Source organism: Chaetodon auriga, chromosome 14 (assembly GCF_051107435.1).
Source record: "Chaetodon auriga isolate fChaAug3 chromosome 14, fChaAug3.hap1, whole genome shotgun sequence".
In the NCBI taxonomy this organism is placed as follows: Eukaryota; Metazoa; Chordata; class Actinopteri; order Chaetodontiformes; family Chaetodontidae; genus Chaetodon; species Chaetodon auriga.
Genome location: NC_135087.1, coordinates 9,571,757 through 9,715,935, shown reverse-complemented (window position 1 = coordinate 9,715,935; position 144,179 = coordinate 9,571,757). Strand labels below are relative to the sequence as shown.

Here is a 144,179-nt window from a genome sequence, read left to right as displayed (position 1 = left end):
ACAGACTCAGTGGTGAAGTAGATTCCAATTTTGAAGCAAAGTAGAGTGTGCAAATTAGCCATGTTTTTTAATTAAGCCCAGTGCACAGTGCGAAGGCTGAGGACCATTGTTCCGGATGGGCCAGGTGCAAATTTATTCTCGGGGGAAGCGCGGCGATGTCCGTCCTCCAGCCGAGAACCATCCTCGCCCTAATCAGTCCCCAGCTTGAAAAATGTCCATGTTTTGGCACCCTCTTGCTGAGAGACACTGCTGAGAGTGGTCAGAAATTATTCATTATTTGAGGGCCTCATTTGTAACATTTCCATTACAAGTTGCCACCACGCAGACAGATTCAACGTTTGATTTTTGGTAATTATAGTAGCTGGACAAATGTATCATTCAGTCTTTTCAAGTCAATTTGCTTTCTGTGCGTTTCTCTGCGGAGGCCCTTTAGGTGCTGCATCTTTTTAGGAGTCCTCTGTCCAGTTTCTGTCAGTCCTCTCAGGTGTGCTGTCCAAAGACGCTGTCAGGGTCTCCCAGTGGGGAGCTATGCTGGAAATGGAAAACATGTTGTCAGGTTTTGTTTTTTTTTTTCTTTTTTTGAGTTGGCTATGAAGATACAGTATTAACAGTGGAGAAGAAACGATTGGTTGAATAATCATTCAATCAATAGAAAAGCAGTTGCTTTTGCAAACTATACCAGTCATTTTCTAAGCAAAAATACAAAAAAAAAATCTTTAGGTTTCTGACTTTTGGTCAAACAAAACAAGACCTGTGAAAACATCATCTTGAGCTCTGGGAAGTTGAAATGTTGAAGATTTTTGTTATTTTTAGACATTTCATGAACTAAATGATTCATCAGTGGTTAGTTTCTGCAGTAATTATCTGAAAAAAGCATTTGTTGTGGTCTTCCATTAGAAACAAAACCCCTCCCTGTGAAGAATTAATGATTGAATTTATGATTTAACAATGTTTAAGCTAAAATGAGCGATGAAATGGTACATCCATTTCTGGAGTGGGTGGGACCTGAAACATGAAAAAGGCAGATCCTCTTTTGGGTGACAATTGTGTCTTCTCTTTGGGTTGCACACGTTGCTCTGTGGGGGCTTGAATCAGACAGAGAATAGCCACAGATAATGAGCTGTCTTTAATCATGGGAGACAGTACTTTGAGATGCTTTGCATCGCATTTGCAGAGACGAGGAAGGGGGGGTCTAATTACTGTACTGCAGAAAAATCACACAGCTTCCTGTCCGTCCGAACTGATGCTGAGTCCTAACCAACCTTGACAGGAAGTGACAACAAAGACTGTCTGTGTTCTGAACAAGGCAAAAACAAAGAAAAGTAAAAGACAACAAAACTGAAGATATTTATGATTGGAGGATGTAGATTAATGAATCCTTTTCTATTTCAGAGTCGACGCACAGTGATTCTCATTTGGGCTTTTCTTTGGAAATATAGATGCTGATGAGACAGAATGTGCTGCTTCCAGTTGACAGCGTATACCATATACTTTATTGATGTTTTAAAAATGCAATTCTTGACAGCTTTGCGTGGACATTTCCAATGCATATCAATGATAGCTCCTTCCTGCTGACAGAATCAAGATGAAACGGCGTACATCAAAATAGAAATGTATCGCGATGTGAGCTGAAGTTGACTTTGACTCAAACCAGGTTCTGACTGAAATTGGCAGGAGTGGATTCTCGTCAAAAATGCTCAGACACGGCGAAGAAGCAGTGAATACATTTCTGGATTGGTGACACAAAAACAAAGCACGCATCCTGTCCTCCCTCACTGTCTCAAACACTAATTGCGAGCGACACCTTAAGATGTTTCAAAAAATGAAACGTGACTCATATCAGTCCTGTGAGGTTTTTAAACTGGGTTAGTTCATGAAATCCAAATTTAAATCGGGCCGCACAGATATACACATTTGTATAATAAAGTAATCTTGATGGTAGAATCCCCCTTTCTTCCTCACCACCATGTACAGTACATTCCCTTAAACCAAAATAGCTGCCTGAGATAAGTCCTCCAATCCCTCCACTATTTCATCCATGTCCATATCCATAAGCAGCAAAAAAAGATTTGTCCCGCAACCCTGTGTGATCATTTGCATCTAAAACGATATTCGACATTTGTTATTCCATCAATCAATACCATCTCTTCCATTCTCTGTGTGCATAATCTTAGAGCCCGCATGCAAAACACTTAACAATAACATGTATGTTATACAAGAAGCCATATATCATCCCTGGACGCATTTACATCCTGTTAACAATTTCTCAGGGCAGATTAGAGGGCGCTGAGACAGCAGCCCAGATCCCATGAGAGGTGGGCTTTGGGAGCTGATAAGGCCAGCCATAGGAAGGCAGGATTAATACATATGACCAGGACACATGGAGGCCCTCTGATTATTCCAGCAGAAAAACGGCCCTATCCCATCGGCCCCCGCGTGATTAAATACAGCCCGAGTGCGGACAGGGAGGCAAAGGGATGGGGAGATAACCGATTTTATTTATGCAAGCCGGTTAGCCTGGCAGATCACGTCTGAGGATTGTTCACGCTACAGGGGTGAGGGATCGCACCAGGGGAGCTCACCCCTGATCACACACAGGGCTGCTTTAGCTGTCACTTTTCCACCTTGCCTTCTTCCCTCTGTAGAATAAAGATCAAGCATTCTCAAAACATTCCCTGGCAAGGATTTCCAAATAGAAATGTGTAATGCCACAGACCTCCATTTTTTTTAATTTATTTATTTTTTGCCGCTCGGGAGGCAAACTGGACAAGATGTGTTGCCATGAAGTATTGTTTATAGCTGAGAATTAGCATTAGAATTAGCATTAGAACACTGAATGGACATTACATGGAAAACTAGTATTTGATATTTACTGGGAACTATTCAAACATGAAATGAGCGTGCATTGTTGTTGTAGACTTGTGATAAGCTTGAAGTTAGCTTTGCCTGCCTTACTGTCATTGGGAGAGCACTGGTTTCATTAGATTAGTTTGGCCTGGCTCGTAGCGAGTTAGCAGCGAAGCAGAGTGATCTGATGGAAGACGGGAGCAAGACGTGGTGGCGTTTGTAAACAGGATCTTTTATGTGATACTTTCTAAATCGTACATGCCCGGAACAAATTAAAGCTAACAAAGCTGATGGTTGTGCGAATCATAATAACATTCAATTATTTGTTTCAGTAACAGCTTGATCATTTCGAATAGTCGTTAGTGGTAGCCGTAATTGTCACTTTTGTTAAACCCAAACAAATCGGACCAGGTCGTGTAGTTCATGAGAAGCTGAACACGAGTGGAAAAACTCCTTCAAACTTATTTAACGTGTTCATACACACATTTTTTTCCCGCATTCAGAACCATTCAGGCTACCTCCTTGACAAGAACTTCAGCAAGTTTTAGCAGTAATTGTAGTTCACATTAGGTTCTGTACACAAGACTTTGTGGGAGCGGGGATTACCTAATTAACTTCTTCAAAAACATGTACTCATTATAGATTGAATTCCTTTTGGTAGTTAGAGGGTGCTTAATTAATTAATTGTGTTAATGACCCATTAATGGTGGTGCACAAGAAATTCTAATGAGCCACCTTAATTAAATATTATCTCACTGTTTAATCAATGTGTTTAATTATTCACATGATATTTTCTGTGGAATCAATTTGGTCCTGGGTCGCAGGAGCCAAATGCTGATTGTGTGTTACCTCACTGATTCATCACTGAATTGGTCATTCGGTTCAAAATCCTCTTTTAATCACGGGGAATAGAAGCCATTTGGCTCAGATCCATACATTCTTGTGTAAGAGAGTAATTCTGATCATTTTGATATCAATTTTAATTGACCCCGGGTCACATTTTACATCTGTTTGAGAGACATGTTTTAATTAGAGATATGAGATGTTGCAATTACATTGCCGTAGTTGCCGTGTGTTGCTAGCCATTAGGGAGGATAAATGGTCGGATTCCATATATTTTCATATATTAATGGACAATCTACCTGTAATTTTCTCATTGTGTAGGCCGCAATGTTATGTTAATGACAACCTATTAGAAGACTTTTCGTATTTCTCAGTTTAGCACAGTGTGGCTCCACAATGGGAAATCTCTAGGCTCCTTCACACGTGAGCCAAGGACAGATTGTGTTCTCCCAGAAACATCTGTATGCATATTCACAACACTGTGTCATTTTTAGGTGGAAACACGTCTTTGAAAGAGAATGCATGTTCCCTAAAATGGGATTCATTGTCATGTCATCACCAAGTTTCTCTCAATCTCGGGTCCATGAACCTCTGCTCTTCCTCTCTCTTCCCTCCTCCCCCCGCTTCTCCAGAGCAAACTGGAAGACCTCAGTCATCATCCTCGTTTTAGCTCAAATTTGGTGGGATCAAAGGTGGCCAGCTGGGTGTGGGCGGGGAGCAGATGGCTGCATGCTCAGGGGGACCAGGCAAAGGCCCTTCAGGTTTTAACACCTCCTCTCCCCTGGGTGCCCGGGCGGGGGGGATCCGGCTCGGGGAGCCTACCTGAGCTCAGTGGCATGACCAGCAGGCTTCCACTGCACCACCCCCTGCTTCGCTCACATATGGCGCCAGCCATGGGGGCCTTGAGCTGCAGTTCTGACCTGAGGAAAATAAACTGTGGAAGGGCAGGGAAGGCAAGCCTCACTCATTAGGATGAGTGCACCAAAATGAATCCATTCATTAACAAATCAACAATGAACTTTGAGCTGTGGACTTGACTTTGATATAAAGAAGTATGTTGTTGATGAATAACTATTGTTGGTCTTAGATTTACATAAAATAAAACATATTAAAAGCATGAAATTTTCAGAAACTATTTGAGAGGGATTAGACAACTTTTTTTTTTTAGTTTTCAGTAGTTTTTACCTCTGTACCTTTGGTGACCCGCCGCTGTGGGGTCTCTATGGGGCCGAGCAATGGCTGGTTACAGAGACTGCAGGTGCTCGGGCAGATTAATCCCTTGCCAAATCAGCTCCGCCTCAGCAATCTCAAAGTTCCAGGAAAGGAGCCTGCTGGGAACGTGAAGTGGTACTTGTGGTCTGGGATTATGACTTTCAGACTTGTTGGCCTTGAGAACACAAATGTAGCCTCTTGAATTGAATTTGCAGGGGGAATAGCTGGGTCTGTGGGGAGGTGGGGGGTGGGGGGGGTGCTGGGGGGGGGGGTTCGGATTCATCCACCCACCAATGTTTTTTTGGGGATAACTATTTTTCCATAAATCCATCTTAAGTAGTCACATTCTCCCTGTGGCTAATAGGATCATGATGGGAATAATCTTTACAAATCTGACAGAAAAAAAGAATGTCCTGGCCTTCAACTTCTTCCTCTCGGTAAATGAACAATTTCAAGAGTCTTTCCTGTGGGACAGAGAGGGGGGTGGGGGGTGGGGACTTACATTGGCAACGAGACAAAAAAGTGAGGAGAAAAACAACATAATTTCTCAGGAGAAGGTTTGGCCACCATTACTGAAGCTACATAGCAATATAGAAGCTACGTATGCAATACAGTTTAAAATTAAAAGAAAGATAAATGACTTACTGTAGAGGTACGCTTCAACAGACAGGAAACTTTCTTTTTGACTGCTTTTGAAAACTATGAATACAGATGTTGTATTTTATAGATTCATAGAAAATTAGTCATAAGAAAAATACAAGTGACCTACAGCTACCCGGTGAAGACTCCTTCTCAGATAGAACCGGCATCCTGCTCAGAGTGGATTGAAATTGAAATGGGGCCCGATTCAGACATTCTCACCTTGTCACTCACACCCGCTTCTCCATAGCCCCACAATAGGCCTGGATGCACACAATATGACCAAGCAAACCTCTCATTGTCATATCAAACTCTGACAGCGCTGGAGATACGGCGCTGCTCTGTGTTTACCCACCTGCTCCAACATACAAACACGCATCATCTTTAGCCTTCACAATTTCAAACAGCAGAAATGACACCAGAGAGAAATCTGCCATGTTGCTGAAATGCATGATTTTTTTCCCTGACAAGGCTGGCCTCTTGAAGCAGGTGATACTATCGCATTTCATGTTAAAAACCTATTTTTCTTTAACATCAAACAGTTGCAAAAGAAACTCGGTCTTGCTAGAGCTCAAACACTTAATCAAATAATTGATCAACAGAAAATTATTTGAATCATTTTTAAGCAAAAGTGTCAAATGTTCTCTGGTTACAGCCTCTCAAATGTGACGTGCTGCTTTTCTCAGTTTAATGGAAATTAACAGCTAACAGCTATTTGATAAGTGCATGAAATATGAACAAATGGTGAGGAAAGTTTCTCAGAGCAGCATGTACCATCTTCAAAAGTCTTGTATTGTCCAACCAACAGTCCACAATCCAAAGATGTTCAGTTTGGATGAATATAAAAACGAGAGAAGATCCTCACATCTGAGAGGCTGTAATCAGAGCATATTTGGCATTTTGGCCTGAAAGATCACTCATTCATAGATTATCAGAGCAGCATCTATAGTTAATGAATAGTTGTTAGCTGATATGAAATTGATTATCTCTTTGCTTTGGCTCTCTGAAGTTCTATTATTCTTGATAAGATGGTTATTCTGTTATTCTGTCACATTATATCCTGAACAGTGAATAATCTCTGTACTAAATACTAAAACGGCTCATACATACTCGACAACAGAGCTATTAATGACTGAACGATTAATTAATAAAAGTAAAGAAATCCCGATGTTTACAGTGAAGGCGCTGGCTGTGTTGTAACTGACATCCACAACTCAACAAAGAGCTTCATGCTGCTCGCCCTATTGCATTCTGGGACAAAGGTAGCATCCAGCACCCATCTATCTCACAGGATCTCAATGAAAGCAAGGAGTTGATTTAGCTGGCGTGTATGTTTTCTCTCTGCGCCCTTTGTGTGTGTGTGTGTGCGTGTGTGCACCTGTGTATGTGTATATCCGTGAGTGACCCATTGTGGCCAGACACCTGCCCACAGGCTCCTTGTCTGACTGATGAATCAGTGTCTTCAAGGTGTCTTTGAAGAAGTCTATTGTATGCCTTTGTTCTACAGTCTTAAGCATCCTGTCCTGCGTCTCCCTCTGCACACTAAAGAGAAAATAAATCCACTGCTGACACCGCCACAATGAATGGCCCGGGCCACCGTCCCATCAGCCACCTCTTCCAGCTCCAAACAGAAGGAGAGAAGGATAATGGATGTTGGGTCAGAGCGAGGAGAAATAAAAATAAAAAAAACAAGAGTGAATCTGACAATAGACTTCCATCCTTTTCCCATCTCCCCATCATTTCTACGAAAGAATAAATAATTAAAAAAGAAAACTCCCCAAAAACTTTCTCCTCATTTTTATTCTGTTTTCTCTTTATTCACTTCATTTGATTTCTCTCTTATTTGTGATGTCACACCTGCTATCATTCATGTGCTGCATGGTCTGTCAGGGCAGATTAGAAGCAGGGGCTTGTGCCTCGACAGCCATCGTACAGTATCAATATTGTGACGGCTGAGGAGCCGCCCGTCCTCACATCTCCTCGGAGTGCAAAGACAATTGAAAAGAGGAAGCGTCACAAACCTGACACCCGAGTCACTTCAAGGAATCCCTTTCAAGAAGAAATAAAACCTCACCTGACAAAGCAAAGCTAGCCCAGGACAAGAGTAAATAGCATCAAACAGCAAGGGTATTTCCACTTTTAACAAAAGGAAATGCACCCGCTGGAATCAATTAAGATTCAGGAGGAGAAATTGACTGTGCTCTTAAAAGTTTCATTTTCCTACAGGAATTTTGATTAAGTTGCATGTGCTCCATTGTGCGTTTTTTTTTTTTTTAATAAATGAAAATAGACAAAAGGAATTCTGACTTGGCTCCAAACAGATGCAGGAAGGAGGCACTCTCATTGAAAAGTGGAGGTGATTTCAAAGTCAAACACCATCTCATTGAGACCAAAAGCGTTTTCCTATACGGGCTAATGCATGTCGGTCCAATTTTTCAAATCTCGTATCATTAGGCATAGTCGCTTTGGATTTTTTTGTGTAATGTCTGCCGCTGAAATTTTTCATAGTTTGACCAAATGTAATAATTTCCTCTAGTACAGTACCACTCATTAACCCCAATTATTCTTGCAGGAGGCTACCAAAATTACTCTTTCTTTTTTCCAGTGTTCTCATAACTCCAGCTGCTCTCCTCATCAACCAGTTTAATCTGGGTAAGTTAGACTGGGATGTAAGCCAAATGAAAAAACGTAACATGAGGTTAATCACCCCGAATACATTCTCCAAGTAGTGTAATTTGTCAATTTTCTGCCTTTTCTCTTAGTTTGCGCACACTCCTGCCCTGCTGGAAGTGTCATTAAAAGTTGGCCATTGCTTTCGCTGAAGCAGATTAGGAGAGTTTGTGACCTGGTGACTTCTGGGAGTTACATTTGCTGTGCTAATAATGCAGAGCGGAGGAGAACTGTCACTGATTTTTTAGTGTTTTTTTTTTAAGCTCGCTGCGTGCGACCAGCCTGCTTTAACCAAAATCCCTTTCCTCCAAAAGATGTTTAATTAACGTTTAGTTTAGTTCCACTGTTTAGTTCTGACCCAGCGTCTGCAGAGCCTGGTGAAGGGATGCAAGCAAAGGAGCACTGTTAATGCATCCCACTTAAGATCTCTGCACAAAGCAACAAAGGTCCAGAAAAATAAAACAAGATGGAACAAATAGAGATAGGACGTGACAGAGAAAATAGAAAAAAAAAATCCCAAGAAAAAAAAAATCCAGGGTGATTACAAGATCAGCATGCCACGGTACAATTACCATCGCTTTGAATTTGAAATGGCCATTTAAAGGGCAGTAGAGCATCCTGGAAAATTAAACTGGAGCCTAATTAGCACACTCCAACCTGACAACAGAGCAGCTTTCAGCCTGGCTGAGCAGAGCAGTCAAGCAAGAGGAAGTGACTGACTGAAGGACCAAGGAGGCCCTGCCGCTCCTGCTCTGAACCCATCACACACCCAACTGTGAGACACACTTATACACAGACGCGCATGTGCAAACACACACAGGCACACTGCACCGGCATACACACAAGTTTCCTCTCTTCCAGGCGCAGACATACGAAACATACCTACTCATCTGCTGTATATCAGAAAGCTTTCATCTGAGGTGAATTTGTGATCTAATTATCTGATTTTTGTAGATTTTGTCAGAGCCAATGATTTTTTTTTGTGTACTTTATTTTTCTAACAGAGTGGTGGCGCTCAAGCATGTCTTACATCTCTCAGCGTGCCAGCAGTGGTTGGGTCAGGCCCATGACCCCTGACCCCACACTGTTAAATTAACTCTGCCCCCAGTTGGGTGTTGTGCCAAATGTCAGGAGCGGCCTCTAATCCTGTCTCGCTGTCTGCTTGGCCACTCAGCACCGGACTACCTTTCCTGTCCAGACCAATGTACCTACATACCAGCTCAGCTCAGCTCAGCTCTGCTGCGGGCTCTCCTGCACGGAGAGAGGACCACCTACTTACTCCACCTCAGTAATTCATCATCCAACTGAGGTTTTTTTATTTTTTAGTGCAGCAACAAAATGATGCAGCAGAAGAGCAGTAGTTTTGGGCTGAAACTTTTCACCGTCAAAGTGGGTGAAAAGTGGAATTGCAAAATCCTGCCGGAGGGTTGGAAAAGTGCTGAGGGGAGGTGAAACTAGACACTGTCAAGACAGCTCTGTCTCTGTGTGTGTGTGTGTGTCTGTGTGTGTGTGTGTGTGTGTGTGTCTGTGTGTGTGTGTTTCACCTCTGTCTTTCCTGGGCCCTGGGGTCTTTACTGAGGTCTGGTCAAAGAGAAGGAGAGCCCCATGGCTATATCTGTCACAGAGCACAACAGGTTGACTCTAACTCCTCCTGAAAACTTTGCGCAGTGAAACAGAGTTTGATAGTTAGGTGTTACCTCGATAAAGTTTGAAACTCGATGTGAAATCATTTAGAAATACAAAGAATAGGATTCACGGGGAATGCCATGGGTAGAAAGTCATGTCCTGTATGTTGCTGTTGTGATTTACCTTTTGCCATATTGACTGTGGCTTGAGCAGGAGATAGTTTCCTCTGGACGGATCAATCCAAACCTGTTCTGGAGACCTATGCGACCTCTCCATACCACAGTCATGGAGCAACGACATTGCCTGAAGGCACAGCTAATTTGATTTGAGTCAAATGTGGGGCTCAATCACTGCCTATTAGCTAAGATTTAATTAACCCAAATCGTGTTATTGTGTTTGATGACAAAGAGGTTTCTGTGCGGGAACCTCATTGTCAGATCATTGTTCTGTTGTCTCATTCAGCTCACTCAAAGGTTGACAAAGAAAGACCAGCTGCCAATATGGACTATAGAGGGAAACAAAGGTCTTACGTTATTTTTAATGGAGGGTGGATACTGCATACCTGCACAGAGAAACTGAGCCTTAACCATAGGCACAAAATAAAGAGCCTGGTTGTCTTTTAGAGGTATAATTAATGAAACTGACAAATAAGGCATGGCATCCTGAATTTAAGGTAAATGGAGGCTGTATAAAACATGGACGCAGTCTCCTTGATGTCACCCTAAGGTTTGTGATGAGCCATTTTGAAGCTTAGCGGTTCCAGCCGTCTCCATCTTGGCAGTGCCAGACTTTGGGAAACTCCCTGCTAATCCAAAATTGGGGGCAAAAAGGTGGAGCTGAGGTGGCCTGAATGAAGGCTGGTTGATGAAACCTAGTGGCTCGCTGTCACTCAAAGTGGCCATGCCCATAATTATGCGTAATTTTAAGCCTTCATGAATGAGCTGTCGAGATCAAAAACAGTTTTTTGTACCAGGCTGTAAACATTTATTTCTGCTGGAAAGTCGGGCATTTTTATTATGGACTTCTGTGGGGATTTAGTCGCTTCTGGAGCCAGCTTAAGTGGCCATTCGAGGAAGTTGCTGTAATAGTTATGATGGGAGCAAACCAAGGTGTCATGTGATGTAGTATAAAGAGCAAAAACGTCTGCATATGAAGGAATGTGAGGTGGATGGATGGGGCAAAGACACACACAACTTTCACCCAAGAGACCACCGTGCGTGTCCCATGTGACACTGAAAGCTTATTTTAACCTTCATAACGTACTTAAGTTATCTCGCATGGTAACAATAATGCACTTATTTTAACTCGAATCATAATCATGATTAGGTATGAAGGGGTGTCAGTGGTATCCCGTCAGTGTGGGAAGCATGGAATAAGAAAGCACTGTATTGCCTCACATCACGTCACTTAACTTCACTCTTACTAATGATGCTGTACTAAGGAGTAGGACAATGTATATATATACCATTTAGGCAGTTTTAACAGGTCTTGCTGGCTTGTCACAGAAACGTCCTGTATTTGAAATCAAGTTTCTGTCAAAGTCAAATTAATAGGCAAAAAAATCCCGACACGTGAAGAATGAAAAGTGCAAATCAATCACCTTCAAACAAAATGACATAAATACCATTAAATCCCATAAGATCTTACTTTACCTCACTCCGCTCTTAATGCCTTTCTCTCATCTGGAGTGACATGATATTTTTTCCCTGTGACACACGCTGTAATTGACAAAGCCTGGCTGCACTTTGCCAAAGCGTATTGAGCTGCTATCTGGTTGAAGAATACAAATTCATCCTGAGTTGGAGGTGCTCAACAAAACTGCTGCCAATTATCCGAAGCCCTGTAAATGATAACTCTGTGGCCACTCAAGCATAAAACAAGGAGATGAAGATGAATCTTACTCTTCCCCATCATTTCATCCCATTTAATTGACAAGCTCTCACTCGCTGTTAAATTTAGAAGATTACAAATATGAGCTGAATCTCGAGCACCCAATCCACCCGCTCTAATCACATGCAGAACCAGTCGCAAATTAATCTACATATTTTAATAAGGTGCCAGTAGCAGGGAAGGTGTGTGCAGACATTTAACGGATTATCATCCGCCATCCCCCGAGTTCAGAAATTGAATAAATATCTTTCATATACATGCATGGGAACCTCGGCTGATAGCGAGGAGCTTTTCTCTTTCCAACTTGCTCATATTCTCGTCTCTCTTCGCCTTTTTCACTCTCTCACAGATGAACATGTGGACAAGGCTTTCAGAGGCTTTCACTTCACTTGTGGTCCATAGTCTTATACTTGGGCCGATTAACAGTCCAAGCACTTATTGAACAAAGAAGATGTAATTTCCCAGCCCTGCTAATACCAACAGCTTGTGGGTTTCTTACTTCCAGTGTAATCTTTACGAGCACAGGAGTGAAATATGCTTCCTCCAAGAATTAAAACCTGCTTTTGGAGATGAAGAAGTCTTTGAGTATAAAAATGGACATCCGTAAAACACCACTATAACTTGCAGTTTTAAAAGTTAATAGGCAAACTAAAAGCTTATTGGGGTTGACTCATGCAGCGTCAGTAGTGAGCAACGGCCTGATTAAGCTGAATCCAATGATCTCCTTCCCTTTTCTTTACACCAAACTTCTATTTTCTCCTGACAGTTCTGAATATTTTTCCACACATTAGCTGCAAATATATTTTGTCATTCCTCAGTATAGTGCAAGCATGCCCACAAAAGCATTTTCTTAATGGATAAAGGCTGGTAATATTCATCTCTGAAAAATTTCCAGCTTTTCTGCCATCTGTGCAGCTCTCAAACCTCAAGTCCATTGGTTCTCCAAGTTGGATGTGAACATATTCCAGCTGTTTTCACGCTGCTGATGACCGACCTTCCTCTTGCTGCTCTTCCGGCCTGCTGCATGTCCTGGGAGTTGTGTTCGAAGCCCTTATAAATTGCTGTTTTGCTCCCATGTTCACTGGGAGGCTGCTGATCCTGGTTCTGTTGCCCACGGTGTGCTCTCAGTTTGGCCAATCTTCAGTCCCTTGTTTCACAGCTAACTGAGCTAACTAGCTAACAGCAGCTAGTAGCTACAGCCAAAGAGTATAGTGAGCAGCAGGTAGCAGTTACTCTGCTCCCTATTTGTTCAGAGCAACCTTCACAGGTGGCCAATTCTTACACATTATACCTTTAACCTGCCATTCACCCTCTTAAACATACCTTTTTTCATTGAGCAACACTGAAAATTACAAGTGTTCTAATTCACCACAAATAAACTGGTGATGGGAGTCTTTAAGTAGCAGCGCAAAGAGTTATAAATTGTTTTTTTTTTTTTTTTTCACTTTTCACAATGCCAGGAGGAATATAGCCCCATTACACTCTTGAGGGTCACTTTTAGTGTCTCAAGGTAGTGCTTACACAGACTTTACAACGTGTGTCATTATAGCTCTCCATATAAGGTAGCAGATGGGATGTGAGAGGGAAAGAAAGAGGAGGTCACCAAGGCTGTCAGTTTCAGAGGGAAAGGAGGACCAAAGATCAGCACTCAATTATCACCACTTAACTGAAGTGAATCTTCCCTCTTAATCATGACACCTGTTTGTGAAGTCAGCTTTTTGAACCTCGTACAGTAGCCTAATACGTTTTCTGTGTTTTCTGTCAGCCAACTCGTGGAGACATTTCAAACCCAACTATCAGACAAACGCTGCAAATATCACTCTGAACCAAACACATATTTATCCTCAGTCAGTGATAGACATATCTCAGTACCAAGACAAAACAGTGATAAACCACCTCCACGGCAGTGATTTGTCATTTAGAAGTGATTCGTCTGGTGCTGTCCCATCTCCTGGCTGAGTAAGACATCACATGTCAGCAGTGATTGACAGTTCCCAGTTCTGTCAGGTAGCTGCGGGGGAGCTGCAGGGAAAGATAAGGACATCTATCTGTGTAGTCCCTAATGGCGGGCTGGGGTCACGTGAGGGTCCCCTCCAACCATGATGCTATCTGTATCTAGTAGGCCTGGGTTTCCTCCTACCATAACACCTGTCCTCAGCTGACCTTTGAACCCTGCCTGACCCCTACCACTTATCTGGATCAATCTGTGTGATCATTTTTTTAGTACAGTATGTGAGGAGTCAAAAGATCCCAAAGTAGGAGTGAAATTGCTGATTGGTGAGTTTTTAATTGAATTTAGAACACAGTAAACATGTGTTTACCTGCATGTGTCCGGCCCACAGTGTGGCATCCCTTGGATTTCACTCGGTTATTGTAATAAAAACAGTAATTTCTAGCCACACAAGTGGAAGTACAATACTGAATTGTTGGCGTGACCCTTTAAACTGTGAATTTATCCTAATTTCGATTTGGCTCTGTCTGTGGGACCAAGCAGCAGCTTCCCTCAAAGGAAAGGACACACGGTACTCCATAAAAGATGGATGTCAGGTCGAACAAAGCTACATATTATCATGATTTCTCAGTTGAAGATCCATCCTCTTATCTCCTTTTACAGTGGATGAATACAAATACGAATATGCATTTCAAAACAAAGCAACTGTCACCAAGACACTAAGTTCTAAAGTATTTAACCTTCACCCGTACAGCCATCTATGCACCCAGATTGCCTCGCCTATGCGACACTGAGACACAAATAAGTCATAAGTTGAATGTGGGGGAAACTGTCAAATTCTCCTTTTTAAGTCTTTTAAAACAGCATGTAGCTGAACGAGATGAAGCACTCGATCCACTGGAGTGTACCAGACTGCACAATACTATAATTGTGTTAGTAGATTTAAGTGTCCTTTACTGGTATCTCCTCAAATCTCCTTATTTGGCTTTGTGCAAAAGCAAATGGGGAATCAGGAATTGCAGGGGGTATTGGGGAGGGGGGAGGGGCAAGCAGTGTCCCACTTAACCTTAAAGTACCTTGTATTTAAATCCCTCAACATATGTAGTCTGGACTTAAGATCTGTGTCAGAGTTTGTTTAAATGTATTTAACTAGCTCTTTTGTAATGTTATTAGCTCAGCATTACCGTGTTGACTGTTACAGTAAAGAGGTTTGGGTGCCCTGCTGTGCCTGGGCACTACAGTATACGCTATGCAGATCCTCCTGGAGCCATCTGAGGTCGAGCGACTGACGAGATGGATGGGCTTAGAGAAAAACAGGACAAACGCTTAAACAGGAACACATTTTAATTACAGTATAGATTTAACTGCGCGTCTGTCACAACAACATGAAGAAAGCCCTCTCTGATGAGCTAATGGAGGCAGTGCGTGCGTGTGTGCGTCTGTGGACGTGTGCTGGCATGTTTGACTGTCTTTTTCTGAACAGGAAAGCTCTCTGAGGTCAACCAGGGACTTACCCTTTCCCTGCTCTTACGTTTCACCACTACACTACAGCCTCACCGTGGGCTTATAGGATAAAGTGTCATTTAAAGATGATGCATTTCCAGAATAGGAATTAAGATTAAATTTACAGATGGGATTCTCATATTGACCCATAGCAAAAAGTATAAAATCGGACTGGTATGGATTGATGCGGAAAACTAAAAGCAGCACCTCCAAATCTATAAATGACCTTGTCTGCGAAAGAAGAGAAGGAAAAATGCAAATAGCAACGGGAAATGACAGAGTGGAACAACAGGACATTTTAAGGAGAAACGAGACAGAAAGAGTCGGGGCGGGGGGGTGTAAAGGGTAAGAGAGAAAGCCTTGCTTATTATCTCAATCATCGAGCGGAATAATAGGACAACAAAAAGCCTCAGTGTGCCCAAACCTACCGGCCTGCCTGCCTGCCAGTCGGCCCTGATGTGGTTAAAAAGAGTTTGGCTAATCGACTAAGCTCTCGCCGTCCCCACCCCAGTGACCCAGAACAGCCATCTTCCTCTCCCCCGTGAGACCCCTACAGAGCAAACACTGCAGGGACATTAAACACTCATACACATTTTTAACCATTAACCTAAATGGCAAGGACTGTTCTTTTCTCCTTCCATAAGGTTTGAGCCATTGAATAAACTCAAATGATAATCCATCAATTTATTTCTACTTAGGTTGGTGAATAATGGCGCAATATCACTCCTGGAAGGCGCGTTGGGGAGTACAGATAAGTTCATGAAAAATTGACATCATTTGTTTCAGTAGGGATCTGGATTTTCCTTTTAAACCTGGACAAAAAACCCTAAATATCCTCTACCAGCCACTTCTGCACCCTGCTCGTCTATTATTTTCTTGCTGCCCCTTTTCACCCTCCTGCTAAACACTCACACATGGCCATGTGGCAGTAACATGGGCAGTATGCCAGACCCATTGTTACTGTAAATACTCAAGGGCTAGTGTTTCCCCAGAGGAGTATCCTTTGAATTGTAGCTATATCTTAACCACCTGTAACATGTGAACTAAGTTTGATCCCCCGAACGTTTCCCGTCCCAGCAGAGAACATAAGGCTCTGTGGTGAAAGGAGGGTAAAATCCCCGTGTGTGGATTTCCTTTAATTACAATAACATTTGCAGTTAATTATGTGCAAAGTATTTTAACAGCACAGGTTTCCTGACCTTCTGCGTCACAAACTGTTAAAGGAAAAGCAACAAGATAAAAAAGAAAGGAATCAATTACAATATTACAAAAAAATAAATGGAAATATATGTCAAATAAGAGGGGAACAACTTTGTTACTGCACCAAATGGTTTAAATAAAATAAGACCAAATTCCACTCTGAAGACTTTTGGTTTTACTGTACTGCACTGTGTACTGTACTTGTGTATTTTTATACTAATAATCCACTCCAGTTCAGAGGGAATTGCTGTACTTTTAGTACACCCCTACTACAATTACATATTAATGTTTTACATGTATATTTTTCAACCAGTAGTTAGCTTAGCAAACTTAGCAACACTAAAATGCTGCTGAGACATTAAAGTGACAGGAATGAAAATTCAATAATATATTAGATATATAATAATATATGCTTCTACTTAAAGGTACCTTAAGTAGAGTTTTCAACCACTAGTAGCGCTGTGGAGCAACGTTTGTTCAAGCGGATCCCTGCTTTGTTCGTATCGCTCGTGTGCGTGAGTGTGGCCGACACTGGTTTTGCACTGTTCCCCTGTTTGACAGCTGGAGGCAAAGAAGCATAGCAGGGTACCCTCAGAGGCAAGAAGACTGCAAGCTAGCATGCTAGCATGCATGTCAATGAATCACAGTCACAATTTAAAATGTTCAGTAAAAGATGCGAATACTTCCTCCACCCCCAGCTGCACGTCAGGTGAAACAGTTTGCCGATGCTATCATGCTGATCTTTACTTCACAATGGATGAGTTGCTTCCCCAGTTGTGCTTCCGAAGGGGTGCATGAGAGGAAAAGTTTGTGAACCACAGGGTTAAGCAGCTCTTTGCAAGTGGCGCTGTCTTAAAAGGTCTACCAGGCAGCTAAGAAAACAATGGCCCACTTTTGTCAGATGCTCCTCTAATTCCCTATTGGCTCGATGGAGGGAGCATGTTGGCGTGCTGATTTCCTGTGTGTGGGCGTGTGAGAGTGTGCGCGCATGCAAGTTTGTAACAGCGAGGTGATTGTTAATTTATATCCGTTCATTGCCATCCCCTGTTTTTAATTCTGCCATTAGAGCATTTAAGGTGCTGCTGGCAGAGGCCCCATCACTCTGTTACTGGGGGATGTTGGAATGAAACAGTGTTATTATATAAATACCATTGCACTTTTGACTCCAGGAAGCTACTTCCTGAGGTGTAACCCTTAGTCATTCAGGGACTTGATTTGCAGTAACTAGCCAGGGGTGGACGTGCTTCTCTAACACTTTATTTCGCCCCTCTGCGCTCCTTCCCTCCTCTCTCTCCTTCTCCTTCCCACCCTTCACACACACCCAGGTTTCTCATCTAATTTTAGGACTGGAAATCTCACTCTTTGACATGTCCTGGGGTTGATTTTCACCTCGACCACCGGCACAGCTGTCCGTCCATGTGACGTCCAGAGGCGAGATGTTCTGCTTTATTAAAAAGTGTGAATATTTAAAAAAAAAGAGAGAGAGAGAGAGAGAGAGAGAGAGAGAGAGAGAGAGAGAGGGAAAGAGAGTGAGACATGCACACACAAAAACGAGCCACAATGGCAGGGACTGTTAACATACATCTGTCCAATTTGTACATGCAGAGATGCAGCCCTGCGCTAGCTGGGGCCGAGGTGTGTTTGTTTGAATTATAACTGGCCATCCTGCATGTTGTGTAGCGTACAAATCCATAGAAGAAAGGGTGCTGCTGCAGATCCATTCATCTGACAAACTTCTCAGGCAATTTGAGGTAAAAGACAATAACAATTTACATGACAGAGAGAGAGAGGGGGGAGCACAAAAAAAAAAAAGGATGCAAACTCCCTGCCAATCAAACTTGCTTTTGTGTACACCACAGCAGATAAAAAAGAACCTGACTTTGGAATCAAAAGATTAAAACAAAAGCTCCCTCGTCGAGTGTCTGTAATAGCACCAACTCTCTGGCTACTGATTATATACTGTAGAAAACAACTGCAATTACATTTCTGAGCTCACAAGAGAGAGGCGAAGAGGCAAAACCAGGCCCAGGAGAGACGATTAATAATTTAATTTTTATTCAGACGCAGCCAACGCGCTGACAGCCACACCGTCTCACTGCTTCCCTCATCAGCCGAACGCAAAGCGTGGCCACCAGGAGAAAGGGGGAAAATGAACCGGCTGCGTTTTCCTGCCACAGAATCTCAACGCACACTCCGTCCCCACTGCTTTTCTTCTGCTCTCACATTTGATGAGAGAGCAACAGTGGCGTTTTAATTTAAACGTGAAAATCCCAGTTCTCCGAAAGAGAATGATGCTATTTCCCCCCTAGTGAGTCTTTGGAGAAATCCTCAGCTCCCCTGTGCCTCCGTAACTCCTAATTTATTTCAAGAGTGTGTGTGATTAGAAAAACCCTCCTAAATTACTGTATCGCACAAAACGGTATAATTAAATTAATATTGGATGTAATAATTACTTTGTGGATTCTCATTTTTCATACACACAGCTGCTTTGTTGCCTGAACCATTAGCATTTGTCTGCTGCAATTAACAAAGGCTCTAATGAGATTTCTGCCTATGTACGTGTGTGTGCGTGAGCGTGACTTTGTGAGGCCTCGATCGAGTGTGTGTGCGCGCGCGCGCGCGTGTGTGCCAGAGTGCTTATGCATGCAGATTTGACTGTATAGTGTGGGTTAGCAGGCGCACGGCTCACCCTTACAAATATATAACAGCTCCGCATTTCGTGACACGTTAAAAGGGTTTTGTCATCACGGGGTTTTTTACGAGTACCTTTGGACAGAGTAATTTAGCTTCAATGAGAACGTGAACTTTAAGGAAAAGGTGGAAAAGTTCCCACTTCTTAATGACTAAAGGTTGAAGAATCTCTGTGGTGCCAAGAAAGGTACATTACTCTCAATCTCAACTGTAATGTATTCCCCTACTTGTGAAAAATAGCTACATTTGTCTAATGCATGTCATGGAACTGACTTAATTCTGAATGATGATCCCATCCGCCGATTTCATTCACATTCTCACGCTTACCAAGGACATGAGTCATTTTCTTTCAACTTCCATAGCATGGATTTGATGGAGTTTAACGCCGATATTGAGGCTCGGTTAGGGGAATCGGATTCAGACGCGCTCCCCAAGTTTCAAGTCGGCAAACAAATAAATTCCATTACATTAATAACGCGGCTACATATGTCAGGTAGTCAATAGCTGTCACATGCTGTTGGCAGGTTTGGGACCTGCTCAGCCTCCTCCAGTGGACTTTGAGATAACCCTGTCCGTTTGTAATGACTGCAGTGTGTGTCACAGTTGCCTCTGCGTGTTCTGAGTGGCAGGTGAGCCTCTCTTTTCTTCAAACAGGACAACAGTCTCCTTCTCTCTGTCTGTCTCTCTCTCTTCTTCTGTCTACAACAGACACACTTCTGTGCCAGTACTGTCACTGCGGATGAAAATGTCCCCTAGTTATCTGCCTGTGTAATTGCTGTCTTGTTTGGTTAGGAGATTAGAGGGCTGAAACTCTTTGTGTGGTCTTGCAGATTGAACAAACAGGCACCAGTAGGAACCCCTGTCCAAAAACCACAAGACAGACTCTCGTCTGTGTGACGATAGCGAGCCAGATGGACTGGCGCAGGTGATAATTGTGGTGGTTGGCATGTTGATGGGCCATGTTAGGATCTGACGATGGAGCCTCATTTGAAAGCCATTCCGCTCCGTGCCGTTGCGTTTCCAGATATGAGAGCTGAAGTTTTCCCGCGGAGCGAAGACGGACGACTCTTCTCATGAGTACGTGCACGTTACACCTGGTGATTATTGTTAGCGGTGCAGAAGAAAGGATTGTGTGGTTGAATTTGTCAGGACTCTTGAGTTCTCATTCTGTCCCCGCTAACCGGCCCGCTCTCTTTTGGGTACTGTATACAACTGCTGCACCTCTCCGAGTGCTGAAGTCTGGTTTGGTCCTCTGTGTGCTGTCGCTAGTCAGAAGTGACAGCCTTTATTTCAGCAGCCTGCACTTTTCCTCCCTGTCTCTGAGGGTGGTATCCCATCAACAACACAGCCTCAGCCTCAGCCCTGTACAATGCTACACCAAGGTCCTCACTATTAAGGCAAATTTCCATCCCAAGCCCTCCAATCTCCTTTGGCCTGCATGCTTTTATTTCCCTCTTCTTGCTCCTTTTTTTTTGGTCGTTTTTTTTTTTTTTCTTTCTGCTGTCCTCCCTCCTGTGAAAAGCGTAGAGAACGTCAGGCTCCTCTTGTCACGGCGCTTCCAATCAGTGGGGCAGAGCTCAGGGATCATGTTTGATACTGTCAGATGGCCTGGAAAATTAAAAACCCAATTAAAGTGGCAGTCCAGAGGTCAGCTCTTCTGCATATCAAAAGCTCTCCTCTGGCTATTCTACACAAATTATATCCGTTAACAGCTCACTTTGCTTAGGCTGCACCAGCGCAGCACTTAGGGAGTAATAAGTGCTTTCCCCTCTCTCTGTTCCATTTCAAATGTAAACCTCTGTGCCTGCTCAGCCAGAGGAAACAGAGACGCACAAATCATTACCAAATAATTTTTCGTTGTTTCTTTCTTTGAGCAAGACACAAAGCTCTGTCGCTGTATTATTAATGTGGTGCGGGAAAGAGAAATACAACCAGGAGTTTATTTTTAGATATGTTTCCACCTAACTCTTTTCCTCCTCTTTCTCCTTTGTCCACACATGACATGCTACATTTCTGCCCATATTTATCTTCTGCTTTTTGAGGAATAGCCACCAACCAAGCCCCCCATTTCTCTCGCACTTTCTCTATCGCTCTTGTTCTTTTGTGTTCCCTGTTTTACCCACGATTCATTAATTCCTGTACAGTGGTAGGGGAAAGGACAGAGAGAAATGGCCGACCAAGCTTAATGGCATGCGTCTCGGGCCAGGCCATTAATATTCAGCTTAATGTTTCTGATAACAGGGCTGGGGGCCATGAGGAGCCGCTGGCCCAGACAGCCTTATTAAGCAGCTGAAGTGGAATGATGCTCGCTCACGTCAGGGATCAAATGCAAGAGTAAACACACATGCACGCACGCACACACGCACACCCACTCACAGTCAAGACAATTGTCTTCGGGACTTCAGACAGCATCAGGATCTTCCCACTAAATCGCTCCCACCATCCGCCCTCTCTTTATCTGTGTGCCAGTAGCAGCCTCAAAGGTTTGGTAAGTTGCAGTAGCTGTTTGGAGACGTTTCACACCACCGATGTTCCGGTGCGTTGTCATACGTAGGTTGGTCAGCTTATCAAATGTTTATGTTCCCACAAATGAACATAGCCTTGATAGCCTTGACATTTCTCTTTATTTTTTTTTAGCTCAGATTTTCTCTCTCCCCCCCTTTCCCTTTCTTTTTCTGCAGCAAGCCACAAGTCCTCTGCGTTGGGTCTTTTAGCTCCATCTCATTTACATTTAATGACATGATAATACACATTAGCAGACTATTTCAAATAATTACAGCCTTTCAGTCGCTTTTTACCCTCACTTCTCTCCCCCAAATGTTCTTCTACATCCTACATGCTCCGTTCTTTTTTTTCCCTAAACTTTCATATTTCTAATGGCAATAATAGAAAATGCTTTTCCTCAGAAACAATGTATAATAATATGTCACAGGGACAGGGGAAAGGAAAAGATTGAGCAATTTCCGAGGGGTGAATAGGACATTAAGTTCTTTTCTGTGGTAGATGTGGTGAGTATGTTTTTTTCCTGTCACGCTGACGGGGTCTCGTGTTAATGCTAACAGCAGCCGGGCAAATGGGAAGGTGACAGCTCTCCTGTCAGGTCAGCCATGGCCAACGCTGAATGAGAGCTGCTGTAATTCTCCCTTAAGTTCAAAGAATCCTTTCAGAAAACAGGCTGGGAATCCACTGTATTACGCTCTCTCATACTTTTCCTTGTTACGTGTGTAAAGTCTGACATGCTGTGGACCGTTTTAGATAGAAAGAGAGGAGTTGAGAGATGTATCTGATAAGATGTTGAGTGTAAAATAAACATTGTTCAACAGATTCTATGAATAAACAAAAGAACAATAGATAAAGGGACTGGTACTGGCAAAAAATATACCCACAATCAAAGAATCACTGCAGTGTATTACAAATGTGGTCATATTTTTATAGTTCTGACCAACATTTCTATTAATTACAAGAAAGTTTAACTCTTCACAGTAATTGCGGAGATGTGGGAACATGGCAACATGGCTTCACAACAATGTGTGACAGGCAAAGAAAGGAGCGCTCAGATGATCAGAGACGGTATGAACACGGCCAGAAACGCTTTATTTTGAAGTGAAACTGGAAGTGAGCACGCTCATATAGTTGGTGATTATCCGTTATTGCGAGGAAAAACTGTGTGAGCACACGACGTAGCCAGTGCAGAAAGGTTGAGCCATGAAGTTGGTGTGCAAACTTCATGGCTCAACTTCTTTATTGGCAGATTGTGTCTTTAGCTAATGTGATGTATTTCTGTATTTCTACAAATTCGAGGTACTAGTTTTCTCACAGGTCAGCGACGCTACAAACATACAGTGATCTTATGGAATAAGATGCGCCACTGTAGATTAAACTAACAGTAGATAAGGTTAGTTAAAGCAATAAAAGGCAATATACACATTAATACAACAGTAATAATCCAAAACATCATATCGTATCATATCACAGTAAAACACTGACAGGAGTACTTTTACTTTTACTTACAAACTGTCTTCCTGAACACAAGGCTCCAATGACAGGAAAAAACATGGGGCCTGTCACGACCTTACTGCTGTTGGACATGTTCTTTTGTTTCAGCTCATCTGAAGGCCACATTACTTATTCTTTAGTGACATAAAATGATCAGAAAAAGACAATTCAATCATTAATCACAATTATTTGCATCACAGTTCACTAAAATTTCATGATCATGGCAGCCCTAATGGTCACGAAAACTACAAAATAAGACCCAAATTGAGTTTAATCCCTCACATTTTATCTTCGTCTCCAGTTTATTTCCAGGATAAAGGCTAAAATATCATCATTCTTGGCCCGAGAAGTTTGCCATCTTGGAGCTAATGAAACCACAGTTGGATCCATTTAGCCATGTGGATGAGGGCCTTATCAATTTTGGAAACACAATGAGAGAACAGTGTTGGCACCCGCTGGTCCCTCAAGTCCAGTAAAACGGCTTCAAATCCCTTTTTATGGTACCCTGAAGAGTGATCATTGGACCTAATGACTCTGAAAAGTTGGCTGACCGTACCGCTCCAGTCCTACACCTTGTTTAACAGATGTCAACAGACATTGTGGGCTGAGCCTAAACCCATTTGAATTTAGGCAAAGGTGTGAAAGATGACGCATCATCGAGCCATAACGCTTTTTCTATCGCTCCAGGTGTTTATGTGCCAATGCACGTAATATACTGGCTAATGGCTTTAGATGCAGGTGGTTTCAGGCCATGCCATTTGTTTCTGTTTAGCATATACTGTCAGGATTTGTGAGGCTGCTGCTCCCGTCACAGTCAAGTCATTTTTCAGCTTTACTAACTGACACATCGGCAGTTCAGGCATCGGCTGGTTTTCAGCCTTGTGTTGCTTTGAAAACTTGCATATCAAAGCGATGATTGTCAGACGTCCTCTGCTGCTGACACATCAATCACTGACATTTCACTTGATGCGGGCCACCTGTGAAGCTGCTTTTTGTCATTGAGCCCTCGTGGTATCACCTTTAAGTTATGGATTACCTTCCCCTTCAGCAGCATCTTTTTTTAATTGTCTGGACTGATTTTGTTTTTCTTTTGCGCCAGCTCTGTAAATGGTCATACTCCAGCTCAATGACCCGTGTATCGCTGTGACCTCAAGTGTTTTTAAGCTGCGGGTCTGCACGTGAAGCACATGAGCTTCAGATTTTTTTTGTATTTCAATGCATGTCAAAGTTGATAGAGGACTTTCATGTGTTGCTAATGTCCTGCCAACATGCTGTCTGCGTGACAAGCCATTGTAGACTTAATATCTGGAGCCTTTATTCATAACTTGAATCCATTACTTTGCCCACTCCCTCCTCTCAGAATGAGCTTGACACTCCTGCAAGTATGAAACCATTCAATCAGTGAAGGATTTCTTAACTATGAAAACCCAACAAAGGCAAAACTAGAACCTGAAACATTATAATTCTCCATTATGTACTGAAGTAGCTTAATATGTACATTGTCTTATTAGCATATGCCAAACACACAGAATGTTATCTTTGCATTTGCACGTGCTTTTGTATGAATACATTTGCATGTGTGTGTACAGGCGTGCCTGTGCATGCCTCCTTGTCTTAGTGTGTCTTGGCTGGGGAAACAGGGCTTGTAAATGAAATCAAGGTTTCTATAGTGTCTATTTTTTTCCATAATATTGTATGAAAGAATTAGCCATGTGGAAGAGTAAGCAGAGCTCCCTCGTGGTGCGTGCGTGAGTCTATTCCTCGCAGTTGCCCTGCACTGGTCAAACAAATTAAATTACTACACCAGTATGTAAGTAATTTTATGTAAATTATGGTGTTAATGTTCTGCGTCGTGCTGTTGATGATGGGCTGGTGTGTTCCTCCTCTGGTGGCTCTCGTCTGGGGCCCGGCAGTCACCGACTGGAAATGAACATGTGCATTTGCCAAGAACGGTCGACAGTCTGCCCTAATTTCATCTCTCTACTGTCTGTACATTCAAAAGGATTTAACATATCTTAGTTGGCTTCAGGCTGGAACAGTAGTGGGACTTTGTAAGAACAGTGGAGAGGGTGGTTAAGATGAACAGGGCTGTTGCTGTCAGTACAGATAAATCTACATTTGGGGATATTTTTGGCCAAGAGGAACTCTTGGTTAGAGACTTACAGCGGGATAACATCCATTATATTATGTATGTTATTGGACAATAGTCGCTACATATGATGCATTATATGTAATCAAAATCTTAATTTTTCATGTTTCCAAGGCATTGTTTAGTACATCTTTCAAGGCAGAAATGTCTCAATTACAAAACACATTCGTGGGCTTTCAGGCTAAGTTGCACGAAGCACATCGACCTCCATCTTTTTCCCTCCTCACCAAAAGCCTCCGCTGGCATCCTCCCTCCCTCACGTCTCCTCCTCTGGCGGGTACAATTTATACAGCCACAGAGGAGTGCAGGATTTACGCTGGATTTTTGTTTCAGCCATCTATGGAATTAAGAAGTCTATCCTTGCATTTCATTAAATCCTGCCTAATGAGATGACTGTCTCTCCCCAAAGAGCAGATGATAAAGTACCCTATGCCATGGTGCATAAATTAGTATGGTGAGGTTAAATGCTGGAACTGACTCATGTTTCACAAGAGGACCCTATCCGGCAGTTAAATCAACTTGCATAAATACTGTCAACTGCAGGCTGAATTCACCTGCCTGCTTAGAGCTTGCATCCAAACTAACGGATCATCTGCTGGATCATAATGAAATCGAAAGGCAAAAGAATTAGGAAGAAATTTACGTCTTTGTGCACAGACCCGCACACAGATTCACACTCAGCATCAGGATTTTCAAGCTACCACGGAACGAACGCGGAGCGCTTTTTCCTTCTGCATACTCATGTGTTTCCTGTGAAAACGGGCAGCTAGGGCTTATGCGTATTGATTGGCGTTCGAAATATTTACAATAGTGCTGAATGTGTGTTACACCTATCAGGTATTAGCTGATTCTGCCTGACTGGGGGGCTCCCAGTGAACAGTCAGACCACGACTACAGTTGACAAATACTAGTACTACTATACTACTATACAGCACAGGTGGTTACTGTCAAACTGGGCTAGTACTGTGTGGAGTTTGCATGTTCTCCCCGTGTTCACCTGGGGCATCCTCCATAAAATATACCCCCACTAAAAACATGCAAGAAGATCACCCCCTGACCAATGGTGACGAAGAGAGCTGGGTCCCTGGGCGCTACTGTCGGCTGGCAGCCCACCGCTCCTGGTCTGCCGCGGAGGAAGGACGGACCAAGGATGGGTTAAATACGGAGAAAATAATTTCACGGAAGCATGGCGTGTGCATGTAGTGTGCAACTAACTATGTGTGTGATAATAAAAGTACGTTTCTTCTTCTTCTATTGGCAGCAGAAGTATTGGTGCAGCATGAAATGGAAATACTCAAGTAATATACAATAACCTGAAAATCGTACTTGTTGTACTTCCACCACTGAAAGCCGTGTAAGCTTCTTGTTGTGTTGACCATGGTGTTTCTTGAACTGTAGCTTAAAACAGTGAGAGAGTCTTCTCATTGCATTTTTTTTAATCGTTGTATCCCTGCTGCTGCGTCTGTGGCCGTGGGTTTGAGAACACACAAGGAGTGGTGATAATCAGTTTGATCTATATTTCAGCGAAAGCTATATTACTGCAATGATGTGCCCCACATGGCTCATGCACTTTGAAGGAGGCATTTCTGACGTATTAGTATAATTACCAGTGATGAGAAAACGAACCAAATTTTCTTCCACGAGTTCCATGAGCTGCTGTTACAGCACACACTCACACAAACACACACAGAGTGAGAGGACTGAGAGAGAGAGAGAGAGAGAAAGAGAAATCATCAAGAACTCAAGTGTGGGGTTCATGGCTGATTTGATCATCACTTCTAATTGGAAGATCATTTTCATGAAGCCTTTCAAATCAGTGACAGCTTCTCTCCTCCGTTTCTGTCTATCTCTAACAACTCTTTCACCATATTTTTCCGTGGTTTAAAAGATGCCCTCGGCGAAAGAGGAGCAATTGGAGGGGATGCTGGGAGTTTGCTGATATTCCAGGTATTTTAAGCTTTTGGGTCCACATGGGTGTAATGGACTTATTCTCAAGCAGTTCTTGTCTCTCTAATTAGTGGTCCCCCCTCGAGCCGTAACAAGGGCACTGACGAGAGAGGCTTTTTCCCAATGATAATGTGAATGGATACCTGCAGGGGGAGATTTCTGCACTGTTCCTCATCCTGTCAGCCACTCTGGGTAACACTGGGGCTTAATGAACCTGAAAACAAGACACTGTGTGTGGTGAGGGGAGAGTGTGTGAGTGTGTGTATGTGTGTGCGAGTATATCCAGATGGGTACTGTACAGCACCTTAGAGCTGGCTGTGGTATATTTTTTTTTAAAAAATACAGCGCATCTCTGGTGAGAAATAGGCACTCTGTTATGATGATGAAGTCAATTATTGGTCTGTGTGTTTTGGATTTCACCGGAGCTCGTCGGCTGTAAAGGTGAAGCAGGCGTCGGCACCTCGCCACATTCACACGGGCACAGTTTACCTTGTGTGAGAGCGCAGGAATCCGAGTCAAAGTGCACGTGGAACACAAGAGCGACTGAACATGTAATGTGATATGTATGTCCTGCCTGCGAGATGGCTTGACGGATAAGTTGACACCGTGGAGATGCATATCTAGGATGCATGCAATGTCACAAATGTCACATATGATCGATCGAACGCCGCACTGTCTGAGTGAGAGGTCATTGCTCTTCATATACAGCCGGGGGGGGGACAGAACGCCTGGTCAGCACATGGCCACATTTTGGACGCAACATTTCCCCCTCCCCCCTCCCCTCCCGGGTGGGTAATGAGCTGAGTTGTTGTTGGTGGAGCACACGTCACTCCATGTGACATTACACTCACTCAGTGCTGCCACAGCCTACCCTGTGCTTTATCTCGGACACTTGGCCCTTCCAGTGAGCGGCTGCAACTACCTTCTCAAGCTTGCTGACACTGAATGATGTGTTTGTTTATCTCGGCTGATAGGTGTCATGTTAGACATGCATTAAGTCCTTGCAAAGTGAGCCATGCAATTTTTCTCTCTCCGGTAATAGTGCTGTGGAGCAAAGCAGGAAGTTGTTTGAGGACGAGGCAATGGGGACAGTCTGTGACGGACTAAACAAAGGGGAAAAAAATGGATGGAATAAAGAATGAGCAGGAGAAATATGGAGAGCTCGTGTGTGAGAGATGCAGAAATTCAGAAAAAAAAGACAGAAAGAGGGAAAGACTGAGAGACAGAGATGGAGGAAGGGAGCCACAGATGTGGCGGGGCCTCGGGCGATACAAGTCATTATGGTGTAAACTGCTCCAGTGGTGATGTTGTGGGGAGAGCAGAGAGGTCACCAGCTCGGGGTGTGTCAAGCAATACATGCACGCATACACATAAGCACACACACATGCACAGAGGAAATTGAGAGAACATCTGGATATGTGCCACCTGCCTAGAGGAAGTCATCTAGTTTACACGCAGTACAGGAGGGGGTTTGTCCCTTCCTGGATGTGCAACCTTCATGCTAGCGTGCACCACTGGGAGAGGATGGAGGACGAAGTGGAGAGTGAAGAGCGTGCAAACCAAATGACACACTTTGCAGGGATTAGGTGTTAAAGTAAACACGGATATCGTGAGTTAGGACAGGAAATGGGGAGAAATGCACACCCTGCAGACCCCTGGCGTGTCACCACAGTTGCTTGTTTTACTCAGCTGCAGGGCCCTGGTCTGAGGTGCCGGATGGATGCTCACTGACAGCAAACAAATTCACCGGCGTTACACTGAAAAAATGAAGACAGTTTAGAATTTGAAAGAAAATATCAAAAGTAACTTTTTTTTTTTTTTTTTTTAAAGCTTTTTATTTCTTTGTGCCTTCTTGAGCGTAAAAGCAGGAACGAAAGCAGGTAAAGAAGAAACTCAGGAGCCACAAAACTCAGCACTAAGTATTGACCATCTGGCTCCAGCCCAAGCTAGCGTGCCACAAAACAATTGCATTCATTAGGTTAATTTATCATGGTGGTAAGCTCAATTTACTTTTGCTTGTGCGAGCGTGGCTCATTAAGATTCAGCCTGCCGTTTCCTCAGGCCGTCTTGTGATCATTCACACAGGGTTGACGCATTTTGGACCAGATAGGAAGCACTCCGGGGTTATCTGCCAGACCTAAACTGTTTAAATAAAGGCAGCAAAAGAAGAGGTGGAGAGAGGGATTACGGTGGCAAATGAGAGAATGAGAAAGGGATGGGGTGGCGAGGGGGGGGAGTGTCAGCGGAGGAGTGATCTGAAGAAGAATGCCGGTGAAGAGAAGTGGGGAGAAAGAAAAGGCTCAGCTCTCAGTTGACAGAATGGATGTTGCGGGGCCGCGGTGGAAGAGGAATGGAGAAAGAGCGAGGGAAGGGAGGCACGTGACTAAATGTATTCTGATAACTGAACAGCAGATGTCTCGCATGGAGCTCCTTTGTTGCCTGAACAGCAGGACCCTGCACTTCAGTGGGCTCACTTCACACCGCATTCATTTGCCTGCCAGCTGCCAATTTAGGGTAGAGAGAGTGAAAAAGAAGGAGAAAGAGAGAGAGAGAGAGAGAGAGAGAGAGAGAGACCGAGAAGGGAGGGAGGCTCACACCAGTCCGTCCCTCCCCTCCCTCGGCATGTCTTGCGGAGAGGCTGCCATTCCCTTCTCTCTTCCCCCGGTGGCCTGTACAATTAGTGATCTGCATAACCACCCACACCTCCACGCACTGCTCTCGCAGAGCGGAGGGGGAGCTGCCTTTGTCTTTTGGCTGCTGTACAATGAGTCGCTTTAGACTTGGCTGGAAGCCAGGAGCCGTGGCACAAAACTGCGTGTTCTTGATGGATGACGAATACTCCCGGAGTCTTGTTTCCTCACGCCGCTGATTTGGCAGGTCAGAGATGAAGTGCAGTAGCAGCAGCAGCAGCAGCAGCGATCAACAGCCCTTTTTTTTGTTAAAACATTTCCTAAACTGCTGAAAGGGAGACGCTCCTGAATCGCGAGCTCTTATTATCCTCCCAGGTACCTTTCCTCAATAGAAATGCGCTCTCATTAAGCCCACAAAGCCCACAGTTCATTAACGCCTGGGTGAAAACAAATTCACACCCCTCTGCTAAGTGATGCGGGCCCAGGCGTGATGGCATCGAGGATTCGTCGAGGCTGCCTGTGTGAGGCGAGACTCAGGTGACTGTGACCACAACTTCACAGCTCACCTGATGCTTGTGACCTCGCTGAGAACCAAATCACATCTCACTTGGTGCTACACATCCTCCGCCTTACGAGCGAGGGAAAAAAGACGTGTTAAGTTCTTATTTGGTTGATATAATTGGTCTGTGAGCACAGTTCTTATGCAATGTTTGATGTAAACCTGAAGCAAAAGGCTTCACTTTTCTCTAAAGTCCTTCCTCATTGCGTGGCAGCACCATGAACTTCTGCTCTGTTTGACTTCCACCGTGCTATTATCTTAATTGTGAAGGCCGTTCGGTGACGTGGGTGCTGTGAAGGTTTGCAGGGATTGCTAACCCCATTATTAAGGCTTGTGTGGTGCATGGTACAGGAGATAATACACGTATTGATCGACGACCACCGGCTCATCTAAATTGTGCTCCCTTGTTACAGTACAAAAGGCAGCAAGAGCCGATCCCTCTCATCACCCTCCCCAATGTCAATTCACAGGACGAGCAATGGAACGAGCATTATCCCCACTTCCTGAGTTGGAGAGGGGGGGAGATGATAAAAACTTTTTGATTAAGGGAAGGGAATGTTCTATTTCATTCTGATTCGGGAAGCAGGAGAAAGAGCGGAGGATTAATCTTAAGGCCGTCGTTTTACTGCCTATCCCCACTCCTGTCTCAGAGCTGAAGAAGCGCGAGTGAATAATGGGGTGTCCATCAGCCGTGGGCTCAAGCCCAGATTGGGATTTTCTCTGGGGATAATACAAAGCAGGGCGACAATTGATGATTCATAATGTACAGTTTTAGCCAGGCGATAGCGCCAGCTATTGTGGCCGTGTTGGCATTAGTATTACACAGTCTCCCAATGAGGTGTTCCCGCCTGACAGCAATCTTTAGAAGTGTTCTTCTGCTGAGGATGGGAGAATCATGAGTTTATAAATATGGATACAGAGAATCATAAATTCTGTAATTCAGATATGTGACAAATTGCACTTTTAAGGCGTCTGAAGAAACATCCTCATTCAGTCATACATGCACAATATTTAAGACTCCTGTGAAAGGAAGGGAGGTTCCAGCTGTGGCAGGAACCAGCGAGGAATAATGGCGCCTTGTTGCGTTCACTTACCCGACTCGCTCATTTTGTACGCCGCAGTTTTACGCTGAACCGAGAACAATCCCGCTAACAAAGTTGTCTGGCTCTCCAGTCATGTGAGCAGCACCTGTCGTGTCAGAGAGTGGAGGCAGAGGCGGCGCTGGGGATCCATGGAAGGGACGCTATCCATCAGTGGTTCCATTTGATATTTAATTTAGACTTTTATGAGCCTTAGAGGATGGGCCGTGTCATTTTTCTCTCCCAGGCTCTCTCTATAGGGAATGAGGATAAATTCCTTCCATCCGTGCAGCAGCCTAACCAAGGCTCCCTCAGATTTATAACTGTGTGTGATAGTGGTGATGCTGACTGGCCCACATACAGGACATGGGTCTCTGTCCTGGCCGAACCTGCTCCAGCTCGGAGAAAACCTGCTCTAAACTTGCTCAAACTCAGATAAAAGTAAAGGACGCGCTGATTTATTGCAGATTTTAGTAGTTGCCATAAAAGTTGACCATGGACATTATTACATTGGCATTAAACTGTTATGATGATGTCATATCTGGCATCTTTGGAAGAACAATATCCTCATTTAAAAGCAGCAGAACAAAATCAATTAATTTAGCATTAATCAACAGAATGTGATTTTGTGCATACATGTTTTTTATTTCCATGAATTATGGATGGAGTAAAATAGGCGATATTCTGAGGGGGTAATTTTAAGGAGCAGCAACGAGTTTTATAAACTAATCCTCTCCTAATGGTCTGTTTTAGCATAATTTATAGCTTCATTCATTACCCCTTTTGTATCAGTAATTATTTCTAAAATACCAAAGAGCCATCTTTTCTTTCCTGGTTCTTCTCAGGCTCTGATTTATCACCCCGGCTCTGGCCTGATGCTGTCTTCCCAAGGTGTGACATTTCAAAATATTTATAGCTCTGGCACATTAAAGGCCTTCCTTTGAAGGTGACCGACCGCTCTTCCACACCGGTGTAATTAATGGAATCTCAGCTTGTTCGCCGTGTCTTATTTATCCACTGCATTCAGTTGAAACACTATGGAAAACAGCAAGGTGTTGGCTTACCTCAGCTCATAAACAGGCTTTTTATACCCGCCGGTCCCAGGATGCATTGCACCGGGGGCGACAGGGAGACCATTCCACATCAAAGCCCCAAAAGTTAAATATTTTATTGATTGGATCTAAACCCTCTGTCCAAAGTGGCAATTAAAATTCAATTAAACTGACGGAAAGCATCATATTAAATTTCATCTCTTTATGAGCTCCAAGATAATGCTGGAGGACAAGACTTGAATATAATCACACCCTTTTTAGATTATATTATCCTGTTCGTTCACTATAAAACTGACACTTTTAGGTATACTTTCAATATTTCTTAACTATAACCTTCTAATGAACACATTTTATAGCCATTAAATCAACTATTATTGGGCATTGTAATAAAGAGCCTGCTTTTTGTTCTGCACTCCACATCGGAAAAGAATTCGTCGCGCCCAATTTTTTTCTCACAGGTAAATGAAACGTCAGCCAGCCAGTAAAATCTAAACAAACTGATTTAGCTTATTTATTAAAACCTGCATAATGCTGACTAACATTACCCACAGTCTTCCAGTGTTGGATGACTAATAACATTTCATAAAGTGTTTGTTTTATTGAATTGCACACGTCAGTGTCATAAATAATGTAATGTGTGGGGCAGATGTGTGAAAAATGGGTGAAAACAAGGAGGTAAACTATATTTTACTGCCATGGTGGTGGCTCTGTGAGGCTCCAAGTAGGCACAGCAATGCTTTGAACATCAACAAGCTTAAAACACAAAGAAGGCTACAGCTGAGGGTAATTAGTTTTGCAGTATTAGTAGTGGATGAAATAAAATTTTTTCCTCATGGTGGTTCTAGATGAAAAGTCAGAACAGCAGAGTTTTACAGTTCACCCTGAGGAGGACATAAACGTGTGTGGTTGTTGAGAAATTTCTCTCTGAACCCAAAAATGTCAACCTCTGGGGATCATCAGTGTCGTTAAGCTTCATCCTCTGGGAACCATGAATGGCTGTGCAAACCTTTGTGCCAATCTGTCTGCTAGATGTTGAGATCTTTCAAAGAAAAAGTGAGAAGTAGTTGAAATATTTCACTGTAAGAGGTGAAGTCAAAGGCTCAGCCAAGTCAATAGATGTTATCCTATAGGGAACAGGAGTGTGTGTACAAAATTGTGTAACAATCCATCCTGTAGCTGTTGAGACATTTCAGCCTGGACCACAGTGGGAGGCGGGCAGACCATCCCTGGAGCTATGCTGCTAGCATGGCTAAAAAAGGGGCCAACATGTCTCAATTCTAACAAAAACACTCACACTTGCGTTCTGTAAGTTGCTCAGAAATGTCGGGACAGTCGTAATGCAGCTGTGTCCTTTCATTTTTTCTTACAGGCTTATGAAAGGTCAAAGGTCAGCACTAAGCCACAGCCAGGCCATTGATCCTGCAGCATCCGCTGCAGTAAGCAGGCTATTTAGATGTACACAGAGAGCAATGTGGGAGGCTGAGAGAGGTTGTTATTACTGAGTGCCTCTCTGTTGCCCCAAGACTGTTTGCTCTGTGTGATTATTCTCTCCAACTCCCCGAGCATCCTGGCTCCTGCCTCTGTGATAAAGATATTCATTTACCTGATATGAAAATCTTGTTCAGTGCTGATCCCAAATGGCTCTAGATGGAGGAGGAAGAAAGCGGGGAGGTGAGAGGCAGCGGAGGAGGATAGAGGAGGTGATGGCATGGAAGTGCATGAGGGGAGGGAGAGAAAGTGGCTGGAGTGAGTGACATGAAATATTAATACGACTGGAGCCAGCGTGACACCTGAACTTTGCATGATAACACAATAAGCCTTTGTATCAAATGTGGGTCCAGGATTTTTATTGATTTGCGGAGAAACCGTTGCCAAGACGTACAAGTCAGTTGGAGTGGAGAGCATGAATTTCCCATAGCTGTGAGTGTGTCTGTCTGCTAGCGTTCTTGTCTGTTGTCAAGGAGTGTCCCACAGTACACATCCTCCCCTCCCTGCTAATGATGAGATTCATTTCATTTTAACTGCTTCAGAATGAGGCTTTGCATGCAGCGCTGGCATCCATCCACTAACTCTTCCACAGTTATGAAGTAGAGAGAGATAGATATTACGGCTGCAAGGGGGGGGGAATGTGTCCTCTCAAATGCATCCTCATGGTTAAAAGGGTAAAATGAGATGCAGGGACAGTCACTCCCCCTCATCATGGAGCCAGCCCATCTTCTCTTCCTTTATTTTGTTTGAGTATATGGCTCACTCATCTCAGGTTTTATTGTCTCTATCTCGGGGAGCGCTGCTTTTCCCTATAACACGGTCACCATGCGCAGCACATCAGGCAAGTTCTTGATTCTGTACTCAGTAATTTAAAGCCTTTATGGAATTGCAATTTCAGGGCTCAGTGCTTGTTTTTCTAAAATGTACTCAAGGAATTAGCTACTCCAGCCACAAATCAGTTGAATTTATGCACAGTTGTAATACACTTTATGGGCTCATGGTACATTGCTTCAAAAACAGCAGATGTGAAATTATGATAAATATAATGAGGGTTTTTTTTTTTTCCTCCTCGCTCGCCTCTTTCTGTCCCGCACCCTCCTTCCCTCACTCCCTCTCTCTCGACTGTGAGAGAGAGGGATGTGAAGCGTGTTTACTTACCCCATACAATACATTTAATGTCTTAGTAAGGGCCGCCAACAAAACCTGATTAATGTCCTCATCTCTTTTATTAAAGATAAGAGTGGCACTGCAGTCAGGAGATAGAGAGAGTGCCATAAATCTCAGGCAAAATGAGCAGTCAAATAATCACTCATCAGAAATGAAATCTACATACATTAACACTCGCAGACATTCTGCTGAGAATATAAACACAGGGCTGCGGGCGATGAAGCCAGCTCCATTTATCCACATATTCACGGTTAGGGGGAGGTAAAGGTGTCTGGTGAGGGTAAGCTCTCAGCTGGTGATGATGTTTAAGGGAGTCCTGTCCTGCTAAGCTACAGTCCACCAGACTAACCATGTGTCCAAGGGAGCAGACGCACAATCATTAGGGCAATGGATGAGTTGGATGGCGGAGGCAATTAAGCATCACCCTGAATAGGACATAATGTTGATCCATCCCTGCGATTAATCAAGGCATGCATTAGACAGTGATGGGCGACCCCGCGCCTTTGTGACAAAATGATTCTTCATCCCGTGTTTGGGGATAGGGTTCCCGAGGTCCCTAATGCGCCTTAGAGGCGCCCCAATGAAACCCTGTCATTTATTCTGTTTCTGTCCCTGACAGCTATCAACCTGTCTTCTGCCAACCAAGGAACATTATCTGAACTCCCAGGGCGGTTAGTGACGGGGACGAAGCTCATGAGCGCCGGTAGCAGACAGGCAGATATGTAAAGCAATGATAGTGCTACCTCTCTTTTGTACGATCACAATGACTGTCAACCCAGGTGCATGTGCGCTCAGTCGCCAGTTTATTAGGTACACCTTGCTCATAGTAATGCAGTCTAAGGCAGCAGTCGTGCAAGAAGTCCTGCCTTCACGGCTTTTGTGGGAGCTGTTTTAGGGAGGTGTTGATTTTATTAAAGGCCTGCTGTCAGACTGCAGCAGTTTTAACGAATAAACTGGCAGCTGAGTGCCTGTGCGTTGTTAAATTTACCATAGACACAACAATAAAACATATATAGAAGCGTTTATGTACACAAACACTGTATACATGTGCAAGCAGTCATGTATGCACACATGCATGAAGCCACATATAAACACACCGTTACGCACACGCCGCAAATGGAGCCACATGTGCTTTTTCCATCTCGCTGGCATCCGAGGCCTCCCAGCAACAGATGTCATATGTTGTGATTAAAAACTTGTGGAAAATTAAAAATGAATGCGCTGTGACTGCGCTTTGTTTTGGTGTCAGTCATATCTTAATAATCAAAACGATTATTCTTTTTTCAGTCATTTGCCACCCCTGTAGCATCTGGCGGGGACAAGCTGATGAGGTGTCTTTACAATGGAAATGACAAGAACTGGATTTTCCGTGCTTGAGAATGAGTGACAATGCGCTTCATATAGAGTTGTGCAAAGTGCTGCAGCGCCACTCAAAATATTGATGGGGATGCTTAGCAGCATCGGTGGTCTCACTGTGATAATGACTTGCTTGCAAGCTGATAACGTACATGTGCCTCATAGACATGGTGCCAAAGCACATTTATGGTTGTTAATCTCTCACCATTAGTCACTCATGATCAAAATATCATGTTTTTTGTTAAACTTTACAGCCAACAGAGAATATCATATAAAGATCTTTCATCATTTACTGTGATTTAGGATTACGTTAGCTCCATTTTTTTCTCATCACTGGGTAATTTCACACATTATTTCAACGTATAAGATGTCCAGTTGTTCTGCTGCACAGCTTCCTGCCTCTCTCCAGTCTCCTCTGTCCATATGGTTGCCTATTCACCTGTAATGCTGGATCATGAGAATGCCATTACCTCCATCATTGAGCCCAGGCATCTGAGAGCCTGTTAACCTGGAACAGGCCTGGCTGTGCAGCCCTGTGCTGATGGTACAATATGCTCCTTGTTATTCCAGGATCATTGACGCTAAAGCCCTGGCAATCAAGCCAGTTTTGTTGAAGCTCATTGGCTCAGTGGGGTCTCATCTCATCTGCTTGGAATGAGGAAAGGAGTGTTCGGGTTAGTTGGGTCGTTAGGTAGAAATTCTTTGATAATGGTGCATGTTACATTAGAGCCTTACAAACCAAGGATAAGTGTTTCAGAGTCTGTGTAATGTAATTTACAGAATGGTTATGGCAGATCAGAAATTCTCCTGAGGTGTGAAGCATGGAGATGAATAGTTCCTTATTAATCCAGACTCGTCACATGCTGTACAGCCAACACACTAGTTACAACGTGAACAGATTCAGACATGTGCAGGATACTTTCATGGCAGATGACATACGGATAAAAGCATCTTTTCAAACTGCAGACCCCACTCGGTTAGTAGAGGGGTGTGGCTGCTATCATCTTACTTGTTTAAAACAATTGTCCAGACAACAGCTAATTTCATGTAGCATTAATAAGACATCCATGAATGTCCATTAGTTGTGAGCAATCTCTCAGCATTAGCGGGAGCCTGATGAAATGTACACCCATGATGAAATGGAAACAGCTGGATAGCTGAGGCCAGAGGTGAACTGCAGCCGCCACTTCTCCCTCGTATGAAACACTTTGTGGTGGGACACTCACAGCTAATGCTGAAAAATGTTCGGTTGATGTATTGTTAATGAAGAAAACAAGATCTGTTTTAGTTGATGCAAATTAAATACCTGAAAGATTAAAATACTTTATGACATGGATTCAGAAAACATGTAAAATACAATATTATCATGACGCAGTCCTGCTGTTCATGATGGCCCAGTTCACTCAGAGATGTTAAAGGGATAGTTTCCATTGGACGGCCGTATGGCTAAACCTCTAATGTTAGACAAATTTATATAATCTGGCTGTATGTAGTTCGAACTGCTCTTTGCAACCAAGTTCTTGCAACAGCCAATCAAAATGCCACATCATGTCACATGATCACTTCTGGTCATAGAGTGGGAGGAGCTACTGGTTCCAGATGTGTTTTTTCCCCTTTTCTGTATTCCCATTTCAGATGATTATTTTCATGATGTCCTCGGTGTTACTTGACGTAGAAACACAGGACTCTCCTGGATGATGGAACGATCGTATGGGATTATGTTAATTATTTTTATTTAGTGTCTGAGACTGTTTATCTCACTCACAGTCCCGTGCTAGCACGCTGGTGGCGATGCGTTTCGCGTCGACCAGCGATGATTGGTTTTCCAGATCTGAACTGGAGAACGACCATAGGGACGGAGTCAGCCACGGCAGCTAGGAGCACGCCGTCATAATCCTGTTGACAGTGTTTGTGTAATTGCTCTCTCTGCCAGAAGGAGGGGACAAAAGTTCCCACCTCAGGTTTTAAATAACAAATTCCATTTTGATGAAAGTGGTGTAACAGTAAAATTGGACAAACTTTATGACCCATGCAGCTCTTCTTCACAATCAGGCTGTGCAGGTACAGTAGTTTTATCTCATTTCAGCTTAACCTAGACAGCAACCTTTACATATTTCATGCCAGCATATCACAACTCTAAAGATCACATTCTACCATTACGATGGTATTCAGTGGTGAGCTGCGGTATATAATGTCCTCAGTAGATCCTCGGCAGCATCTCCAGTTTATCCCGCTCCCTGTGGGATGTCAGCCTCTCAGAGGAAGAGGGGGCATCTTTGAGGAGGTGGCGTCACACAGCTGCCATGGCCCAGCAAAGCTCCTCGAGGAAAGACACGTTGTCAGTGCGCATTAATCATCGGGCCCACCATCGGAAACAGATTCCCCTCATAAGCAATTTCACTCATTAGAGTTACGGTGCTGATTTGCTGATTGGAGTTGCGCTGAGGCTACTCCGCTGTGAGGGAAAGAGAGGAGAGCAGGAGTGAGAGGAGGGGAGGAGGGGAGGAGAAGGGGGGAGAGAGAGGGCCTGACACATTTACAGTGATGTGAAAGCTGAGATGTTGATTAATGTGCATTGTTCCTGTCACATAAACTGAATAAATAAATATCAAACAAAAGCAGAGGGAGAGACTCGTTTACAAACCAGGAAATGAAAGTTCCATTTAGTCAGAGAGTAAGACAGACCGGGATGACAGTCTGCAGACATGGCTGTAAACAAGAAATCACCACAGTGTAAGTCGAGGCCGCGTGCCCACGTGCACCAAGTACCTGGTGTGGCTGATTCAAGCGTTCTTCAGAGTGACTCAGTTCGATTCTTGTGGTGTAGACAAAACATCGAGCCCCGCCGCCCTGCCAGCTCGTCTGAAGCCCACCACTGTGACAAGTGGCCTTCCTGGTTCGCATGACATCTCGCAATCAGCTCTGGAAAGCCTTCGGGGGCTGTGATTGGTTTCAAAACAAGCTCACAATTCAAGCAGACTATAAAATACACGCTTTTTTTTAACAGAATTTAAAACATATCTTGCATGCTTACCATGATGAACGGTGATATCAGCATAGGCTGTTTGTACCGTTCTTCATATCCCATTCACAAACACCCTTGTTTACATAAATAAACAATATTGCGTTTGTGCCATGGAAGCAGAGTTGACACAGGCCACAAAAATCACCATTTATTGGACTAAGATGTTTACATGCCTGAGAATTCAGGGTAATAATGGCGTATCTCAGTTGTCATATTCTGGTTTCTCATAACTGGGATGTGTGTCGGCTCTTTGGGAGTGGAAGTTGGTGTTTACAAACTGTTAAGCGTAACACTTGTTTATACAAAGTAATTTCAGAATGTGAATGTGAACGGTGCTCCTGTGATCATCCTCGGAACGTTAGTAGATATAGATTTAAAAAAAGCAAAGTTTCTTGATCATTATTTTAGATTAAGTTTCAATTTATTCCTACACTTTCTGACGTTGCATCCAAGTGGTGATGTCCCCGCAGACTGAATCCATTCTTTAACAGTGGCAACTCTGAACATGCTATGGTTTGATCCTATCCATTTCATCCTCTCAGCCGGGTCCCGGCGTGACCCCCTCCCACCAGTCATTAGCTCATTACTCCGTTTTAGGGAGCAGCAAACATCCGAGGCCGTCTGAACTTTTCCTGTGGAGTGGAGCCAACAACCACATGGCTTAATAAATGGTGACAAACATGAGCCAGCGCTCGCATCAGCAGCGTTACATGGCAGCAAAGACACGGAGCAAGTTCAGCCAAATAAGTGGTCACTGCAGGTTTTTATGTGTTTATACGTGTGTGCGCTCTCCTCATCTGCCATGCCGGCATCATTTCCGTACTTTGATCATTTTCAGATGATCCTCAGCATGTGATTGGTCTGACTATGTGCTGATACACAGCGTGCACTAATTAGACGCTATTTTATCGAGTGAGCGATGGCTACCCATACACCCCTCTGTCATTTTCTTCAAGAGAAAATGCACTCGTGCAGGAATTCCACCTTCTGCTTCCCTCAGCTCCTTTTTTTCTCCCTGGTTTCGCAGATTCCTCCGTCCGCCCGGGCAGCCCGGGAGAAGTCGTTTTACAGTTCAATCAGGAATTCTAATAAACTGACCTGTGCTTTAATGACTAATTCATTGTCTCCTTTACTACCTTCATGGGTATAAAGCGGATTAATGACTTGAGCAAGGTTAAAAACAGTACCACTGTGCTTTTCCTTCATCTATTATCAATCATCCTTTAGATTCTTAGGAGAGCAACGGAAACTGAAGGAAAATTAGTAATCCTTTTGATGGATGATAGCATAGGCAGGAGTGTGCGGAAGATGTGAGTGTGGCTATAGCATTAAATGGAAATCGCCTGATAAGTAACGTCACTGGAGGAGCTTGCATAGGAAGACAGAACAAACTGTAATGCTGCATGACAGGAGAATTATCTGGCTGTGGCAACAAAGCCGCAACAGTTTCAGACAAGCCGAGTGAGGAAAAGAAGTCGTATTTTTGATTATCCTCTCAACAGTGGACTCATAGATACCTGTTATCGAAATAGCCCAGAGGCGTAATCTCATATATTGCACAGCGCACTTCTTTACAGCCTGTTTACAACAAAGAGCTTTTAGGAGAAACTCCAAGGAAAAAGGAGAAACTCCGCAGCAGTTAAGAGAACAGAGGTAGAGAATTTCGCAAGAGTTGTTAAACTTCTTTGACAGTTTCTTTACTTTTCCTCGCGCTGTGCTTCTTTCTTGTTGTTCCGAAATCCCATGGAAGAGGAGAGAAATAAAAAAAAAAAAAAAAGAAAACCAAAGGGGAGGCAAAGGGGAATGGCGGGGAAAAGGGAAGCGCGGGTATAAGGCTGCGTCTCTTTGTTTACCATTCCATATTCCCATCATACATACGTACGCCTGTGCTGCATCTCTGGGCTCTTCCCATTCTTGGCCCAGTCACTTCTGACAATGTTAATGATTTAGTGGAGAGCCCTCCACAGCGGATGATTTGTGACATGTAGGAAGGCTCGAAACGGGGGAGGACGAGGCAGGTTTCTGTGGGGAGTGTTTGGGATCCAGGGATGCCTTGAAGATGGTGATTCATTATATTTAAGACAAGTGTGACATCCTACTTCAAGGAAGCAGCACACATAAGTATGGAGGGGGAGATTTTTTCGGGTGGCCAAAGTGGGGAGGGGTAGGTAAGTACAAAGGAATGCCTCAGTGTTTTTTGAGATGACATAGGAATAGGAGGCAGGCATATGGAGACGGCAGGCTGGAAAATAATGGGTAATGGAGGAATTTAGCCTCAGGCTATATGCCTGCTTTGCCTACTTCTGTATAACTAGTATATTTATAATTCAAATACATACCTTTAATAATTAACAACCAGTGAATATTAAAGGAGAATGCAGGATATCTTTTCTACAGATGGAGCCAGGTGGAAAATAGTATTAAATTTCAAATTTGACAACAACACAGAACAAAGGAGCCGAGGAGCGACAACAAAAAAAAAAAAAGTTGGCTGCCATTTTGGGCCAGTTTCTTATCATGGGCTCATTGCAGTGAACAAAAAGTGGCCTTGTATGAGCGCGACATTTATTTTTAACACATGATAGTGTCTTTGCAATAAAGAAAATATCTTCATGTCAGCGGATTTCAAAGCCGCTCAGATCTCTGTGTTTGTCATAGTTAAGTTCGAATCGAATGACATTCGATCGCCGGCTGCTTTTACAGTGGGCTTATTGTTTCTCGCTTTCCGTTCGTGAATCATGCTGCAAGTTCAGTCGAGGGCGACTCCCTGGAAACTCAAGCGTGTGCAGTCACACAAGCAAACATCTCCCTGATTTTCCTGGAGTATTTGATTCAGTATTTGATTGCTGTCTGGAGTCATTGTGAACTTCTGCTGCTCTGCTCAGAGCTACAGCATCAATTTTGGTCAAGCGCCGACACCCTTTTGTCTGCAGCGATCGCGTTCACGTATGACTTGAGTGATAACGATCAGCTCGCATCAAACGCCCCCTCCTCCACGTCAAATTATTATGTAATTTCAGACACATTTAGGCTGCGGCAATTTGGAAAATAAGAGCCGTGTTGCCAAATGCATTGAAATTCCGTGTGTTTATGCAGAGCTGCGAGTGTGCCTTTTTAAAATAAAATATCCCAGAGGACAGTGTGTTTTGTAGTCTGTGCACAAGTGGCACAGAAAAGCTCTCGTAGACTGTGTCAAGCGAAGTTATGCAAACACCAGAGTTCAACAAAAACCAATACATTTGCATATCGTGGATCTGAAATGTGTTCCCGCTTTTGTGCAGGCCTCATTTCTGTCTCTAGGCTTTGATGTAGCTCATACATATTGACGACCCGCTGAAGGAACCGACCACGTTAACTAAAGCGCAAGCTCAATTTGTGCATCCCCTTTAAAAAGCGGCGCATTAGTTTGTCCCATTTATATTTCCAGGGTTAATTAGCAAGTGAGAGATTGGACAATTAGCTCATCCATGCTAATTGATTATAATATTACAACTTGGTGATGATAGGATGAACATAGACTCCTCGTTCCATATTCCTCTAAGGGATCCCATAATATATACAATGCTTCTGTGTAATGAGGGTTTTAAAAAGACCAAATCAGCTAGGGAAATTGTTAATTCAATTCCACTCAGATGATGCCGAGTTTTCCAGGGCACAAATGAACTGAATTGGATTGCGGGGATCTTACAGGATGCCGGTGTCCTTTTTGATTTTGACTCGTGTCAGCACGCATGATGGAGATCGCTGGCTCCTTTCTGTCAGTGGCACAACAGGATGTGAACTCTCAAAGACCTGATGGTATCCAGGTCATTTTTTTTCTCCTGCTCGTGATTGAAAAGCCTGTTCTGTTTCATATCTGCAACTTTCAGAAATGTGTGCCGCTTCGGAGAGGGAGAGACGCAGCCAACATGGAGGAAGATGAACACGTGTGCATCCAAATATACGATCCAAACGCGCTCTGTCAGAATCCATATTATACCACAAGTACAGCATTGCACTGTTTGCCGCTTCTCCCCTTATCTAACTCTCCAGTCGCACAGGACCACTTCTGTCCTCAGTTGTCAGATGTCTGGAGTGTGAAGCTCAGGTATGGACCTCTAACCACCTCTCACTGGTGGCCCCACTCCAGCTCCATCACACTGTGACAGTCTGTCAGGCCGCGCGCAGGAAAAGAGCTGCAGGAATGAGCGCTGATGCAGTTCACCTGGAAAGTTACACACCAAGCACTCGAAGTTCCACTCGGTATGTGAGGAATCAAAGGGTAACGCTTAACGTTTTACGGTGGTCGTGCCACCGCTTCTGATTTACAGATTACATCAAAAATATACTTGAAAAGACAAATGCGTTTGTGCTCTGCTGCGATCCCTTTAACTGACTTTGCCTTTTCGCCCAGATGTTCATCACGTACATCCTCGTGCTCTATTTCAGAATCATGACTCCTTATTTCTCTAAAGTCGTAATTATTAAGCACGCACTTACGTTTTCGGCTGCGCGGCGAGAACCATTTCATGAAAAATGTCTCGTTTCACCTCCAAATGTTCATCCTCGGGTGCAGCAAATAAGAAATAAGATTTGCGTGTTAAATGCTGAAGTATTACGCTTCTTTACTGTGCTTAATAATTAATAGCCCATCCCATCGCCCTATGAATATTTACATGCAAAGTGTCCCTGGGAGCCTTCCATATGCCAGAGGGAGGGAAGTCTGTGTGTTTATAGCATTAAACACTCAAACATCATCACCAACCCTATTTCGCCTCCAACCATGAAAAACAGCCACTAAAGCATTGTGAGCATTTTATTTGTTGTTGCACATTGTAACCTATTCAACTTCCATTTAGACGTGGCAAGTCAAATTACAGGTACTCTCTCTGTGCTCAGCTGAAATCCCAGGACGCCGCTTGTCTAGTTCGAACGTGAAGGGAGCCGAAATGAGGTTTTCGTGGGGGCTGTTTCCAGAGCGGTGACATTGTTCATTGAGATCACCTTCCACTTACTGTGTCAAAGTGTCAAAGGTCTTGTTGTCAGCCCTTCTCGAATCAAGGCCCCATTACGCAGCGGGAGAAATTACACAGAATATTAGATTATATGTTGTAAAAGTAGAATCGTGCGGCGCGGCGCGGCGAAAAAGTTCATTTGAGCTCACACAACTTTCGGTAAAAGGAAAATAAAATACAAACTCTGCAAATTATAAATGATTGCTGCGGTTATCGGAGCTAATTAGAGCTGAGGACTTTGGACTTTCGCAGTGCCAGACGTTAATGCGCTACTCAGCTCTAATCTCGGCGACTGGCTTCTCTTTCTTCCTCCCTCTGTATCTGATCCAAAAATATAGAATAAACGCCACGTGACAGAGGATCGGAAACACTGCGTGACCGCTCCGCTTGTGACAGCCTCGGAGCGCCGTCGGATTGGCCAGTTTTCAGCCTTTGACCTTTTGAGGGAGACTCGGCAGGACGCACATCAGGAGGATCCGGGAGTATAGCAAGAATCCCCCTTGTTCATGTTGCACCGTGGCCGCCGTAAAGGAGACCACGAGCTATTAATGGACATGTAGGATATGTAATACAAATAAATACGCTGTTACTTGTGAACCTGGGCATGTTTGGCTCTGTTACCTCCATTGGTGATATTTATCCAGGAAGGGAAGGCTGAGTGTTGTTGTTGCCTCCCTGCAGGTCCCCGAGCTCTCAGATCTCCTCTCTGTCTCCTGTGTGGATAAGTAGTGGCTGCAAAGGCAACGCTGGTCTTTGATATTTCACTCCTCATTTGAATCAGTGGCCGCTTTATTTGACAATGCCAGGTAATTACCTGGGTACCATGCTTGATCATGTGAACTCCTGCAGAACCAGAGTTGAGGGAGGGAGGAGAGGAGGGAGTGAAGGGGGAGGGGGGAGGGCTGGGCTGGGCTGTGGGTATCGGAGAGGAGATGGAAACGGGAACACGTAAACAAGGGAACAAACAAAACACGCAAACACAAACAAACCATCTGCATTTGTTTACCTGCATTGTTTTCTGCAAGCATCTCACACAAATGGGAGTCGCGAGGAAGACTGTGTTGTGTTAAGCAAGTCGTGTGTGTTTTCAAACGCTCGGCCGTGGTTTTTCTGCCGGGTCTGTCCCACGCTGTGAGGGGAGCGAGCGTGAGGTCAGGCACCGAGGGTTACTTCAGAGAGAAGATACACTAAGTGCAAGTTTATTATAACTCAAATGAATAGCTTTGGTCTCCTGGGTTCAGTCATTTGACTAGCTTATAGCCTCTGTGGTGTGTGTGTGTGAGAGAGAGAGAGAGAGAGTGTGTGTGTGTGTGTGTTACACGTGTGCTGAAGCAGAAAACATTACATTTTGAAAAAAATAAAAAGAACACATAGAAGAGATGAAAGATATGCTTCAAAATATTTTAATGGCGTTACATTAAAAGATCAAATTCACAGAATGTACAGTAGATTTTCAGCAGAATTTGTTACAACAAGCACAAGACGCAGACTAAAAAGATAAGGGGGGAATAAAAATAACTTCCAAATAAAAACAAATGCTGATGCTCGGTGGGGTTAAGCTCTGTTTCAGATAGCTGGATATGGAACCTTGTCAATGATGTTTATTGAATAGGAGAGCAGCGTTTACTCTGTTGTGTGACTAGAATATCAAAACCCGTCACTCCATGTGAATGCAGCTGCGTTCAGGCTGACTGACTGAGCTCTCCTTGGAGGAAAGCAGCACACAACTCAGGCTTGGCCCTGAAGTTTCACTGAAACACTGTGCCAGCATTTCTTCTTCTTCTTCTTCTTCTTAAAAAAAAAAAAAAAAACACACTCCTGTATCCAAACATGAAATAACAAAACGAATTTTAGCTGTGGAAAAAAATAACTTTAAAGACTCTTTTTAAAACTCAAAAATAAACCTTTAGGTTAAATGTGCACTGAGTTAAAGCTATACAGCCTATAAAGGAAATTCATTAAGGCTATAAATACAGGTGAATGACGGAAGTCACAGGAGAAAGGATAAATTTAGCCCAACTTCTCACAAAGACGTTTTGTCCTTTTCTCGCCTTTTAATTAATTGCATGAATAAAGCAGCTTCCTTTCGTGCAGGTACTTTTGCTTCACATCTCCGGCGTGAGTTTGGGATAAAACATGCACATCTCTTTTCTGTACAGCCTTGTTAAACGTCCCTGATCCTCCCCTGAGTTTCAGCGCTCCGTGCCTTTATTTCTGATCCGGACAAGTTTGCAGGCACTCGGAGGCAGCACGCTTTCAACTCCAACTGCAATTTTATTCACTTTCTAATCATATTGGAACCGTGAAAACATCCGCACTTGCGTTCCCCCGCTCCCGCACTGGACAAACAACGCGAGAGGGGAATTTGTATTCATTTCAAAGCGGAGAGGGGAATTAAGACAATTTAATAAAGGCTTAAAGCGGCGGGGTTGTCTCTGCAGCGCCTAAAGCCATATTTCCTCTGATCAGCGGAGGAGGGCGACTTTATTGGACATGTTTCTATTTCCAAATCCGCATAACAGGCAACGATGCATGTATTTCCTATAATGTAGATAAGGCAGAGAGGGTTTGATATGTAATAAAAGGTGGGTCTGTGCTGCCTGTTTAAGCCCCTTAAGCCTGATAAATGATGAGCGACAGAGGCACAGCAAGAGGGTCACCGCTATTAACTCCTCGGTTTCCCGGCCTCCACTTAAACTTCTCTCAATTACATCTGGTAATGTGGCTGGATACGGGCCTTATAGGCTTCGACCTGTTCAATCTAACTGAAAAAAAAAAAGAAATCATACTCAAATCTGCACAAGCGCCTTTGAGGATGTTTGAGGTTGTCCCTAAAGCCACGTGTTAAGGGGCAAACACAGGGATTACAGTCTGCCGCGTTACTAACACATGCACACCAGGTATTCTAGGACAAACACCCAACGCAAGCTCATTAAATCAGCATTTGGCGTATCCGCACAGGCGTTAACGACGGGCTCTAATCTCGGCGGTGACCTGCTCGAAGTGTGTCAGGCGAGCCGAGCGGAGGCTGCGCGCAGAGGCTGCAGACGCGGCGCAGACGCGGCACAGAGGCTGCAGCCTGGACAGGGACACGTTTCTTTTTGCACATGTTGGAAAAATGCACTTTGATTCGAAATTCGTTTGGGGGCAAAAACGCCGTGTTTTTTTTTTATTTTTTTTATTTTACGCGTGAGAGAATTTAATGGACGTGAAGAATTTGAAGAGTTTCCAACGTGGATATTTTCTGATCATAATGTTGATTAACTCGACGCGCAAATTCATCACAGTATGAATCAGTTGAATGTTTATTTTCCCCTTTTAGCCTCATCTTGAGTGATAGTTGAGCTCTCACTGCTTTCATGTGTTCATTTCTTATTTTAACATGCGTATAAAGGCAGATCATAAAAAAAATCGTCCAGATTATATTTGATATTAAAATGTTAATAAAAGCATCTTTTTCCCGGGTTCAAATGAAGGCTGACGTGCTTTCAAAATAAACAGAATAAATGTCACAAATTCGCATATTCACAATAATTTTCGCACACGTAATTAAAGGCAAACCAGGACTAATAAAGGCCACGTTTTTCTGGTTTGTGTGACACAAGTCCCACTCGTGTAACAGCATCACATGTGAAGGGTGTGAACAGTTCACCGGATTTATGGCCACAGCATTGCCAGCGAATAAATTAAATATGATCAGAAACAAATGCACGCAGCGCTCGATTTAGACAAACTCCCCAAAACAAGATCCCCTTTTTACAAGATATTTTACACGAAGGCTGCGTTTACGTGTTGTGGGAAAATAACGACTGGATTTTAATCTCTCGAATTTTATTTTAAAAACACGCTTTTGTTGATACGAGCTTGCAGATTTGGGGAAATTTGAGTCAGTTTTTCTTCTTTTTTTCTTTTATTTTGTGGGCCTCCTCTCATTTGTTGCAAAGCTCTCGCCAGCTCGGCCTCCGCTGCGGCCGCCAGGTGTCGCTACACGGCCGCTGGTGAGTCCACGGAGGGAGAAGCCACAGTTACATTTACTGCTGGCCTGCTCTATCTCTCTCCCTCTCTCTCCCTCCTCCCTGTACTAACCCTCTGACACCAGACTCTGAGAATCGGTGGAGGGGAAAATGAGGCTTTGGAGCTGAAGAATTTACAGTTAGTCGCGAAACTTTTACAAGTATTTGACTTGCTCACTCCACTTTCTGAAACCCTATAGTCACATTTCACTCCGGGGTCAAAAAGAGTTCATATTCAGACGGCTGAGGTAATGCTTTCTGCACGAGCAAAACACCGAGGAGCCGGATTATTCTAAACAAATCAGAAATTAAATAATCTAGAAAATATGTCAAAGGTAAAGGAGGAAAACCAAATGCACTTTGTGGAGATTAATTGGATTTTTTCCGTTACCTTCTTCACATTTGGGAACCACGAGACAACGCCTTACTTTTATTTAGTGCAAAAATAAAAACTTTGAATTTAAATTACGCATCAGCAGACGCATTTCTTTTAATTTTTTCCCTTTTTTTTAATGGACAGGCTGCAAGGTTTTTACCCCCCGAACCTCTCCGGTAGCCAGTCTATGATCCAGTCTTATCTCGGCGCCTCTATACATTAGCTTAGCTGATTTACATAATCTCAAATACTGAAGAGGGCCAAAGAAGAACAAAGTTACAAACAAGATTAGGGCGATTTTATTTGTTCCTGCGGTTGAGCGCCAATTGTTTCTCCAGGAGTGTTTAAGGTCACTAAGAGGATTTGAAGCCCGTTTCATATCAGTGATCTTTTTGAGGGAATTAAATCAACAATGCATTTCTCTCCATATTTAGCAACAGGCTTGTGTGTGTGTGTGTGTGTGTGTGTGTGTGTGTGTGTGTGTGTGTGTGAACAGCCGAACCCTGCAGGGTGAGGGAGGGGGGCAGAGGGATTGTAAGTCCTGCAAAAAGAGTAAACACAGAGGAGTGAGTGGAAGTTCAGTGCCGGTGCTCGCTCGCATGCAGGCGGTCCTGGTGCACCTTTTAGGATGTGACATGCAGTGGATCTTTAGCCTGGTGATCGTCCCAGTAGTGTTTTCCTTGAAATGGATCCCCCCCCCCTCCCTCCCCTCCCCTACTAATGAATCCAAACGCAGCTGGCCATGTCCCACACGGACACCGAGAGCTTTAACCCTAAACTGACCTCAATTTGACACCACCAGATGAAATTTTACCGCCTGTTAATGCCATCCACTGATTTTTGCTTTTCTTACGCGCACTAGTTGTGTGCGCACCTGAAAAGGGTCGCGACGTGAAAGCCACTTGTAAGAAATAAAAAACTCCTTGAAGAGTGTGATTGTCTGTGATAGTGGCTGATCCTCTTGGTGCTGTCTGGCTTGTGAGCGCGGCCAGGTTATAAGCAGGGGAGTCGAAGTTGGCACAGGTCTTGTTTACGAGGAAAATTAATTTTAATTACCTATTGAGTGAATGATGATTAAAATAAAATTGGAAAATGAAACGCCGACTCGTGTCGTGTCGCGTCAGCCGCCGTTATTACGCGAAATTAAGCCGTTTCACAACTCCAGTGCTGTTAATGGTGATGTCTTGCGTTTATAGCTTCCATTAATTACTCAAATAAATAGTTCACAAAAGAAGGAGTTGGAAATTTCACGTCGTTGTAGGAGTCGTCGCTGGAAGTTTTATAGGGAAGGATGTGTTTCTGTGGAGCCGTGCATTGGACACGCATAATTAGCCTCTGCTATTTTCACACGCTCTTCGGGTGTTTACATCACTCTCCTCGGGGGCAAATCACATATTTCCACAAGAAATGTGGTAAAAAATTGCTAGATCTAGAAGTATTTAAGAAAGCGCTCCAGCGTTTGGATTTTTAGGAGACGGTGTGCGCTCTGACGGCGGATCCGACACGTACAGGAAAACATATTCTGCATTATTTTATAGTCCAGCCTCAAAACTTTCCCTTTACTGCGCCGCGAAGGGACGCGCGTTCACAACAAAGCGGTAGATACAGTATAAGGTTTCTGCTACTCACCGTAGTTGTCCAAAGGAGGAGGATGGAAAAAAAAAAAAAGTCAAGCGTTAGTGCACAAATCAATGTGAACGATAGTATTTAGCTTATGAAAATATCAGTCTTCAATAGCAGAGTCTGCCGGGCTGGTTGTGTTTACAGAGTGCAGGAGAGACTTGGAGACGGTGAATGCCTTGGCTCTCTGCGCACCGCTCTGCAGCTCCTTCCCGGGGTATTGCACGTTGAAATGTCCACACAGCCGTTTGTCAAACCCTGCAGTCCTACACTTCCCACCCCCCTTTATGCCAACAAACATAACTGTTGTCACGGCTTCATTTATTAAATCTTTTTCCTTTTTTTTTCTTAGGAAAAAAAAAAAACTTGCTATTTCTGTAATCGACCCAGAGCAACTCTGCACGGTGTTTTGTTTGTTGGGAGAGTTTATTGACCCTCCAACAGTAGCCACAGCCCATCTCCCTGAGCGTGTGTCCACCTTAATCCTAACCTGTGAATAATTAATTCCCACCATCAAAAATGTCACGGAGCCACAAATGGAGCCTTTATATGAGAACCTGTCAATACAGCCATGATGCCATATTAGCATTGATGGAGCTAAATATTAAAGGGGGTAGATGGCCTGCTTCTGTTTTGTGCGTAAAAGTGCCCAGTCTCCAAAAAAGGGGCTTCTCTGCAATCGATGGCCGGAGCGTTGCTCCTCCTCTAAACTTCAATCTCCTCACATGATTGATGATCTTGGGGAGCTTTGATAATTGACTACTCTGAGGTAAGGCACGGATTTCTATCAAGAGAGGGGATTGGACGAAAGAAACACACAAAAATTACTTTCTCCTCAAAAGCTTTTTTCCCCTCCTTTTTGGAAAAGTTCATTCTGGGCTTAGAGGGGTGCTGCGTGTCGTTTAATTTGCTAAAAACGACCAGAGCAATAATTAGCTGTGAGATTAGGAGGTATTACTGAGATATTAGGCACACCGGCTTATAGCCACAAAACAGATAACAAGTAAGCGTCATGCTCATATGTCAAACTCAGCATTCATAAGATGTCCTGATAATTCTCGCTGAAGATGCTTTATAATCCTTTGTTTAACTTCTATCACTTAATGTCAGGCTGGATGGCGGTTAAAATATTTATGGTTTATCTGTGCGTAAATGTTTGGGTGCGTCACGCGTAATTCTGCCTTAAAATGAACTTTTTCTGCCTCTAAATCACGATTCATGTAATATAATTCAGCCAGTGGTGTGTTTAATTTAACTCAGAGGAGTTGCAGCCGAAGTGTCCGCGCCGGTAAACCTTCCTCATTCAGCCTTTTCTGCTTTTTTTTTTTTTTTTTTCTTTAGGACTCTCCTCTGCGAAAAGGAATTGGGTGGGAGTTGGAGCTGTGTTGGTTTGGCTTTTACCCCCAGTGTGGAGTTGAAGCCGTCCCTGCGCCTCGCATATACTCTGCATATCACAAGATTTGGTCTCTCCTCTCTCTTTTCTGGAGCTGCTGTAGGACTGGCTATGGCCACCACTACTTCCGGGATCCGTCATTTCATTCGCCCACCGCTCAGCGCTGCGAACTGACTCTGTTTCTATAAGCAAGCTAGCAGCCAACCTGCCAACACTCGCTGACACTCACTCATCTCAGTTTCGCCAGATAGACGAAATACCTACGGGGGAAAGAAAGGAAAGATCCGAATCGCAATCTCTTAATTTCTACTGCTTTTTTTTTCTTTTTTTACGGCGATAATAAAACAAGATAGCGATCTGGAGGCATTAAAGGAGACGCGGACTTGCGGGATGAAAACGGACTAAAAAGATTCGTCCTTCTCTTGAACATCATCACCAACCGTCATTCATTCATTACCTTGACAACCTCTGGCTTTGATTGACAGCTGGAGTGGCAAAAAGCCATGAGACACGACAGTTTAGTTACATGCAGGTTGTTGATGGGCCGATTGTAACCTTCACTTTGGCGCATTTTTTCTTTTTTTTTCGAGGAAAGAGGGAAAACGAGAAAAATTGCAAAACTCCCCGATGCTACGATTTCAACTGAGCCGCACTGGCGAATAGGAGAAGTCGCAAAGTTGGTTGAAAAAGGAATCTTGCCTCTAAATCACTTTCTAACCGGGACTGGGATATTAAATATACGACAGATTCAGGAGTTTATTGGAGCGCAGCCTGATGGCGCAAAGGGTAGGTTTTAAATCTCCTACACTTACCTGTTCAAATCCACTGTAGGGAGGCCCTCGTATCGATAACCTCTTGTCGGGTGGTGGCAAATTTACAAAGTATTCATATCAAAGCCGCTATATCTGACATTTTTTGCAGCGCCCCTGCTCTTCAAGCAAAGTGACAGCCTCTGCTTTTGCCGTCAGACTCCACGACAGTCGTGGAGCAGTTTCGCAGGAGACTCCAAACTAATTCGCTCTTTTCACCCACCAAACTCTCTTCGGCGGAGCACCTAAGTTAGAATGTTTTTGGTAATGACAAACCGCTTAGTACATAGAATATATTGCACTTTTTCCTGCCCTGGCTGCGGCGCCTTTTCAGCAGCTTTCTCCTCTGCGTGTGTTCACAACGAGGCGGCATGCTTTTTGTACTTTCCACGTTTGTTTCAAAAAAAAGTAACCGGGCAGCGCGCTGACTTTTGCTCTGATTTTGTTCCCAGTACGATGAGCTGGCCCATTACGGTGGGATGGACGGAGTCACGGCGTCGATGTACGGGGACCCGCATGCTCCCCGGCCGCTTCCTCAGGTCCACCATCTGAACCACGGACCGCCGCTGCACGCCAGCCAGCACTACGGAACCCACGCTCCCCATCCAAACGTTATGCCCACCAGCATGGGCTCCGCTGTCAACGACGTTTTAAAGAGGGATAAAGATCAAATTTATGGGTAAGGTTTGCATGAACCAAACACGCCTACAATTATTATTTTCCCCTCTAAGTTTTCAGCTTTTCTATAAGTTAGTTTTGTTGGAGTTTCTCTCCCACCACTACATTTAAATAGCGTTTTGTGCAGGATTGACCGCAATTTCGGAGCTCTATTGTCGGTCAGGGGACTTTTGTTGACGTGTAATTTTAGACGCATTGTAGAAGGCATCGTCAAGCCTGCAGTAAGTACGAGTAAGCCTTGAGCTTGAAATACAAGCTATAAAATAATATGGAAGCTCTCTGCGCACAGCCCAAGCTCGAAAGCAGAGCACAGCCTGCGTGGAAATACAGTGAGTAAAAAAAACTATTTTCAACATCACAACAATTGTTCCATGTTAGAAAGTTCGCTCTAATATTACTTCCCACTTTTATTTGTCCGTTTTTTGAAAATAGCCTCCACTCATTCCAGCGTTCATGTAGCTGCTTGCAAATAAAAACTTCTCAAATGTTTTCAGACGCTGTTTGCAGGGACACAGACGCACAGAGCGCGTTACAACGCACCGTGTGCCTTTCATAATTCCCCTTTCACCTGATTATTCTCTGATATTGACACAGAACGCCTTTGGACGCCCTCGCTGACGATTGCAAAACTTTGGAAATGTTCTCAGAAAAATTACTCACCGGCACACGTGCGCAGAAAGTGCCGTAATCCGCAGTGTATCATTCTAATCTGGGATGGAGTGCAGAGAAAATCCTCCTCATCTCTTTCACACACGTTTCCATACGCGGAATATTCGTTTTTTGTGTTGACACAAATCTAAACGACATAAATTCAGGAAGAAATGGCAGTTTTGTGAAGTGAACGTTTGCTCTGGAAATAACGTTTTATTCTCAAATTATTATTTAGTCTCTAAAAATTATTTTGGTGCCTGTTTGTCTCATGATGCTGATTGCATGGAAGTTAGACTTTAGCCATTTTACACTCACTCCTGCCTCGCTTTTAAAAACGCTCTAGCTCTAATAGTAAAATCCTCGGTGCGTCTTCGTGTAACTGCAAAATTATTATTTCACCGCAACTTTTATTTTTGCACAATTTCTCTAAAATCCCAGTGTCCACTCTAGGGTGTGCCAGCCCTGTTTTTTTTGTTTTGTGCATTTTTCTTGACTTCTCAGCCGTTTTTAGTTTGCACTGCAAGAAATGTCACCCTCAACAAGTCGATGCATATCAACATTGAGTCTAAATCCTCAAATGCCCCGAAACCAGGAGTAAAATATTCCAGATGCGTGTTTACCCATGCCTCCAACTCAAAGCAGCTTCCGACAACAAGCATCTTGATTCCAGATATATTGTTTTGTATTTTTAAAACGCGGCCACTCGTTTAAAGAAAAGTGTGTGAAAACTACCCAGCAGGGGAAAAGTAAAATGCTCCTCATCCGACTGTGTTAGATTTCAGCTGCTGGAGGAGAAGTCAGAATTGTCGATGCATGGAGCCGACAGATATGCAGGTTGATTGGACATTTTTTGCAGTGGGCATGGTGGAGCCGGTGTGCCGCTTGTACTCAGGCTGTGTTTCCCCTCTTGCAGTCACCCTTTATTCCCACTGCTCGCACTGGTTTTTGAGAAGTGCGAGTTGGCGACGTGTACTCCGAGGGAGCCCGGCGTAGCAGGCGGCGATGTCTGCTCCTCAGACTCCTTCAATGAGGACATTGCAGTCTTTGCCAAACAGGTCAATTTCGAAATATTAAAGATATGTCTCTTGTATTGTTGTGGCTGCATAGTTTTCTGCCTGCTTCATATTTTAATAGCAGTAAAAACTTTCTCCTGATGTGATTAAAGAATAGTGTCTGTGCAGGATTTCCACTGAAGTTGTATTATCAGGCTACACTGCAGGATAGAAACAGACACGCATTCTGCACATTTCATGCCAAACTAACTTTGACATTTGGTGTGTTATTTTAGGTCCGAGCAGAAAAACCTTTATTTTCATCAAATCCAGAGTTGGACAATTTGGTAAGCGCACACTTTGACCTCTCTGTCTCTCAATAATTGCCTCTTCGGTGCGGTCATACCCTGCCGTGTTTTTGGGATACTCTGGACTGTCCGCAGCATCACACGGTCACTATGTGAACATATGATTAAAACTTCCGCGCAGATGTCAGATCAGTTTGGTAGTGAGGCTGTGTGACCACAGTCGCCGCTGTCATTGTTCAGTCTTCCCATCTAACCGGGCCAGCTGACCAGCGTGTGTGATGACCAATTAGATTGTGAAATGCAGCTTTTCCTTTTGCAGTTAAAAAAAATATTTCGCCCTCTCTGGCTGCCAGTGCGCCACACAGTGTTAAGACGGATCTTATGATAACTCCACAGAAGAGTAAAAAAAAAATAAATAAATAAGGGTGTAAATGTTCTAAATCTTATAAAAAATAGTGTGAATTTTGTGATGTGGATTGTGTTTATTTTGCTCTTTTTTTCAGATGATACAAGCCATACAAGTATTACGGTTTCACCTCTTGGAATTAGAAAAGGTAAATATTATAAATCTATATATTCTCGACCACCTGCCCAAAGAGCCTGCGTTTTAATGCAGCTGATATTATTAAAGGTGCAGTTCTGCAGCCATGTTTTAGAAATAACCCGGCGTGCAGTGGGAGAAAAGTTTCAGGTGTTCCATTTTCCTAAAATCTGCTTTTTTATTTAGCCAACTGTTCATGTAACTGTTGCTAAAATACGCTGGACCCTCTGTGCTCACGTTGCACGCTGTTATCGATCCGCAGATTTAGTTTCATCTCATGATTTCCCCAGCTTACGGCGTGCTGTTTATTTTGTTGTCGTTCAACTTGTTGCTCCAGTCTCAGGAGAATAATAAGCACTGCAACAATTTCACTATTGTTTCCTCGCCGCCGATAATGCCCCTTAATTGGAGTTATTGTTGGACTGGCTGAAGCGTTTCCCCATCCTGAAAAAAAGGTGTTTTCCTCTTTTATTTTTTTCTCTCTAGGTGCACGAGCTCTGCGACAATTTTTGCCACCGGTACATCAGTTGTTTGAAAGGAAAAATGCCAATAGATCTAGTTATTGACGAGCGGGATGGCAGCTCAAAATCAGATCACGAAGAACTCTCGGGATCGTCGACTAACCTTGCAGATCACGTAAGTCACAGAGCCTTTATTATATTCCTAATGCGGTGTGTGCTGGCTTTTCTGCATGCGCCTCTGCTGCTGATGGAAAACACCCGAGCTCTCATGGTATTTGGTAGACTTTTGCATATGAACAATCGGCTGTTTTGAGATGATCAGATCCGTCTGACGCGTCTCATAATGCCAACATTTGTGCTGCTTAGCCTCTGCTCAGTGTGTGACCCTGCTGTGCCATCAGTAAATAGAGCATGCTCTGTTCTGCAAGGAAAATCTGCCGATCGATGTTCTAAGGTCAAAAGCTAGATGCGATACAATAGACTGAGTTATTGTTTTAGTCTTTTGATTAGGGGCAGTCATGTGTGCATAATGCGTCCGAGCTTGCTTGCGTGCTGGAGATTGGAGAGAGTGTGTGTGTGTGTGTGTGTGTGTGTGTGTGTGTGTGTGTGTGTGTGTGTGTGCGTGCGTGCGTGCGTGCGTGTGTGCATTAGAGGGGTGCGCGTGCGTAAATCGCTGCCGTGCATTATGGAGAGTTGCACGCTGAAAAAAAAAAACAAAAAACGTGAGGCAATTATCTGTTACGCAGGTTTAACGTTAAAGCAGGGTATCAGCGGTAAGCTGTAGCTTTAGGCCAATATTTAAAAAGAAAAGGGCTTTATATTTGGGGGCTGTGGGAGCTGGATATGGCCTGTGCGTAAAGCTGTGGATTTTTGCTGCAGAGGTGGAGAAAGTGGTAGCCTATTGAAATAGATCTCAGAGCTAAAGGCTTATAGCATCAATGTCAAGTTCACAAGGCATATGATGGTTCGTCTGGAGGCCTTCCATTGCTGTTGATGTTAATGTGTTTAATTGTTTCGTATTGATTGCCGTGTGGTTTGCTCTGCAGTGGCTTTCTCCTCTGCTCCCCGTTTTATGGCTGGAGGCTCCATAATGCTGAATTCAATTATATGCACCTGAAGTACAGTAGCTTTAAATTTGGAGATCGATTCCCTGCTTTAAATCGTGCATTTTCGGTGTAATAAACACAACCCCCCCACCCCTCCCCCCCACCCCCGCGATATGGATTGAGCTGGCAGTGTATTATTGAGTTGATATCTGTGAATTATTGCGTCTTGCATGCCTGTGATAAAGCTAATGTTTTGGTGAGGGGGGAAAAAATGATCGGGCTCTTGCAACAAAGTGACTAGTTAATATCTGTGCAGCACAAGGCCAAGCCTATTAGGAATTAAAGCAGATTTAAGTGTTATGCAAAGTCACTGCGCTGCATCTGTTGGGTCTGGCTATAGGCCTAATAGCGGTGGATTCCCTTTGAAAGCCCGTCGCGTTCACAGGGCCACGCAGCGCACCGCACAAGGTGACTTAAAGCATAATTAGACCGAAGATACCGATGTTGGTTTTGAGAAACGGTCAAAACGGCAATATTGTGGTCCTCCAGCACAAGTGTAGAAATGAGGCATGCTGTTGTTTATATTGTAGAGATTAGATAAACTAGCCTGTTTAGTTTCATGGCAGATGGTTGATACTCAAGCCAATTTCCAATGGTGCCTCCAGTGCTCAGACACCAGCTTTGTCATCAGTCCACTTGTGAGAAATATTTTGATAATTAGAAATTTAGATATGCCAATAAAGCAAATCAGGGGCAGCAATAAACAAAGAGGGTTGCAGGACAAGCCATTTATCTTGGAGTCATTTGGACTGACCACCTCATTAGGTATTTAAGTTTTGAGGGATTTATTTCTCTTTTGTGGCACCAATGAACTTTTTATTATAGCTAACTGCTGGGCTCAATTTGACAAAAGCAGAAGTTTTTTTTTCCTCCCCCTTGTTTGCTTTTAGAGCTCTGTCTGAGCTGAGTGCTACATGTTATGGAAATACACACACTCCAGTTTATAGGTGTTTGTTTTTGTTTTTTCATAAAGGAAAATGCATTTTGTGCAGCGCCTGGGAGCGTGTGTGCACCTCTGCTTTCCTGTCAATACTGTTTGGAGAAAGTGAAACTGTTGAGGCGGCAGTGTGTGCGGAGCAGTCGTGATCTAAAAGCCTTGAAGTAAATAGTTAACTTCTTCAGCAGTAATTTCTATGTCTAATTGAAAGGAGTCCAGCTTTTCATGCCCAAAATGTGCTTTGAATACTGGAAACAATAGACAAAAAAGGAAAAAAAAAAAATGCATTTGGCTGCAAAACTGTGCCGCTGGAGGGAAAGCAATTTCTGTCCTACTTGTCTTGATTTATTTATTTTATTCATTCATTTGTATTTGGCTTTATTTTATTATTCATTTCGGTCCTCGCTTCCCATTGAGGAGAGGGAGGCGGTTTGATAGTTAGATATGCTAATTTATTTAGTTAGAATCTCTCACGTCCATTTTTCTTTGCTTTGATATGCATTTTTAATATATAGCCCTGGGCTACATCTCATTTGGTGAAAGTTGGTTTTTCTGGAGATGATGAGGCTCTTCACTGTGAAGGAGGCGCCCGTTGAGCTTGTTTTTCACGTGTGTGTGTGTGTACATTACGTGTTTGTGTGTGCGCGTTTCCTTCCGTTTCTCCCTCGTTCCGTTTCCCTCCTCTCCCCTCTTCATACCTGAAAGAGGAGCATAATAAGCGCAGTTTTATTTACACTTGAATGCAGCATTGTCTCTGAGATGATTGGATTATGGTATAGTGAGAGCGGGATGAGTCCTTGCTGACACTGTTGATTTCCCTTATTCGCTTGCGGTGACTATCACAACCATGTAGCCCACCCAAGGCTTCCTAACTCATCGCCCCTCCTCAGATCAACCCCATCCCAATTAAAAGAAAGAAAAAAAAAAAGATGTTGTATTACACATGAAGGGTGATGGGGAAAAAGAAAAAACAGAGCGGTGCAGATTTGTAAACGGTTGGTAGAGTATGTGTGTGCGCTTGTCAATGGTTTGCTCTCTTGTCTTTTAATTAATGAATAAAATTTCTGTCTCTTCTGTGCTACATCCAATTAGGGAGGCAAATAGAATTAACAGTGTCTGAATATTATCTGTTCTAATGAATTAGCCTTTGTGTCTTCTCGTGCCATTGTGCCGCTTCTTCAGTCAAGCTTACATATTAGCAGAAGGCTTTTCATTTCCTCCATGCATATGCATTACGCTTTTGAAACTGTCTTTGAATTTCTGCATAGTTTCAGATTTGTTATACAGAAAGTCTGTAGGATTTGCAGGTCCCGGCGCTTTGTTTTGGAGAGCTTTCCTCGGGGAGTGATAGTAGTTCCCATAGAGGTTATGGCGGAGCTTATCTTGACTGTGCATGGCTGGAAAAGGAAAAGGGGGAAAAAAGCTTTCTCTGTTTACATTTGATTCTCTGGTGCAGGCTCTGAGCACTGCAGGCCATTGGTCAGACACGGTGATGTCAGCGCAATAGTTCATCTTGTGCCCGTGCATTGATTTACTGTGTGTATCGGTGGAGATGGGTGCTCAGTAATGTCCTGCTTCTGTATGTCACTATGCACGGTGCAGCGCATGCACAGCGCTCCGTCTCCCCTCCTCGCCTGTGGACAGCGAGCCCTCGGGCCGAGCCGACCTGCTGAACCGTGGAATTTCTCAGTTTCGGAGGTGTTCTAATTCAACTAGCTTTGTTCTCCTCGGGGACCGACCGCGTTCGGATCCCTCCCCTCTCCCCTTCTCATGAAAACAGCGCATCGTTGACTTGGACCGCTCTCTCTGTTCCACACAATTGTTTTGTGATGGTGGGATGTCTGGCCTAACATTTCCTATTTGATTAGTGTTCAGAGGCAGGGCCCTGTTGGCAGGCATATCTAATCACCGCTACCGTGGCTGGAGAGAGGCTAGGCTCACTTGTTGCATCTCCCACACTCTGCTTCTTTTAGCTGCATGTATGCTCTAAATGACTGCAGTAAAAAACAGCTGCTGCTCAGTCATCTAAGGATCATGACATGCATGTATGTTGACTTGTATTCAAATAACATGCAGTTAAAGTTAGTCCAGACATGCGCTCAGTAGCCACTTTATTAGTCACACCTGTACAATCTTTTGCAAATTCACAACAACAAGCCATAAATTCCACCTTTATGAGGTTTACGATATAATTTCAGTTGACTATCAGAAATATGTAAATTGAGTTATACCTTTATGACTGAGGTCATAGTTAAAGATGGTGTTGTACTGGACTAGGTTATATTGAGAGGTGTTTTTGTCCTTCCTGTTTACATCCATGCACACATTAGAAACACCACTCAGTATAATACAGAACAACACCACCTTTAACTACGACAGTGTCAACAAAAACTGAACATTATAGGCATCATAAGAGCAGACTTGATGGCAGAACAGTTGTTTTGGAGTGCATTAGTTTGTACAGGTGTGTGAGCAAAGTGGCCTCTGAGTCTATATTTACAGACTCATTTGAAAGCCCATATTTTCTGTTTATTTGCGACAAGGAATAACTGAAAGTAGAATTACATATAATGTCTTATATTTATGTCATTTTGTATTTTGGAAAAGCTCTGTCATTTTCATGAGCGCCAAAGCCATGAATCAGCCTAGAAATCCCATTTTTTGTTTAATCTCCTCTTTCTCGAGTCATACTTGTACATGCAATCTGTCATTCACTACAGTGAAAAGGGTTGTTTTTGCCCCAGAGAAAGTTTCGAAGCATAAATACAATCAGTCAATCCCGCGTGTCTGTTAAAACATGCTCTCGTGAATTATTAGCTGCTAAATTAAGGACTCTTTATATTCGGGGTAATTGAGGGTGTTGTAAATACTCAGTTGTTCAATGGAGGTGCACCTACACTTTTCTAAAGTGACTGTGTATAATTACGTGCTCAGCCCTACAAAAATGTGTGAGGAGTTTTTCTCTGTTTATACCATGTGGCAAGATGTGTCTTGAAGTGTCAGCTCGCTTTATGATTTACGGTCCTGTATGTTTCTGGTGTGTCAGCGATTCTGTGCATGTTCAGCACAGGACCCCTGAAGCTGCTCTTCGAGGTGGCTGTGCAACACACACACACACACACACGCGCACACACACAGGACTAGTTGTTCTCAGCCTACTTTACACTGCTACTACCAACAGATTTCTTCCCTTTCCTCCGGCTTCCAGGGGAATTTGAGGGAAATTCAATGATGCCGCTAAATCAATTTTATTTGAAATTCCTAGGGATGTAGGCAGAGTGCAGGGAGGGAAGTGAGATTGTGCCAGGCAGGTGTTTGTAAATGAGAAACAGGGGACAGGAGCAGAGGAGACGGCAGCATTCTCCTGCTCTCCCGTGGCCTGGCTCCACTGCAAGCCTTCCTCCCCATATTGTCTCCTGCTTTTATATTAATTACAACTTGTATTATCAGCTGCCAGTTGCTAACCCCAGCAAATAGAAAAGGCTGCCCCCAGAGACCACGCTTCTTTTGTATCTTATTCTCCATCTAGTCCTATTGTGTTTGTGTGTGCGTGTGCATTCCCGCCTGCACATGTATGTGTGTTTGCTTGCTGGCGTTCTCCTCCTCCTCCTCCTGGTAACACTGCTCTTTAACACAATTAGTGAAGAGCATGGAGTGAACCATGTTTGACTCCTAATTATGCCCAGCTTTAGGGAATAGTCACATGGGCTAGAGGGCTTTTTTCTCCTCTTTTGCTTCTTCCTCTATTTCTTGTGTAGGTTGAAGAAGACTGTTTGGGTGACATGATTTTTTTTTTTTTCCCCAACTTGTTTGAACTTTATCAGACCCACGAGGATTGTGACAAAATGGTTGTGTGTGTTTGTGTTGTGCGGTGCGGTGTCTGTTGATGCACCCTCCGTAGCTCAGAGAGGCGCACTAAATTATTCATGGGGAGGAAAGGCTGTTGCTTTTGTCGCCTTGTTGAGCTTGGAAAGTTAACGCTTTTGTTGTGGTGTTTGTTGTCTTGTTTTGCAGACAGGGTTATGAATGAGAGGTGACTTACAGGTACTAAAAGAGGGGACTGTGCCTCATCAAAGGTATCTGCTGCATATTCACAGGGCCCAGTATGCACTGTGTTATTATTATTAGGTCATCTAAAGTGCTGCAGTCTGCTTTTTTTTTGCCCTATGAGAAACAAACTAACGAAGCCTTATCTATATCCCTGCATACAGGCCCATTAAACCCACAGGGTAGCAAATCACAGCAAAATATCATTCCCTTTAACACCATTAGCTGAGGTGTCTTTGAATTTAATTTAGTGCCAGCCCCATTAAAAATGACACATTACTCTGCAATGATAGCTAAATTAAGTCCTATCGATTCAGCTGTTGCATTAAAACCATGCTGTGGCCATAGCTGGCAAGTGTTAGAGAGAGAGAGAGAGAGAGAACAAGAGAGCGAGACTGTGTGAGAGCAGCGAGCATAGTTTTTCAGGTCTGTCTTGCATCTTGCCGGCAGTGGGTGTCTCATTGTGAGGAAGCAGAACCCAGTCATTTTCTTCTCTGGGAACAACAACAGCCCGTTCGGAGAGCACCGAGCCCAGCTCTGCCTAAATACATTATGCACTCTGGGAGTCTGGAATTTTTACCTCTCTTTCTTCCTTCCCTCCTTGTGCCACATGACACAGACAGAATTAGACTGTTTTCAGAGAGCTGATTGCCACATTAGTGATTTTACTCGGCGTACGCTGCCTTGAGAATAACAGAAAATTGCTGTAACTACAGACCTCGTTCCCATGAAGTGTACCATGTGTTGATCAGTGGCCCAGAGAGTGAGCACATCACAATCATCCTTCCCTCTCAGAGCAGGGACCCTTCTCCCTCCGCTCACTGTGGAGGGCTACAACCCACGCATGGGCTATTGTTCACCCTGTCTTCTTACCCCTCTTCTGGGTAATTCTCCGAGCTCTTTATCTGATTGCCATCCGGTGAACAGCTGACGCTGAGAGGGCCTTGAGTGGAGCGGAGGGTCTGAAGGGCCTTGTGTGTTTCTGTCTGCTGTTTTCAGCTCCGAGCTGTTTGAGAAAACAGCCCTCCTTCCCCAAAAAACTTAGCAGATAAAAGGGCCTCGCTCACAGGCATAGCAGCAGCCTCGCCTCCGCAGCCGAACGAGCAGCAGCACATCAGGACTGCGCACCCAGGGGAGCTCGGCAGCCGCTTGTCTTATAGCCTCTGTTCCCCTGCAAACCTCCACTAGTCTCCAGGCTCTATCCCGTCTGTCCTCCACCAGTACAGCTCACTCTGACTGGAGCACCAGAACAGGCAGGCAGGCTCCTCTCTGGCGGGAGCTGAGGGAAAAGAAGTTCTTCAGGAACTCCACTGAAATTAGACAAAATGGTAAAAACGGTCTCTTTCTTGGAATATTCTGCGGCGTGCACATTTTCCTTCTGCTCTCCTATGTATATGTATATGTGTTTATGTATGTCTGAGGGAGAAAAAAAAACCCCATAGCGGGAACTGAGAAGTGGGTTGAGGTTTGTGGGAAGCCTTGGTGCAGGCCTGTGTTTGTTTGGCTTGGGCTCTGCTCAAGGGGCTGCTTCTCTCGGGGGCCCCAGACAACGTTGGGCTTACGTTCGCCAGCATTTTGTCACCGCGCTCAGGTGACAGGTTCAAACGGGAAAGACCAGCTCGGGTCCCGTGAGCCGCGAAGCTGCATCAACTCTGCGTGAGGCGATGTTTGGAGGGTGTATTTGATCGAGGCTGCGTGTTTGCGGGCGCGAGTGTAGTAAATGACGTGATCGGTCTGTCCCTGTATTGCCTGAATGGCAGAGGAAATTCCACCTCTAGCCTGCCTTCATGTGGCACTGATAAAGCCTTTCCTGTACAGTAGAAAATCCTGTTTCCCTGTGTGCGGCGACAGGGCAGGGAATGACCAGGAAGGACAGGAGCAGAAGGAGAGAAAATGAGCTGCAGGGAGGGAGGGAAGGAAAAAAGAAAGACGTCTTAAAAGCTATGAATTTGTTTATGGACATTTCTTTGAAGTTAGCCAGCAGAGATTTAACACTTTTTTTCAGCATGTGTTTGTATATATAAAAGTGAGTGTGTGTGCATGTGTGTTTATACTTCTTGCTCTATTATGTCATTAGCATGTGTGCGTAAGTGTATTTCTGCAAGCCTCTGTGGGCGTGTGTGTATGTCAGAGTGGGCGTGTACACATTTTTGGCAGATTAGCAGGAGAATCACTGTCATATCTTATTTTCATTTCTGACAGTGGTAATGATTAATGGCGGCTGTGGTGTGTTTGGACTTTTTACCTCTATATTTCTCACTTGACACGGAAGTCTCAATTGGTTATGGTATAAACGAACTCCACTGGGCTCTGCCATATGTGTTTAGACAATTACTCACAAGTGCTCCACTCGCAACGTTCAAAATCAAACGCCACATTAACAGTGCTGCGTTTTGCTCTCATGCATTAATGAAGCACTTTGATTACAGTGTTTTGACTTATTGCCAGCTGCTTTAGTGCATTAGTTTCTTTCTTTTCATCTGTGATTTTAGTGGCATGCTTGATTGTCTTCTAGCTAGGAAACAGTCAGTGGGGCTCTTCGCCTTGCCAGGAGAATGTAAGCAGGCCAAGGACCCTCACAGTGCCTGTAGACTCTTACAGATGTCACTCTCACTTTTCCAGCATACTCATATGGTCTCTCTCTTTCTGTATCTCCCCCCTCTCTGCCTCCCTCTCCTCCCCTGCTCCCCCCCCTCCCCGCTCTCTCTGCTCCTGGTTTGCGGTTTGGACGGGGGAATGTGGATGGATGCACGGATGGATGGATGGATCCCACGCTCGCTTTCTCTCTTTTCAAACCTCAGAACCCAGCTTCCTGGAGAGACCATGATGACGCCACCTCCACACATTCAGCCGGCACACCGGGGCCCTCCAGCGGGGGACACGCTTCGCAGAGCGGTGACAACAGCAGTGAACAAGGTGAGCCAGCACAGAAATGGGCATGCACATGCATATGCACACACACACGCACATATGCATGCACTTGTGCACTCAAGCAGTAACACATAAACATACATAGATACAGGCACAGATCCATGCGGGACATATTAATCATCATGCATGGGTAGAGTTGCCAACACTTCACTTTAACCCTGTCTAATGTGAGATCTGCAGTCAATAGATGGCACATCTCTCTGCACACATACATCCCAGTCCTTCCTCTTGCACATTGGATTATCCCGCTTTTTGACTGGCATCCATGTAAACACATAGTCACACCTAAAAATGAACCCGCTTATCCACTATTACAAGCAAATACAAGCAACAGCCACTGTAATACACCAACCAAAGGGCTTTCCAAAATGTTGCTATTTAGAGAGCTGAACAAAAGCCGGTGATTAATAGTATATTTCTGCCAGTTCTTGTTTGCATTTAAACCATATTAACTTTGCTCGCACAACAGCCCCTAATTATGTCTCAGTGAGCCTTGTGTTATCTGGTACGTGACCTGCCAAACAGCAATAATGCATTTCAAAACAAACGTATTTGAATTTATTACAGACAGCGCGGGCAAATCACAGCTATCTGCCTTGTGTTTTTGTCACGGTCCGCATCAAATTTGACATGTAAATTATCAAAAGCGCATGCTGTTAGTTGAATTTAGAGGTGAGGCGCAGCATCAACACATTGTGAGGTTAAAATTGTTTATTAAATGCAACTGTTGCCAGTGCTGAGGGAACAGATGATGAGCTCTTGGCCTTTCCTTTCTCGTCTTCCCCTCGTTTTGAATGTATCAAGATCTCCTTTCACTCGCGGCAGAGTGTGTGTATGTGTGTGTGTGTGTGTGTGTGTGTGTGTGTGTGGATCTCTGTCTGTATCTGTGTGTGCCCTCTGGCAGTGTCCATGGTTTTGCATGAAATTTCATCACACCGTCTACACACACAAACCCTCAGATACGCACTTTACAGCAGCTCGCTCGCGGAGTGAAGCGGCTTGTTGTGTCCGTCGTATCGTTTTGCCGATAAGCGATCAAATGTATCGATGGGATGCTCGTCTGTGGTGGGGCCGTTTAAATCATCTTTTCCTCTTCAGACAGTAGCTGCAGCAGTTGTAGCCTCTGAAGCATTACTGACCACAGACCGAGGGCCGCAGCAGACCTCTGTGGTTGGCCGTGTCAGGACGAGTTGGATCACAGGCTGTTGTCAGGCTAGTTGATGATAGCTAGGCCTTGGCTAAGCAACAGGATATGTCTGTTTGACATTATGAACATAATGAAGGAATGGGCTGCAATAATATGACACTTAAGTGAACTTGATAGGGATAATTCCCCTTTTGCTTGCCCCCTCCATGGTGAGCAGAGCAAAGGGACAGTTATAGAACAGTCTCTTGCTCAAGGACACTCCAGCAGGGCAATTCTCACTGCCACCAGGCTTACTCTCATATAATACAGGACATTCTCACTATAGGATGGGCTTTTAGAGCGAATCAAACTCTATTTTTTTTAGCAAAAATAAGAGAGAAATTGCAGTAAATTAGCTGATGGATTTTCTGGTACGGAAGTTAATAATATTCTTTAAAAACACGGTATGAGTGCAGGTCAGAGGACAAAGCATAGAGTATTTACACTCATCTTTGCAATGCAAGTAGCATGGGAGATGGAGACTGGAGGAGCAGCAGAGAGAGGAGGGGGGATGAGAGAAAGAAATGCACTGCCTATTGATTATCTTACACACATAAGTACAAGTGACCTGTAATCCACAGAGCACTTATCGACTCCTCTCCCCACCGTATCCAGTAACAGCGGATCAATACAGGCCAAAGACAGTTACGGTACAGCACCGTGCGCTGGGCCAAGATGGACCCGGACTAGACCAGGGCGAGAGCCTGACCTGCACTGAGGAGTGCTATAAATGCAAGATCTGCCAGCTCAAAACCTTTGATGGCAACAAACAGCACAAAGTAGAGGCAGATATTTGAAAGAAGGCGAAGGAAGGGCCGTTGAAGCACAGAGGTGAAAGAGTGGAGAGGGTGAAAAAGTAGGCAGAGTGTGGAAAAAAAGAGACGAGAGAAAGAGGGCAGCTGATTTAATGGTCTAATGAGGCCGTCCTCCAGCCAGTTGTTTTGTGTGAGGCATGCTCTGACCTTTCGCTCCGCTCGGGAGCCCCGCCGCCTCATTTTTCACATTCTTGCAATTACGTTAACGCTTGAAGCGCTCGCTGACTCCCGACTCTGGCCCTTCCATTCTGACAGACCCTTCCCTCCCCAACCTCTCCACCTTTCCCTCCTCTCCACCACTCCACTCCACTCCACGCATGAACTAGCCTCCTATCTCAATGCATTTCCACATAAAATTTGTAGTCCACACTTTCAAGTCCACAGAGAAAATGTGAAATGTGTGCTTCACTTCAGTAATGGGGTCTTTAACAGCTTGGCCCCTGTTAAAAGGGGTGACGATGTGGATCAGTTGAGGAAGACAGAATGGATGGGAGAGAGTGAGAGAGAGGAGTGAGACCCGCAGTGCTTTTTGGTTTCAGCTGCCAAGAAAAACACCAACTTTCTTCCGCCGTCGTCCATCTTGAAAGGTGCGTTGTGTGTCCCCCCGTGGCTCGAAAACATTTACCTCGCATCCAGAAGCATCCCTGTGTTGAATATGTGACTCCACTCCATTTCTCCCAAACATGGTGAAGCGTATCTGACAGTGACCATCTGTTTTGAAGGCTAAAAAGTTTTCCCCTTTGGCTGATGTTAGGGGGATGTGCAGCAGAATCGCTCACGCATCTTATTTTCAAAAAGTAGTGTTTGTACAGTGCATGCAAGACTCAAGACGGTCGCTGTGAGCAAAATTCACTTCCTCAATCTCCGGGTTGTATCTCAGCATTGAGCATTGCTCTGAACCTGTGCCAAAAAACAATTTAACAAGTGCGCAAATATGTACTGCCCCTCTTGTGGAATAATTTATTGTCAAGCAGTAAACCAAGGTGAAGCATGCTCATAGCTGTCAGTAAAGATTGCCAGTTAAGGTTCTGACACATATGAGAAAGGTTTCAGCACAATGCTCAGATCTGCATCCTCTCCCTTCCCCCTGTTCCTAACAGACTTCTTCTTCCCTTTCATTTTCTCACAATTTCCCTCCAGAAAAAGAAAAAATGAATTATAACTCGCAGGGCAAATTCTGCACTCTCACTTACTGACTCTTAGAGAGCGACTCCCCATGTTCTGGCTAGATAAACAAATATCTGCAGTTAGAGATGGTTCAGAAGGTAACACACAATAACTTCAGTGGCTCTGCTTGCACATCATTTTGATTAACAGTCCTCTGGAAGTCCTCCAAGCTTATCTAGAAACATCAGAGACATCAGTTGCAGGGAGTTAAACTTGATGAATGTGCGTGCCTTAAGATAGCACTCGTTTCCAAGCTGCTGTCCATATAATACGTTAAACACCCAAGGTGTGATGGAGCAGCGTGATGAAATACTCTGCACGTTTGCCCACACCAAACACAGTAGAGTCAAATGCACTCATTCATGAACTGTAAATCCCCAACACTGATTCAGCACGGTAGGTACCGCTTTTCCCCTCTTGCTGTATACATGTGCGTCTGACTGAGTGTGTGTGCATGCCTAAGCTCCAGTCCACACTTGTAATTATTAGCTATGCATGAAGACCAAATCCACGTTGACATCTTGAGTGGCGAGCAAAGGGGCTTTCTGTGCAATTCTCCGATTCTACGGTAGATGGAAAAGGCTCAACAGAAGAGAGGAGAGAGCATTTTGTACATTTTCTCAGCAATTGAACAATCCCCACGCTCTGCGGATAGACAGACTCCCCAGAGAGCCCCAGAGAGGCAGAGATGGAGAGAAAGGGAGGAAGAGAGGGAGAGCTTGAGTGTTCGGCTCCAAGGGAGCATGCTGCGCTTGATGGTATTGTGGTACATTTGTGTGTGTGTGTGTCTGTGTGTGCGCGTGGAGAGTGTGGTGAGCTCCCTTGGCCCTGGCCAGGGGCCCCACTCAGCAAGGTCTTTGTGGTTGAGCTCGCTGGAGGGGGGTCAATCCTGGTGGGGACACGACGGCCTGTGTCCGCCCAGACAGTCCCAGCATGAACAAGGCCTGTTGAATCTGGCATTTTCCGGACCTTTGGCTTTGGGTTTTTTTTTTTTCTTCTCTACAGCCACACTTAGTGCTCAAGAAGACAGAAGATCGAGGCAGAAAAAAGGCCGAAAATGTAACCACAACAGAGAGAAAAGCAGAGTCGGTGCTAAACGCAAGATGGAAGCCTTGTTGCGTTTTAGTAGCCAATACTCCAGCTCTGGAGTGATCAGCGAGGTGTGTCTGTGTATATAAAATATACAGTGTGTGTGTGTGTGTGTATGTGTGTGTGAGGGCATGCATGTGCGTGTGTTAGCTGGTTCCCTCTAAGTGCCTGTTAGAGTTTAATTTAGTGTAGTAATTAAAGCTGAACACTGGCCCATAAACAACAGATAAACAATAAAGCAGGCCCAAGCCCTGCTGTTTCATGGCTCTCACTCCCAGCTGTTGGAGCACTGATAATTTCCACACAGTGCCCCCACCTCACCACAACACAATGCTGAAGCAACAAGGGTGTGTATGTGTTGCAAATGCATGCTCGGGTGTGTTTTAGTGTGTGATGGCAGAGGCTGAACACACACACACACACACACACACACACACACAAAAAAAAAGCCAAAGAAACATAAATACACAGGATATGTCCACTTCCCCTTCTCGAAAGAAAACACGGAGGGTCACAGTGAAGCAATCAGAAAGCGTAAGAGGAGCAGTCTGCCTCAGCGGCCACTTACTTACAAAACCAGCTCAACGGCGATCACATAAACGTTAAACAAAGTGCAGCCATAATGAACCGTGCATCAGCCTGCAACTTGCAATATGTCGCCATCAGCGAGTGGACTGAGCTCCGACAGAAAGCCCGCTAAAGATGCTTAATGAGGACGACAATGCTGCAGCGTTTCTCAACAAGCTTCTGTGTGCAACTCCGGCCTTGTCACTACATGTCAGCCCCACGTTAGTCAGGTGTCTGTTGTGAAAACAGCGCAGTGTGTCTGTCTGATGGTTTGTTGGGAAGGGGCAGGGCCATTGTTGAAAGCTGAGAGGAGTTGCTGTGGAGGGGGAGAAAACACGGTACGGAGGGGATACTTTCATGATCCCATTAGCATAAGAGAGGCTAAATTATTCATGCGGAGTGCTTAATCTATGGGGAAAAGTATAGTTAATGCACATAGTTTTAAAATGGATCTCTCCCTGCCTCTTGCCGCTAACACCAGATTCTTGCTGGATTCAGCATTCGCGGGCATTTACGGGAACGGCTGTCACTCTCCCTCACACACACACACACACACACACACACGTAGACATAGCATGTGTGGACATATGTGCACACTTGCTTCTGCACTTCAAGCTGTTTCAAGGGGCTCTGCTCTCAGGCTCATCCTTGCTCTCCCCCTCTCCATAAGTCCCTTTCTCATCCTCTCTCCCTCCCTCTCTTTCCATTTCTTCCTCCACCTCTCTCTACCTCTCTTTCTCTCACCCTCCCACCCTCCCTCCCTCTTTTACTGTCTCCCTCACACTCCTCTCCGCACTCACCCCTCTCTGTCTCGCTCTCAGTACCGCAGACTACCTGGCCCTCATCCAAAATGTGATTAAAGAGAATGATCAGCTCCCTCAGCTCCCTCCTTCCTTCCTCCCTTCCGCTCTCTCTCTCTCTCTTCCTTTTTTATGTCTCTCTGTCTTTCTTCTGACCCTGTGTTAGGTTCTTGGAGTCTATAGATCATGAGAGAGCGAAAAAAAAAAAAAAAAAAAAAAACGAAAAGCAAAGGAACTGCAAAAGGATGAGGACTGCCAGTAGAGTCAGCTCCGCTTCCAGTAACGTACTCCTCTACCCACAACATCACCACCACTCCATGCCCTTCCATCCACACTGTAGTTCTCCTCTTTCCCGCTCCTCCTCTTATCGTCTCCTCCTCTCTTTCTTCCCCTGCCTCAGCTCCGGCTGGGGCCTGGTCCCTCTGGTCCGTAATCATGAACAGGCCCCCGGCGCGACCCGGCCCAGCCCAGCCTGGCCCAGCTTGGCCAGGAACTGGGTCCTACACAGCAGGAAAGGCACATTAACTGGGTCAGCCTAATGTGCAAACTAATGTTTGGAGAACATAGGGAAAAAATTACCCAGATTATTCTGACAGCAGCTGAGGAGAATGTCTGTTTTGCGCCATTAAGGGAAAGCTTGAGGGAGATGGGTTTTTTTTTTCTTTCTTTCTTTTCTTCTCTTTCTGTCTTTCTCTGAGAAGTAGATGAAGACCAGCTTATCTGGGAAGGAGTTAAGCATAATTAAGAAGCAGAAAGGAAAAGGTGTTGCAGGGAAGTAATCATGATTGGAGTACAGTAAAGGGAGGGGAGCGTCGTCTTTTTTTCTTTTTTTTTTTTTTAACCAAAGGATTGGGCCAAAAACAAGGGCAGAGTGCAGTGCTGTTGTATCTGTTCATTATACTGTGGGTTTACACACCCATGTTCCATTGCTGATTATGCCAACGCATGTGGTGATGATGAGGAGTGCACAGGGGTCTGATGTAATATGGCTAAAAGGGATTTGAGCGCGTGCCCCAAAGGACATCTCCGCGTCCATTAATGCCGCCGCCGCCGTATTTTCACAAGGATGACAGTGCTTCGATTCTTTAAAGGGAGAGTGTTTTCCCAGGAAATTTTCTGTCTTGTTTCAGCAGGCTAGCCTGAAGGGGGTCAGCCAAGAAGTCACCCTTAAGAGGTGATAATCCAATTGCTCTAGTCCTCACCAGATTTGTTTTCCCCTTGTCTGGCACTGTGTTTGCGTGTGTGTGTGTGTGTGTGTGTGTTTACAGAGAGTGCAAGCATGCGTGTGAATGTAATAGACATAGAATGGGAGGCAGAGGCAGCAAGATGCCACCGGTTTCTTCTGTGTCCAACCCCGGGCCCCATTCTAGATCAGAGAGAGGTTATGGAGGCCAAGTCTGTCAAAGGCACACCTGCAGGGAAACTCCAAAAACCCTGACTGCCAGCTCACACAGGCCCGTTTAAGGTGTGCTTATTTGGAGTTTAACCCTGACTTCAAATGTCCTTTCCCTCTCTCCCCCTTTGTGTTTGACCAATGGGCCTTGTGCTCTTTTACTCTCCTTCCTTTCTTCTGCCTCCCTTGGCTCTTTAATCTCTTCCACCACCCCCACCCTCCCAATTCTCCTCCCCCTAATATCCGAACCCCACATCACAGCAAAGGTCCCTCCCAAAAGACAGCAAGCGGTTTGAGGAGAGTGGCTCAGCAAGGCCAGCTACAGCTCGTTCACTTGCTGTGTGGTTTTCTCTTGTGTAAACCGGGGTTTACACACTGAAGCATATGTGAAACTGAGCAGAGCAGCTATACCCTACAGGTAGTGCTTTAACCATGCTGCCACCGTCCAAGAGAGTGGGAGGATGATAAAGGAAGTGTGTTACAATCCGAGTTCTTCCTCTCTGCTGCTGATTTTCACGCGCACATCTTTCACGTTTATGCAAAGCTTTTGAGGGCATTATGCAAGATAAGCTCATTTTCTAGTCTGATTCCCACTCTAGTACATGCTTTAATGACTCTTAAAGCCAGGGGCTGCTTTTTTAGGCATAATAGCAGTCCCGCGGTCTCTCAGTTTCCATGTAGTCAGAGTGCTTTTTCCACACCTGATCACTTTTGTTCACCCATTTTATGGCTATTGGGGAGCAGGCGGAGGTGAGCGATTTGACAGTGGTTAGTGCCATGAGCCCTAATGTTTATTGGAAGCAAGCGTCTAATAATTTTTGATTACCCCAGAGGAGGTATTAGCCATGTTAGTCAGCAAGGATAATTTCTTATTTACATGCCCCAAGCAGTGAGCACTCTGAAGGAACACTGGGGCTAAATGCGCAACAAAACGAATCAAACATGCCAAACGAGATGCTCCATCCTGGCTGGCTGCAGGGCTGAGGCTGAGAAAACCTTCATTATGCATTTACCATAATTCATTTAGAGGGTTATCAATTTGCAGAATACAGAGGAGATGTTTGGAGGGGGAAGTAAGAACACCATATCAAACGAAGGAAGAGAAAAAGGAACAAGGGAAGGCGAGATGAAAAGGAGTAAGATATTCAAGGATAGCTCAGTGCCTGGATTTTTAAAATGTTGTTCCAATTACACACTTTTCCATGTTCTGAGGCAGAACTTGCATGTTAAATGCTGCAATCTCTTCCCTTTTACCACTGTCACGCTCCGCCCCCTAAAAAAGCAGAAGCTGATTTCCCTTTAATGAAAGCCATTTGGCCCAGGAATTCTCTTCTACACAATTTTTGTTGAGATTGAGGCTACACAGAGATGTTCTAGTTCAAATATTGTCTTTCTGTTCATTTAGGGTCGCTCTTTGTTTGGCTGCTGCCCTGCTTACTCAAGGGTTTCTTGTATCTGTCTCTCAGTGTGGATTTCAGGACAGTTACTACATGTTTTCATTTTTCTCTCCTGGCAACACATGCTGAGAGAAGAAAAAGACCTTTTAAAGCATCTTTCCCTCTGCCATCAGGCAAGGATGACTAAGGCCCCATTAGAACAATTGGAGGAAACTTAGGGAGACGGGGAGTGTTTAAAAGAATGAAAGCAGCCAGAAAACACCACTATCTTGTGATAACCAGTGCTTTCTTTTATTATCTAAACACAAAAACCTCCACCTTGGAAAAATTGTACTCACTCTATAGCTTCATTCAAAAATAAAACAATGAAAAGAGAGAGGGAGAAAAAAAAAGCGAGACAAACACAGAAAAAACATTTAACATTTTCCAAAGTGGGGGGGGGGGGGGGCTGCATTGTTTAGTACGAATGCTTACTCCCAGGGATGCAGTCCTTAGACAACTGAGTGTCTGCAGGAGACATCTGTGAAGCCTGACCTCGTGACCCCGGAAAGAATGCTCTTAAGGTGGGGGGAAAACTGCCTTTACCACTGCATCATGGCCTACAGGATAGCCCAGCAGCCGCACAACAAACACAGACACTGCAGAAAATAACAACACAACGGACCAACAGTGGGTTAAAAAAAAAGAAAGAGAGGGAATGAGGTGAAAAAAAATGTGGAAAAGTGTGGAGAAAAAGCAATAGAGATAGGGAAAAAGAGGGAGAGACGGGCAGATAACGTGCAGAAAACACAGACCCACTTGATGTGAACTGTGCCTCACAGACCTGGCTCCTTTGCCCCCCCCCCCCCCCCCCCCCCATGAGATCATTTTCATCCTTTATGAGTCAAAAGGAAGCCCGGTTGAAAATGAAAGGTTACACAAGCCAGAGCCCGAGCCCTCGGAGTGAGAGAGGAGAAGATCCCTGCTGCAAGGGCCCTGCTGCTATTCAAAGCACCTGCCATTGTGTGGGCGCCCATCCAGGCCTATTGTTGTGCAGAAATTAGTCGTGCTCCCTTTGGCTCCCTTCGGCTCCAGAGGCATGCGGCAGACCCCCTTGTTGTTTTGGGTTCAGATACGTGGCTGGATAGATGCGTGGCCCCGGCTACCATCACCACTGGCTGTGGCCCTTTGCCCTCTCTCCCAAAGCACAGTATCATTCTGCTTTTTTCTCGTCCACTGTCTGCTGTTCACGTCTCAAGAAGACTTGCAGGCCAACATTCCTATAGTTTTCTCTGTCTTTCTTTTGTACTCCTACTCTCCTTTCTCCTTTGGTGTATATGCTTATTGTTCTTTGGAGCACCCTCATTATACCCATGGTTATATTTTAAGGGCCTCTCTCTTTGATTTTGGTCTCGTGGGGAGCGAGTGGTGGGCTGGTGGGAGCTGTAGGGCTGGCCCAGCTCTCCGGGCTCCCCAGCCAGCGTCTCGGAGAGTGGGCTTGGGGGTATTGTTGGGCTGGGCACCGCCGCAGAGGCGCTGGTGCTACTGTTAGTGCAGGGGGTGGATGTGAGGGGAAAATTGAAAAGTCAATAACGAAGGCCGCACGAAAAAAAAGAAAAGAGAGGGTGAAACAAAAGGAGATGGAGAGCTTCAAAAAGCTGAGAGCTATAGAGCACTGCTAATTAATAGCATCAGAGGAAGACCTTTTTTTTCTTCCTTCTGGAACTTTAATGCTGCATATTAACTTGCAAGGCAAGGCGATTAAGAGCTCACATTGTGAGTCAGGTCCATCTCGCTGCCAGACCAACCCACAGTAGCCATGTTATATGAGGGAGGACTAGTAACGTCTCATTCAGAAGCTAAAAAAACAAACAAGCAAACCTGCATCGAGTGTTGATTCATGTCATTTTGAGGCTTTCTTATATTTTTGTTCTTCATATGAAAGCGAGATGTGTAAAATAATGCAGTGCAATACAAGATTAGCACGAAGTACAGCTTCAGTGCAGCATACAACTGAATAAAACCCAGATAAGCAAAAAACAGAGCTTTGTAAGTAAGGACATATATATTGCAAGGCTATTGCACTGCGTTTTATGACATTATAGTGGCGTTCAGTGTAGAATTACGGTACATGTGGGTATGCGTATATTCACACGCATTAGTTTCTCTGCATCTGTCAGATTGTACCCTTATTTTGAAATAGATTGCTGCCCGTTCTTCCTCTCTCTTTTCGTGCAGTTAATCAAAAAGTACGGTCCGGGAACGTGACGAAACATTTGGTGGCGCAGACTGGCAGTAATTTGAACCAAGGCTTTGCACTTTGTATTTTTCTCAGCTGTAATAGGCTTCCCTCTCACTGTTCCTGCCACAGCAATTTCCACCAGCCAACAGCTGTCAAGCCCCTAAAATCAAAATTAGTGCCGTGGAATTGGGCCTTAATGAAATGACCTGCTGGATGTACCTTAAGGAGCAGGGCGGACAGTCAATACTAGCCACGTCAAAACCCTCTCACTGCATGCTGCGGTCCCATTAACGAAAGGAAATAGTCTCAAGTAAATGTATTAAGCACTACTTCCACCTTCTAATTATATTTTTCCCTTCTCCCTTCATAATTCATTCACTCTTTCATTAGTTCTTAATATTGAAAAAGGCTTTTAACTGGTTCTTACGGCCTCATGGGGTCACCAGTTATTTGTCACTGTGCATTACAGGAATGTCAGAGGAGTCCATGTTGAATATTGGGGATAAATGTAGCGTCCAGTGGAAATATACTGCCTTATCTGTTGGGAACAAAGCAGAAATACAACATTATTTCCATAATATCATATAGAATAATGTAGCATTAAGGGTTGCTCCATGGAATCCATAACTGTGGGCTCCCCCCCACCTCTGCTGCCTATAGAAAAAGGTGAATGTGTGCCAAGGCCCAGCGGAGGACACTGGGCCCTGGTTATTGACTTGTAAAGGAGCCGGTAGGTGAGGGGTCTTGACAAGACATGAGCGGCTGACTCTCTTGTAAAGCTGTATCTGATTTCTCTGCTAGTTGGCTCCCCGGAGAGAGCCGCTCTACCCTCTGTTGATCAGACTCTCACTCACAGCTGTATAGAAAAACGCAGCGATAAAAGGAATGAAAGAATGGTTTTGTGAAAGACGGCGCTCGCGTTGTGAATGCCGTGATTCCCTCTTAAGGTGAGAATGATGGAGAAGGAGGCGAAGGAATCAGCTGTAGTATCTCGGTATGCCAGAAAAAAAAAAATGAATGTTTTGGTGAGTTGTGTAACATGGACTCCTCAGTGAGGGCATCATTGTGTAGGTGTGATAATTTAGAAACAACAGAATTGCTTCAGCAAGAGGGCAGACAAAGCAAGTATCAACCAAGCAAGAGCCTCACTCCTCGCTGATCTGACTAATTTATGAGGGTAAACTGCGCTGACAGAGAGAGAGAGAGAGATGCAGGTGGAGGGAGGAAGTTTTCATTGACTCTCCAGAGCAGGCCAAGCCAAAGCCCTGGAGGGATCTCTCTCAGTTTGAACTTTATCAGGGGCTACGCTTAATCAATACGCTATCGGAAAAAGAATTAATTACTAAAGCAGAATAAAACAGCTGCATTTTAAACCAAGGATTCATCAATTCTGTAATCTCTTGGTTACAGCTCAGGTGTCAGGAGGATCATTTCAGCTCCATGTAATGAGGAACTGTGGGAGTTTACCCCAACCCTCTGCCGTCCTCCTCCTCCACCTCTCTGTTCCTGACCCCCCCTTCCAACCAACACCCAGTTCCTATCCTACACCACCTCCTCAAGATATTTTCCTCCCCTACACCTTCCTTTTCATCCCGTTCCCTACCTTCTCAGCTGCTTGTCATCTACTTACAATATTCTCTCTTCTTTTTACGCTCCCCCTCTTCCCTTGCCCCATCCTTAATAGACCAACTGTATTCCACTCTCTCGGCCCCCCCATCCCGCTACATTCCCTTCCCACCAAATTCCTGTCTTTGCGGGGATGGGACGAAGGGGTATTAAACTTGAAATCTCTGGTGCGAATGCTGACTGGAACGGGACATTCCCGCTGCTGCAGCCATCAAGCCGGACATTCCTCCGCTCAGGCTGGGACACCGCTGGTGTTGCGAAAGGGGGGGGGGGGGGGGTTGGAGGAGGTTGGTGTAGGCGGCTAAAAACAACCCACCATGCTCAAATAGTAAAAATAAATCTTTTTTTTTTTCTGTAAAATCAATGGAGTGTGACAATCAAAGGAGAGGATTGGCTGGAATTAAATGCATGCCGTATGGTGAACACATTTAGATACAAACCGCATAGGAAGTACCCCTTGTGTCAAAATAACCTTGGCCGCGCTGCTGCCACGACCGCTGCCATCCAACCCACACAGCCCTTGACCCCAGCCCAAAGCCTGCAAACGGACTGTCCTTGACTCCCCATAATGGGGGATTTCAAGGCAGGTTGAGAAGGGGTTATGGGTGATGAATTGGGTTTTTAGTGAGCTCATTAGGAAGCCAAACAGAGTTTAGACTGGCGGAGCGGGGCAGCAGCGCAGTAATCAGTTCTGCTCGCTTTGTTCCCTGCCTCCAGGACATTTGTGTGAAAAAAAAAAAGAGAGCGAGGAGAAAAAAAAAAAAACTTCATGGCATTTGGCTGATGAGAGGGCTGCTGAGCAGAGGCTACAATCTGATGGTTGACTTGTTGATTTATAAACCTTTTAATCCATTTACTCTACAAGCTCTCCCCCTCAGCTCTATATAGAAATCCCTCCATCTCTGCTAAACTTTGATGCCACTGTCCATCAGGTGTGGCAAAGATGTCTGCAACAAATCCAAGTCATCCTTCCTCTCTCAGCATAAAACCAGTGTTTATTTGTTTGGCTTTAAGTTGTAATTGAGGGTAGAGAGAGAGAGTCGCCGCTGATGCTGTTATCATGCGTTGCCTCAAACGGTGTAAGCTGTTCTGAATCACCAAACCACACTCTGTTAAAACTGGCGAACTGCGTACAGCTGCTCTTTCTGGTGGTTTAGGTAGAAGACTTTGATATCCAATAGTTCCTAGCGGGGATTGTAAAGCCACTTCTCCAGGAGCAGATGGATGACACGTTTGCGTGCGCTCCGTCTCTTTGTTTTCTTTTGCTCTGTCTCGTCTCTTTATTCCCCCGCTTTCGCTCCTGATCTTTCCAAAGTAGAGCAACTTGTGGAAGCAGCTTGTTTTACTAATGATCGTGCTTGTTTCAATTCAACATAGCCCCACTTGCTTTTGGGAAATACCTATTCTTTAATAATTAATGCGGCATCAAACCTTAGGATTTAGGTGTGCTTCTCTGTTGGCACCCGGCCCTGTTTTTTCTGTGGCAATAATTATAAATTATAGAGGGAGCAGTGTCAATACACTCAATTTTTACTGCTCAGATCAAGAATAGCTCCATTGCATCATATTTGGTGAGGGAATAAAGAAGGACAAAGTGTGGGTAGACAGAAGCAAGGTTTGGACAGGTGCATTGGCAGGTTTGTAAAGTTGTTTATTAAGAAACAAGGGGTGAACCGAGATTACCTGTGAGACCAATTAGCCCCGTTCGATTTGGAATCTAAGGGAAGAGCGGCGGCAGTGTTGGAGTGCAGGAGGAGCAGGGTGGAGTTGTCAGGGAGGCAGAGAGTGTGAAATGTCTGGTGGAGACCCAAAGCCCTTCATTAGCCACTGATCCCTGTCTGCTGAGTGAGGAGCAGTCATGGGCATCACAGCTCCCTTTTAGTTCCCCCAAAAAAGAGCGGGGTGAGGGGGTGGAGGGTAGCTCCCCCATCCCCTGCAATTTAGCCCTTTGCCATTCATGCAAATTGGGTCCTGACATCTGCAACAGCCTGCCTCCTTTCTTTTATACATCTTTATTCCATCTCTTTTCTTCGGGTCTTTTTTCCTCCTCAAATAAAGCCCCCTTTAGACGGCGGAGTCTTGTCTCAGCTGACATTATACACACTCCACATCTGTGTAAAAGTGGCACTGTTCTGTGCGTTCATATACATATATATATATATATGCACAGAGGAAAGTTTAAGAAAAATCAAGATGTCAGGAGGCTTAAACAGGCATTTCGTGATCCTCAGAGTCCCAGTTTATGATGCAGTAAGAAAATTGTTGTTGCAGGTAGAAGGTTATTCGCGCCAATATTTAGTTTAGTCCAAAGCCTTGAACGATTTCCATACTTTGTGCACCCAATGCTAAATTTTAGGTTTTTGGCAGATCGTAATCTCATGAAAAGATCAAGAGAATTGTAGGCAGTGACTCTGGAGAAAAGGCAGTAACCAGGAAGCCTGCCCCCCCCCCCCTTCCTCCCTCTCCCTTCTGGACGAACTACTCTTCTTTGGCTCCAGGGGAGAGGCTGAAAGGGGAGGGTGGCTTTGCTCCAGCCCTTATTTTGGGTTAAAAGGTAAAATAGCCTAACTGGCTGTTAAAAACAAGTTTTACCTCCAACCCTCCACCCTCACCCCTCCCCTGTCTTTCTCTCTTGCTCTCTCCACTTCAACCTCACCCTCTATGGTAGGGATGTGCACAGCGGGGTCAGCACTGTGACTGTGAGAGGAGAGAGGCCTTGTATCGGTGAAGAGGCGATAGTTATCTCCAGCATTCCAGGGATGACAGAGAGATATCTGCCTGATGGCAGGGTTAGGGGGCTTAGAGAAGGGGCGGAGAAGGGAGGGAGGAGAGGAGGTACAGGAGTTGTTGAGCAACTACCCCTCTCCCCCCCCTTCACCTCCCTCCTTCCTTCCCTCCCTGCCTTTCTTGCTGCCTGACTGCCTCGCTTCCCCACACGTAGAAAAAAAACCATCTAATTAGAAGCTCTTATTCCACTTCATTTAAGGGAACACTTAATGATGTGTTTTTGGGGGGAGACAACTACACATTACTTCTCATGCAAAAGGAACCACTCAGTCGTAGCGCTCAGGATGCAGATACAGCTGTGTTTGAGATGGGTGTTTGTCCTCATTTCTCTGGGGTGTCATGGCCAGCGGAGGGGAGAGGAAAATGTGGTCGTCTTGTCTCCTTCACCTTCAGCCAGTGTCCTGGTGGTGAGAGGGGGCGGTTAAGAGGAGGCGGGTAGTGACATCTGAGTTTGGCAGGCAGACTTGCTGAAGGAGAGAGTTTGTTGTAATTGCTCTGACAGGTTTTAGGGCTGTTAATGACTCCGGCCTGAGCGCTACCAATTTGTCAGCATGCTTGCTGTTTACTAAGCTGTTGTTTTATGGTCCAGTGCAAGGGGCTGCTGCTTGTTTAAGCACAGATCAGGAAATAATCAGCGTAAAACACTGGCTGCAGTGGTGCAGCCACACTAAAACTGTTCTGTTTAGAGCCCTCATCTACTGTATGGATCTGAATGAGCGCAGTAAACCATATGGTGAGGCCACACGAAGACACACGAACGCGCTGATGGGATACTCGCTGTTAGAAATTGGACACTCGAGTGTGTGTTTTATCATTAAAGGGATTATGTTCTACTCGTTAGCGCTCGTCTGTGTTGTGTGTTACGTGAGTGCGAAGCATATTGCTAGCATGCGGTTATAGCCAGAAGACCTGTAATCCCCCCGTCAGCACAGAGCAACAGAGGGCCGGCCATTCCGCCAGTGTGAATAGAGCCAGTACGTGTTTGTGTATGTGTGTATGGGAGAGAGATTGTGTGTGCGTCGAGAGCATGTGGTCCCAGAGCCGGCAAAGACCCCTTCGTAAATCCAGAGTAAATAAAAGGGGTAACCAGACGGACAAAAGAGGAGCCCCCACTGCTTCTCTCATTCGCTGCCATTTGGGGGACTGAATGTGCTAAACGCCGCTTATGTTGGCTGAAAAGTTGAGGAGAAAAAGAGGGAAAAGGGAGGCTCTAAATCCCCCTCTTCTTTTCTCTTCATTCTCTGCGGCCAAGCCTGCAGGGCTAGAGGTGGTGTAATAGGAGGGTGTTGGAGGGAGGGTTGGAGGGCCCGGTCACTATGGTGTGCTAAGGTAGAGGAGGCCAAAGGAGCTCCTGGTACAACAAACCTCTTAGCTTCTGTTCCCCCGTCTCCTCCTCTTTCCTTCTCGCCTTCCTCAGGAGTTTCCTCTCTCTACTCCTCATTTGGGTGAGCTTGGGTGAACATGCCTGACTAGTTCGGGCTGACAGGGGGCTTGGGGGGTCTGTTGTAATTAGTCACTTTAACCACAGCTTCCATAAGCCACTGCCTCTACACTCTTGCTTCATTACCCTGAAACAAACGCCGGGGCCTCCCAGTGCAAAATCACTGCACAGCCTTTAGAATAATACACACACAACATCTAAAGCTCGTCTGGAGGCTTTTCTGTAGGTGTATTAATAGTATAGGGACCAATAAGTCTGGAGTGTTATTTGATAACTAACCATGACTGGGTTTAAATGTTTTCCAACTATTGACAAGTCATTATTCATTCATGCATGGGTATATTGGAATGGTAGAGCAGCAGAGGGAGGGCATACTCGGTGTACTGATAGATGTGTTACTCATGGTCATATCCATAATGCTTCCAAGGCTGACTAGACCTTAGTGGCTCCCTGAGGGGCTGGGTGCGTCCTAGGCATGAAGCATGATCTCCAGCGTCATTAGGACTCCCTTTACTTTCTGCAGAGACTGCAGGACACTTTGTGCTAAACCATTTCTTTGTGCCAAAAATCCTGAAGCGGCCGTGAATGTGCCAACGTTAGATAAGCAGAGTTGCAGCGTGTTTACAGTCCTTTCCCAACCCGTTAATGAGCTCAGCCCTGAGACCAATTTACTCACAGGGAGATATATCTGAATGCATTTTTAATAACCACCCACTGGTGATGAGAGAGGGAATGTATGTGAGCGTAATGTGCTCTTGGACTTGTGCTTGTTTGTTTGCTTGTGTTTTCATTCACTCTCTCACCCTCATTGCGTCTGGTCATTGTCTTCCATCTTGCCTGATTACACCGTCTGGGTTCCTGTGCATATATAAAAATATGCACAAACTTTCATTGCAAGCACTTTAAGTCAAGATATTGATAGAGTGGGTGAGGGAGAAGGAGAGAGGAGCAAAGAGTGAGGGAAGACAGAAAGGGAGTGGGGAGAGTTGGGGGGGGGGGCATGTCTTTTTTTCTGTCTCCAAGGGCGCTGCTTTTCCAAAAGTGCCTGGGGCTACACTCCAGCACCTCGGCTCCCCTAGGCCTTTCGGCTGCCTCCTAATAGCCAACCCCCATCTGTGTCACATGGCCAGATGATGGGACGCTTCCCCCTGCTCTGCCCTGCACTTTTTTTTTTTCCTTTCCCCATTTTTTTCAGAGTGCACATCCACGCAGGTTAGAATGGCAGAGTTGCCAGGGAACAGTCAGAAGCCATTAGCGTTTGGGACAATTTGCCCTGCAGCGTTCCTTCTCTCGCTCATAAGAAAGGAGTGGGGGTGGATGCAAAGCACCAGCTCTCCTTTAGATGTAATGAGGTTGTGCAAGTTGGGTCGTCTTTATTCTTTTTTCCACTCCTTCTTTTCTTCCTCCCGCTTCTTCTTCTTCTTCTTCTTCTTCTTCTTCCTCCTTTGTTTCTCTCTTTTCACCTTCTGTCCACACTTGATTTTCCTTCGTCCTCTCTTTAGAGTACACATATGTCTGCATGTCGATAGTAAGTAAAAAAAACAACCATTAATACTGCCACACGCCTGATCTGTGTACACATGACAGTATCCATGTGCATGTGAGAGAAAGACAGAGGGAGAGAGGAGCTGAAAGCCTTGGAGTCTGGTTTCACCCTTGCGGGCTAGGGCAGGAGGCAGCGAGCATGCTGGGTAATGAAGTGACAGGTCAGTCTGTAAATACGCATGGGTCGCTCTGGCCCTGGCCAGGGGGGAGGCTATCGCATTGCAGTGAAAATGGAAACGTCAATAAAATTAATCTGCCAGCCTTTTGGCCACTGTGTGATTCTATTGGATGAGCCTGACTGCTCACAGCAGGAGAGGGATTTGGAGACTAGCTCGAAAATCAACACAAAACCTAGCGGCACACAAACAAACAAGCAAAGTGTGTATCAACATTATTCAATGAAGCTCAAAAGCGGAGAAACAAGAGGAGGGTGGTTAAAATTCACAGCTCACTAGTTGTGTTGTTATTGAAGTTTGGAAGCAAACTGGGGGAGTTAGACTTGACTTCCGTCTGGGTCGCATTTCTCAGGAAACCCCTCACAGTCAGGGTAGGGCTATGGCCAGACTAAAGTTTATTGTTTTAGGCTTTCCTGAACAAGGATTCGTACTTAGCCTGGGATTTACAGCATTTGCCACTAATGAATGCCCATTCTAAGATTACAACACCCCTAGTCTGTGTCCTCGTTCCCATATGTCCTTCAGAAGGGCTGTTGCTTGTCCAACTTCACACAGGGAGCGCAAAGTCGGCACTTCTCTGTTTTCCTCTTTCGTGTGGCTCCGCACTAATGATGTGGAAGGAAAACACTGTGCACAGAATGAAAAGAAAGACAGAGAGAGAACAAAAAAGAGAGGGAAAAACAAGGGGGGAGGAAAAAGAAGAAGAAAGCTGGGGGGAAAAGTTAGAAGTGAGGGCCCCTGCTGTCCTTGTATTCTTCATTTATTTTGCATTTGATTACGCCACCAGTCGGATCCTTTTTCTTTCCCCCTTTTTAATGTTATTAGTTCAAATATTTATGCGAGATTAAGGCTTGTATAGGTGGCTGTGATTGACGCCTCCCCAAAAACAGGAGGACATGTGAGTCTGAATTTTGAGAACGTCAGGGTCCTTCTATGCCTTAGTGGAGGAGTTTTTCAGATACATAATTTAGATGCCCTCAAGGAAGGCTTTCAAGGCATTTGTGCCCGGGGGCAAGAAAAAATAACTATGACTGTTAAAAGTAAATCATTTTTGCTAATGCACAATTAATGCCGGGGAAGAGGAACAAGAAAAAGGCAAGGGACAAAGATGGAAACTTCGATTTAAAGGAGAAATCATGCCGGGGTATGTGCATGTTTTCCTCTTGAAATCAAACGCTGACGGACATTAATGCAGGCGAAGCCGCCGCTGGCCTGTCATGCTAATCTTGTGGCGGAATGGGGAGGGGTCGCTGCGAGGGAAGGGAGCGGGAGAGGAGGACTAAGAGAGAGTCGGAGTTTGGGGTGGGGCGGGGGAAGCAGACGAGTCCATTATGTGCATCGAACTGCAACAATGAACCACCCCAAATCACATCCCTGCTTTAATACTCATGCGTCTCAACTGGATGCCGTGAATTATCCACGCCTTTGAGTTTTGTTTGTGTGTGAGCATGTGTCTGTGCACGCAACGCGAATGCACCAATGTCGGGAGCGTTGCTGTGTATGTCCGCGTAACTCCTTCCTGTCCCCTTTGGCTCTCTTCAAAAGATGAAAAAAAAAAAGAAATGCTCTACATTATGTCAGGCATGCAAATGTAATTGAATTAATGACATGAGTCCAAGCCCCTACTGTACGTGAAGGCTCCTTGTCCTTTTTTATTGTCATCTCTCTCCATTTTTTTCTTGCCTCCTCCTCCTCCTCCTCCTCCTACTGTAGAACTGGAATGAGGAACCTAGCATTTCAGCGTCCAACCATAACATTAGAGTCATTAACCTCTTTTCCCCTCTCCCGTGCTCTGGGGTATAGAACAACGCTGCTAGGCCTCTGTGTAAACCCCTCACTCTCTGCACAGGCCTTCGTCTAAGGCCATCTAAATCCCCCCACCTCCATATCTCCACTACACAACACTGGCTCTGCTGCACTGATTCTCTAGGCCTCAGTGCACTTTTGAATTCCTTCGTAGGTATCTGTGGTATTTGTCCATTTATCCATCTTTCATGAGCCTTAAACTCGGCTTTGACTGCTCCTGACTTCTGTTTCGGCTTTGAGAATTTTGAGATCGGGATTTATTTTTCCAGTGTTTTGTGAGTCAGTGGTGTGGTCCGGGGATGTTATTTAACCCCGGGTTTGGTTTCTGTCCAGGAGATGGCTTAGACAACAGCGTTGCATCGCCTGGCACAGGGGATGACGATGATCCAGACAAAGACAAGAAGAGGCAGAAAAAGCGTGGCATTTTCCCCAAGGTGGCCACTAACATCATGAGGGCGTGGCTGTTCCAGCATCTCACGGTAAGCACGGCCATTACTTTTTTGGAGATACACATGTATGACAACGCACACACACACACACACACACTGGGAAAAATCCCACTCAAGCACACACACACCTGTCACACAGTCGTTACTGAGGGAGTGAGTGACGGCAGAGCTGTGATGCTCACCTGTCAGCCACCTGTCAGAGGGACACGGTGACCAGGTCAATCTAATCAGTTTGGACTGTTTGCTGTGCTCAGCGCACTCTGAGTAAGAAGGAGATGGCCCAGCATTTACTCTAATATGAGCTGCACTGTTTGTTTGGCCTGGAGAGAAATGTTTTTCTGGGGCAGATTAAGAGTGGCGGTTACTGGAGAAGCATTGTGAGCGTAAGTGTGTGTAACGATTTAGGCTGAGTACGCCGACTGATAACTTTTTTTTTTTTTTAACGGTAACTTCCATGTAGGTGCATAGATGGTTATGGTGCAAATATGTCAGCCTGCAGCCATGTCTTTAAAAAGTTTTTTTTTTTTATTGGAGCGAGCATGACCTCTTGATCAGTTTCACATTTTGAAATCCGTCTGACTTTGTGATATTCTCTCTTATGTTTAAGGCTGAGATCAGGCTGCCAAACAGTTCAGTCAGTCAGTTCACACAGCAGTGCAATATGGCTTGGATTCAATATTCAAATGCCACAGAGGCTCAAACGCGCTTGGTAAAATGGTGAAATACTCTTTGCTTAGCTATTTTCTGTATGTGTCAGTCTGCTTTTATGTCTGTGTGTGTCAAGTATAAGGGGATGGGCCACATGTCCCCCCCACCCTCGCTGATGTCAGGACATTATCAGAACATCAGGCTGTATTGATTTTGCAAGGCAGGTCAGATTTCAGGAGGAGGTGGCCACGCCAGGACACATAAGCTGCTGAGCACGTGGCTCCCCGTCCCAGAGATGGAGGGACAATGTGGGGGGGGGGGGGGGGGACTTAAAAGAAGAGAGAGAGAGAAAGTAGAAGAGACTTAAGTTTAGAGCTTCAGCCTTATGGATCATCTGCACATTTAAGGGGTCAGGTGCCCCTCCCGTGCACCCTGCGCCCCCACCCCCTTCACGAGTGCCCTCCTCTGCCCAAAGCCCCTGCACCCTGATTACCTAACCAAAAGCCCAAGTAATGTGTGGCCAGCAAATACGGCCTAATTGAAAGGGCTGTAAATCCATTACATATTGGTCAGGGATAATCAGGAGTGCTTTAATCACTTTTATCTATTCAGGAGCAGTGAAGCTGCAACAGCAAAGCCCTGAGCCTCGCAGGCCTTAGCGGCTCCACCACGCCAGTCTGCATGCTTATTATTCTCATCATTATCAAAATGACTTCACAGCTGTTCACGGCTCCATCGCTCCCTGACTGGAGACCTCTCACCAAACCGTACAGACCGGGCTTCATTCAGAGGCTGAAGGCGGGAGGGAAGCGAAACTTTTTTTATTATTGTTATTATTACAGAGGAATTCTTTTTCTGCTTTTTCCCTTCCTGAGCTTAGAGTGTAATGCATTGTTTGTGCATGAAGGAGACAAACAAAAAAAAGAACGTTTTACTGAAATTTAATTTACTGTATGTATATTCACGCATGCACAAAATACAGGAACCGTTATGTGAGTTCAGGCTAAAAAACCGTAATGTGGCGTCTTTCAGCTGCAGCACTCCATTCTGTAAAAGATGCAGAAAGAAATACAGCAGGATGCATAGAGAGCTTTTAGAGGAGTCGCCAACAATTTTCTTTAGAATTGTTTTAAAATTGAGTTGAAAGAGTGGAAAGGAAAAGGGGGGGGGGGGGCTCAATGTTGTGCACAGGCGCATTTTTCAGAGAGCTGGTTAATTCAGACAGAGCAGAGCTTTCAAGGCCCTCTTTTTCTCTGTCCCTCTCTCCTTTATCACATCCCCTGCTTGTAGATGTTCTCTCCAATCTTTATTTGTTTCTTTTGTGCACGGCCCTGGCCAGTCTTGTACAAATAATAATCCCTCCCTTTTAACCTGCCTTCATTTCTCCACTGAGGAAGAGGACTAATTGAATTATCCCCCTTTTCTTCTCACCATCCAATTCTCCCACCCATAAACTCTCACTCTCTCTCTCTCACACACACACACACACACACTCACACCCATTAGCCATTCTCCTTTCTTTTAATTTGTTAAGCAAATGTATTTGCTATTGCTGGATGCGTTTGTGCAAGGGTGAATTCTTGGGGACTTTGGCCCCTGAATGGCCTATAGCGGCATTCTGCCATTCATGCATTCATTAACTGAGGGGTGAGGAGTGAAAGGAGCGGCCTTGTATTTTCTCAAACTGCGGGGCCAGCATGGAGCTCCTCTTCCATGAGCCGCAGGGGTCTCTCTACATATGTTCTCAACATCCAGCCATTGTCACATCTTCTGAAAGGCTCAAAAGGACAGGACCCCCCTTCACACACAGAAAAACAACACAGGCCAATAGTAACAACTGTTGGCTTTTGGATTCAGTATAAGAAAATTGCCCTCTCCCTCTCCCCTCCCACCCTCCCTTGCTTTTACTCTGACCTCACACTCTCTTGGGAGAAATCGCAAGATGGTTTTCTTCACGACAGTCTCACATAGAGCGTAACCACATTCTCAACTCTTATTTACCATCAATCATACCATGCCAACATTCCAGCTGAGGGGAAAAATACAGTTTTTGGCGCCATAAATATCTCCCAAAATATGCAAAAGATTCCACAGTTACTCAATGGAGAGGCTGCGATAACCCCGACCTCTGCTGAACCCGTATGCACATGTACCAAGGAGCACGTGAGCTGGCAACCTTAAATGCCCCATATGTAATTGGCAAATGGCTGGACAGATCAGCTGGTGTTAGCTGGCAGAAGAGGGTCAGACATGCTCTCCACTCCCTCCTTCTATCCTCCCTCCCACTCTCTCTCTAATACCCCTCCGCCCCCACCCCAAGAGTTTCTGGATGTCTTCCAGCCACATTAGGGGAAGGAAAATCCCAGACTGTTGGTATAAGCTTTTCAATACTACAGGGAGATTATGTTATCAGAAAGGTAAACTTCACTGTTAGGGGTAAAATGTTCTACTGCACTTCAAAAGCATGGACTACAAATTCCTGGAGAGGAAACGGGAGTGACACAGAAGGATAGGTAGAGGGAAAGAAGAGGGGAAGTGGAAAGAGAGGATGGCAGACAGAGAAACACACACAGAGACTGGAGTTTGTGCTTATTGTTGCACGAGGTGATGCCCTTTTGTTTGGCAAAAGCAAACTCTAAAATCTACAATTAGCCCCTCGGTGCCCCTAGCCTTCCTTCCCTCTTACCCCCTGCTAGCCCCCTGCTAGCCCTCGCTCACCCCCGTAAAGACAAGGGTCGGCCTCGCAATGAAAACAGGAAGCACTCAACTCCAAAGATACCACTCTGGGCTCTGGTCTTGTCTTTTGACTAGTGCAAACCCTCAAACACCTATGAAAATAAATAAGGGACCTCAGGAGCAAACCAGGCCCGTTTAGAGTTTGCACACGTGTGTATGTGTTGGCTAGAAGGAGGGAGGCAGGGAGGGAGGGAGAGTGGTCAGTCAGATGAGTAAGTAGGTAGCCCTCTCAAGCATCAAGCGTCTCAGGTTTTGCGCCGGGCCACCCTTTGGCCTGGGTGTTTGGGGGAAATTCTGTTAAGCTGCTAAGCCAGGTGTATTGGTCCCCTGGGCTCCTTGAAAGGGAAGTGATATATCCCTTGGTCATCTGGAAAGTCCTTGGACTGTGAGCAGTAGAACTGTGTGTTCAGATGAGAGATGTTAGCATAAGATTTGATGGTATTTAAATATAGTGATTAGATACATTAGAGCCTTTCATCCTCTTAAATGTAACCCCGGTGTGAGTTGTTGTTTGACTGAACTGATAAGATGAAAATGATTGTGCAGAGCTCAAAAGACGCTCCCTTTATACAGGCGGTAATCAGAGTGAGGACATATCACACTTTGTGAGGAGATGAGTGCATTGTGCTGCAAACATCATTAGACACTAGTGACAGTGCCCCCACCACCACCACCACCAACCCCCTGCCAATCCCAGCCCAACATAGCATTAGTCTCCATGACAACAGGGTGTCATCGCCAGGTCGGGCCCTCCTTGCCGCTCTCTCGACCGCCCTTTATAGATGCGCATAAAAGAGCCAGCTCGGGTCACTCGCAAGACATAGGCGCAGGCGAGGCCCAACCCTGGCAACGGATGTTTGTCCCATGCGATAAACAAGCGTACAAGTCCATACCTCAAAAAGAGAGGGCACGTTGTTTGAGCAGACTAAACAGCTCTGTAGTGTCCCCCCGTTTTGTTTAAGCTCCTCTAGTCCTTCTAATCCTTGTGTGTTGTTCCAGTACAAGCAGCATTTAACTGGTGGAGACACACATCTGCAAACAGTTTGAAATACCCAAGCCCTTTCTCCTTTTACATTAAAGTGCTGAAAGCTGTTTATTCCATATTTGCTGCTGCCCGTTTATCTTCCCAGTACACATGGCACAATGTGTTTTCTGTCCATAGTTAGTGAGTTAGTTCACCTACTTATCATTATGACTACATTTTTGCTTCGTTTGAACTTGACATGTTTGGCAATAGCATCGAATATAGTAGAAATGAACTTTTTAAAGCGTGAAATAGAGTAACTTTACGCCATGTGTCAGTGATGTACATTGAAAATCTGTTTACTTTCCACCTCCTTAGGTTGTTGCGTGAGTTCGGATGAAGAGAGGGTGGAGACAAAGGAGGAGGAGGAAGGAGGGGGGGTTAGGGATAAGAGCAAGGGTGAGGAGGGGGTAAAGAGGGGGCTCCTAAGGGTCACAGAGGTGGAAGCCTGGAGGAGGCCCACACACTAATCTGTCATGTGCTCGTTTGCCTCGGAGCCCAAAAGTCAGCTCTCCACTCACCCGTAGAAACCCAGGCGACAGTTTGGTTCACTGCCACTGTCCAAATGTGTGACTATCAGTGGGAGACGCAGGGAAAAAGAGTCATCACTTTACTTTTGGGACAATACCCATTGCTTTGTGTGTTTACGAAACAGACCTAAGTGACAATATGACAGCGTAGTTTGGTGATGTTTAGCATGGGAGTCTTTGAAAGTCATCGGTAATGACTGTGGAGAGATCTATGGGGGGGTCGAGGTTTGGTGCCTGGCTATTGTCTGGTCGCTGTGTTCTAATGTTGGCTGCTCAGCGACCCTGGAAAACAGAGACACAAGCCACCTCAGTCTGCCATCTGTTCTTCTACCACAGCATGGGCAGACCTCACAGGGAAACACAGCCACCGCGACACTACAGTGAAAATGAAGCTTGTCTTCCTCGTGAGAGCTCATCAACAAACAACAACATGCTTTTTTTTTTGTAGCAGGAGAAAACAGCGAAAGTTTAGAAGGGGGATCCAGTGACTTCCCATTTTCACAGGCTGTATAATTATACGACGGGCCGCATCAACTTTGCCTTTTCACTGCACAGCGGCTTTGTGGTATTTTCCAAGTGTTAGTGTGTGACAGCTCTGTTTACAGTGTGCTTTGGCATAGCTGGTCGCCGTTCCAGAGGTTTAGTGCTGCATTAGAATGTAATAAGCCCTAATTTGTTTCATGCTCCGACATCAGACCTTTACACTTTGCCCCCTAATCCAGATCTGGTGTAGTTCCACTTCAAAGCCAAATAACCCCACGTGGAATCCGCTGACATAAAGCAAAGCACATTAACCTTGCATACACTATGCAGTGTGTGTGTGTGCTTGTAAAAAGAGCAGCCATGTTTTCTTGTCTTCGTGTTTTGTTTTTTCTTTTCATTTCCGTCGGCTTGCTTATCCTCAAGATGAACATTATGTTATTGTGCATGTGGAAGTGCAGCGATTCCTGCATAATCCCAACACTTCTCCTCCCTCTACCTCCTGTTTCCTCCCTTTTCCCTCCCTCCCTGTTAATTTTCATTCCTGCTGTTTGCATCTTAATGCAGGTTGTTTAATGAAGTAGCAGAAATGAGTGCTTTCGCTAAGGGACTGTTTACGGCACGTTCCCACTGCATGGAGGTGATTAAGCTGTGTGAAACTCCACAGTGTTTGCCAAAGGAAGGAAAAAAAAAAAAAAAAAAGCAACCCGCAACATATCCTCCAGTCAGACAACAGCAAGGGAAAAACAAAAGAGGAGAGTGTTCCCTGAAATGTGATGCAATGTGCGCTTCTTTAAATGAGGTTTTACAACAGGGGTGTCCTCATGGAAGACCAAGAGCACAGCATGAGTTTGACCGGCCCCTGCAGAGGTGACTGCACATGCTCTGACCGCAGCAGAGCACAGACAGGGCTAGGCCTGTGGAGGGCAGTCAGATTTATAAACTCAGAGCTCTGAACAGCGAGGGACTCCTCCGAGAACACAAGCTGAGGAGACTTCTGTAAGGCCCTGTGCTCCACTCAGGGTAGTCCCCAGCCTGGGAACGTCTCCCTGCCGTTAGCACAGCAGCCCGATCCACTGCTGCTGTAGTCATAACACTGACCCGCTGGCTAGGACCTGCCTGAGCTGACTCTGTAAGAAACAGGGCTGAATGAAGTCATGTGTAATAAGGGACCCCGCAAGGTAGTCTGTGATAACGCACATGCCCCTGGTGGAAAAGCAGGGTTATTAAGATGGTGGTAGCTGATTCTGTGCCGTTTTCCCTTTTCTACACTTTTGGGGTTATCTTACTCATAACAAAATGTATAAGAGGATTTTGGTTTCACATCTTAGAGCTAGTTTCCTTAAATTACCCCTTACCCTTCCAGGGGTACCGCCCTGCAGGCTAGCCTCACCCCCCCCACGGTTGATTGCGGGGTTGTGGCAAGAGCTGCTAGAACGGTGGCTGCTGCATGCCGGGGACCATGGAGGCCAATGAGATTCTGCTGCAGGCCTCCAAGCTGCCCCAGCAGTGCTTTGATATTCATCTCACACCAAGAGAAGAAAATGCAAAAGGGAAAAGGAGCAGCACAGGCATGGAAACAGCAAACCAGGCTAAAGAAGGGAGGGAGGCGAGGAAAGAGAAAAGGTTGAGGGATGGAGGCACTGAGTAGAAATCAAAAACAGACCTTGTGTTTCACTGTTTGGTTTGTCATGGGACCCTGGCTGCACCAAATCCCACTCCTGCCATTTTGTGTGATTTTTCTCCCCTCCCTTCCTACTCCTCTCAAATGCATGCTTTTGTTTTGCCCGGCGCTCAGTCCAGGGGCAGGCAGTGGGATTCCTGCACAGTGGGGTCCTTATAACTGGGAGCCATGTCTCTTGTTCTCACCTCTTCCCCCCACTTCCTCACCTTTTCATTTTTTTCCCCACTGATATCCTCTCTCTTTCCCCCTCTGAACATATGGACTGGTTTTTAAGAGAGAGCCCAGTCCACATCAAAGACCGAGGCTGAGCGGGTCAATTTGTTGCTCCTTTCCCCGACTCTTCCCCCTCCACTAGCCTCAGCGGACCCTCCCTGCACCGCAGCCATTTACCCAGAATGCTCCATTGCTCAAGCAGTTATGCCTAGCATATATATCGAGCCATGTGTTGTTGGTGTCTGTTCTCCACATAGAGCGGAGAGCCTCTGAATTTCACTGCAGCCACATCCCTCAGAGATCGTGTAAGGTTACACAAATGAGCACGTGTGATAGATAGCAACCCCTGTATCAAAAAATAGCTGTACCACACACTGATAAGAAAAAACAGATAGACAGAGGAAGAAGAGAACAAAAGAAAAAAATCAAATAAAAAGAAAAAATAAATATATATAAATCCAAATCCAGGCAGAGCAGGCCTTGGCTCCAGATGTGAATCTCTCTGAATATTGATCATGGGGAAAGCTAGTCCCCCATATCCCCAGGGCTGCAGCGAATGACACACAAAGCACCTCTCTAAAGCCCATAAACCAGCTTGTACAATTATTTAGATAAAGAGGGCGACAACAGCGATGTATGCCTCCCAACCCAGAACCTCCTCCTTGGCTCTCATCCTCCTACTACCACTCCTGCTCCTCCTTTTCCTGTTTCTCATCCAGCATGAAGACGAAGAAATTAAAAAGGGGGGCAAATGTGTAATTAGCCACACGTTTCTGAATCCTCCTTAATGTTCATTACTGAAACCAGGGGCAATTACAAGTTCAAAGGGGTTTAGGGCACCAGCAGCCCCGCATAATCACTCGCAAATTAAGCACAGCTCATTTGTCACAGCACAGCACGCACGCCTGTATGTGCACACGGAAACACACACGCATGCATGCATACTGTCAGAGTTGAGTCATAGACAGGCTGACAGGCATCAATTTCCATACAGGCACAAATCTCAGCTACCCCAAGGCACTGGGTTAGGTCGTCCAATCCTCTTATGCTGTGGTACTTTGTTTTCACTTGACAACAGCAAACACCAGTGACACCTTCCCCTCAGCTTGCTCGACATTATACTGTATCCTACTTGCAGTCATCCTCTTATAGGTGTCCAGTTTGCTCTTCCAATCCCTGCCACCACCTGTCCCGTCCCGTCTCCATTTTATAGCCTCTTTTTAAGCCCTCTATCTTCCCCTGTGTCTGTCTGCTACCACCTGGCTGTGTCTCTGCAACACGTGACAGTGTGTGTTTCACGTCTGTCCCCGGAGGTGTATCTCGGTTACCTCTGGGGCCAGGTCACAATGGCTAATCCTGTCTTCAGGTGGCTGTTTAGCACACTGAGAGGAGAGCTCGCAGAACCGGAGGTGAGCTCCTGTTACAGGACTCCCTGACCGGGGGTCACCTCTGACACTGTCAGAATGCGCTCACATGCGCGCACAGAAGCATGTCCTGGCAGAATGCTTGCACATGCATGCACACACAGACCAGAGTTTTCGCACGCAAACACTGTCGCTCAAACACATTGAGCCTGCTTATCGATCCCAGGTGGCTCAGCCTTCATCTCTCTCCTCCCTTGTTCTTCTTTATCTGTCTACTGTACTACTCCTCTTCCAGTCTTTCTCTGTCCTCTCTCATTCCCAGATCAGTCAGACTCTTGTTCACATTAGGATTCCCTGATATGATCTCCATGAAGATTTGCTCCAGTGGCCATGCGTTGCCTGTCCTGCCCGGCACCCTCATTGTTTAAGCTGCTCTCACACAGGGGACGCAGTCAGGTCTCCGGTGAATTGAATGGAGCCCTATCATGTGTGGCTCGGCGTACTGGGAGAGAGAACTCATTTTTCACTGGGGGAACGACATCCATCTCAGCAGCCAAACGCTGGCTGTTTCATTAAGTAGCCCATCCAGGCAGACAGATGTGTTCACCACACAGCCATGTTTGCCTATGCAAGAGCGTGTATTAACCCACAATCCTTTGGGGGAGATTAATAGGCTACCAGTCCCTTTCCATTGATTATCTCCATGCCATTTTCCCCTCCTTTCCTTGGCTAGATATTAAAAACTAATGAAGCCTATTGAAAACGGGAACCGTGAGGCTCTTCACGGATCATTTTAGGTTATTTGGACTCAAACAGAGAGGGATCTCTTTAAGGCACAGTTTGAGTCGAATTAAGAAAATAAATGTGGAAAGCAGTGTCGAAGAAACGGGAGGAAAAAAGAGGAGACAGAGTGTGACTGTAAAAAGATGTGTGTTTAAGAAAAGATAACTCTACTCTGACACATGGAGCGGAGACACGGCAGATGTTAGCAATTCCAGAGCAGGGCAAAACATTCCTAGTGTTGGAACCACGTCCTAATTGCCATAATGGAGGTGGTAAGCGCTGACAGTAATGGAGTCGTGGGGATCCATCGCCGGCAACCTGAATTAGAGGCCACTTGGCAGATCCACTTCAAGATGGCCTGTGTTTCTTTGTCAAGATCCCCTTGTTTTTGCTGTTCTGCAGACTTTTAAGCCTGCACTTTCGTTCTGTATCTTTTTCTCCCCTGTGTCAGCGGTAGGGGGCTCATGGAGTTGGTTGGCACAGGGTGCAGCGTGCAGGGAGAGGGCGGTGTGTGAGACAGATGGGTCAGAGAGACCTGGGCGGAGAGTGAGCAAAGAGTTAAAAGCGTCCATGTGATGGGCTCACCTCTGCACCAGGCCTGGTGAAAGGCGGCGGGGTGCTGTCGGGGAAAATGACTTCCTGAGACATTACCATCAATCACCAGACAGGTCAGGCCCCCCAATCCCGCCATCAGGACGGAGGAGAAGAGAGGGGGATGGGGCAGGAGGATTAGACTAGAGGGGACGAAAACAGAGAAAGGAAGACTGAGCTAAGGCTTATTGGGGAACAGACTATTAACAATCTCTTTTTCTCACTGTCTGACTGTTTTATGTCTCTCTCTTCCTCTGCCTATCTGTCTCCCCCTGTCTTTCTCTCTTTCTATTTTCCGGTCTTCCATAAAACGGCTACGCGGGCATTCAGGACCGGCCCCTGCTGGTCAGAGTCCTCTCCTCGGCTCAATTGCATCATTAATTATTCCACAGGCAGTGGGCTAGGAGCAAATCTAAAGAGAGGAAGAGAAATAGAGAGGGAGCAAGAGTTAGATGGGGAGATGGGGGACAGCTGTCTAACACCCCCAGTTGGTCTTGCTTTCACTCTTTCTCCCTCTCTGTCTCTTTCTCTTTCTGTAAATGAAGGATGGGAGAGGGGAGGGGCTTGGGTTACCTCAGTGAGCGGTTGTGTTACATTCCTGAGAAGGGAAGGGGTGGAGGGGGGGGCGGTTCAACGAGTTGTTGAAAAGAACACAGACGCTTGTCAACAGCCTCCGAGCTGGGGAGCCATCATGCCTTGCTTTAGGCCCGGAGGTCAATGACCCTCTGTTGCACCCAGATAGAGAGAGGTAGAGAGAAACAGGGAGAGAGAGAGAGAGAGCGAAAACCACCAAAAGCTACAACAAATCGCCATACGGTACGTGTCACTGCTTGTCTGTGGCAGGGGTCAGTCAAAAGCCTCAAAAATCTGCAAATCCCTCTCTTTCTCCCTTCACCCATAAAAGACTGTACGTGAGCGGTGGCTGAGCGAGTGTGCTTTCTCTAAAGCACCAGTAGAGTCGAGGGAAGAGGAGAGATAGACAGAGAGAGACAGAAAACGGCAAGCGCTGGCAGTCATGGCAAAATGGCCCATTAGATTTAAGGAGTAAAAGTTCATCAGCTTTATTAATGGGAAGGTATATAAATGAAGTATGAATTACCTGACTTTTATGGAGTGGCGAGAGTGAAACTGGAGTGTCTTATGATATAATGTTTTAGTGAGCTGTTCTGAGCGCTCTGATGAACAGACTGCGGAGAGGAGGAGGAAAGAAAGAGTGGAGAGAGAGAGAGAGACTGAAGTGTGCTGGGGTCCCCTGAGTCCAGTGGCTGGAAGGTTGCCTGATTGTTGCTAACATGCGTAGCTGATCGGGTTAGCTCGGAGACAGGGACGTTTGTAGCTTCCAGGCTTATTCTTTGCGTGTCATTAGCCAGCATTGTAAAAATTGCCGGCACGAAAAGAGAAAGGTCAGCCACATTTCTGATTCTGTCGCTCCTCTACACATGTGCACACAAACAGGAGCGTGCAGCGACGGTCCGACGTGCCTGCAATTCCACGTGCACAAGTGCATTTATAAACAAGCGCGCATGCACACTTATATTGCAGCACACATGCAAGCACAAGGGCACACACACCCCGGTGCACAGACAGACAGACACACACACACACACACACACACACACACACACACACACACACACACACACATGCTCCCCACCATCCTGTAATAAGCGGTAAGCTGAGCTAGCTGATGGTCATCCTCCCATGGGGCTGCTGGGTGGCTGCCAACTTCCTGCCTGCTTTGTCAGTGGATAAAGCCCCTAACAAACGAGAGGGCTGTAGCCAGGCAGGCCAGCCAGGTCAAAGGTCACCTCGGCCCCCGGGCAGGATTGAGCCTAAGAGCACTACAAGGAGAGAGAGGGAGAGGATGGAAGAATGCACTTAAAGACTGGCTGCTATTAACCAGGCCTAAAAGCTAGATCCCTGCCTTACCACTTCTCTTCTCTTCTCTTCTCTTCTCTTCTCTTCTCTTCTCTTCTCTTCTCTTCTCTTCTCCTCTTCGTCTTCTTCCTCTTGACAAAGGCATTTTAACTCCTGTCACATGTCGACTCTTTGAGGAACATTAAGAAAGCGAAAAAGATCCTGAGGGCATTTGTCAGTCCACACAGCCCCATGCAGCCAGCCGCCCCTGGGTGTTGAGCAATGACAGGAGATATCTCCTTGACTCATACACCCTGAGATGAAAGGAGAGCTCAGAAGACGTGCATTTCTGAAAGGCCAAAAAAACGGCATTCAGTAAAGGAGAACAGACACAACAGGTAGGGACGAGGTGGTGACTGATCAGGGCTTGGCTGGCTTTGTTCCATGGAAGTACTTGTGATCTCAGATGAATGCACCTATGGTTACCATCAGCTACGCTCCTGTGTCTCACTGACAGAGACATGATCTGAAGTGTCTGTCTGTCATGGGCCTAAGAGCTTCTCTCACTGGCAGAGGACAGAGAAAAGGCGAGACAGCGGAGGAGAGGAGAGAAAATCTTTCTTTCCAGCCCAGCTGTCCATTCAGAGGGTTGAGAAAATTTGACATGGTTGACTTGAACACATTTAGCATCATTAGCAAACAGGAAGTGTCCCCTGCAGCTGTTTTTCAGCCGGGGAGGGGGTGTTCCTGCCTGCACTGTGATGGACAAATGTTACCCACCATGTTTGCCTTTGATTTTTGACCTGAAAAACAAAAATTGACATTACAAATGTCCTGTGATATCTTCCAAATTGGCTTGACATTCCATAGCTGGCCCCGGGGGTTTCTTGTTTGTCCTCTGTAAGTGGTTGTGCTCTTGTTGTTGTGTCCTCAGGCTCGCTATTAGAATGTACTGGCCTTTCTCTCGAGAACGTGGAGCCTTAAAGAGACAGAGGGAGAGACTAGAAAGAGAGAGGGAGAGAGCTAAAAGAGGTCGTGGTTGTGTATTTGAATGCTTATGCTCATTAAGTTAATGCACAATGAAAGGGAGAACCGTCAAGTGGAAACTCTCAGAAGCTTCTATTTGAAGAGGGAACACACCCGCTTTTCTCTCCCTCAGTCTGTCCATCTCTCCGCAAATTAATCTGTTTCTGTTTCAATTGAAGATCAGCCCCACTTTACTTTGACTCGAGAAGTTAAACAAAGTCTAGAGAACACAATGGAGAAAGAGGATAAACTTAAAGAGACCCTGTATGTTAATATTAAGTCCTTTTCCCAACAGACTTTATCAACAGGTTGTAAGTGCTTTACTGGCCCCCTGTGTGCTCAAGCAGCTTGTAAGCTTCAGTATGCCAGAATAGTGTCTAATAACGCAGACCCATTTGATGCAAAACATTTGTGTTCCTTATGCATATATGCAGACTAAGTAGGTAGTTATGATAGTATTGTTTTGTCAGTTAATTTTGGAATCACAAGAAGAATTTTCCCCATAGAAAATTAATAGGAACTGAATTATATACATCATTCTTTGGGGGCAACAAGATTTGCAGATAAATCCACCCTCAAAACCCACCCTATAGGTCTCCTCAGGACATGTCTCTCACTTTGTCAGTTTAGAAAATCATTGCGTTTTTACAATGTGTGCATACGTCATTAAACCAGTGCCGGTGTTTATTCAGAGGCTTAGCTCGTTCAGTACACTTTAGCTATAGCGTGTGCTCGCAATGACTTTATGGCCGGCAACTGCGACAAGTGGTGTGGACGTGAGGTTTTCCAACGCTTTCAAAGTGGGTGGGTCTTCTGCTTTGACAGGCCCACCAGGCTTCTAATGATGTGCTTATAGGCCCTAAAAGTCCCTCGCAAAGGCAGGAGACCAATTACCTCACAGCCCCAGCAAGCAGCATCGCAGAGGATAAAAGAACAGGTGATTCATTTTTAGAGAATGATTTTAACTCGCTGAAATTTAAAAGGAACAAAAGGCAGGAGGACGTTGTTTTGGCTCAGCTGCAGCCTTTGCAATAAGATGTTTTAAAGACTTCTTGAGAGCAAGTAGCGAGCGTGGCTGTGTGTTGACATCAGGCGAGGCGGAGAGCAGAGCAGAACAGAGCTGGGTGCCCCTGAGCAGGCAGTTACCACAACAAAGCCCACAGACTGGTCTGAAAAACCAGGCCAAATTCCTGCCCTCTAGGACCTGGCTTAAAGCTTGAGCGGAAACTCTGAAAGAAGGGGACGAGATGAGAGGAGAGGAGAGGAGTTGGAGTGAAGAGGAGAGGAGAGGAGGTGGAGTGAAGAGGATACGAGACGAGGCCAGACGGGTTAGCGTGGAGCGGGGAAGGGATAGCTGCTGGGGCCCGGAGTATGGCAGGAGAAGGAGAGATCAACAGAAATGAGAGAGAGGGAGAGACTGAGAGGAGACCAGGCCCCCACTGTAAAGATGGAGGGATCGTATTCCTCCTCTTGAAAGCGGCGGGGCAGCCGTGTGGTGGAAAAAGAAGCCATGAACCCGATCTGACGATTAAATAGGCACATCTCTATGGCTGCAGGCCACAAACGAGACCAGGTCCACAGCACAGCACACACACAGTCTGTGTATATAACTGTTGGCAAACTCCAATGGATCTATGGGTTGCGTTCAGTCGATCCTTGTTTGGGAGTCTTGTGGATTTCTGCGTAGATAATGAACACTGTTTTTTTTCCTTTTTTATTTTCTTTATTGGATAGAGGTGATACCTTATTATCATTATGCATGATAGCATTTGGAAAAGCATCTTTCTCTCTTCTCTGGTCGATCTGCTAAGTCTGGAGGTGCATTGGGATTGTGTGGGAGTGATTGCTATTTAGCCTCATGGAGCTTGGTACAATCAGATGCCTATATCTCACATATCCTCCAGGGCTCCTTCCTCACCCTCTCCCTCCATTCATTCCTCGCTCCTTCCAACTCCCCTCACCCACTTTACTGTTACTGTAGCTTGGCAGGCGAGCAGGGCAGTTATGCCGTAGAGCTTCTCTACAACCTTGCACCATCTCCAGTGAACATAAATTAATGGTGTAGAGCAAACAGGCTGTTGGCTGAGGGCCAGGAGCTGGCTTCAGGAGCCCAGCCAGCGATTGTTGTGGCGGGCCATGGCAGCAACAGCAGTAGTAGTACTGATGCACTGCCAACCAACCAGCCAGCCAGCCAGTCAGAGGGGCAGGCAGACAGACAGACTCGGGGCCCTTTTGCTCTATTATAGATGCCGGGGGCCTCGCCAGTCTGCCTTGTATTTGCAATCATCACCGTTTTAATGTCAGAGGGCAGTCCGCTGAGAGCCCTCATGCTTATTGTGGAAGCTCTGGAGTCTGGAGTGAGAGAGACAGAAGTGTAGAGGTATGTTCTGAATGCAGATCGTGTGAGGTGTAGATATGGATGTACTTTTATTTGCTGTTATCAGAGGTTGGCATGCAGTGCGTGCGGTTTGTAGGTTGGCATCATGTGAGTTCTGTTTATAAGTTGGCTGTATCTGTGTGTGTGTGTGTGTGTGTGTGTGTGTGTGTGTGTGTGTGTGTGATCAAAGGAGAGAGAGGGAAAGAGAGAGAGAGAGAGAGAGAGTAGCAGGGTTGGATCATTGAGTCATGTGGCATTCTTGCCTGTTTTCAGACTGTTGTCAGGAAGCAGTGTAGTTCCCAGTAAAATAAAACAAACACCCAAAACTCCCTCCCGCCTCCACCCGCCCATCGACACACAATGAGGGGGAGAGAAAGAGAGAGCAATGGAGATAGAGAAGTTAGCACAGAGATGATATCAGGATGATGATGGAAAAAAACTTTTTTAATGTAACTTAAAAACACTGTTCAATCTTTTAGTAATTTCAACTAATCAAGAATTCTTTGTAGTTCATACTGGTACATTTGAAAAATTGATTCTGTCATCGTCATAAAAATATGAAGCTCCTCTTTGTATTAATTGTCAATTGTCAATCTATTTGATGTGTACAGCTGGAAGTCATTAACTGTATCCTTCGATTTAAACCACAAAATCCACCAGACTGCAGCTAAAATACTGCCAGATATTGCTCTGTGCATAGTAAACACTCATAATGGATTCAAAAACTCCAACTGGCTTTATTTGTCATATCTGTTGGATCTCCCAGTAATGCCGATATGCATTCAATCTCATTGTCATTTGTCAAAGAAGCCAATTGTAACGTTAATAAGAACGGCAACTTGATATTTAAAATGTGCCAATCTTACCCCAGCTCGATGCAGAATCCATATTAAAATGTCATTCCTATATTTGATTGCGTTTATTTCTGACAGTGAATATTATTATCGTCCTCCAGTCACTTTGATTAAAGACAAATAAGATTCCAATCAATGCCAAGAAGGCACATATGAAAGAAAATAACGGGATACAATATTGCTGTAAAACTAGACACAAACTCACAATAAGCCCATCAAAACATGCAAAAACATTATTTTTTGTTTATGTCTGTTTAGCACTTTTTATTGAGAAGAAAAAAACGCCTTTATAGTGTAGAGAAAAATATATATGCACATTGTCTAATAACCCTGTCCCAGTGACAAAATAGCTGGGGCTAAATCACACCAATCGTCATCAGCTAATCCTTTGTGTTGCCATGGCAGCAGGGTAAACAGCCAATGGCCTGTGATTTCCTGGGAGTCATTAGCATGGAATAGGTTTGCAAGCCAGTGCAACCTTGTGACCTGGCTCTATAACTCATGTCACACGCTGATGATGTCATTCATCAATGGGGTCCACCAGTTTCTCATTCAAGGGGGCTGCAGGTTCTATGAGCGGAGGGGAAGGGGCAGCCGGGTAAGCGGTGGGGGTTGAACGGAGCGGCCGGGATAATGATCAGGCTGTGGGTTTGACGAGGGCAGCAAATAGGTGTCAGGAGAGTATGAATCTGATATATGGCGACCTGGATGTTGAAAGAGTAGACAGGAGTCAGTGTGAGCGAAAGGTGTGAAGTAAGAGTGGTCCTGCCGTAGATGTGGTTGTTGTATGTGGGGAAACGGCAAGCTGGGCTCAGGGGGGGTTTAAGGACCGTACGCAGCAGATGATGGAGCTACCTCAGCTTGTAATGTTCAGCAACCACAGGGGCCATTACATCCAGCACTATCAGAGAGCACAGAGCACATCACACCCTGTAATTTAGCCAGCAGTCGGTCACACACACACACACACACGCACACACACGGCTCGATTCTCAATGACAGGCAGAATGTGATCCACCTGCATATGCGCCCGTGTTTGTGTTTATGTGTTTGTGTTGATGTGGTTTGTCTGTGCGTTTTCGGGTCAGATTGCAGGAATTGAACAGCGCGTGTTGCAGCAGGATAGTGCACGCTTGTGCACATTAACAGGCTTTAGCGTAATTAACAGAGCCGCTTCGATCGTGGACCAGTGCTGCCCCGGACGACAAATTGAAGCTGCTCATTTCTGGCTTGCTGTTTTGCATTTTGCGGTCAATCCTCTTTTAAGGATATCGGCCTTGGTGTTTGTAACTGAACATATTGAGCGAATCCAAAGCTAGTGGGGAGATTATCAATACCATCTTTGATCTTGCTCTGTGTTTGTGTTTCACCCATTAAATAACCATGTCATACTGTCTCCTGAGGGCAGTGAAGGACATCTCCAGGAAGAAACACATTAGAACACGTTTAGCTCCCTGACTTTGCGTCTTCTGTTTAATACTCAGATTCATCTCACGTTTGCTCTTCATATCACATGTTTTGTGCTCATTGGGTGATTTACTAACATATATTTTTTTTTTACTGAGGCAATTAACATTAAGAGGTTACTCAGAGGTCTAAATAGCCGTTCTCCAATTTCACGGCTGCTGCAGCCTTGTAACCACTAGGCTCACCATGCCGGCTTGCTTCTCATGTCTGTGTGTGTGTGTGTGTGTGTGTGCGTGCGTGTGTGTGCCGCCATTGCCACCACACACCATTTTCTGTAGCTGAGATTTCAGTGCGCCATGCTTTAAGCAAAGCTGCCACAGTGTAAAGTGTGGGTGGCCTGCAGTCGCTGCCATAAAAAGTACGTGTGTGTCGGGGGGGGGGGGGGGGGGGGGGGGGGGGGGGGGGGGTCAGCAAGAAAAGCGAGGGGGAGAGTTGAGGACAGATGAGGAGAGGATGAGGAGCGGTTGTATACAGCCGTATTTCGTGTGTGTTTGTAAATTTGCTTCGCGTGTATGTGTGTGCTTGGCCGTGCGTATGCGCAAGTGCACGCAAGTCTCGGGGTTGCAGGGGGGTTGCTCTCGTCTGACACAGGAAGGCGAGGAGTGGGGGAACGAGCAGGGGCTGGGAGGGGTATGAGCCGAACGAAATAGGATTTTTTTTAGCGTCGCGTCTATGTGGTCAGAGTAAATCTCCTTACTCAGGGGTTTTGTGTGCGACGGGGGCTTTAACGTCCCCACTCTCCTTGATGAGACATCTTTCTTGTTTGTTCAAACCATTCATTACGCGGTGGCTGCTGGACGAGCTATGCTGCTGGCCGGCGTATTTATCACCGAGCTAAAGCGCGCTCTGCCTGACAGTAGGCGATTGATGACCGGGTCTGGGCCTGAGAGGCTGAGGAAGCCTTAATACAATGTAGATGACCCACTCCCATTTCCAATTTAGGCTGCTCTTCTCCCCACACCTCCGTACCACATCATCTTTAGCCACGTCTCAATTTGTGCGTGCGTCTGTGCGTGTGTGTACATGTTTGTGTAGTGCGCATGCATAAAAAAAGAGTGGGAGGGAGTGTGTGTTCTGTTATATTTGCGAGCGTGTTTTGATGGCGACCGAGGTCAGAGCTAATGTGAAAACGCCAAGGAAGCCCAGGAGTGTAAGGGGGAAGGAAAGAGAAGCCGTACTCTTATTACACGTTGTTGTCCAGAGGGGACACACACAAACGCACACGCAGGGATATAGATATGTATATCTGTTCTTTGGACGTTGTGCACACATATGTACTGCATGCACACACACACACACACACAGGGTAGGCAATAAAAATTGCTCTGTCTTCCCCAGCCAAGAAAACGTCAGCACCTGGCAATCAAAAAATGTATTTCTATGCAAGCATTATTATCTTTCCTTTGTTAATGATTTTAGCATATTAAAAGGAACTACGTACACAAGTGCAAATCAGATTAATCCCTCTCTGCAGCCAGCACTCATTATTTGTCCAGTCTCAGCCTTGTTTGTTATTAATTGAGCACATTCCTGGAACCATTTTTTCATCTCTCCTTTAATTAAAATAAACTGCATTTAGACGGGCAGTGCTACCTGAAAGGAGGAATCCTCTTCTCTGCTGATATGAAACCTTACTTAGATCAATTATTTCAGCAGCAAATGAGAAAATAGTCCTTGAGCAACTGTTATCGTTGCGTGTTAAAATTGAATTCAATTAGCACAAGCCAGGCAGACATTACCAGCTTTATGGAATTTGCTTCTTCAATGAGTATGGAGGAGGAAGCTGAAAAAATGAGCGGTGAGGCTAAAGGTGTCTTTCCTTAAGGGGGAAGAATGTCTCTTAATGGAGCCTGAAACCACCCGAAAATAGCTGAAGATTTAAGTGTCGCCTTAAAAGGAATTCTTGTGTGTTGTGATGTGCAGGTGTAATGGTAGCAGGTGAATATTTGTTTGTGTCTGGGTGCATTTCTGTTTGCACATGCTTGTGCGTGCGAACGCGTAACCGTGCGTGCACGCGTGCTCTCTCGTCTGCAAAGGCTGAATGAAACACATAGTGTCTCATTTGTTTCGTTTGCGTGCGCCCCGACTCCTAATCTGGCCCTTAAAGACATCTGTCACCAGCGATCACTGTTGTTTTGTCATGCTTCATAGCAGGCCCAGGGGGAGCGAGGCAGCCCAAGGTCTGCCATTTATATCAGCCCATGTTCTCTAGATTGGACCTGACACAAATAGTATCATTGCAGCCCTGGTCGCAGAATTACATTTTCAGGTAAAAATCTTGGCGAGGCTGTGGAGGAGATTTCACAGCATTCTCTTCTTTTAGCATTCGTCTGTATTCAGCTGCTCTCTATGAAAGAGCCACCACCAGGATACATGTCAGACATTCAAGGAAAGATAAATGTATTCGCTGCAAATCTGCACCCACTCATTCCGCTGCTCGGTATTATAAAAGGATTCCCAGACACCACAGTATCTGCGTAAGGCCCGCTTGAAAGTCTTGTTTGTCTGTTTGTGTGTGTTCGGAAGTGTTTTTTTTTTTTTTTTTTTTTCCTGTGTGTGGCGCATATGTTTGGTGCGTACCCTATATGTTTGTGTGTGGGCGGGGTGGGGATAAGGAAAGGGGTTATCACAGTTGACAAACTTGTTCGGCCAGCTCCGACAGGTTTAGCGCAGAGGTGTGTGTGTATGTGTGTGTGTGTGTGTGTGTGTGTGTTGATGTGTGGGTGGACATGTGTATGCTCTGAATGTCTATACTGTGCAAGGGAGGGGCAGGGTTGGGTGGAGGTCACAAGAAGGTGCAGTCTTGGGTTACACAATACAACAAACACGGGAACATATTGAATACATACAGTAATAAGCGGCAGCCAGGAACTTGACTCGGAGCATGTGTTGCCTTCCAGCACTTCTCTTTATGAGTGCTTACATGCGTGAATATTTATGTTAATCTGTATGTCAAAGAGGCTGACATGTGTGTTTCTCTCTGTGTTTGCTCCCGCAGCACCCGTACCCTTCTGAAGAGCAGAAGAAGCAGCTAGCCCAAGACACAGGCCTCACCATCTTACAAGTAAACAACTGGTGAGTCAAGATTTCCGCTCGCCCTATCTCCACCACCAGCATCGCTCTGCCTTTCATTTTCAAAAGCCTTCGCCTCCCTCTCCCCGCCAAGTGTGAAAACCGTTTATGTACAGCCCTCCCCGTCGCATGTAGACACACACAGAGGTGCACGCGTAGATACACACACCGACAACCTTTGTAACATTATTATATGTAAGCTACCAGGATGTTCCGGTGTTATCGGCGAAGTGTTCTGCGGCTAAGTCAGTGGTCTTTGTGGTTTGATGCGCGTGTATTCAGTGGGATATTTTTAAGGGAGAGAGGCAGAGATCATAAGCTACCCTTACAGCCCCCACACCAACCCCACCCCTTCATCCAAAACCATACCTAGCACCGCCACTGGTGCCCCCACAAAAGGCAAAACTGCCTTCCACCCCCTCCCCGTTTTACACAAGCTATATGGTGGATTAAGGTTTTGGTGGCCTGGCCAGCAGGGCCTTTGTAGATGGCTTAGCACATAACTGGGGGTGGTGGATTAAATAAAATGATCACAGAAGCAAAGAAATGATACAGGAATTACTTATCAAAATACTAGCCCAGGTTTTATCTGCAGCTTAATTTTGTTCAGTACATTCTCAGGGTGATGTTCAGATTAATTGAACTGACAGCTTCCTTTCAAATTTCCGGCAAGGTATTTGCACGGATTTCAGGTCTTACACAAACTTAATTATATGGAACCCCATTTTATCATTCTAATTCCATGTAGCGGGGGTTCTATTTACAAATGACAAGTCTGTGCCTTTTATTCACAGCTTTCCTTAATATATTTATCAAAGCGGGTTCATTTACAAAGTGCTCTATCTGTTGGGTACAGGCAGGCCGACATTAACGAAGCTTTTAGGTTTATCAGACTCGCAGCCTGACAAGCCACCCGAGGGTCAATTGATTTTTTGGTTCTGTGATACATTTTTTTTCCTCATTTTTTCTGGATCACAATGAGAAACATGCCTGGAGAATTAGCCTGGTTTGTCGGCCTTATCTATCAGCCCCCTCCCTCGTCCTCCCCCCTCCGTCCTGACGTACTCTTTCTCTCTCTCTCTCTCTCTCTCTCTCTCTCTCTCTCTCTCTCTCTCTCTCTCACCCTTTTCTTTATTCCCTTCTAGCCAAAGGAAGTCAAGCTACTTAAATTGGCCACAGGAACCGCTGTTATCAGACTTTAATGCACCCTACAGTGTGGATAGCATTTCAATTACACCAGTAACCAAAGATTAGCCCCCGCTTGCCTGTTTCATGCCTCGTGCCACCGTTTCGGGACGCCACGCACCTTACCTACAGGAGCAGAAAATTGAGTTGCCTTGCCTGTGTCATGGTGATTAATGCAGAAATAGTCTGCAAACCTGCAAGGAGAGGGAGAGAGGGAGAAATAGACAGAGACAGAGATAGATATAGGAAGAGTTCCTGCCTTCTCAGAGGCCATGAAATCCAAGCCTGGCGCTGAAATGCCTCCGCTCCATTTATAAAGAGGTCTGAAAGAATCTCGTGCTGGGTAACATCCTCATGAACCTTATTTCCGCACACACACACATACACAGAGGTGGTCACGGAGCTGTGTATTAATGTTACACCAGCTGTGTTAACAAAAACACACCAGGAATCAATTTTCACAAATAAAGTCATTAGAGAGGCTTACACTCTGCTCGTCTATCTCTGGTACATTCTGGGTGTTTTGAACTGGCGGATGCTGCCACGCTATTGGCTATTTTAGTGAGGGAAAGCTGAGAGAGGGAGAGGATGCTGAAGTTTTCTTTCCCCTGTTGGTGCTTAACCAGGCAGGTCAGTGAGTTACAGTCAAATATCGCTTTGTTTTGGGTTGTGCCCTCGCCTTTTCTTTTTGGTTTCTGCTTCCAGCGGCCGCTGAGACGGTCCACCCAGGATATGACAGAACTCTGCCGTATGAAATTCCTGTTTCAAAAAAGAAAAAGCTCTTCAAATTCCTGGCTGGCCCCTTGCATTGTTCTGTAGCTCCCTTTGATGCATGGCCGCTGCCATGTTACTGGCCAAAGAGAGGGAGATAGAGACAGAGGGAGGGAGAGACAGGAGCAGAGGATGAGAGGGGGGTGGGGGGGAGGGAGGGAGGGAGGGAGGGAGGGGATGGCCGCCGTCTTCGGTTTCCAGAGCTCTCCCTCGGGGAAAGGATGTGCTGAATCAGGGCTTTGTCCGCCGGCACAATCGCAGCCTAGCGAGGGCACAAGGGTGCTCTGTGTGATAGTCAATAGACAGTGCATCTCGCTCTCCCAACTTGCCCCATCAAACCTCCCCAAACCATACCCTCCAACCGACACCTCCCTTTACGTTTACCTGCAGCTCACCTGTACACACAGAAAACAAAACCCATAGCAGACCACTTCTAACTGGAAACCTTTTGTCTCCGTGCCTCTGGAGACACTCCACCTGGTTCTGTATCTACTATATCATTAGCAGGCAGCCTCACCTGTTTGTAGCCCACACCCCATTAGCTGTCTAATGTTAATAAGGAACAAAGGAAAAGGTTAAAGTCCACAATCTCACTGCGCTGGTGTTGAGCGGATGACGAGCAGGACTTGGTTATCCAGCTAATAGTGTCCTCTGTGTGCACAAGTGTGTGCATATGTGCACGTTATGCACGTTATTACTAATGGTCAACTGTGCTCTCTCAGTATGTACAGAGATGGTATGTGTGTGTACAGTGTGTCAGGACACCATTAGTTGACCATTAGGTAGTGTGTTTGCTCTGCTTACATTTGAGACAACTGGCGTCATGCTAACAGAATGGGGGCGTGGTCTGAGATGTAATTGCATTTGTTTAAGATTGCGGGAAAAGGTGAGGGCCGTGTCACACATGGCATTCTGGGATAATGAAGTAGGTGAAACGGCAGACTCAGGTGTCTATTCGCTGGAGGAGCGTTTACAGTTTACAGTATCTAGCGGCATATTTGCCTGCCTCAGCAGCTCCTGGTGTCCTGCTATCAGTCTGGGCTAAATGGGGCCTGACCGAATCCTTTCATGTCTCAGCGTCAGACCCAGCACGATGTGCTCTCACTCACTGCCATAAACACACACACACCAACTATCCTGCCGTTATTTACCACTGCGGCAACGCGCGCACACACACACACTCGACACACATAACGTGCAGGATTATTGCATGGGCCTGAGAGATGACGCCGATGACAGATGACTGAGAGAAACTGCATCTAAAAAAAGGAAGGAAATCGTCCCCTCATTATTCCCTCGTCTCACAGGCAGCCAGTTGGTCATTTCCATGGCAGAGACAGCGAGAGAGAGAGAGAGAGAGAGAGAGAGAGAGAGAGAGAGAGAGAGAGAGAGAGAGAGAGAGGCAGAGCAAGTCAGAGAGCGAATATGTCAGTTCTTGGCATCGATGATGACTGACTGCTGTGCCACTGGAGCACTAATAACAATAAAGAGGGCACTAAGCCACACTCTATTTTTACATCTCTGCCTCCTCTCTACAGCCCAGGGGGGAATACATGCATAGACAGACAGACAGACACACACACACACACACACACACGCACACACACAGGGGAGAGGCTCTAATTAGCGGCAGAAAGGAATACAATGAGTGAGTTATTAAGACACAGGGGCGGATCGCAGCCAACCTTTGCCCCCTGTCGGAGCACAGGTCACATGATAAGAGAAGGATATCCGCCAGACGACGGCGCCAAGCGGCCTGTGCCCACTGAGGAGATGAAATAGGCTCAATCTCGCCGGCCGTTCAGGGCAGGCCGTGGTGCACTGATTGTTTTTGTTTTGTTTTTGTGAGGTCTGTCTGCACAGGGGGACAAACTCCATCTTTAACTACAGCGAGCATGTCATTCACTGTGTTTAATGCAGGTGTACGTCGAGACCAGACCACCAAAAGTACACCATATGCGACCAATGGTAAAGACATGTCGGCGTCCAGTAATTGGGTGGGTGTGCAGGTGGAATAAATAGAATAAGAGATAAAAAGAGAGGTCGAAAGGACGCTACAGTTAAAAAAAAACATACTTTTCAAAAGTCATTGCACTCATGTGGCTTTACAACTTTTGCCTATCTATGTAGAATCCCAGATTGCTTGCTGCTGTAGCACAGCATGCAGATAAACTGAGTTTAGCCAGCTCTAAACTGACTGCTCTGTAGCTCTCCTCACAGCATGTTCCCCATTCCCACTCAAATCCTCCTTGTTCCTCTCTCCCTCTCTCCCCTCTCCATGGATCCCTCCAGAGTTCTCAGAGTTTAACTCACCCAACACATCGATGCTGCACTGCAGGTTCACATGCAAAATGCTATTAACGGTCAAGCACATTTATTTGTAGTATCTGAGAACAAGAAAGAGAAAGACCGAAGCCAAGTTTGTTCCTCCACTTAGCGAAGCATTTTCCACCCCCCCTTCCCTCAGTCCAATGAGACACTTAGGAACACTGGCTTTTATGATTTTTTTATGATTTTTTATGATCCTCCGGTTTGGCGGGCGAGCCCATTATGAAATGCAAAATAATAACTAATATTTTCCAAATGTAACGTGCTATGAAACTGGCCCAGCCGCCTGTTTTTTTCCACATTCTTTATAAGTATTTAAGTCCTATGAATCTCACACAGAGGCTTTTGAGGTCCTTTTTCCCTCTCCTTCCTCTTCTCTATATCACCGCCTATTCCTTGCTTACCCGTCCCTTCGTTTCTGCCACATCGGTGGGAGAGTTGACTGAAGTTGCTGGTTATCTGTGTAACTTTGACCCAGATGGAAATGTCAGGCCTTTTTTTGGCTGCAACCAGGGACTCCCGGCAGTGGCCATCTTATGCCCCTGGCTTTCTAAATATACAGCTGGAGTGTGGAGAGGTTGCGGCTATGTGTGCGTTTTTTGTGTGTGTCTCTCTTGTGTGTGTGTGTGTGTGTGTGTGTGTGTGTGTGTGCATGAGTGTATATGTGAGTCTGACAGAGAGAGAGGGAGAGAGGGAGTATCGGGGCGCTGCCAACACAGACATCATGATCCCTCTCATTTAGGGACTGCTAATTGGCAGTTAATTAGCAGAATTGACTCTGTTGTCAGATCCCAAGTGCCAGCCCCCCTACCAACACCCCCTACCCGCTAAGTTCATTTGATCTGGCTGCTTTCTTGATGCTGTAATAATAATCCCATTTTATCTGTTTTGGAGGGAGTAACACATTTGGAAAAACATATTTTCATTATTGGCAGAGTAAAAGAGAGCGGACACCCTGTTGCAGTAGGTTTCATTTTGTTTTTCGTTTTGTTCAGCAGTTGTTACACATCCAAATATCTGTTCGCGGCGCAATCTAGACACATGCTGCACTCCCAGGATAAGCCATGGGAGTCTTGAATAGCTGATGCTAATGTGCGCCGCTGTGTTTACGCGTGTGCTCACAGTAAATGTGCCGTGTGCGAGTACACGAGCACACGCCGCTGTTGAAACGCTTAGTGTGATTAACAGGGCCCACTCCTAGTTTATCAGGCACTGGGGGCACATTGGGTCATAGCATGGCATGGACACCCACCGCGGCCATGGAGCAGCCCTGTGCCCACCTCTGTGTGAGTCCAGAGTTATGAAAAACAGGTGGCGCTTTAATAAGATTGGCAGTGTCGGGCAATCATGCACAAAAATGAATGCTTTTTTACTTGTTTTCCCATTACAAGCTCAAGACTCTCCAAGGCTGTGGAATTCTCCCAGCAAAGACGGCATGCAAGGAGAACGAAGCCAGACGAGGCAAGATAGAGAGGCAAAGAGCTGAAAGAGGCATTACAGAGAAAGCATTAGAGAGAGATGGGAGGAGGGAGGTCTTTGTACTTCTCTGCTCCTTTTGGCTCTTTCATTCCTCAACGGCTTGGTTTTATTGGTGGGTCGTTTAATAACAAGGGCTCTGCGTTTGAAATGAAGTCGAGCTGCGTTTGCGTGGGCGAGCCTCCTTTTTTTATTTTAAGATGGTAATTTCTGTACTAGGGGTGAGAACCGGGGAGAGAGAGAGAGAGAGAGGAAGAGAGAACGAGATAGACAATACAAGAGCGAGAGGAGAAGGAGAGAGGGAGAGCAAGAGGGTGAGAGTGTGGGAGAGGGAGAATTCAAGGAGAATACAAGGGAGGAAAGTAGGTTAATTTATTTCATTTGCAGGAAGGGAAAGAACTTAAAAAGAAAAAAATAGGGTTGGTGATAGTGAGAAAGAAAGTGTAGGATGCTGTTTTCATGAACAAGCAGCTTAATGCACACGGGCAGCCACAGTAAGCCTGCCAGAATCTCCCTGTGCCTGAGGCCATCTGTGAGCAGAATAGCAATTTTATTACTTTGTCATTAAACCAATTTCACAGCAGTATTGTTTGTTAATGAGCAGCCTCAAACGAGCGGAGGTGTCACGTACTGGAATAGCAGCAAGATTTGTGACCCCGGCTCTCCTCTGTCTCATCCTGGCAACCTGTACCTCATTCTTATTCTTCTGCTCTTTCTGCCGTCGTCTTCCTCTCGAACACCCTCGCTGTCACCCTTACTCTTTCCCCGCCGTCCTCCCATCGCGCTCATCCCTCCCATCCTCCCCCTGTTATAAGGCTCCCTGGCTCATAAAAGGGGAAACTGCTGAAAGATAAAATGCAAAGTCTATACAGTCAAGTCTCTGTTTATGAGCTTCCATTTGCCTTCAGAGCTCATTGGGACGAATGGTTTCTCCATGGGCTTTCAGGGCGTGCAGCTGGAAAGCCTGGGATGTTGGCCTGTTATTTAGCTCTAAAGCCTAACATGGGTGCCAGCGGCAAGTGCCAACAGAGGGACTAGGCGTCTGAATAGGTGCATAAGTCCTTTGGATTGTATGCTAGATGATGTCATGCATTTTTTGTGATTTTTCAGAGTTGTTTAGAGTACCAGGCTCGATCGCTGCTTCGTTTTTTCCCCGGTGGATTTTGATTAGCTCTGTAGTCGCGCATTTGAAGAAAAATCAAACTTCAGGTCAGCGCGGTAGTCGCTCAGAATGGCCTGTTTTCACAAAGCAAGCCATGTGCTTCAGCTGCTGCGGTGCTATATGTGTCTTTATGGCTCGTCACTCTGTTTGTGTTTTTACTCTGGAGGTCAGTTGGCAGAGATTCTTGGTCTTTTTGAGGCTTATGACCGAGAGAGAGGCAGCGAGACAGAGAGAGGGAGGGAGGGAGGGAGGGAGATTTAAACTGAGGCCCCAGAGGATCAGACAACCTGACAGACTAGATTTGGAATAATTAGTTTTATCTGCTGAGGGAGGTAGCCAGAGGAGCTGTGTGTCGGCCACAGGGTGCTGCTGCGCGTATCTCGCTTGCGATGTGTTTCGGCCAGCTGAGTGTTGTGTATGTGTTTAGGTGGATGGTGTATGTGTATGGAAGGAGGGGTGAGGGCGTGGGAGGACTAAAAGGGATAAAGGTGACCAGGTGTAACAGAATGGCCTTGAGGGTGTGTGTGTGTGCTGGAGCCAGAGAGGACAGGAGCTCCTTCTTTGGCTGAGCTCTTTAAACTCTGTGAACCTCCACAAGGTATTTTCTCTCTGTCCAGGCATGCTCGTTCTCTCACTCTTTCTCCCTCTCTCCGTTTCTCTTGACTTTGCGTTCCCTCTATCCCGGCGTTTGGATATACAGTAACAGCATGTAAATAAGCACGCTCCTCCGCCTTCGCTTTGTTTGTGTGGTGTCGCGTTCAAAAGCCGTTGACCTCCCTCCCCCTCCTTTAAGACACAATGAAAGTGAGTGTTTCTGGATATGAAAGAGAGAGGGTTGTAATCACATCCTTAACAATGCTCCAATGTGTTATTCTTACCTGTTGTGTGTGTGTGTGTGTGTGTGTGTGTGTGTGTGTGTGTGTGTGTGTGTTTTCTGAAGCTGTGATTCATGGCCCTGTGCCCTCTGTGGCTTTGAGGTGCAGGCCAATAAGCCCATCATAGAAGACCCTATAAATCAATATAGGCTTTTGTTTGTATAAGCCATGCTCTGCCCCAGTTCAGGCCTGTTATGGATGAGATATCAGTGGAGTCAGTGCCAAGCAGAAAAAAGGGAGGGAGAGGCAGGAGGGAGGGAGTCATAGGGCCTCTCCACAAAAACAAATTCAGTCAAATGTGGCCCAAAATCTTAAACATATCAAACCTGGTAATTTGCAATTTGGGAGAGGTGAGAAATAAGCATTGTCTCCGCGCACACACCGACACACACATGTGCGTGTACTCTGATGAAGTTATCACAGGTAGCTGGAGGAATTAGCCACCATTAGCCAACGCTATTACATGCATAACAAGATGCAGAGATACAGAGGAGGAGAGAAAGGAAGGGGGAGAACAATGAGGAGTGTATTACCCTAATCTAGGGTTTCTCACTTCCCAGCCTTATGAATATTTATCCCTCCCATTACCGACGATGATGTTTCAATTGGTAGTCTCTGTGAGCATGTGCGCCAAGGAGGGAGGATGGCGGGAATGCCTTTTCCCTAGTGGGGGTGGAGGGCGCCTGCCTGTAAGCCCCCCAAGACATATCTGCTTTATCATCTTCTTGTTATACTGTACGTGAGATTTTCTTCAGCTTTCTCACAGATATGAGGTGAAGAAATAGCAAGTTTCCAAAATGATATATCTGCCATTTGAGAAGTTTTTTTTTTTCTGAGATTACAGCAGATATCGACGTTGCAGTCATCTCTGGTTTGGGATAGCTTAACCTACATAATAGAGCATTTTTGAGAATGGGGTCATCTGTGTTTAAGGGTTACTAGTACACGCTTTATAGGAGGAATCTCTCATGACAGTTCACAGGCTCACATTCAAGGACCATATTCTGCAGTGTGGGCTGAATTGAGTTTGGCTTTTGCGAGACCGAGAGATTGTTGTGTTTGTTTCAGGCTGTCACATTTTGAAGGAGGCCAGTCAAAGCTGTACACAGCCAGTGGTAGAGCTGATCTGAGAGGCAGAGGGCTCGCTTCAGGCCACCAGGCACATCAGAGTCCCTGTGGTCCGCTCCACAGTGTCGGTGCTGCTTCTGCCAGCAGTCCCTTCCACAAACAACAGCTATTTATATCACTCGCCTGCTGCTGGGCTTTTTAGCCCTAAACTCTGCTCCTGACCGTGCCTGCGCATGTGTGTCTGTGCGCCTGCGTTTGCGCTTATGTATGTCAAAGCAATTATGTGCAATTGAAACTGAGATTAATAATTCAGCAGGGAAGTCAGAGGCGAGCTGACAACATTTGACCGATGACTCTCGTGGTCACTAATATGTGCTAGACGCAAACACACTTACTCAGAGGCATCATGGAAACGTGCTTGGTGGAAACACTCACTCACACGCCAGAGACACAATGATGAGAAGATGATGACATCCCAGTGGGAGGGAGAATCCCTTTCCAAACACACACACACACACACACACACACACACACACACACACACACACACACACACAGACTCTGAGTCCTGTGCTCGCCAGTAGTCTGATTCTTCAAGACTCCAAGTGCAACGGCACCTAAACCCCGGCATTAGAGAATCTCGACAGTCTATCCTCTAGGTTTAGGTGTCACTTTTTAATTGCTCAAACTGCTGTGCATTTTCACTGCCCCACATTCGTGGTTCATAGTGCAGCAGTGCGAGGAGAAGAAAGTAAGTGGCAGGAGGAGAGAGAGCATGTGCATGTGTATATATGTTTGGGGGTGGGGTGGTGAAATGGGGGCACCTTCCCCTGCACAACCTCCCACTGGCTCTGCTTTCTGACTTCTGCTCAGGCATTTGAGATTCAGGAGCACAAGTTCATGTCTGCAAGTGTGTGCGTGCACGTACAGCACACGCATGCTCACAAGTGTACCCAAGCGTGTATGTATGCGTGTTGCGTAAGGACGTAACTGTTGAAGCCCCTCTTGGCAGGCCCCCTCTTCTTCTCTTTGAGCTGAACCCATTATAGTCTTATAAAGGGGGGGGGGGGGGAAGAGACGTTTGATATGAAGCAAAGGAAATAGATTGGCCTTATTTCCTTCCTGGCTGCTGCAACGCAGACACTTGTGTTGCCTAGACGATTCAGGCAATTGACACTCAATTTTGTTTGAAATATCACGCCTCTATCATGTCATTATCAGCTTCCCCTGGTAATCCACAAAGCCGCCCTGTTTGATATCTGACAATAAGGGGGAGTCACAGAGTCGCGGAATCTCTCACTCGATTACCAGGCGGAGAGGGAAAAAAGGGTTGAGAATGAAAGGGAGCAGAAGACGATGGAGCGAGAGACAAAGAGAGGGTGAAAGAAATGGAGATGGAAGGATAGTGCAGGAGGGAGACAGAGAGGCTAAAAAAGTCACACATTTGTATGATAGCGGCGAGAAGTGGATGGAAACGGAGATTATACCTGCCCTCCCCACAGAGACACACAAAGGAGCCCAACAGGCCTGGCATTGTGGGAAAAAGAGAACTCTGGGTAACAGGGGTGGCAGTCTTCACAACTGAGAAAATGGGGCGATCTTGTAAGCACACCCACTCATCTCAGGAGGGCTGATGGGTAGGCCGGGGTAATGATAGTGCTGGATTCACTCCTGCTTTCTGTTCCCCCTCTCTCTGCTCTGTGTGTGTCTGAGTGTGTGTGTGTGTGTGTGTGTGTGTGTGTGTGTGTGTGTGCGTGTGCGTGTGTGTGTGTGTGCCAGCCTGCCAGCATGTCTCTGCTCTATTTCTCGCTGGCCCTGCATGAAAGCAGAAAGCCCTCACCCACCCAAAAGGTGAGAAGCTGGCTTATGAGGAATGAGCGCTACCTTCCAGCGCTGACGACCCCTGTCATGCGCTATGTGCCGGAACCTTTGACGGGGGATAATATTGACATATCTCGGATGTTTTCAGATGCTCTTCAAACAACGGGAAACACAGCTGTTGGTCCCTCAGCTTCTGGGCAGGCAGGCGATACCTTTTTTGTGCACCTATGCGCGTTAATAAGGTGTTGTCATAAGGGAGGGGAGCGCGAGAGAAAGAGGGGCCTCGCTAACAAGGGAGATGTGGATCGACTTGTTCCTTAATCCCCCTGTCTGGTGGTGATATTCAAAAAAGAAAATAACAGCGTTAGTAAAAACATTCCAGGGCAGAGGTGCCAGCCTCTGAGGAAAGGGAGGTTAATGACAGGAAATATTAGGGGACTGTCTGAGAGAAGGAGAGAGAAAGGAACAGAGGAGATAATTCCACCCTCCCTCCTAACATCAGAAAACTGGTAGAGCTAGGGCAGGTTAGCCATGCTGGGTTGCTACAATAAGGTCTCTTTCATACAGGTGTGTTGACGCCTGGGGCAGGCTTGGCCTCGGTCCATTCCATTCACCCTGGCTGATTTGAACAATAACTATCATATCTCTTAAAAGAGAAGGGAGGGTGAAGCGTCAAGAAGGAGATGCCTGAGAGCTGTGTCGGGGCCAAGAAAAACCCCCGCTGCCGTTGTCAGAGCTTGTTGATGTTTTAGTGGAGGAAAAAACGGGCACTTTTTTTTTTTTTTTTTTTTTTTAAAAAACCTTCCCCCTCCATAACCCCCACATTTTTTCCTCGTCTCCTCTCTCTCCCTCCACTCCTGCACAGTGTTTTTGTGCCGTAGGACAGAGTGTGGTGAGGAGACAGAGGAACAAAGTGCTGCTGTGTGGAGCAGCAGCTGCTGCTTGCCGGATCAAAGGGGCAACAAGCGTGGTCTTCCTGGCCCAACGCTGCTCTGGAGGTGTTTGACGGACAGTCAGCAGCTGGGGCCGCACAGCCCGCCATGTAGGGGTCAGGCCGCTGGACTGCGAGGCCCAGGGGTGACATGCCCTCACTGGACAGGGGGAAGAGGGGAGAAGGTGTTAGATGGGAGGGTAAACAGAGGGAGAGATGTCTATGTTTGTTTCCTTTGTTGTTTGTCTTGCTGTTGTATTTTCGAGAGCCACGTCTGGGATTATTACTGCGTATTCCTATCATTCAAATCGACAGACAGTAAGATGTTTATTTCTCGTGACTTGACCGCGAGTTCTCCCTTATTCATCATAATGCACAGGCGGCAGCATGAGCCCGAGTTTAAGGGTAAAGCCATCACTAGAATAGCATTGCACTCCACACTGCAGTGTTCCACCTCTTTGGTGCTGACAGAAAATCAGAGCAAGAAAAGAGAGACAGACAGAGAGCGAGCATGCCGCAGTGCTATTGATTTATTTTAATTAGCTGCTCGTTAAATCGTGTCAGTTTGCAACACAAATATATAATTCTTTGTCTGATTTTCCACTTGAGCCTTAATGACTCGTACTCCCCGGGTTTCAGAGAGGAATGACTTCTGCAGCTAGACTGACAGAGCAGTGCAAATGTTACTCATATAGGGCTGGGAGGGTGTGGGGGGGGGGGGTGCCACAAAAGGGCAATGAGTGGAGTAATAAAAAGGGAAAGAAAAACAGGTCAGTGAAAGTCCATGGAGGAGAGGTGAAACAGTCCCCCTTTGAGAGGCAGACAAAAGAGTGTGGAGGGGGGTATGGAGCAGGCACTGTGGATGGGAGAGAGGGAGAGAGAGACAGAGGTAAAACTATGTAAACACAGTGGCTGCCCCAAACGTGGGCCCTCTCTGACGTTCCTAAAAAACGATCCCGCCTCGCTCCGCTTCACATCTGCACTAAATCAAACACGGGGGTGAGGTAATGTTCGCTTATGTCTGTTGACTCCTGTTTTAACTTAAAGAAGGGATCGAAAAAAGGGAAACTCCGTCTCTGATAGGATGAGCTCGAGGAAGCTTCCTCGTTCCTACCCTATCTGCTTGCCCTTTATCTCCATCCTGGAGGAGCAGAGCCTGTGAAAAGCTCCTTTGTGATAGTTTATGATAAATCCACAGATACTGTAGGTTCAGTCTGGTGGCAAGCTATGTATAAACTGTTACAGAGGGCCTGTTCGGACCATGTGAGCTGATTCAATCAGTGTTGTTGACACTACAGTAGATCAGTGTTGGAGGTTCAGTAGCCCCAGACTGCCCCACTGTCTGACCGGACCATAATTAGTGTTTGCTTATACTAAACACACCCTCGTCATGGGGTTAATTTACATGCACTTCCTGGTCAAAGGACACTGAATGTTTTGCTCCTTTCTGCCCGTCTTTCTTTTTTTTTTTTCGAGGGGGGGGGGATCAAACTAAAGCCTTCCTCCTTTGATTCCACTGAGTTGTGACTCAGTCGCTGGAGGTTTGGAATCTTTATTTCTGTCTGAAGCAGAAGTATGGAAGCAATGAGCTTTAATAGGAACCAGAGGACAGTCATGTTTGCAAGCAGCGATCAGGGATTGAGTTCAGCACGTTCTTATTCAGATTGTGTTGCATCTAATCTTCCTGCAAAGACGGACAGGGGCCCGGGGATTTGACTGACAAAACGGAAACTTTCCCCCCTGTCCCTGGCATATGAGCCCGCAAAATGGGCATGTGCAGGTCAGCCATGAAGGCAATAAACTGTCAACAATTTCTGTGTCACAATTTCAAAGCGGCCTCCTCTCTTCGCACGCTCTGCAGGGCTACATTTGGAGCAGTCCGCCGCTCATTTCTTGGAGAAGACATGTTTAGTATTTCTCTGTTTCTCTCTCCTGTCTCGCTCGGGCTCTGGCTCGGTTTCTTTCTTTCATCACAAACTCGTCAAACAAGTGACCCTACTCCTGATTGGCTGGGTTCCTTCGGATCTCCACAGCAATTGGCCAGCCAGCCATCGAGGCTGTCTCCCTCTCTCTCTCTCTCTCTCGCGCTCTCTCTCTCTTTCTCGTCTTGGCCGCGCTCCAGGGTAGGGTGGTTTGGCATGACGATTTCTCAGGGAAGGAATGCTGACAACAGGAGCGAGTTACCAGGTGTGGCTGCAAGTCAGTTAACCAGAAACAAGGCCTTTCTGACAGATTGAGATGAGGAAGCAAGAAAAAAAAAAAAAGACTGAATACAAGCACTGAGTCAGACAGACTGGTTTTGCTGTGTTGCTGTTTTGAAGATGGTGTGTTGATCTTCCAACCTCCAGTAACCTTCCATAGTTTCTGTGAACTTATAAGGCCCTTTCTTTTAAGATGATGATGCCAGGGGCTACCAACCTTTCAGAGATTTGTTGTCTGATTGCCACTGAAGTTAACCACAGTAACACCTGGCAAGTTCAGATATTAGGCAAAAGATCATTGCATACCTGCCAGGTTAACTGAAACCCATGGTCAGTGATTGAAATCTGTGAGCGAGCCCCACCGCCCACACACACACACACATGCGTGAAAAAAGACAACACGATAAGCATTTGAAAGCCTGTAGTCGTAGAACCTGGGGTCACAGTATGTAACTAACATTAACTTCTTTTAAACTTTATTTAATTTAGCAGAAACTCTTTGACCTTTGCCTGTTTGTGTTGCTGAGATTTGTGGGGACAACCCTGATGTAGTTTGCTGCATTGAAGGGACGTAATGTGAGGTTGAAGGACTCTGCTTCATACACTGGAGACACATTGCATGTTTTAGGATTATGTAAGTTCCCTATTAGACCTATAAGTCTCGTCTGCTGTCTCTGACCACTCCTTACCCTCAGTCCCCCCACGCTCACACACACTGGGTCTAGCATAACATTGTATGCTTGCCAGGGTATTTAACACCTAAGCAGACACTCTCCGAACCACCCCCCACCCCCCGTGTGTGTGAGCAGATATTAGTAACCAGGGATGCCGTGTTGATCCAGCCTAGCGGAGACCCTGTGTCAAGTGGACTCCCGCTGTCCTGGCTCCATCATTCATATCTGTCTGTTATTTTCCTGTGCGCCTTGCACAGCCAAAACACTCAGAGTGCTAGCAAACCCGGTGCTCTGTCTCTTCAGTCTCGCTGTGGAGACGCATATTGTGCATACGCATGTGTTTGTACACACGTGTTGCTCACGCCATTTCAGGGTATGTCAGCGGGAAGTGCTAGTGTGGGCCAATTGGCAGCACTGTGCGAAGAATGCGCTGACATGCACATACACACATATTGGCTGACAAGTGCATACATATTCACATGCACGCTCCAAAGCATTCTTAGCACCGCAAGAGGAGTTTTTGATGTGCGACTTGAAAATGTGTTTAAGGCTTATTGGCCAGGAGAAACCAGTTGGCCACATTAAACAGCAGTGGACCGCTGCCCCCACCGGCCCGCTTTCTCCCGGGGTAATGTACACATTCTGAGCTGTATCCCAAGGAATGACCTCCACACGACCTGCTAACCTTGCCTTTAATTATTTGTTTGAAGACAGCATGGAGTTCCCATGCTGAGCGGTACTCTGTGTACTGTGTGTGTGTGTGTTGGTGTTTCTGTGCTCTAACATTGAGCAGAGGCAGGCCATAATAAGCTAGACCACCAGATGTAGATAATAAAACATGGGCTTCGGGTTGGTTTTTAGCTAGTGTCCCCTGTGAGCCTCCTGTGTTCTGGTTAGCCTACAGTCACGCTGGCGGTGGTTGTGGTCATGTCCATGGTGTCGATGTGTGGATTTACAGCGTGCATGTATGTTTTAGCGAGTGGTTGGGAATTCTGAGTCCCTGTGGTCAACCTCTCTGTCTCTCTCAGGGCCTCGGGTCCTCAGATCCATCCATCCATCTATCCATCCATCCCAGTTGACCGGCCCTCATCTCTGGAGGATTCCTAGTTGTGTTGTTCTAAGCACACACCATTAGCAGCTCACGGGTCGAGGGAAAACAGTGTTATCAGGCCTGGGTCTGATAATCTCAATTGGCTTTACTCAGACTGATAAAAGGTGCTCTAAGGCCACCAGAGGGGCCCACTGGTCACCCCCACTCCCTCCAGTGCATTGCATCGCCTGTTGGTTACTGTGGCAACTTCTCAAAAACACAGCCTTTTTGTATGTGTGTGTGTGTGTGTGTGTGTGTGTGTGTGTGTGTGTGTGTGTGTGTGTGTGTGTGTGTGTGTGTGTGTGTGATATGGTTGTGTTTGGCCAATAGGGAATGTTGACAAGAAGCAGGTCATCTCAGAAGCAGCTTGTGGGGAAAATATTTGAATATCCATGTGTTTGTGTACATGGCAGTGACCTGTTTTCATACTCAAAAATGTACCTTTTCAATGCAAACACAGTGAAAGCTGAACGTTCTCCTGTACACTTTATGTGAGAGGCAGGAAAAACACCAGAAGAAGACACCTGTTTTTAAAGGAACATTTACAAGAAAAAGACACTTTGATCATACAGCATGCTCTCAGTACATAGAGTATTTCCTCTCCTCACTGGAGGCCGCACGGGCAAATTTAGCACCCGGGAAGAACATTCCTACTATTATGTGTTTATGGTTATGTCTCAGAATAGGTAAAAATGCACATGGTTGTGATTTCGAGCCCCTCGGTGCATCTAGAAAGGAAGACAGCAGGATATACGTTTTGGCAGGCCTTGCACTGGAGCTTAAAGAGTGAGTGTGCTACCAGGAATGTCTTACTGTTTACTTGCTCAGCTGGTTTTGATGCTGGAAGCGTCTCTCTATCTCAAACACTGCAGACATTTCTGACAGCATAGCTGTCTAAGAATACTTTGTCCCCTTTGTTCCATCAAAAATATACTTTCACAGTTAATAAAAGTTAACCTTGATTCATCTCTTAAACCACAAATCACGCATTACAATCATATAATTTCCAATCCGGCCCTCTCATTCTTGCACTCCACCAAGCGTCCTCTGGCGTTCTCTCTCATTCTCATATGGATGTGTTTCATCTTTTTCTCTCGGGGGCCCGCCGCACCCCTGCGTACCTGCACTCTGGATGCCCCCTGGCAAATGAGCACCGCGTCTCTCTTTTCCCAGCCGTGCATTTTGTACGTTTAACCATGTCACTTTGAGCCGGGCAGATTACAGGCGTTTAAGTTCATTGGAGAAGGTAAGGGCAGGTATCAGGGCTTCATGGGGGATTAGGAGCCCAAATTGGTTCCAGCTCTCCCTTCCTTCTAATGACCAGTTCTTTAGCCGTGCTGATGGTGCCGTGGCCCGTACGTTAGAAGAGGGCGGTGGGGCCTTTTTTTTTTCTCTCTCTCCTCTGCTTTTTTGGAACCAGGAAAGGACTCCATGCTGGACAGCTCCAGCGTGATTTGAAACCCCTCCTTAATATCAACCACATGGTGGTACCTGTAGCGCTACGTCCACGCTACATTTTTAGTACGTGAAAGTGGATGAGAGATAGACAAAGAGAGAAAACTTGGGTAAAATGGGAAGAAAAGGAGAAAGGTGGAGAGCTTGCTCAACCTGAGTGGCCAGCTTGCGTTTGATACAGCCCAAGGCATCTCATTCCAAGTTAAAAAGGTTGCCCCTGGCTGGCAGTCACCTCCAGATGACCTCCGGCTCTACACTGGAAAAGCCACAGGAGCAGGGCCGGCTGGGGAGGCTTTGTGGAGCTGCACTTATTCGCTGCTGTGGTGGTGATAAAACTTCAGACAGCCTAATTGATGGGCTCGCTGACATAACAATACCTTGTGAAAGCACGGAGTGGCCCATGCCTGGTCCTCATTTCTAGACAGCTGGAAGGGGAGCAGAACCCCCTACAATGCAGCCAGAGTGGGGTCCCACAGAGGGGAAGGGTGGAGGTGGGGGGCGGAATGGAGGGGAGTAATGAAAGGAACCATTTGTACCCTGCACTTTGCTAACTTAAAGCTTACTTTGAAATCCCAATGGCTGATAACGCCCCAGAAATAACGTTGTTTTGGAGGAGGAAGTGCAGACGGGACACTGCACCCTGTGTATGAAGCTGCTGCGTGCTGCTGCAGGAGCGACTAAGAAAGACACGGAGAGAGAAGGATGTGCCACGATGACGGTTCTTCTGAGCCCGAGCTGCACTTAATACTTGAGGAATGTCTCCCTGGTGCCCATAGCAACCAAACGTAATCAAAAGCTTTATTAAAAGAGGGGGGAATAGATCATAAGGAACATTAAAAGTATCCCTCACTGGGTTCCCAAGTCAGCACACAATTGCCCTTTTGTTTGTTGCTGTTTTGTTGCGAGCGCCTCTCTCAAGGACTCGGCGGCTAATGTTGCCATTAAGTCATGCAAAACTGTTTTGTCTTTGTGGTGGCTTGTGATGAATCTCTCCGAGTGTGAATGCAGGGTGATTTAACGTTTGTTTTTCTCCTCTCTGTTTTTTTTTTCTTTTCTCCTCTCTGCCAGGTTCATTAACGCCAGGAGAAGAATAGTACAGCCCATGATTGACCAGTCAAATCGAGCAGGTAAAGAACTGGGCTGATGTACAGCAGAGTGCTGCTTCTCTCTCTCCTTCTTTCCCCAGCATGAAGACACCCTTCCCAAATCCTTCACTGGCATGCATATCATGCCTGGAGCCCAGATTCTTTTTTTAAAGGGGCACCCTACATCTGCTCCCTCCTCTTCCTCTCCCTCCCTTCATCCCCGTTCTCTATGAGACGCGTTCGGCAGTGGTGCGGGCCGTTTGCTGATTGACTCTAATTGGAGATTTCCCAGTCTAAGTGGGGAGAGAGGTATATTAGCACTCTCTCTGTGAATTACTAATTGGACACAAGAGGAGTGCCAGAAATGCTAGCAGCATTTTATGAGTTATCTCCTTTTTTTTTGGGCTGTTTTGTTTTTAATTTTTGCTCCAGTCCAAGGTTGGGGTGGGTGGGGGCGGGGGGAGGGGGAGGGGTTCCCTCAGCTTTTCTGCTGCGTTTTAATTGAATTCCCTCACATTCAGAGCAATCACTGCTCTGAATTTTGATCTTAAGTCGTCTTTCAGCACATTTCAAATATCAGGACCGCTGCATGGCTACTTTCCAGTTTAACACTATCAATGAATGTATTTTCAGTGATGAGAACTGCCCTGAGGAGGGAGAGTGAGTTTAACATGACGCCATGATTAAATCAGATCTGATGTTTTGCTTTGACGCCAGTGCCCGGGAGGGATTTCCATTTTGTTAACACAGATTATGGAAAGCTTCATATTGTTAATTGATAAGACATCATTTATTTTCCATATCTATTGTGGTCAGATCCCAAAAAGCACAAAACTGAGCAGCAAACACGCCACCATGTGATCCCGTGGAGCGATTCAGCCGCCCTAAGCTTCATTGACCATGGCATTACCAAAAAGAAGCCAATTATTTTGTCTCGGGGAGGGAAAAGCTGTTTTTGTTGATTAGCAAGCTTTCCGTCTTAAAAAGGTCCCCGCTCACCGGGCGGAGGTTGTTCCAATGAACATCAGCAGAATGGGAAATGTGGGTGACTCTTTCTACAATTACTGCGCTCCTGGAATATTTATCCGCATGCAACAAATGTGTGCCAATCGGCGAACTCTACAGCAGCAGCATGACTAACAGCTCCCCCTAATCTTTACGAATTACAGATTATCCAAGATAATACTGTTATAGACCTAGAATACACTGTTTTCTACAGTCTCCAAAGAGCATTAATTCATTAGGGCTAATAAGAGACAAAACAAGATACAACTGAGCAAATTGATTGTTACTGTATCCTCTTTATCGTGACAGATAATCATTCTTAATATTGGCCCCTTTGGGATTATCTACGTGTTTAGAACTGTATTTTAAGAGTCGAGCTGCAGCTGATGAATGTTTTCATTATCGATTAATCAGCTGATTATCTCCATGATTAATCTGTTAATCCTTTAGTCTATGAAATGTCAAAAAAAGTTGTGAAAATGCAGCTCCAGTTAAGAGAATATGACAGCTGATTTGAGCACTGATTGCGGGAATTGCCTGCCATGGCAGAAATTCTACTCATCCTGTCAAACTGCATGCTTTCTTCTCTCAGTTAGAGAACAATGTCTCTCCTGTAAGTGTGGTTTTGAATGACACTGGTGATGTGTGTGTGTGTGTGTGTGTGTGTGTGTGTGTGTGTGTGTGTGTGTGTGTGTGTGTGTGTGTGAGCGCGTGTGTGTGGTTGTGTGAGTGTGAGTGTGACTGAGAGAGCGCTTGCAAGCATGGGGAACCTACTGTATGCGTGTTTGCATGCCACGTGTCAGTCAATGCTGTCCACAAACATGAGCACAATGTCTTACAGTATGTTTGGGCTCAAGCTGGGACAATTGCTGATTGTCTGGTGTGTTCTCTCTTCTTCTTCCCCCTCCCTTTTTCATGTCCACGTTTTGACTACAATCAGGTTTTCTTCTTGATCCTTCAGTGAGCCAAGGAGCAGCATACAGTCCAGAGGGCCAGCCGATGGGCAGCTTCGTGCTGGACGGTCAGCAACACATGGGGATCCGACCAGCTGGTGAGTCCGTCCGCCTCTCTCCCTCCGTCCCTCTTCCCTCCGTCATGCCTGCTTTGCCAGTTTCACCTTCAGTTACCGCAGAGCTGATCAGCACTGATCCTCTTGTCTGTAGCATGAGATTTAGTGACCTCAGCACGGAGCAGGTCCACAAGTCAGCCGCGTAATACTAACAACCGCTGCACACCAGCGATAACGCTTCTCTTTAAAATTCTCACCAGACTGTCTGTTGCCTGTCTTATTTTTTTCCTCTAATCTGACAAAATCTCTCACAAATGATCATAACAAAGAGATTTCTGGGATGCATTGCAAAATTAAAGCACTTGTGCCACTATCCTTCACTCCCGCCCTCCTCATTTTCCACCTGAAGCTAACCAACCTCATCCTCTCCATCAGCGGGTCTCCTCTGACCTCTCTGTGATTCAAACTCCTGCTGACCCTTTTCTGGCGTTTATCTCCTCTTTCTAGGGCCTATGAGTGGAATGGGGATGAATATGGGCATGGATGGGCAATGGCACTACATGTAACCTCCATCTTGTAAAGCAAAACGCAAAGAAAAGGGGGAAGTAAGTACTGGGCTCTTTTCCTTGTCTTTTACACTTTGGGGCTGTGGGGTTTGTTTTTTTTTTTCTCCCACAATTCCCTTCCACATCACCAGCACTACCCTGGCTATAATTTGCAGCAAGCTTCAGCCCCCTCCTCCCTAGCATCAGCAGCTAGGAGCTAGCACGCATGGGTGTTGTAGCAAGATGCTTTGAGGGGCAGAGGGAGCCAGTAGCCAAGGATGATTTGAAGACTTGGGAAAACGGGGGGGACCCGTCCTGGGACAGACAGGACCCGGCTTGTGGCGCCAGACAACAGGAACAACAACAGAAGAAGGAGGGGAAGAAACAACCTGGCATGGCGTGCACAAATTTATTTATCACAACAGCCCCATCGCTCTCCCCATCCCGGACAGCCAATGCAAATGTTGGACATTTAGGGAAAAAATAACATCTCCAGGGGAAGGGGCTGACGGGGAGAAATTAAGCAGGCTCCAGTGAAGCGATAAAGAAGGAGAAGTGAAACTGTCCTCCGAGTGACATAAATCTGTCTGGGGAAGGATTGATGCCCAAATTATCTTATATGCAAAGACGGGAACACCGCAGTACATTACGGTCCCTGAGCGAGATATACGGGCCGTGGGTGACATGGCCGATCCTTCACTGGGGGTTTGGTTTGAGCTGTGTAAAGGGAGGAATGAGTGTGTGTGTGTGTGTGTTGGGGGGGGTGCGCGCTGTGTGTTTTGATTATTTTTTACTGGAGGGAGACGATTTAAGGGGAGGCGGGGGCCAGTGACTAGCCTGACCTGAGACTCGCAGACAAGAGCAGGGAGACACTGAGATAAATTTATAAGGTTGTAGACACAAGCATGACTGCATCTAAAAGGAGGCGATCTCTTTCACACATACAGATACAGTCTCTGTGTCGCTGTCTCTGGCTCTCTCTCTCACACACACACACACACACACACACAACCCTTATACAGCTAAATGGCGGCAGTCTGATTAAGCTGGCCATTCCACCTCCCGCTAGTGCCACAGTGCTGACATTTGAAAAATCAAGACATATCACATCCCAAAGGCGGCAGGGCAGAAGAGATTTTATTTTAACACCTAAACTCCCTTTGCCCAATGAGGCACAATATAATAACACTTACCTTGATTAAAAGAACCCTTTATATGTAAATGGAGACTGGATTTTCTGAAGGGTCACAGCGGCAATTCTGCCGACAGAGATCATTTCACCCCTCCGGTCTTTGCTTCCTCTCTCTCTCTCTCTCTCTCTCTCTCCCTCTCCCCCTGTTTCTCTCTGTCTCTCGCTCGTTCTCTCTCATCCCCTCCTGTCTTTGCTAATGGCAGCAGGGAAAAAAAAAAAAAAAAATCAGGAAGCAATGTTCCCTAAAACAGCCACACAGAGACAACATTTGCTCAGGTTGGCTAATTCTTAATATAGGGCTATATAATTTTGAGACTATTTAATTACGTAACATACTTTATGCTTCATGACCAATTACATTAATAGCTTAATACAGAGGAATATTATCCTCTCTTGATTTGATTACACAGCCACACAATATGGTATATTTGGTACTTAATTATGGCCAGCCATTGAGCAGGACTGCTGTGCCATAACAGAAGTGCAGCAAGGGAGGCGAGCATGCAGAGGTGGAGAGAGAGGCCCCGGTCTGTCCTCAGTTATTGTCTTCACATGGTTTTACCACTCTTGTTAATAAAGGAGGGGGGTCTCAGATCTACTTAACGGAATGACTGCAGCTTACAAGACTGGAGATTACCAGCTTACAGTGTCAAAAACATCTGCTGGGCCTTTTAACAGGAGCTGCTGTGGGTTATATGGAGGTGAGGGCACCCATCATACCCCAACACCATGAGTGATTTATTTATTTTATGACCCCAGTAGTGAGGTTTTAAGAGACCTGCTCTGACAAACATGTGCATTTCAAATGAACTGACATGGAAGGAGAGTATTAGAAAATGGCACAGCTTTCAACCAATGAGACTGGTCATTAATCTTGGCCTTTGCTGTCCCTTTTTCCCTCTTCTTTCTGTCCTCCTCCTCCTCCTCTTCCCCTCACCGGGGCCCTCCAGTGTAATTTCTTAATTGCAGTGTACTAAGGTGGAGGAATGCAGAGAGTGAGCATGCCTAGTGACCTTGCAGCGACCTCTCCCCTCCTATTACAGCTTCTAATCCCCCAGGGGTTCACATTACAAAGCAGGTCGGCCCAGACCCAATCCCAGACCCAGGCCCCCTGGCTCCAGCGGGACCCCCTGCTCTCACTTGTCTCTCCCCAAGGTCCAGGCCTCTAGACCAGCCATGTTCCCATACTCCAGCCCCTGGCTCCAGGAACAACCCCCCCACATCTTACTTTTTTCCTTTCTGATTACAACAAACAGCCGTGTGAAAAGCCCAACAGTGGCACTGCTGAGCCAGCTCTTGTGTCCTGGGTCCTGTCACAGTATGAGAGATGCCAGCATGCTGAGGTCTCTACACATATGAAGTGGAGCCCATCTGAAGGGACATCAATACACCCCACCTGCTCTTCCTTTCTTTTATCTCTCTTTACTTCCTTTCATCCTTGCTGCTTTCTTTCTCCACTTCCACAACCCGCTCTCCACGCATCTAAGAGCAGCACTTTGTTTTGCGTAAAAATGCTTTCATTCGGGGGTGGAACCAGGCCTTTAATGCTGGCTGTCTCGGTGACGCAGCTAACCGAGTCCTAAATTATTTAATAACTTCTTTAAGGGATTCTAAATCAAATATGTTCACAGGGGCTCGTTCCCCTGAGAGGACGCCCGTTCGGTTTGTCACTAAAGTCAGCTGGGGAATTGACTGTTCCACTTGTAAAAGTATTAGCGCTCCTCCACATCAATACGGCTGGTTGGTTTTCCTCACATCCTCCAGGACTGCAGTGTCTGTGGATGACTGAGGATCATTTTCCAACCTGAGACCTGACCACAACGCTATTGGGCATTGTAAACCACTCACCATGGCCTAAAATAGCGCAGTGCAATAATGTCTCTCTTTACTTGTCGGAGCTAAAAGCGCCGTACGCAGTCATAAAATCCGCTAAGCTCTTTTAGAATTGAATGGAGGCCTGCTAATGGCGGGAGCATGCGAAAGCTGCAGTGAGAAAATAGCGTTGTTGACTGCGTGAATTCATTTCTCTCTTTGTCTTTCTCTCAGGTCTGCCAGGCATGCCAGGGGAGTACGTACCTCAGAGTGGTCCTATGGGCATGAGCATGGCCCCGCATACTTACACCAACCCTCATCAGATGACCTCTCACCCCTCCCAGCTCCGACACGGACCCCCACTCCACGCGTACCTGCCCGACCACCCCCACGGCCACCACCCTCACCACCACCACCACCCCCACCACGCCATGCTGATGCATGGAGGACCCTCGTCGCACCCAGGAATGACCATGCCTGCACAGAGACCCCCTTTGCTCACTCCCATTGACCCCAGTGCTGGAGGACAAGGCCTGGACATCCATGCCCAATAGAATAAGGGAACTTTGCTACCACGATAACAGCAGCTACTACAAGGAAACAGTTTTAAAAAAAAAAAAAAAAAAAGAAAGCAGCAGCCCACAATAAATCCTATTTTGAGACTATTTTTAAGAATAAAAAGCGAACCCTTTTGACCAGAATTTGACACTAAAGAAACAGAATTCCAGATGAGCTGTGATAATTTTTTCTTTTTGTTTTTCTTTCTTTTTTTTTTTTTTTTTTTTTTTTTTAAGACTTGTCAATTTTGTTACTTTCATCCAAACGGAGGACCAAGCTGACAAGAACACTTTGTAAAGTCTTGGGCTTTTGGTAAAGATCAGCAGCGGATGTTTTGACGTACACGTGTGCAAAGGACGGACAGATGCACGCACTCAAAAAAAACACACACTTTTCGCACACTCACGCGCCGTCATAAACATGTTCAGTACACTTTCATGTGACAAACGCTTCTAAAATAAAATCACTCTGGAAGATTTAAAAAAGAAACAACAGAAAGACTCCAAGAGTTATAACTACTGTAGTATAAAAAGTATAGATAAATAAGTTAAAACTTGTGCATTTTTCGTTGATCACATGGTTTATGTTTCCTGAGCTAGTTTTAGAATTAAAGGTTAACCTTTTCTCTCTCACACTGTGTGTGCTCCTTCCTGGAGGAGAAACTGTCTCGCAGCACAGCACTATAAAAGAAAGAAAGAAAAAAAAACAAAAAAAACAATAAGAAGATGGAACATCTCAAAAAGGCTCCAAACCACAGAGGGCAATCAGGTCCTGTCCCTCATAAGAACAGGGCATGATGGGAAAAGGCTGCTAAATGACACCGGATCTCTCCAGAAGATTCAGTTTGAACATTTGTCATGCCCCTCTTTTTTTGGTTCATGAATGAATGTTGCCCTGTAGGTTTTAAAGGAAAAAAAAGTTCTTTGTTTGAATTGCCCAAGCACTGGATTGTGTTGGTTTTATACATTTTTATTTTAATATTATTTTATTTTTTTGTACCCTGGACTCTCGTCGGTAAGAGCCTATTGAAGGAAGCTTAATAGTGGAAAAGCAGCATCCTACGGCGCTTCTTTACCTGCGGATCAACACTCTTGCCATAAGGACAATACTGACACAAACGTTGATTCTGTGGCACTGGAGAAGCATTTGATGGTTGATGCACCAAAAAACCTATAACTGAAAAAAAGAAAAAGAAAAAAAAAAGAAAAAAAAACTTAAATTATGAACTCAATGCTTTTGGGGGGGAAAAAGCTGAGAGAATATTGTAACAAACTTCGTACAGAGTTCAGTCTATTAATTGTTTCATGTTAGATATTCTATGTGTTTACCTCAATTGAAAAAGAATGTTTTTGCTAGTTTCAGATCTGCTGTGGCATTGATATTGTATGTCCATGAATTCCTTCCTTTTTCAGCACGTGTTCCTCACTAGATGATAAGATGCCGTCTCCCTTAAGCTTTGTCAAAAATACATTAAATACTTGTATGAGGACTGTGACGTAATGTTTAAAAGGTGTTCAGTCACAAATGCTGTAATAAATATTTCATTTTTGATTTTTGTTAGATTTTTGTGTGATTAACTGTGTTATAAATAGAGTCTTTGCCCACATTTCCATTTTAATAGTAGTAAGATTAATTGGTTTATTATTATTTTTATTTAGAAAACATATTTTGGGTACATCGTAACCTGATATAATGTCTTATTTTTAATTCTGTTTTTGCAAATGGTCAAAAAATAATAATAATCCTACAGTAATTTTTTTTTTTGCAGCAGCAGCATTTCCAAAAGCTTGTTTTTAGCCAGGCTGCCCACTGGCTTATTGAATGCCCCCTTAAAAATGACAACAACAAATTATCCTTGAAACGTATCTCACCAGGACAATTAATTCAGGCTCACAAATACGTCCTCGAAATTATAAACAGCAGTGAAATGCAAAGGAAGGGTGCAAAATACAGAGGGGATTCAACAGCAGCCCACCTAAGTTTGAGAGCAAGAGATAAACTGTCAGCAGTGAGGTGGTGGTTAATAAAAAAAAAAAAAAAAAAAAAAAAAAAAAAGGCCAGCTGTGGCCTCCACTTCTTAAACATCAGGCATGAAAAAGGCAGAATAAACAGACATAAATCAGGTCTTCTGAAGAGCCTTTACTTTACGTGTAATTTTCCTGAAAATATCCCAATTTGCAATCCACAGAAATAAATACTAATTCATAAAATGTAGATGAAATAACGTTAAATATTTTTAAATGTATGGTTGCTTTAATTTAGGGGGTGAAAAAAAAAGGCAAAGTTAATGTAGTTCAGATGGATTTACCCTTCACTCTCTGCCTGGCGTTCAGACAATAGAACAAGGATTTGTCCCCAGTGTAATTGCTCCTGTAGTGAGAGCCATGGCTGGCCCTCTCTGTGCATGCTCGGCTCATTTCTGCCGATTTGCAGCGCCGCCTGTCGGCAGAACGCGGCGCCGCCGTCCAGGAGCTGCTGCACAGATGGGCTTTGATAGGCTATCTGCTCTCTTCTCTGTGACTCTTCGCCTGTGTTTGCCCGCGGCCATCCGAGTCATCGCCTTAAACCAGAAACGACAACATCACTTCGGCTGAAATATTTTTATGTCCATCACGAGGAAGTTTAAGCATCTGATGTGTCGGACTGAAGGCCTTAAATATTGTTTTTTCTTCTTTTATTCCTTTGAGTTTTTAGTCCGAACACTGCTTCTCGATGAGTCAGTCCCATGTGTGAATCAACAAATACGTGACACAAACTATAATAATAACAGCCCTTTAATACTGATGATAATAGCAGCAATAATAGAATTGATGTGTATTTTAATAATTGTATTTAATGCACTAAAACAATCTGGCCTTCAGGGATTTTCGTTTATAAATTTATTCTGATTATTCTCACGTGGCCTTCTGAAAGTTTTTTTTTTTTCTTCTTTTCCAATAATTAGTTGAAAGAAAATCCAACCTTGGCCTGAATGTGACCAAATCCTCTATTTATTAATTCTATATATTAATTTGAAATTAATCTAAACTATTTAAAATGAGTATTAATTCTTTAAAAATTCTGCAAACACACATTTGTTCATGCAGCATTTAAAGGCCTGTTCGTGCATTTATGAAACAGTTTTATGTTTCTGTAAAAAAAAAAAAAAAAAAAAAAAAAAAAAGTGCTGAAAATCACAACGACACCTATTAATGATTTAAATCACGTGGACACATTAAACGTCTCATGGACACTTTCCCGCATCGAAAGCGCTTTTTTAAAACTAGCAGAACTTATTTCATGTGTTATCTTGTCACTGCATCGTTTCCCTTCAGGTTATTTTTAGCGTTTGGTTTGAAGGTTGTTTTTATTGAAATTCCGGACATTAAACCTGCACAGTTCATCTTTGTTTAACAGTTTCTCTGCACACACGCACACACACACACGCAGAGGTCAGGCCTTTAGCAGGTCGGGGGGGGGGGACGCAGATATTTATCGCTCTTACTCCAGACTCTCCTTAATGAAGCATCTTCTTCTCTCAACTATTCAAAACCTAAAAAGCTCCTCTTTGTTTTTCTGGTGCTCTTTAATTCTGTGGAGAAAACGGAAGGAAGAAGCTCTCCGTTTTGTGCGGAGATTATCAGATGAAAAAGAGAGAAAACGTGAGGATTACTGTGGATGGAGAGGATTTTAATATTAATAGTTTTTTTTTCTTTCCTCCCCCCCCCCCCCCCCCCCCTCCCCGCCCTTCTCCTCCCCCCCTCTTCCCCGATGAGACAGAAGGTAGATTGCCTCTGCTGCTTTCCTTTTGCCGATTCGGTGTGACAGGGATGATGGATGATCCAGCCGAGCTAAACAACTCCTCCCCTTCATCTCCTCCCTGTCAAAGCCAGTCCGGGCTGCTGCTGCAGGAATAAAATAAGGAATATATTCCCTCTGCACTGCTGCACAATGCAGCCCGGTCCTCTGGAAGACACTCACTGCGCCCGTGCAACAATATTAAAAGTCCACACACACACACACACACACACACACACACACACACACACTCAGCTTCCCCGCTTGAAACACTATGTGCGTGTGCGTGCGTGTGTGCGTCACGGAGGCAACATGTTAATAATGCTTATGTTATTGGCTGTGTTTCTCTCTGCAGAGCATCTGGCAAAGTGGGCTGCATGATCTGAGAGAGAGGACCGCAAATGTTTTTTTATTTTTAGACGCACAAGTGCATCTGCTGGCAGCGAAGAAGAACAAGAACAAGAAGAAGAAACGCGTTCAGAAAAAAAAAATGGGAAGAAGTTTTGTTTGTGCTTTGTTTTTCTTTCAAAATGCTGATTTGGATAGTGGTCATAAAAGCGGACGCACGCGGGGGCTGAGTGTCCTTCGCTTTGCAGCTGGCTCTCCCCAAAATGGCTTGCTCTGGGGGACAGTTTTTAGGTTTTGTGTGTGTGTGTGTGTGTGTGTGTGTGTGTGTGTGTGTATGTGTGTATGTGTGTGTGTGTGTGTGTGTGTGTGTGTGTGTGCTGCCCTCCTTTTTTTTTTAAACATTTCAGCAGTTTTCTCTCCTCTTGCCATAAGGTGTTTCTATGACTACGTTATGTAGGCCTGTGTGAGCGGGTCAGAGGCGGGGGTCCCTGGGAGAAAAGGGCCGCATTTGGCTGATCATTTATCAATGTCAGCCGCATAATGATTCTCCCTGCAGTCCCCCTATTGATGAGGATAATTACATTAGCTCAGAGTGACTGATCAATAAAGCCCAGGGAAAATGGTTTATTATAGCACCACCGAAAAGGCTTTCTTTGGGAGGGGACTGGCTCTTTTTTTTTTTTTTAATAAAAGGCAGGGTTGATCTGCACAATCCAAACTCAGAGAAGATAATCGAGAGAGACACAAAACTTGATCTGGATGCAGATTTAATGTTTTTCTTCTTTTTTTTTTTTTCAACGTTGCTATTTTCTCACTTTGCTTTCTCTTTCAGTTGTTTGGTGCTCGGTGTGATTTTATTTCTTCAAGCAGCAAACAGTTCATTTCCTCGGCATAGAAAAATACACATTTCCACCCAGCTACTAGAGTCAAACAGCCGAAAAACCACGCGCATTCACGTCTTCTTTGATTTTTTTTTAAGCTAAACTGGAGCTCACACAAACCACCAACCACCTTGCAGCTAGTTAATGCGTAACTCGACACACACACGTATTCATTCTCTGATTTATTATTGTCTGCATCTTGCTGGCAAAAGCGACGCTCAAATGGCAGCAACACCTCCAAAAATCGAAGAGAAAGCCTCAAAGTGTGGAGTAAACAAAAACAAGTCTTGTTTTGTTGGTCAAGCAGCAAAACTACAACACGGAAATAAACAAAATATCCCCAAAAGGCGGCCAAGTAAACGCACGTCTGACCTCTCGTTCCCTCTGCCTCTCTCTCTCCGTGTGTGTGTGTGTGTGTGTGTGTGTGTGTGTGTGTGTGTGTGTGTGTGTGTGTGTGTGTGTTCTTTAATTGTCAACAACTTATCCCCTGCAGGAATGTTGCAAACTCTTTCGCCTTAATTCTCCGTGGTGCTCCGCGCCAGCTCCCATTTACCGCTGATGAACGTGTCTGCAGGAGACAGCTCCATTATCTATTTATCATTTCTGATAGTATTTCCTCAGACAATGGAGGAAGAAACGCGCCTGCAGATAGTCCCGCTGATGGCTCTTCACTGGCCTTTCGCAGACGCGCACGTCCTCATTTATTCGATGGCATTTTGGTAAATAGAAAACGGGGATTTTTATCTTAAAACAAAATTACGCTTTGACATATGGGAATATTATATGAATATGCGTAATTAGGCTTCAAATGAGACCTGATGTCAGGGCTTTCTCCCACATTTTTAAAATAAAAGAGTTATTTTAAAAAGACAAATCACCCACAGAAAAGATAAAATAGAGGAAATGCATTATTAGTGTCATTTCAGGCCGACTGGAGGACACTGAAGTGGTTTGAAGTATTGGAATCTGACCGGATGGCTGATATTCGGGAGTTCTTGCGCTTACACGAGACTGTTTGAATTACAGGCCTTTTTTTTTCTTCTTCACACTCCAGCGGTGCTTGTCCTCTTAAAAATGAGTGACAGTTCGCCCCCCCCCTCCACCTCCAAACACACTCACCCCCGCAAAAATAAATCTTAATGATGTGAAAATCATAATTAGTCAAAGCGTGTAGCTGTGGGCTTTTGGAGGGAGCAGAAAGTGGAAAGTGCAGCGGCCAGTGGGGTGAGGCAGCAGAGAAAGAGGGCATGTGAGTGCAGAATAAATAAAGCGCAATAAAAAGGAAAATAGCCGGAGTTTAGTCAAGCCTTGAGCTACTCAAACCTTTATTTCAATCAGTTAAGATTTAATTAGGCAAGCCTCAGGCCTGAGCGCCTCTTTTTTCTCTCATTATGTTGCCTTCTCCAGCGCTGTGTTACAGCGGCCTCAAGGTTGCCAACATTTGCCCGTTTTTTTCCAGTGAAATAATCACGTTTTATGGCAGCAGAAGCCATAAGATTCGCAAATAAATCTGGCGTTATTCCATTACGAAGCGGAAGTCCTAACAGTGAGCGGCGAAAATATCGACTGGCGTTCATCTATGGGCTGTTGTCCTGACTTGACTTTTTTTTTTTTTTTTTTGTTCTTAATTTCTTTCGCTTATTTTGAGAGCTTAAAAAAAGGTTAGAAATATCTTGCGGGTAGCCGAGGGCAGCAAAGTGAGACATTTCACAAGAACTGTAAATAACAGAGAGAGGGCTGAGAGAGAGAGAGAGAGAGAGAGAGAGAGAGAGAGAGAGAGAGAGAGAGAGAGGGCGAGAAAGGGGAGGAAAAGAGAGGGGAGAGAGACGAGAGAGAGTGAGGGGAGAGAGCGGAGAGAGAGAGAGAGAGAGAGAATTTTCTGAAATCTGAATTATGGGTTATTGATTCATGTGCACATTTCGATAGGAACAGTGCGCGTTTCTAATCAATCAGTATTTAACTGCGATATAATAGATGGTCGTTGGTTTTTGGAGAGAGAGGCAGAGATGGAGACCCCCTCCCCACCACACCCTTGGGCGCACTGTTATTACAGGATGGCGACCCCTTCTGGAAGCCAAAGTAAATGTGTTCAAAGAAGAAGAGGAAGAGGTGGAAGAGTGAGGAGGAGGAGGAGGAGGAGACCCGCTGTGACACCAGCAGCTCGCGCTTCCATTCATACCTCTGCTTTAAATATGGAGAAGCTTCATCAGCTCCTCCGCTCCTTCATTTTCATTTTTCCACCACAATGCAAAAAAAGGGACGTCCCTCCCGCCATGTTTTTTCCACCCTGTTCCATCCTCTGACACGGTGAGACCCTGACCCGCTGCAGCAAACGTGACCTCCAAACACTCTCATCTCATATTTACTCACAGGTATAAAGCTCCTTATGCATGTATTAGGCGGCCGCGTTGATGGTAAAATCAATAAAGATGGATTGTAGGGTCAATATTACGCTTCTACCTGGGGACTTGTTGCCCAGCTCCCCTTCCTGAGTGTGCGTGCGCGTGTGTGACAGAGAGAGAGAGAAATGAGCGATTCATAATACGCGACCGCAACATCCCTACAAGAGCTGTGCACGGCCGAGACTATGTGTGTGTTTAAAGGGGGGAGGGAGGCATCAGGGCTGAAGTCATCCAGCCAGGGGCCTGAAGGACCCCGCGAACACTGACATCATTAATCACGGCCCACTTCAAGATTATGACTGAAAGTATAGAATCGGTAACCATTATCGTCTCGGATGGCAGTTAAAACCTCTCCTTATTTTTCAAAACAATGTAATGGCATAGAGAGAGAGAGAGAAGGGGGCGAAGAGGAGGGAGGATGAGGAGAGGGAGGCCGGTGTCACCGGGATGGAGTTACAGACCGACGTTTCCTCTGGAGGAGATGTGAAGGAGACGCAGAGGTGGTCCACTTCATTCAGACACGGAGCCTCATCATCCTCATCATTAAACCTCTGTAAATAACAACAACAGCAATAATAATAATAATAATAATAATAATAATAATAATAATGCGTATTATTATTGCTTGTTTATTAATTAGTATATAAGTTACAACTTAGATTTTATTATCCATATTTTTAAATCGTGTCTCCAATATTAGAATTCTATTACAATTAAAAACGAATTGCAATAATTTCGTTTGAAAATTAAATTAAACGGGTTTTCTACTGGCATTTAAGCGCAAAGAAGAAGGCTGTCGACATCTAGAAATTTATTAATTTATTTATTTATCTCTCTCTCTCTCTCTCTCGGAAACGGAATCGTTTTATTTATTGGGTTTTTTTTTTTTTTGGTTTTTTTTTTGGTCAATATTTCGACATATTTTAGGGTTTCGAAAGATTATCACTAAAAATTCATTGACGGGAAAGAAGCTGAGAGCAGTGGTCTAAAATTTATCTTCAGAGGAGGAAAGAAAAAGATTACATTCGTGTTTCTTTTGTTAAATTCAATTTTTTAACTTGTTCCTTTTGGCCAAGATGCAAAAGCGCAAAACAAATTTAGATGAAACGTTCAAGATGCGTAACGACTGTAACTGTAAGTGTGTCCCGAAACGAGTCCACCAAACGTCTTTACTAATTAACTAATTAATTAATTAATTTATCTATTGGTCAATCTGTCCGGTTTGGTTTGCCCTTCCACGTGGTTCATGCACAAAAACCGAGGACTCGTCAGGAACGCATCCTCTCCTGCCGCCCTGCAGCTTTCAGCAATAAACTTTAACGTGTGCGTCTCTGTCTCTGTATGAGAGCGTTTCCTGCAGCACGCGGCGCGTGAGGGAGGCAGGAAAAAGCTAGCATGGGCCCTGTTAGCAGTCGGAAGCTGCGGTGATGAAAAGCAATAGCTGGTGTCAAGAACTTTTTTAGCACATCACTACAGCTGGTGGGAATAAATAGTAGCCAACTGAAGAGGAGCAGCAGCAGCAGCAGCAGGAGGAGGAGGAGGAGGGGGGGGGGGGGGGGAGCTGTGACATAAGGCTATTTGGGTGTGTGACCACAGGGAACCTGGGTTTTCATATCTCCTCTGCACAATAAAAGCCCTGTGTGCGACTGTCTCACAAGTCCCACTTTGTTTCTCAACAAGGAGTGTAAACTGTTGTCAATATTCAGATAGCCTTCATCTGCCAATAATGACAGGCAGCCGGCTTCCTATCTTATCTGCGGGCCAGGTAGCGCCGTACCTGGGGGGAATAACTGCTGCGATAAAGAGCGTCTGGGCCAATAGAGAGGCTCTTGTCTGTCTGTGAGGAGTTAATGGAGAACGCCACTGGAGACAGGAAGTCCTCAGAAAGTGAAAAGCACTTTATTGCGCACCTGAATGGCCTGGCATAGGGTTTCTCTCAAACCCAATGGGAAAACCACATTACAGGGCCTTACACAGGGTCATTACAACAGGGCAAAGGAGTTCAAGTGATCCATTGCATTTGAATGACAACATCACATCGCTCCATTCATTCCTCCCTCTTGTGTGACCTGACGATGATCCCTGCGGGACTGGGATGTTGTCAGCGGAGTGATGTGCTGCAGTTACAGTAGAGAGATTCGGCTCATTCAAGTTCGTCTCAGAGTGCGCGCAGAAAGTTCACACTTGCGGCTGTTGCTTGCTTACTTGCAGCAACAGGTCCGCTGGACCCATAACCCATGGTGCACTGCAACATGACATCATCAAGCCTCTAAAAAAGGAACTGCAGCATCGATCCCTTGCAGGCTGACCTCCCATAAGTCAAATCCAGACGATGTGGGACATGTGTTTGGATGGAAGTGTATATTTACCTGTCACCAGGAACTCAAGGGCACGGCAGCGGTGAGGTTGTATCCAACCCAAGAGTGGAGTGTTTTGGGGTGAAAATGAGTTGTAAAAGTGATAAATTGCCCCCATTTCTCTAGCTGAGGCGCACTGGAGCTGGCACTGTGCTTTCAGCCAAACAGTTAATTGCTCAGCACTGTGAAGGCCCAACAAAATACTCGTAAAGCATCACAAACACACACACACACACACACACACACACACAAAAGTTTAGTCCGGTCTCTTCTCCCTCTCTGCTTCTTCCTTTCCTCGGCTCCTCCGGCTGCTCCCATCCCTGCCCTCCACTATTTCCCAGCACAAAAATATTATGTTTCCAGTGGCAACAATTCAATAAAATAACCAATCACATCTGCTCTTTCAAATATTTCCAAAATTAAGCTGAGTCTGTACATAATGGAGGAGTCGTCTCATCTGCGCGGAAGGATTTCATGCCAGGATTTATTGCGGCGTGATAAATGATCATAAGGCTTGTTTTGACAAATGCAAGGGTACTCGTGAATGAGCCGGCGCAGCGTGCAGCGCCAGATCCGCTGTTATCAACTGGATTACTGGCTCTGATTAGGCCCTGGATTCAAGCTCTGCCCTCAGCACCAATCAAAACCTGTGGTCGGTGCATCCCATAGTAGCTACGCTCATCTCCATGGTCACAGCCACCCCGGCACAGTAGCCCCACCTCCTCCTAAGTGCACTTATTTCATAATAACAAGCTTGCGACAGCTCTCATCATGCTCACAAATAGAGGACAAGGCGGAGGGTGAGCCGGGGTTTGTTTTGGCTGAATCAGAGTTTGTCTCCAGCCTCTTGAAACTAACCCCCCCCCCCCACCCCCGGATTACCTCCACAGTCATATTTTCCTACCACACGGCTCTAATCTTTTCGAATGTCACTGGTGCTCATACGTCTGCCGCTGCTGTCTCTTCCTCCTCTACCTCTCCTCTACCCTGCTGTTCTCCTCACCCCCGCCCGTCCCCACGCTGGCCCTGGTACCTGCACCTGTGGATGTTACCGGGCCTCCTCTGGACCCTTGCTGAGAACAGGAGATGACACAGTTTCTGGGTCACTTCTGTCACAGTCCAAATGCCACTCAGGGGGGCTGACCTTTTCCGGTGGCCGATGCTGGAGCAGGCAGCCTCCGTGCATGGCTGTCACCCCTGTGGTTCCAACCACAAACGCTCGCTCCCTCCTTTTCCCTGACAGACCTTTTTTTTTTTTTTTGCTCCTCTGCTGCATTCACCTCCCCCTTTTCATCAGCGGCGATACATGTTAAAACAACGCAGATGAATCAAAGCTGACAGGCAAAAATAGCCACTGTAAAATAAGGTTGATGCATGACATCTTGGCTAAACTCGGGACCGTCACGCAGGCCTCGCCGATGGCCGCGGACACATGCTGTATCAGGTCTCACTGGAAGGAACTCCAAATATGCTTCCTGGATTTATCTGAAGGCGTGGGTTACACGGCGAGCACCACTCACAAATGGGAGCTTGGCTCTAAATTGAATACCTCAATTAGCGAGACGCCCAGTCAACACCTTGCTCTTTAACACGGTACACCATCTAAGGTATTTGGGTTTCCACTACCAAGCTGTTCCTTTTAACAGAAAGTGGCTCCAGTTGCTCATTTAGGGCTGTCAGAAACGGAATATTTCACTGGCCGGGCCCTGGGTGCATGTGATCTGATGTCGCGTCAGTGTCAGGAGTGATTTTTTGCAGGGTGTTCAGAGCTCTGAGTTTTTTACGTTTTCAAGCTCTCGGCCGTGTCTCTGCTTGTCCGGCACTACCGGTGACTCACACATCACTAAACTAAACTACCCCCACGTCCACCCCCACCCCTCAGAGTGGATTAATGTGTCATAGCTGTTCAGTTTCCCTCAAACATACCATCTGCCCTCCATCCTGTCAATCAAACATCCACTGCTTTGCCATTTAAAATCCCCCAGACCATTTTTCTCATGATCCATTGTTGTTTTAAAATAACAGCCTCTGATTAGCAGCAGAGCTTCCTAAAAATAAATATGAAATCTCTTCGTATCTGCCTCAGCTCAGGGCAGAGAGGCTGCTTTTTTCCCAGTGCTGTTATTCAAGCCCTCCAAAAAAAAAAAAAAAAATCCTTTTTTAATTTCAAACTGGCTGCTCTGACTCTTCCAGGAGAACTTTTATTTATTTCCACCCTGTGATGTCTTGCTGGCTGAGAGGATCCCTACTAAAAGCACTATGCTGCCTGGGGCAGAAACAGGCCAGAGCTCTCTTCACATAAATAACACAGGAGCGTGGAGGAAGTCCGTTTGGTGGTCTGCTGGAGGGATAGAACCTACCCATCAGTCTGTCTCTGGTTCCGTCCTTCTTTCTCATTCTCTGCGTCTCAGCGGTCTATCTAGCAGCTTGGCTGAGGAGGCATAAAACAGCAGGATCTGGAAGAGATCGGGCCAAGATGTACATCTGAGTGGATAGTGGACTTCCAATAGCCTGCGGGCCCAGGCCAGACAGAGTGGATGCTGTGAACTGCATCAAACTAATCTGACACATGGGAGTCACAGATTTAAGAATTGTAACCAATATTACAATAATGAATACAATGTGTAACTAAATCGTTTTGCATGTAGTTTCTTGGCAATATTGTAAGAGGAAAAACATGATTAATAATATGCTTTCAACTTTTTCTCCTTCACGCAAAATTGATTATCAGTAATCCTCATATATTGCGGTGAGTCCAAACTTCTCTTTGATGAGAGAAATACTGTATGTTGACTCTTGTGCTCGCTGGATGCCTCTTGAGGATCACATTTCTCCAGAACACTGGTGTTCCTGGCCCCAGGAAACGACCTCTCCAAACTGGCCTTATTTGGAGAGCACTCGAGTGCCCTATTGTTGTGACAAACAATGAATCTAAAAAGAGCTGAGAGACAAGGGCAAGGAAAACACAAAATGAAGATGTCTCGCTCTTAAAAACCATCAGATGGAAGTGTTTTTTTTTTGGTATATTTGCACTCGCATCATGGAAATACTGTCAGCTGACGTCGATGTCAGCCCTCGCCTTTGAAGTAGATTGAAAAAAAGCTGTATTTAGTTTGCATTGTGTGCAGAACCTAATTTATAGGAGTTGACCCTGGCTCCTCTTTTGTGCGACAGCCATCTTGGAAAACAATGGCAGGAAGGCTTGAAACTTGAGAGGAACTGAATCTGCTGTTTTCCATTTTTTCTGTTCTTATTCAACAGAGAATTTTCCCTCCCCGAGTAAAATAGCTCTGTTTTTTTGTGTCCAACAGGAGCCATAAACTGATGTCTAAGCATTCCACGGCCAGGCAATAGGGCTGAGTTTAACTGGACACATGGGGACAGTTGTTTTGTACCACATGGAGCAGGGGGGCCTGACAGAGGAAGCCATGGCCGCCTGGCGACCTCGTGGTGACCCACTGGCCTCCTCGTGGAGGGATCAAGGCCTAGATGGGAGCCGGCTGAGGGTTAGAGGTTTAAGGGTAACAAATCAAGCAACACTTTAGTGGTATTTAACCCCCACATACCATATCTCTCTAACTGTGTGAGCGGTGCATAACTGTGCAGAACAAACATAGAAACAC

The 144,179-nt window shown here is 45.4% G+C and overlaps 1 protein-coding gene across 8 annotated transcripts; it reads left to right on the top strand.

Annotated features, from left to right (window-relative positions):
- The first annotated feature begins 51,928 nt into the window (after positions 1–51,928).
- On the top strand, positions 51,929–130,937 carry meis2a (Meis homeobox 2a). Of its 8 annotated transcripts, none has more exons than XM_076748205.1 (13): positions 51,929–52,702; positions 53,178–53,404; positions 54,968–55,109; positions 55,343–55,393; positions 55,858–55,908; positions 56,382–56,531; positions 65,248–65,362; positions 85,727–85,872; positions 106,475–106,551; positions 124,654–124,712; positions 126,637–126,726; positions 127,192–127,289; positions 130,468–130,841. In XM_076748205.1, exons 1-12 carry the CDS (start codon positions 52,691–52,693, stop codon positions 127,248–127,250), a joined length of 1,179 nt encoding a protein of 392 aa, XP_076604320.1. In that variant the 5' UTR covers positions 51,929–52,690; the 3' UTR covers positions 127,251–127,289; positions 130,468–130,841. The 8 variants fall into 8 exon arrangements, with proteins under 8 accessions (XP_076604320.1, XP_076604316.1, XP_076604322.1 ...); XM_076748201.1 differs by having other exon boundaries at positions 51,934–52,702; positions 126,616–126,726; XM_076748207.1 differs by having other exon boundaries at positions 52,013–52,702; positions 85,730–85,872.
- Positions 130,938–144,179: the final 13,242 nt, after the last annotated feature.

Coding starts and splice junctions, on each gene's coding strand:
- meis2a (XM_076748208.1), top strand. Junction 55,110..55,342: donor TTGCAGTCTTTGCCAAACAG/GTCAATTTCGAA, acceptor GTGTTATTTTAG/GTCCGAGCAGAAAAACCTTT. Junction 85,873..106,474: donor GGCTGTTCCAGCATCTCACG/GTAAGCACGGCC, acceptor TTGCTCCCGCAG/CACCCGTACCCTTCTGAAGA.